At 36.3% G+C, this 125731-nt stretch overlaps 3 protein-coding genes across 3 annotated transcripts; all 3 read right to left on the bottom strand.

Moving 5' to 3' along the window:
• Positions 1-5912: 5912 nt before the first annotated feature.
• Positions 5913-24189, bottom strand: chst12a (carbohydrate (chondroitin 4) sulfotransferase 12a). Its single transcript, XM_056453946.1, has 2 exons — positions 24105-24189; positions 5913-12326 (listed from the first exon to the last, which is right to left on the bottom strand). The coding sequence occupies exon 2, from the start codon at positions 12271-12273 to the stop codon at positions 10963-10965; it is 1311 nt and encodes a 436-aa protein (XP_056309921.1). The 5' UTR covers positions 12274-12326; positions 24105-24189; the 3' UTR covers positions 5913-10962.
• A 6158-nt stretch (positions 24190-30347) lies between these two features.
• eif3ba (eukaryotic translation initiation factor 3, subunit Ba) lies at positions 30348-45231 on the bottom strand. Its single transcript, XM_056453947.1, has 19 exons — positions 44994-45231; positions 44429-44621; positions 43241-43360; positions 41698-41755; positions 41449-41577; positions 41179-41336; positions 39553-39684; positions 39388-39454; positions 39264-39310; positions 38775-38985; positions 38609-38681; positions 38385-38507; positions 38222-38300; positions 37999-38137; positions 35097-35222; positions 34924-35001; positions 34263-34371; positions 30908-31020; positions 30348-30821 (listed from the first exon to the last, which is right to left on the bottom strand). The coding sequence occupies exons 1-18, from the start codon at positions 45094-45096 to the stop codon at positions 30920-30922; spliced, it is 2046 nt and encodes a 681-aa protein (XP_056309922.1). The 5' UTR covers positions 45097-45231; the 3' UTR covers positions 30348-30821; positions 30908-30919.
• An 11812-nt stretch (positions 45232-57043) lies between these two features.
• gna12a (guanine nucleotide binding protein (G protein) alpha 12a) lies at positions 57044-112588 on the bottom strand. Its single transcript, XM_056453948.1, has 4 exons — positions 111837-112588; positions 94639-94854; positions 61996-62046; positions 57044-59646 (listed from the first exon to the last, which is right to left on the bottom strand). Exons 1-4 carry the CDS (start codon positions 112155-112157, stop codon positions 59077-59079), a joined length of 1158 nt encoding a protein of 385 aa, XP_056309923.1. The 5' UTR covers positions 112158-112588; the 3' UTR covers positions 57044-59076.
• Positions 112589-125731: the final 13143 nt, after the last annotated feature.

Here is a 125731-nt window from a genome sequence, read left to right on the forward strand (position 1 = left end):
ACTATTTAGGACAGATAGGTGCATTGGGATGCAGCATAAGTTTATTGGATCTATCTCGGGTAGGTGTATTTTTTTACATTTTTATTCATTTATGCATGTGAGCTTCAGGTAAGAATGATTCTGGTTGATTTGGGGTGAGTGAGTTCAGAAGACCTCTAGTCCTCACCTACTGTTTTTCGATTAGGAAATGTCTTTCACGTATAATATAGACAGGATGCATGGTATTTTGGACACAGTGAAGTCAGTTTTGTTGATGAATGAATTGTGGGAAAAGGAATTTATTTTAATTACTTTTGTCTCTTTATGTTTTATTCGAAAAATGTTTTTAGACTAACAACAGATTAATCAATCTTTCTCTTTTGTATGATACCATATATTAACCAAACATACCTTCGCAAAAGGAACTGCTAACAAGAGGAGAACAGCAGAGAATAAAAATAGTTGGGGGGGAGGGGGTGCTTGTTCCAGACTTCCTGCCACAAAAAGTCTAAACGTGTTTACTGGCACAAGAAGCTGAAGGAAGTTGTGAAATATATATAGTTAACCATTCAGTTCTGATATGCAGAGAAGGGTTGCAGAAAGAGGAAGTATGTTTGGGTGCAACAGCCAAAGGACTGCAGAATGACTGATGTTACACCAAAACTCCACCTGTTAATATCTGCTGTGTATAAATGCTGGAGTCAGACAAATGTAAATTTGTTGCGAACCTCCTGAATGTAATTCTTGTATTGCATTGGTGTGACGTAACCCAGAGCTCTGTCAAATTATTTATTCATTTGTATCTAATAAAATACAAATATTTTGGACATTGAAGAAAATCCTCTCCTGACCTTTTTTATTGAACATGCATGGAAATGGCTATATATTCCAACAGAATGTATGTCTCCAAATGAATCAGGTCAGTCAGTAATTTAGTGACCCATTCAAAGATTCGGTCATCTGCTCGAATGAATGAATCACCCATTTGAACAAATGTCACTTCAATATTTATAATAATCTAATAATTTAACATCTCCACATTCAAAATATAATATAAAATAACAAAAATATGACACATGGTGACAGATTGAATGAAGGTCAAAAACCTTCCTTTAAACCTCACTCCTCTGACCTCTAAAAGGTGCTCTAGTAACAGACACTAAAGGCCTCCCGACTTTAGCAACCGACTCCCATGCAAAGAATTGACAGTTTGATCCCAGCTTAGACCAGGTTGGGTGCAGTAGGACTGGTGGGTTACATGTGGGGGCTCGTCAGGGATAGGAGTGAGGTTTATGGGGGTGAGTATAGCAAAGGCCAGCTAGCAAAGTGCTATGCAGGTGAGCCTTACTCCTCTGACCCCAAAAGGTGCTCTAGTGACATACAGTAGATGCTATGGTCTTTAGCCTCCTTGTTAGAGCAACTAACTCCTATGCGGAGAGTCGCCGAGTGGGTTGGGTGCAGTTGGACTGGTGGGTTACATGTGCGGGCTCGTCCGGGATATGAGTGAGATTTAGGGTGGTGAGTGTAACAGAGGCCAGCCGGCAAAGTGCTATGCAGGTAAACCTCACTCCTATGACCTCAAAAGGTGCTCTAGTGACATACAGTAGATGCCAAGGTCTTTAGCCTCCTTGTTAGAGCAACTTACTCCTATGCGGAGAGTCGCTCAGCGGATTGGGTGCAGTAGGACCGGTGGGTTACATGTGGGGGCTCGTCCGGGATATGAGTGAGGTTTAGGGCGGTGAGTGTAACGGAGGCCAGGTAGCAAAGTGCTTTGCAGGTAAACCTCACTCCTATGACCTCAAAAGGTACTCAAGCAAAAGACAATAGGGGCCATGATCTTTAGCCTCCTTGTTAGAGCAACCGACTCCTATGAGGAGAGTCGCCAGTTCAATTCCAGCTCAGAGCGGGTTGGGTGAAGTAGGACCGGTGGGTTACATTAATAAAAAGAAAACTATCAATGTACATAAGAAGATGTAATGAAAAGTTCTTCAGAAAGAGTTCGGTATGTTGAATAGGGCTGGTATGTTGCTCTGAACAGTTGTTACGCAATTGCTAGTACATATATTTCAAGCGTGTTTCAAAAAGATACAATACTGGATGTATAGACAGTTGATGGTGTAATTCAAATGTACCTTACGGATCTGCAGCAAATAATCAGTCAGATTTCTAGAAACTAAAGCAGTTTTGTGAATCCAGGAACAGAAATGGCTCTGGAGGCCCAATTAATGGAATAAATATAGATTTTTAGGCTATAAAGCGCATCGTTCGTTTAAGCAGAGAACAGACTGTTTTAATTCATTTATTTTTTTGTTTAGCCTGTGGATGAAAACAACTTGAAAAATTCTGCTGCATTTATCTTCTATTGCACATATCTGTAGGGTCTGTAGCTTAAGATAAAACGCTGCGGCTCCGCATACAAATCATCGATAAATTGTGATTCCTGTCTTTGTTGACTACTGCAAATCGCACTATAATGCTAACATCTGTCCCATTACTAGCGTAATCGCAAAACACAGCAAATAAGGCACTCGCACCTCTTCGTGACAGTGACTGGATATTTCTAATTTACTAAAAGCCTACAGCTAGAACAAAAAATAGCGTTAACACTTTTATTCATGACATCCCTTCCAGTTTGTATTAACAGCTTTAAGTGACGTTGACGGATGGGCACAAGTATTGATCATATTTCTGTTGGAATAAAGAGTGAGAAAAACCTGTCTTGTCTGAATCTTTCATGGAGGGCTTTGTAAAGGAAAGAGAAAAACTCAGTCCATCTGTGACCACACTGTTCCACTCACTGATCTTTCCTGTCTGCGTCAGCACTTTGCTAATACCTACAAAACATAAAAGAAGCCTAAAAATAGCAAAGTGAGTCTGAACAGCTTTCCTAATAGGCATATTATACTAAAAACACTGCACATATAGGTTACCAATGGGCATTGGGGAATCTTTCAAAAAGATTATGTAGGTTTAGAGTCAGAATGGCTGAATGCTGTGATCACATGAGCAGATTGTGAGGCCTTTAAATGATTGTTTGGCTTGTTCGTTGAAAATGCAGTGTACTTCTGTGCCATCTAGTGGTTATGGAGCATTCGACATAGCATTCTGTAATATTTTATTGCCTTAGTATATAACTTAACGTTATATAAGAATTTATTTTTACCTGTATTAAGGTGATACTAGATATATAATTTTTAAATATTATGTATTTTACATTTAAATAACTCAAAACTCACTTAAACTTATTTAAGGCATCTCTAACTTCTGTACACTTCAAGAAAAATCTATTAAAAAAATTAGAGCTTCATTGTCAAAACCTCTTCTCTTTGGCCTATTGATACACATTTTTTTCTTTTGTTTATTTTAGAACTCATTGACTATACACATTTTTTAAATTTATTTAATTTTATTGTAGCTTATTTTGTCCTCCAATTTTTTATGTTTGTGAAGTACTTCGGTCAACATTCGTATTGTTTTAAACTGCAATATAAATAATGTTGACCTTGACCTTGATTAAAATCTATAAAAGTATTTTCAGTAATTAGTTTTGATGGATGTTTTACACTTATGCTGAATTATTTTGAATTGAGTTGTATTGAAAAGTTAAATGGCATATCCTGTTACCCTGCTGAAGGCAACCGTTGCCGAAATGCATAGGTGCTGTTTTAAAATAGCCATGTAATAAATATTAATAATAATTCCTTAAATTTATATAGCACTTTTCTGGACACCAAATGCGCTTAAACATTTTTTTACATAAGAATCTCCTCATCCACCACCAGGCGCACAAAGGCTTTTTAAAATGTTGTGATTTTATTGTTTATCGTTATAAATCCCTTACTCAAAGAGCAGCGACACATTAATTACCCCTGAAGCAAGTTTGAATATGTTTTTAAATGACATATCTTTTAATGTAGTGATAAGCAGACTGATACTTTTCTGCCAAGACATTTTCAGACTTTCTATTGATTAATTGATTTTTTATTTTTTTGTTGTTGAAAATGTAATTGCAAAGTACAATTACAATATAAACCAGATCATGAATTATAAATCAGTGTAAACAAAGTCAGGATACAGTCAAGACTGAAATCATTCATAGCCTTAAAATCTTTTACTTTTAATCAACCAGCAAGATTTAATTTTTTTAATTTTTTTTGTCAGGAAACGCCACAGAGCTATGTACATTGCCAAAAGGGGGAAAAACATTTTTAAACTAAAACTTGATTTAATGTGGCAAAGATTACCCTTTTGCTTTCAGTATGTTTTGAAAAATATTTGATGCAGCTGAGAAATTCCTATGACTGAAAAAATGGTCATAATTTGAAGACATGGCGGGGGAATCTGAATTTAATGGGTCTGAGACCCACTTAATACATCAGGCAGTGAAGATCACTGATTTTGAAAGGAATCAGATCTTAAACGTGGCAATTTTGTAATGGAAAAGACTGCTCACAGATAATAATCAGTCAGATTTCCAGAAACCAAAGCAGTGAATCCAGGAACAGAAATGGCTCAGGACACCTAATTAATAGAATAAATATTGATTTTGAACATAAGTCAGTGTAAACCAAATGTGTATTTAGAGTCAGGTTGCTATATACAATCAAGGCAGAAATAATTCATAGTCCTCATAAATTCTTTTTAACAATCAGCAAGATTTATTTATTTTTAGTCTGGAAATGCCACAGGCAAATCCCAAAATATAATAAGACAGTGCACAAGAGGCACCATTGTGGAATAAAATGTTTTACAGCTTTTATTTACATTGAAACAACAATTTATTGTCAGAATTTGCCCGAGAATAAAGACAGAAGATTTACAGTGTTTGCACCATGCAATAAACTTTATTGATCTTTTATTCTCAAAAGAACACATTTTTAGACTAAAACCTGATTTAACGTGACAAAGATTTCCCTTTTGCTTTTGTATGATGTCCTGAAAAATATTTCATGCAGCTGAGAAATTACAATGACTGAAAAAATTAAATTGTCATTTTAAAGGCAAGGAAGAGGGAAACTGAATTGGATAATAGTTATTGTATAACGATGGTTTGTTCTGGAGACTTAAATGGGCTAATATTTTTTACCTTAAAATTGTTTTTAAAAAATTAGAAACTGCTTTTATCCTAGCCTAAATAAAACAAATAAGACGTTCTCCAGAAGAAAAAATATTATCAGACATACTGTGAAAATTTCCTTGCTCTGTTAAACATCATTTGGGAAATATTTAAAAGAGAAAACAAATTCAAAGGAGGGCTAATAATTCTCACTTCAACTGTAAATCAGCGTAAACCAAATGTGTATTTAGAGTCAGGTTGTTATATACAGTCTTGTGAAGGTGGCAGGCAAAGATCATCGGTTTTAACCAAACTGGTCCAACGGTAATTTACCGTGATTATGTTCAAAAGAGAGCTCATGGTCTCTTATTCACTCCGGATTGCAGTATTCTGTGTTTCAGCCTCTGCCATCAGGACGTTGTTTTAGAGTTCCTCTTTGCAGGACAAACAGAATTAGACATTCTTTTATAATGGTGGCCATTAGGTCATTATAGAAGTCCAGCGGGGAGGGAGATGCATCTAAAAAAATCATGTATGTTGTTTGGTAATATTTTGGTAATGTGTACATGTAACTTTGCCTGTGTTTTGGCACCTTGCAGCAATTTTAGTTTCCCTAAACAGGATAATAAAGTTGACTGAGTCAATCAAGACCGAAACTATTCATAGCCCTCATAAATACTTTTAATCAACCGGCAAGAATTTTTTTTTTGTCTGGAAATTGTGGAATACATATTTTTCAGGTTTTATTTACACTTGAACAACAATTTAATGTCAGAATTTGCTAGGGTATTAATAATTTCTACCTTGACTGAATATTATAATAGGTTTTATACATCGATAGATAAAATAAAGACAGAGAATAAAGACAGAAGAAGAGTTTACAGTGTTTGCACCATGCAATAAACTTTATTGACCTTTTTTTTTCTCTTTTGAAATTCAAAGCATTAAATAATACTGTAATAAATAAAATAAGAGCTATGTACATTGCCCAAAGGGGGAAACAAGGCAAAAATCAAGAACACATTTTTAGACTAAAACCTGATTTAACGTGACAAAGATTTCCCTTTTGCTTTCAGTATGATGTCCTGAAAAATATTTCATGCAGCTAAGAAATTCCTATGACTGAAAACATAACTTAAAATTGGCATCAAAACAATCACAAAACAATAACACTTTTTTTTTGTACAATGTGGCACCAAAGACAGAAATCAACAGCATAGGCAACTGCACGTGTCTTTTTCAAATTTGTGGATATTTACTGTATACAAAAAAAGTAACCAATGTTTAACCAATTGAACCAATGTAACAACAATTAATCAACAGCACAGCCACAACTGCGGCACACATAAAAAAAAATTCTTTCCTATGATGCAACACATGTAAGTATTACTCTTTATTTATTTGTTTTCTTTTTAGCAGGAGCTTTAACAGCAAGTCAGAGACCTGCTTTACAAAAATACTTTGTGTAAACTTTTCTCCAAAGGCACTGCTACCAAACGGGCCCAACAGTGCACCGATTCAAAATGGTGGCGTCCGGGAAAGGCCTGGCTGAAATGTGGCGTCTCATTCTCTCCGACCTCTCACTTTCACAACAATCATGCTACACTTGTGCTCCACAGTATTATTCCATACAATAATATACAATCCACCTTCCTTAATCCTCCCATCTCTCATGCCTTAAGGAGTTTAATACATGTGATCCGATGTGCAAAATGCAGCACAAAAACACGATGATGGAAAGCTAAAAGAAACACTTTCTAGGTTATGAATTACCGTAAAAATAATCAGGATAAACCCTTAAATACTTTCTCTTTTTTTTTTGCACATGCCCACTTTCAACTCGCAGCTAGAGCAGAAACTACAATATAAACAAAATGACATTTGTGATTTAACTAAGCCTACCACGCCAAAAAACTCTTGCTAAGAAAGAATTGTAAATACCCTGTGCCTGCAATGATATTCCTATCAATATGCAAAAAGCCTAATAGATCAATAACAATGACTTTAGTTTGCTACAGCATTTTTGTGAGTGATGCATATTTAATAAAGGACCGCAAGGCATGCATGCTAACATCTATAGCATGCTGCAGATCAGAGGACGTGAGTCCCTGCTACACACTAATAGAAGAAACGGATCAAAATGATGAAAGGCAAGACTTCCTTCACAAGAACAGGCCATAATCGGAATACTTCAGTCTCTGTAACAAAGAAATATCTTTTTGATGTCAGATACTCCATTACTTGCTTCACTGCAGAACACTGCCAATTTTGTGCAATAAAGAGACCGTGAACTACTTTAAAAGGTTGCAACAATCCAGAAGGAATGGAAAAAAGGGAAACATAAAAACTGAGGTTTCTCTGTCACAAAAGACACAAATGCCTTAAAAAGAAAGAAACCGCTGCGAGCGCAGCAGCAAATCCCTTTATGATTGTAATAAAAATATGTAAAACTTTTGCTTGCATTTTAAAATGCTATCTAGCTTTTTTTCCCAAGGACAAAAAAGTGCCTTCACTTTTCACATTTAATTGTAAAAGGTTACAAAAATATTCTAAAATACTCTAATATGTGCACTTGCTAAATGTACAATACTTTTTTTTAAAACTCATATTTTTAATTTGGTGGTTGTTCAGCTAAAACAACTTAAAATGGAAGGACCAAGGTGTTTTGCTGGGATTATCACATACACTGAGCTACAACCATATATAATAACACTGGTGAGCATACCTGTCAACATTGGGATGTGAAAAAAGGGATAATCCCACCCAAAAAAAAAAAAAGAAACTCCCCAAATTACTAAATCTGTTTATCTGGAGCGGTTTCATAGTGAATAAACAGTTGAAATGGTCTGTAATAAATTCTGTTTAAAGAGCAGGGAATTAATCTCTCATTTAGATTTTTTTTGTTTGATCACATTAACTAACAGAGGTCTAAAATGAAAGCATTTGACTGCTTTCCTAACTTTTTATGCTTATTTAAGACACGATTTGTTTAAAAGATATCCCACCAAGATCGACATGTGTTTAGATAGTTTTAATATTATGATGATGTGTATATGTCTGTTACCCAAAACCCAGAGTATCCACTTAATGCCACCCTTTATAGAAAGATTAAAAATACAGAAGAAATATGGAAAAATACCTTTACGGGATGATAGCGGGATAGAATTGTAAAATTCGGGAGAATCCCGAGAAAAACAGGAGGGTTGACAGGTATGCTGGTGAGGCGAGTTTGTCTCTTTCGAACACTGTTCAGAATATCAATAAAAAGTAAATTGTGCAGGTTTCATTGAGTCGATAACCATCGAAATCTCTCTCTCCAAGATTGTCCTTGAGGTCTGTAGAAATAATAGTAACACACTTGGGGGAAATGGACCGAGCAAATGTAACCTGTGTGCAAGGAATGTATATTCACTACTGTATCGCTTTGAATGCCCACAAAGACCAAAAAGACTCTTTCACAGGACTCGATGCACTGAACATAGTGCAACAAAAGTGCAGCCAATGACACACTCAGCTATGCTTTTCATACTTTTTACTGTGCCGAGAGTTGTCTACTGCACTGAATTCTTCATCTAGAGCATGTTTTGAGCCAATTACTTGTGCTGTAAGATCATAGCAATGCTCATTAGCTAACTGCATCACAAGGTCTCCAACTCATCACTACTGACTATCATGAGCTTTGATGTCAAAGGCAGCGGACCCAGAAAAAACATCCAAAACCCATTTCACTGCTTTTAAAAGCCCTTCAAAAATAAAAGGCAAGCACTGGAAAAAACATATAATGAAATATTTGCAAAACATCAATACTTGTGTATGGACATGACGTGGTGGAGGGGGAAAAAAATTGTTCTCATTCACTTCCTCACAGTCAAATCTGTCGTTTCATCATTTTAGTTAAATAATTTCCACATTGTACTCACTGAATGCTTTGCTTTAGTTATATTGTGGCCACATTATACTCATTTTGGTTCAAATTGTAATCCTCATTTGCTAATTAGGTTTTTATTTAAATATGGCCACGTTGTTTTCATTTGTTCTCTCGTTTTTCTCACATTTTCCTGGTTTTAATTAAATAAAATTGTATACCATCTGCACTGTGATTGGCTCAATCAGTTCCAGTTTGTTGCACCACACGTTTTACACAGGGCTGTGTGAATATATGGATTCTTTGATTTCAATCCATCACTAATTTAACAAAACATGGAGGACAAATGGGTCTCTTTGTCACATCCAGTGTAGACGCATCCAAAGATCTTGCCCTGTGTAGATACTGTGCAAGATTCTGCAACAACACGATGACCCTGCAAAGCCACTTTAGCCACTTAGCTCTATTAAAAAAAATAAATAGTAATGTTTAGTTTTAGATGGTTAAACAAATGTTTTATAAAACGGTTTTGAATTACAAAGCAGTTTTATTTCTTAAACTGTAATATTGACATATGCTGATATTCAATAATTCAATATACTGTGATAATGAATATGCACAATATTAATATTGTGGGCACTTCAAAATACTGTGAATTATTATTTAAGCTTTTAGAGTGCTTTTTAAGAAATGACAATATTAACAGTTTGCTGTACCAAACACTTAAAAAATTAACTGGTTCTCTGAATAGTTCAAACATTTTCACATTTTATGACGTTTCACATCTATTCATGCGGAAATATTGTTTGAAAATTCTGTGAGTATTTATTGGACTACTATTAACTATCCAATAGTCAACATTAGATAACTTAACTAAACTCAACATGAAAAGTACAAGAGCTTTTATTGATCTTAGGCGTTGTGAATTTTAATGCCTTGAAATTGTAATCTGATTACAAGTCTTAACTGTTTTATTACGTGTAGTTAATAACATTTAAGAATGAACATTTAAAATGAAATATTAAATATCAAAACCAGTTATTATAATATTGATATTGGACCAAATCCATATAAATAAGAATCGAATCACGTTAGCCTTGCGCGTTGCCGTGCATTTATACTTCTGCGCGCTGTCTGTGTTGCTCTGCAATAACACTTCCAAAATGCTAGCTGGCAGTAGATTTTTATGTTGCTCTGTGTTGAGTTTCTTCGCAGGTGTTTTGTTTTTTCCTGAATGCTACAGTAAATATACAAGTAGCTAAAACTTGCTCATTTTAAGTGCAACAACTCATAAGGTAAATACAAAAGTCTCCATCTGGAGCTCCTTCACAGGACTCGAGATTTAGTAAACACTCGATCCATTTGGGCTCGCGGCTCTCAGCACCGCCCACACTTGTCACACTTACACAAGCCGACCAATCAAAGAGCTTGAGCTATGCATCGTTGCGGTGTGTAGTTAAATTTTTGAGAGGTGCGCACCAGCATTGGCGTCAGCCATGGCAAGGGCTATGCGAAGGCTGCATCGGACCATACGCATGCGCTTGACGCAAAAGTCTAAATCAGCCTTTAACAAGCTTTGTGTAAAGTGAGGTTCCCTGTGAGTTTTTTTTTTGTTCTTTGTTCATTTGTTAAAATGAGTCTATGATTTGAACATTAAAACAGACATCATATGAAGGTAAAATGGCGTCAACTAAATTTAAATGAGCAAACTGTGACCATGATTTAACTATGAGGGAGTGAATGAATCATTTATGAACATATTCTAAATTCATGGTTATAATAGCTTTTTCCACATCACGTACAGGAGGGCACTGCACTTTGGAATAGCAAACAATGGAGAAAGCAATGTCTGCAATTACAGAATCTATCTGGAGGAGCTTACTGGATCAATCTAACTAATCTAACATTGACCCCTCGGACTGGAGTCATGTGAAAGAGTCTTCATTAACAGCATCATGTGAAAGAGCAACATTAAGAACCAGGCAGCGGGAACTCCCATTGCCCCTGTTTATTGTGCTGTGAGAATCTTTTCAGCACCCCGATAAAGTTGATGATCAATGCATTACTCGTGTAAAAGCTTCTCTGGTTTGGAATATCCAAACAGTTTAAAGTCAGCTTCATAGAGCCTGTATAGCTCTTTTCTGGTTTCTAAAGGTATGTTGGCGAACCAGTCCTGCTCCCAACTGCTGACCGTTCGGTTGCGATGGCTTTCTGGGAACTCGACGATATTGTCTACGCGGAGAATACGCAACAAGTGCTCAGCGTCCTCATCCAAGGTCTCCAGCTTCCCCACGAAATCATAATTTATCTGGCAGGGATGGCACAAACGGTACATTTGTCTCCAGTGCTCATTGAAAGGCATCTCTTTTTCAGTGCTAGGATCCAATAAATACTGAACGAAATTTGAGAAAGACGGTCGAATTCCTGCGGCAAAGGCGTCCACCACTGATGCCGGTGGATCGGTGTAATTGCTGTACTTTTTCAGCATGACAAGAGCAAATCTCTTGTAGAAGTCTTCGTTCTCTTGTTCGAATTTGTTGCGATAGGCAGAAATCAGTCGTACAAAAGGGTCCCGAACAAACAAAAACTTGGTGTATTTCTTGAGCTTGATTTTCATGAGATGCCGTGAGAACTTTCCATAGCGCTTCCAAAACTTGTTGAAGGTGAAGTGCAGGCTACTGTTGTGGATGAGTTCCTGAGGAACATCTAGAGGGTCTTGGTAGGGCACACCATCCACTAGCAGGCTCTCACTCAGCACGATCATAATGCGCTTCCAGTTTGTGCAGGCCACCTTGGGAACGTAACAGTAGATAATCCCATGCCTGTCGTCCACAATGAGGTGATCCAACTCTTTATTGGGAATGTCGTCAAAAGTTCTGTTCTTTCCGGGGAAGTCAAAGACACTTTTGTTGCCGCACACATCTTGGATCAGCTGCTTTCTATTTTCCTGCCTTTGCTTTTTCTCAGGGTCAATGGGGGACAGATGGATCTTCCACTCTCGTCTCGGGACAAATTTCTCATCTGATTTCTCAGAGGACTGATTGTGAGGGTCTCCAGGAGGGGGTTCTCCTCGCACCTGTTCTGTAGGGTCTGCGGTTCCTTCTAGAAACTGGTTAACAAACGCATCTATGTCCGTCAAGAACGAGCTCTCCTTGTCTTCCTCTACTTTCTTTTCAGGCCCACGACGGCCCTGTGGAGAGAGGCGCGATGGATGGGGCCCGGAGATGGTAGTGTGCAGGTAAAAATTGGAGGCCCCCACATCATCCCAGTATATGATTATAAGAAGGATCATGAAGACGGCACCCACAATCATGAAAATGCGGAATAATCTTGACTTTCCCATTTTGGTTGCTTTTGATTGAGAAAGTGCCATTCTCACCTCAACTCCATTACACAAGCACCTGCCCAGACCGCATTCATCATTCTCTGAAGTAGAAAGAAACAAATCAGAATAGGGAAGTCAAGACTGTGGCTGACCTATGTGGCACAATCTTGTGGTTCTCATTACACAACAGAAAACTAACATTTTAGATTCTCTTTATATGATAAAGCATTCAAATTTCTTTCTGACTGCTCAATCATGACTGAGCGTTCTATTTTTGTTTAATAAAGAAAAAATATATTTCATCACTTACCATGAAAACAAAGTGGTGCTATGTCAATTTAAACTGTAGGCTTAAAAAGCTAGAATTCTCATTTTAGGCAGGTAGAGTTGACAAATTTCACCAGAAATTGAGGAACATATAACCGTCTCCGATCATCTCTCTTTAATCTTTTTTTTAGATCAAGACAAAAATGTCATCTCGCAGAAAACATCAGACATGTTTTAAATATTTGAGCCAAATTTAGATTACATAGTTTTTTTATTTTACTTATCAGGATCCCCATTAGCCACTACTATTCTTCGTGGGGTCCATCAAACACAAAACAAAATTGATACATAACAACAAAGACCAACAAAAAACATAAAAAACCCAAAATTTATGCATAACATCCAGATCAACAAACCACTTAATATTGTGCCATTAAATACTTCTTCAACAATTTTTTAACCTCATTTTACTTGTTACAAAGCATGTAATGTCTGATGGCAATTCATTCATTCAAAATTATGACTAGCATTAATATACAAAAGTTGACAGTACAATACACTTGGAACTCGACACAGAAGTATTTCTAATGATACACAACAGAAAAACAATTACCCTATCCTTCACCAATAACCAGCCTAAAGTTTTATGCATTTTCATAATATTAACTCTTCTATTGCAGTGTAAAGTTAGTCGTGCCACTCTATTCTGGACTAACTGTAATTTATCAAGTCTTTACTTGATGCACTCGGCCATACCACTGGACAGTAATCTATAAGAAAGGACAATTGCCTGAACAATTTGAGAGATACAGCACTGTGGTAAAAATTGTACAGATCTCTTAATAATTGATAAACCTCTTCCCATAACAATACCATTTTATCGATCTGTTTTGACCACTTTAACCTACTGTCAAGAAGAACTCAAAGAAGCCTAATTTCCTCTACCTGTTCAATAGGCACCCTCATTACAGACATATTTAACTGTGGTTTACATTTAAATTGAAAGCTTGATCCAAACACAATACTTTTGGTTTTTGTCAAATTTAAAACCCATCTTATTTTTCTGTACCCAATTAACCACTAATTGTAACTTCTCATCTAAATCAGCAGATCATTTTTCAATCAATTTTCAATATATTGTGTGTTTCATAAAAACAAGGCACATGATCATACTTAAGTTATTCTTAGTCATTTTGTAGCAAACATTTAAGCTATTGGTTCAAATCAAATTATGTGTGTATACAAATGGAATCTTATGTAAACAACTTACTGTCCACACTCTGTATCATATGGAGCCAGATCAGTCTCAAAAATAACGTCTTTACGGGGACTTCCGGTTAAGCATGTGAGTGGGTAGACACGCTTGAAGTGAGCTCCCGAGCATTTTCATCTTTTAATATATCTAGCTGGCTGTTTTAATCTTTAAACACACTTGGTGGTTTCTTCTTTGTATCGCGCATCAAACGGTTATAGTTTGGAAGGATTTATGGCGTCTGAAAGGCAGAAAAAACTTAAAACGTCGGCGGCCGCGACAGAAAGTCATGGCGACAGGCTGCCGCTGGATCTGGAAAATCTCCGTGCCACTCTGATCACCGAACTAACTTCTACCATCGCAGAACAGGTGAAAGCAGCAATTGACGCTGCTCTTGCTCCAGTTGTTGCATCTTTTGAGAGTTTTAAATCAAGCATCGAGGCACAAGGTCAACGCATTGACGAGCTTGATCAGCACATGAATGGTTACAGCGACCGCATTGTAGCACTGGAGCAGACGGTGCTAAAGTTGAATTCAGCCAATAAAGTACTCACCGAGAAAGTGGAGGACTTGGAATCGCGCTCTCGGCGTTGTAATCTCCGGGTTATCGGCCTTCCAGAAAGAGTAGAAGGGAGCGATCCGGTCGCATTTATGTCCCACTTTTTCCAGGACGTGCTCGGATCAGAGATGTTTCCAGCGCCTCCGTTGCTGGATAGAGCGCACCGTATTGGCCCCGCGTCTTCGGCCGACCGGGAAAATCAAAGGGCTAGAGTGATGATCGTGCGGTTTCACTACTTCACCGATAAAGAAAAGGTTGTTCGGCGAGGGAATTGGAACCAGCTCTTCTATCAGAACCACAAGATCTTCATTTTTCCTGATTATAACTCTAGTGTGGCTAAAAGGAGAGCAGCATTTTCAGTTGTGAGAAATGGCTTACGTGAGAAGAACGTGAGATTCTCTCTTAGATTCCCGGCTCGCCTAATTATCAGCCTTGGCGATGAAAAGTTTCAATTTGACTGCCCCAAAAGAAGCCCAGCGGTGCTCAACGAACGGTATTCTACTTCTTAGACATCACACTGAGATGAATATGCAATAAACATCATTGCATTAACAGCTGTACTCCGTTAACTGATGACTGTTAACCAAGTTGGTTCAGACAAACGTTTTTTTCTTGTTGCCAGAAACGACATTTGCTTTATATGTTCGGGAGTGACCTCACGTGATTTAGATGCAGATATATAAAGTTTTTGTGCATCGGAGGTTAACAAGTTTTGGCGTTCTGCCTCCATTGTTTGGGAATGGAGAGAAGAAATTGAGTAATGTTCAGGGTAAAGCTGGGTGGGGAGGGATGGTGGGCGGTGTTGTTTGTTTATTTATTTATTTATTTATTTTATTTATTTATTATTATTTTTGTTGTTGTGTGCTTCCCTATGCTTGTGGCCTTCTCTCAACTTGTATATTAATGCAATTGGATGAACAAAAACAGAAATTTAGTTAGATTCTTGACTTGGAATGTGAAAGGACTCAATGGTCCAATTAAAAAATCTAAAGTTTTGACTCATTTGAAGCTACAAAAACCTGACATTGTATTCCTTCAGGAAACACATCTGCGACTTAAGGATCAAGGCAGACTTCAAACTCGTTGGACATCACACATTTTTCATTCTAACTTTGATTCCAGATGTAGAGGAGTGGCCATATTGATAAATAAGACTGTTCACTTTTCTATAGACAATGTTATTTCTGATGTGAATGGCAGATACCTAATTGTGAAAGGGAAAATTTCACAAACACCAGTAGTACTGGTTAATGTATATGCCCCCAACTTTGATAATACTATTTTTGCTCAGAATTTGTTGTCAAAGATCCCAGCTTTGAACACACATCTTTTAATATTCGGGGGAGACCTAAATTGTGTTATTGACCCAGAATTGGACAAATCCAGTACTATTAAGAAAGTTCCCTCTGGTATGTCAAAGATTTTTTCTGAGTTTATGCTTCAAAATGGTTATACTGACCCATGGAGACACTTTAATCCTTCAGCAAGGAAATATTCATTTTTCTCAAATGTCCATCAATCTTTCTCTCGTATTGATTATTTTTTTATTAATAATTCTCTAATCACTCAGGTGGTAGATTCTGAATATTTACCTATTGTTATTTCTGATCATGCCCCTCTAAGTCTTGATATTAACTTAATTTTACCCCATACTTCTCGATCACCCTGGCGATTCAATTCTTTACTTCTATCTGATTCGGCTTTTTGTGAATATATTTCTAACTCAATAGATGACTTTCTCCTTACTAACCAGACCGATTCAATCTCTTATTCCTTACTTTGGGAAACTTTAAAGGCCTTTCTAAGAGGAAAGATAATTTCTTATTCTGCCTATGTTAATAAGGAGCGTAGGAATAAGATAAAAAAGTTATCTGATGATATTCAATCATTAGATGACCAGTATGCTCATAACCCAACTCCTGAGCTAAATAAACAAAGGCTTAATTTGCAGTCAGAATTTAATTTGTTATCCACAGGTGAGGCAGAGAGACTTTTGTTACAGACACGTGGCAATTATTACGAATATGGGGATAAGGCCAGTCGTCTTTTAGCCCATCAGCTTCGTAATCGAGCTGCTTCACGCTTTATTACGCAACTTGCACAGCCTGATGGTACACTAACATCTGATCCAGTGAAGATTAATTCCATATTTAAAAACTTTTACTCCTCTCTGTATACAAATGAAGCTTCTAACAATCTAGAAGAATTAAACCAATTTCTTGGCCGTATTAACTTCCCTAAGGTTGATTCTATTTTAGTGTCTGAAATTGATGGACCCATTACCTTAGAGGAGATTAGCAAATCAATTAACTCATTGCAGTGTAAGAAATCCCCTGGCCCTGATGGTCTACCATCGGAATTTTATAAGAAATTTAATTTCAAATTGGCTCCGCTGCTCTTGTCTGTTTTTAAGGAATCCTTAGATCTAGGTAAATTGCCCCCAACATTGAGACAAGCATCTATAACCCTATTGCCTAAAGACGGGAAGGATCCAACATTATGTTCTTCATACAGACCCATTAGCCTTCTTAATGTTGATGTTAAGATCTTAGCCAAAATTCTGGCCTCTCGATTAGAAGCAATACTTCCTAGTATTATCTCAGAGGAACAAACTGGATTCATTAAAGGACGATATTCGTTTTCTAACATTCGCACTCTGTTTAATATTATATACTCAAAACAAAGCAGCGACTCCTCAGAGGTAATTATTTCATTAGATGCCGAAAAAGCATTCGATAGGATAGAGTGGGTTTACCTTTTTAGAGTGCTGGAAGAGTTTGGTTTTGGGGATGGATTAATATCATGGATTCGCTTACTATACACTGACCCGCAAGCTTCAGTTTATACAAACAGTGTTAATTCTGAGTATTTCAACTTGTTTCGGGGCACACGTCAGGGGTGCCCTCTGTCTCCATTACTTTTTGCGATAGCTATTGAACCCCTCTCAATAATGTTTAGAACACTTCCTGTATTTCAAGGTATAATTCGTAAAGGAATTGAACATAAGTTAGCCTTATACGCTGATGACTTATTACTCTATATCACTGATCCAATTGCATCTATTCCCCACATAATTTGTTTATTAAATGATTTTGGTAAGTTTTCTGGGTATAAATTGAACTTACAGAAGAGTGAATGTTTACCCATAAACCAATCTGGCCAAACATTAAAACAGAATGACATTCCTTTCCATTTGGAGAGATCTAAATTCAAGTATCTTGGTGTTAATGTTACCCTTTCCTATTCTGCCTTAAAGTCAGAAAATTTTACACCTTTAATTTCATACATGAAATCAGCTTTTTCAAGATGGGCATCTCTCCCATTATCACCACTAGGCAGAATAAATGCTGTAAAAATGAATATTCTTCCAAAATTTCTCTACCTCTTTCAAGCTATTCCTTTGTTTCTGCCAAAATCTTTCTTCAAGAATATAGATCAGTTAATTTCTTCTTTTATATGGGCAGGTAAATCTCCTAGAGTTTCCAAAAGTTCTCTTCAAAAAAGTCGGATAAGTGGAGGGCTCTCCTTGCCTAATTTTATGTATTATTACTGGGCGGCAAATATTCAGAAATTGATATTTTGGGTACAGGCCTCTTCTTTATCATGGTGCAACTTAGAAGCAAAGTCCTGTTCTTCAACATCTCTCCCTGCTATGGTGTTCTCTTCTCTACCAGTGTCCCCTTCGCATTATACAGATAATCTAATAGTGTGTGCTTCTCTCAAAATATTCTTTCAATTTCGGCGTCACTTTAAATTTACTACTGCATCGACTATGGCCCCTATACTTAACAATCATCTTTTTCTTCCTCCTTTCTCCGATTCAGTATTTTCTTTTTGGGAAAAGAAGGGTCTGAAATGCTTTGAAGATCTCTATATTAACAATATGTTTGCAAATTTTTCTGAATTATCATCATTATTTAATCTGCTCCCCTCCCACTTATTTCGTTATTTTCAGACTAGACATTGTGCTTCCTCTCTGTTCTCTGAGTTTCCCTCCTTGCCTACAAGGTCTCCATGGGAAGAGGTATTTAAACTGAATGCTCATATGAGTGGGATCATTTCTAAGATATATGCAATTATTTTATCAAAGGATAACTCTCATAACATTAAAGCTATCAGGGCCTGGGAAGAGGAACTTGACTTAGAGTTTGAAGATGACTACTGGAGTGTAGTATTGGACAATGTGCGCACCTCCACTTCATGTGCTAGACTCAGCTTTATACAATTTAAAACTATATACAGAGCTCATCTCTCAAAGGCCAAACTTTCTAAAATATATCCCAATGTTTCAGATATGTGCGATAAATGTAAACTCTCACCATGTAACCTTAGTCATATGTTTGTATTTTGTCCCAAGTTGCAAAATTATTGGATTACTTTTTTTACAATTGTTTCTGATATTCTGGGGGTCAAGTTAGCTGTTTGCCCTTTAATCGCAATCTTTGGTGTTCCCTCTCAGTGTCAACCTTTAAACCGGAGACACGCTGACATTGTGGCTTTCACATCTCTTCTCGCTAGACGCAGAATACTGTTGTCCTGGACCTCCCCACAACCCCCCTCTATCTCATTGTGGCTCAAAGATTTGGTCTTCTTTTTAAAACTTGAGAAAATTAAATACAATATCAGAGGTAGGGGAGAACACTTTTTTGAAAAATGGCAACAATTTATTGCATTTTTTAATCACTTAAAAACCTTAGATGTGGATTGAGTGAAGGTATATGTGTATGTATGTATATGGTTTGATATTATAATTTTATTTATTTATTTTTTTTCCTCTGTATTTTATTTTATATGTTATTATTTTGCTTATTTTATTTATTTACCTATTTATTTGAAATGTTGATTGTTTTATTTGGGGATTGTTTTGTGGGTTGTAATAAAATGTAAAATGCTATTTGCAAGAATAAAAATTCCATGACAAAAAAAAAAAAATAACGTCTTTACAAATGCAATTCAGAATGGACCCTTTTCACAGTTCCAGGTTTCTCAGTAGAGGAAGGTGTCATAGTTGGGTAAACTTAGAGAGCAATGAATGGGAGAGTACAATTTTTACAACCCTTTTTGCTGAAATAATCAAAGGAAAACTCCACGATGGAGTTATCAAGACTTTCAGAAAAAAGAAAACAAATAGTGTGAGACTGATGATGGCAGCCATAGGAGAGAATAATGTAAAATTTTCTCTCAGCCCAATAGATGCTGCATTAAGGCTGGATTATACTTCTGCGCCGAGCTTTAATCAAAATTTAAACAAATGTTACCATATGGAGCTCGTTCACGGGACTCAACATTTGTAAAAACTCACTCCAACAGGTTCGCGCGCCTCTAACCCCCGTCCACACTCATCAGCACTACCAAGCCAAACGATCACAGAGCTTGCGCTATGCGTCATTGCGATGTGTAGTTACAATTTTTGACAGGTAGACGTCAGCGTCGGCAAGGGGTATGCGACCGTGTGAAGGCTGCGCTGGCTGGAGCATACGTGCGGTTGACGCAGAAGTACAAATCAGCCTATAGAACCACACATAAGTGGTAATTTGTTTTTTGTGATTTGACACAAAGATGATATAATACATACATAAATACATATAAATGTTTGTTATGTTTTTTTAAAATTAAAAAAAAAAAATTTACTTTCAAGGATTTAAGATTATGATGAATGTTAAACTCATCATAACAGTTTTGTGAAAGGGTCCATTTCAGAATCCAAGCAGTACATTCAAAACACAATTCCTAAATTCAAAACACAATTCTAATTTGTAAATTTAAAAAACAGTTCATACATACACAAATCTAATTTGTAAATTCAGAACACAATTCATAGATAAACAAATCTAACTCAGATTTTCAAAATCCAATTCGTAATTTAAAACAAAATTCATAAATACGCAGATCCAATTCATAAATTTAAAACAAAATTCATACACAGATCCAATTTGTAAAATTTAAAATACAATTGATAAATACACATCCAATTCGTAAATTTAAAGCAATTCATAAGTACACAAATCCAATTAATTTGGGTAAATATTTATTTGTTTCAATTGAGAATTCACAAACTGTGTTTTGTGCATTTATGAATTTACAAATTGGATTTTGTACATGTGAATTGTGCTGTAGATGTATGCATTTTATTTAGTAAATGTGTTATTTTTGAGACTGATCTGGCTTCATAGTATCATAATTATTAAAAACGAAGCTGCACTTTTTCTTTATAAAATATCTTCATTGGATTTCTGCCAATGGCACTGTGTTTGTATACATAATATAGGTTTCAAAAAAACAGCAACAACGTTTGCAATGCAGACACCGTCTTACAAATTAACATGTTGCCTTTGTGCTGAATTATGTCTCCTTAAGCAACAGCAGAAATATATAATGCTGGCATGTGCAGCTTCATTTCCTGCTGCCATCTTCAGTGGCCTAATTATGCAAAGAGGTTTATAGACCACAAACTAGCAAGTTATTGTAACTTTCCACTCAACTTACAGCAAAAACATACAACATGTTTTCCTAAAATAGTGTCTGATTACTTTACATTTTATGTGGTGAGTCAAAAATTAACAGTAGCCAAATGTTGTGTAACAGATCTCCAGAAATATGACTTATGAATAGTATGAATATGAATAGTATGAATAGCATTTCAAACCACATATGATTGCAGATTCTACTTAGATAAGCACAAAAATCAGAGCTGCCAGATAATCTGAAAGAGACTTTTCAGGTGGTAAGAAGTTTTATAAATCTGTTTAGTATTTTCTAGCCTTGAAGAGAATGAGCTAATTAAAAAATAAAAATGTGAAAATCCTTTAATTTACTCACCCCTCAGGCTAGGGCTGCACAATATATCTGTTCAGCATTGATATCGCAATGTGTGTATCTCCATTAGTCATATGCAATGTTGCTTAGGATTATAGTTGATTAGCACCCAGTTGCGAATGCATGACAATTGTTGAGTAACTCCAAAGTTTAACCAAAACAGAGTGAAATTTTATCATTTGCATGTGTTTGTAAAGGCATTTCAAGAGAGATTGAAGCATTTGGAGTGAAAAAGTACAACATTTGGAGGCGTGAGCGATCAATGCGCTCGCTTCACAGCATCCAAAATACATACAGATGCGTTGCGACCCATTTATACAATCTATTGGAGTGACTCAGGTGAGTGATGTTCTATTGCAAGCGCAGCCATTTTCAATAGTTGATCTGCTGACAATAGTTGGAGATGAGCAAAATATTTGAATGGTCTTGCATGCATTTAGGCCTTTTTACATTTAACAACTGAAAGTTCTTTTGAAAATATTGCATGTTCACTAAAAGATGGCTGGAATTATTACATCAAACAACTTTTTTTTTTTAAATCATAAATATTTAATAATATAACTTCTTGTGGGCAACGCAGTGGTGCAGTAGGTAGTGCTGTCGCCTCACAGCAAGAAGGTTGCTGGTTTGAGCCTCGGCTGGGTCAGTTGGCGTTTCTGTGTGGAGTTTGCATGTTCTCCCAGCGTTCGCGTGGGTTTCCTCCGGATGCTCCGGTTTCCCCCACAGTCCAAAGACATGTGGTACAGGTGAATTGGGTAGGCTAAATTGTAGTGTGTGTGGGTGTTTCCCAGTGATGGATTGTGGATGGAAGGGCATCCGCTGCATAATACAAATGCTAGATAAGTTGGCGGTTCATTCCGCTGTGGCGACCCCGGATTAATAAAGGGACTAAGCCGAAAGACATGTTGAATTCTTCTTTTATCAATGTTTCCAAATTGCTTTGTTTGTAATTTTTCTTACCAGTTTTTATATCTGTGTTATATTATTTTCTCTATGGTTAAAAGAGACGCATTTAAGGGATTATATGCAGCATCCTTAACTTGTTCTCTTAGGTAAGGCGAGATCTCTACTTAAGGTTCATACTTAGAGGGAAAATGTGCTTTTTGCATTATAAAGCATAAAGCATTAGAATCGGTGCTTGGTATCGACTGATCACCATGACAAAGAATCGGTACTCAGTATCGGCTGCATAAATCCTGACCGGAGCATCCCTACAATGAAGTATATACATTGTATTTTACATTACATTTGATTATTCTGTAGCTGAATATTGTCTGACACTACAGAAAACCATAGCACTTTCTTTTTTCTTTGCTCTGTTGTATTCAAGAGTTCTTTCCAAAATAGTGCTATTAATCTGATGAAACTGCATTCATCACTGCATTCATATCCCATATGAATTTTTTTATATTGCGCAGCCTTACTACAGGCCATCTAAAATGTAGGTGACTTTTTTTCCTCAGTGCAACATTTATTTTTTTTTTATTGCATTCTGTACTAAATGTAACAATGGTGTAATAACAATAACATTCAGTTTACAGCATAAAACGATCGTTTAACTTCATAAGACCTCTGTGTGTCCTCATTCATTTTGTTTTGCCTATACGTTTTATGACTCTCAGAGTGTAGGTGGTCATTGAGCTGGATTTTATGAATCACCAAGGACCACTTTCAGCTACAATTCCTCTTTCGTGTTCCACTTAAGTGGAAAAAAGACATATTGGATAGCCTGGGTGCAAATAAATGACAATTTTCAATTCACATGTGCTCCGTTATTATACATTTTTTGTGTGATTTACTTACCAAGTCTACAGAAAAAACTAACTCACTACAGATTTGCTACATTGCAGTGTATATATGTATGCAGTCTTTGCAGATCTTTTTCTTGAGGTAAACATTTAAATAGATTTCATGCGCATATTTATCTGGCAAATATCTGTCAGGCAGCCGTTATCACAAAATAAACTCTGGCAGGGTTTGTTTAACCATACTAACTGGCTCGACTGAACATTATCCCTTACATAATGTAGAGGGATTTTTAGTTTAAACAGATTTATTTAGTAAGTAATGTAACCCCTACCAAGAGTTACTCTGCCACAGGGCTTTTGGATGACCCAGAAAATGTTTACAGGGCACTCACAGAATAATAAATAGACATCAAATATTAATGTGATTATTATCTTGCTCAAAGAAAGTGCAGAGGCAAAACATGAACACATATTACACTGGAAACAACAGCAATTTTCACCAATCATTGTATAGTTGGAGAACAACCATTTGGTGAAAATTGGCGTGTGGCAGAAACCAAGACACTGATAACGCACAACTATTGGCTCGTTTGGTGAATGGCGTCACGGCACAACAGAATGATGATGCTACTACAAACAAAATATGCGTGCGTAGTAGCGTGGCGTAATAATCATTCAAAAATACTGACGTAAATGCAAACCGCTGCGGATTTTCTGATTTATGATGGTGTGTATGTACACATATACACAAATTTGGGTCAATTACTATTATTCCAAGGACTGAAATTACACAAAGCGGCTACACATTTGCCATGCTCTCGTGCTCATTTCAAAGGCAAAGGCGACCCCTCACATTCAGCTGGACACAATGCAGCTCTTTGACACCATCTCTGACTGTGGGAGGAAGCTGCAAACATTCGAGCTTATCCGCGAAAACTACGAGCAAGCCATTCATGTACGGATGCCCCTTTCCTTTCTGCTGATTTCGGGTAAACCGTAAGATGCTTGTTTTTCCACTGACAATACGAAGATATGAAAGCAGATCTAGAGCAAGTGCAAAGACGTGCCTTACGCCACTTTTTTGTTCCATAGGAAGTCATGAAGCTACTCGTGCCTGGGATTTTTAGCTCGGCTGTGATTCGAGCACACGCACTTAAACGAGTATTATGTTCAGTCTGCTGTGGTCGAAATGAATGTGTAACGTGTCAAATCATGGCTGTAATGATTGTGGTCTCACCTCATAGCATGAGTCTGATTTCTCGGCAGGCAGGCAGACGGCGTCAGCTGAGGAGGGATGTGCGCGGGGTGTTGACACAGCAGCGCTTCAGTGCTCCGCGCACATCTCGCGAGATTTCCCAGCGAACGCGAGATTCTGCGTAACGTTTACATTCTACGTTAGATGACTTCTGTCAGCATACTATTGAGAAGTGTAACGTTATTTTTCACTCGTTCTTTTTAAAATATACGTAATGTGCAAGAAAATAACCGCACATTGAAAGGTGTCACAGAACAAGGGATATTACTTTGAACTGTTGTAAGGGATAAACTATTTACTTGAACTATTGTAGGGAATAAACAGTGGGGGAAAGAGTACTGAAAATCCTACTCAAGTAAAAGTACCATTACTTGCCTAAAAAAATTTAGTGCAAGTAGAGTAAAAGTATGTGTTGTAAATATTACTTAAAGTATGAGGGAAAAGTAGACCTTACAAAGTAATCAAGAGTTAGTGAGTATTACGCTGTAAAAAGCTGATGCATTTACATGTAATTTGTGGATGTGTGTAAACGTAACATTCTGTAGTGCATTTAGTTATTGCCCAGCAGGCACACAACACCATAAGACGTTAATATTAGGTTAAATTTAGGTTGTGATGTCAGGTGGCCAAAATTCAACGTCTAGCCAGCGTCTGAGGACAATGTTATTTTGGTGTCAAACAACAACGTCAAATGATGTTATTTGGTAGAGTTTAGCTTGTGTTAGAAAGTGACCAAAATTCAAAGTCGAGGCAACATCTTAAACCAACGTCATATTGACGTTAAATACTGACATTTATTCATCAGGGATGGCAACCAAAATCCAATCTGATAGACATCATAGTGGTAACATCCACACAATATCAAGCTGTAACATCATTAAACATTGATATTTGGTTGATTTTAGGATGGAAGTTAGACATTGGCGTCGGCTTGATGTTGGGTTCTGATGTCAACCCAATTTTCATTTCCATACAATGCAACATCCCCACGACATTGGGGTACAAAATTAACCTAACGTTATATTGACGTCTTGTGCCTGCTGGGTGTTTAAGGCAATTTTGGTCATCATACAGTAAACATCAGTCATCTTATCAACAGTGACATTCAGTCTAAAAAGTCTCTGGGTCAATGCATGTAAAAATTTTGAACATCTTCTTGGACACTTTTAATGCTTCCAAACAGTTTGCTGCAATTCTAAATCACCCATGTCTTGAGGATGTTCGTTATAATGCGATTTATCTTCTATGTCTATTTGATTGAACAGGAATCACAGGACTGATTTTTCATTTAGTGAAAGTAGTAGTGACTGCAGGTTTAAGGAAAGTAGTGGAGTAAAAGTACAGATACTGCACTAAAAATTTACTCAAGGGTAAGTAAAAGTACACATTTTTAAAACCACTTAATAAATTACAATTCCTGAGAAAAACGACTCAATTACAGTAGTTTGAGTATTTTGTTACTTTACACCACTGGGTTTACTTTATTAACTTTATTACTTTATAAAAACTATTTACTTTAACTACTGTAAGGGATACTGTACTCAAAAAGGAAAATTCTTCCATCATTTACTCACCCTTCACCCTTGTTTGCCTTTCTTCTGTTCAACACGAAGATGTTTTGAAGAAGCTGAAAACCTGTGACTATTGACTTCCATATTACTTTATTTTCCTGCTATGGGTGTCAATGGTCGTGTTTTCAGCTTTCTTCAAAATATCTTTTGTGAATAACAGAATAAGGAAACTAATTTTAAAAATGTAACAAGTGGAGGGAAGTAAATAATATATTTTTTTAATGATTGAACCATGCCTTTAAGTAACATTTTTCGACAACATGCAACAGTTGAAAGTTAAAATAAAATGTAAATAAATTAAACTTGAGTGAGTAAAACGTAACATGTCAAGTAGGAAACAGTCATTATAACATGTTAATAGAGCTCAAGGGACCATTAAAAATGTGAAGAAACTAAATTTGTCAAGCAAGAGGATTTAAATGTTATATAGCAGCCAAGACGTATACAAAATAAGCAGTAGTGAACATTTGAAGTAGATTTTTAAAAAGTTCTTAAAAATTGTCTTAAGACAAGAATGAGAATTGTTTAATAGTTTTAGAACAACTTAGATAATAGGTTTTGATCCACTTCAAATGTTGACTGCTGTATATCCTTCCTTGTGTGTGTATGTGGGGGAGAAAGAAAGCGCTTCAGTCTATGTCAGTAATCAAGAAACTAGATATTAAAGTTTGAGGACAAACTTTATGGTGGCTTGAAAAGCCGAGTCTGAATTAGCATGTTACTAGCATGAATTAGCAAGTAACTAGCATGATTCTAACATAAATTAGCATGTAACTAGCATGATTCTAGCATGAATTAGCATGTTACTAGCATGTTTCTAGCATGAGTTAGCATGTTACTAGCATGTTTCTAGCATGAATTAGCATGTTTCTAGCATGAATTAGCATGTTACTAGCATGTTTCTAGCATGAATTAGCATGTTACTAGCATGATTCTAGCATGAATTAGCATGTTACTAGCATGATTCTAGCATGAATTTGCATGTTACTAGCATGATTCTAGCATGAATTAGCATGTTACTAGCATGATTCTAGCATGAATTAGCATGTTACTAGCATGATTCTAGCATGAATTAGCATGTTACTAGCATGTTTCTATCATGAATTAGCATGTTATTAGCACGATTCTAGCATGAATTAGCATGTAATTAGCATGATTCTAGCATGAATTAGCATGTTTCTAGCATGAATTAGCATGTTATTAGCATGATTCTAGCATGAATTAGCATGTTACTAGCATGATTCTAGCATGAATTAGCATGTTACTAGCATGAATTAACATGTTACTAGCATGATTCTAGCATGAATTAGCATTTTACTAGCATGATTCTAGCATGAATTAGCATTTTACTAGCATGATTCTAGCATGAATTAGCATGTTACTAGCATGATTCTAGCATGAATTAGCATGTTACTAGCATGAATTAGCATGTTACTAGCATGTTTCTAGCATGAATTAGCATGTTACTAGCATGATTCTAGCATGAATTAGCATGTTACTAGCATGTTTCTAGCATGAATTAGCATGTTACTAGCATGATTCTAGCATGAATTAGCATGTTACTAGCATGATTCTAGCATGAATTAGCATTTTACTAGCATGATTCTAGCATGAATTAGCATGTTACTAGCATGTTACTAGCATGATTCTAGCATGTTACTAGCATGTTTCTAGCATGAATTAGCATGTTACTAGCATGATTCTAGCATGAATTAGCATGTTACTAGCATGTTTCTAGCATGAATTAGCATGTTACTAGCATGATTCTAGCATGAATTAGCATGTTACTAGCATGATTCTAGCATGAATTAGCATGTTATTAGCATGATTCTAGCATGAATTAGCATGTTACTAGCATGATTCTAGCATGTTACTAGCATGTTTCTAGCATGAATTAGCATGTTATTAGCATGTTTCTAGCATGAATTAGCATGTTGTTAGCATGATTCTAGCATGAATTAGCATGTTTCTAGCATGAATTAGCATGTAACTAGCATGATTCTAGCATTAATTAGCATGTAACTAGCATGTTACTAGCATGATTCTAGCATGAGTCAGCTTGTTTCTAGCATGAATTAGCATGTTGTTAGCATGATTCTAGCATGAATTAGCATGTTACTAGCATGACTAGCATGTCACTATCGTGTTGCTAGCACCTTTCTAGCAAGATTAGCATGTCAGTAGGATGTTAAAACTGTTAGCGTGTGTTAGAATAGCTAGTTACAGTCTCTGGGACAGTTGCTAGGGTGCTGAAATTGGTTGCTAGGGAGTGGCTAGTAAGTTTAAAGGTAATTAGTGATTGGCTGCTGGCTAGACTGAGTTGAATGAGGCCAGACTCTAGTCTGTAGGACAGTCTGATGCAGAGTTATGAGCTCACAAAGGTTGATCCAATGTTAAGTAAATGGGAGTCTTTTACAATGGAAGTCTATGGGACAGTTGCTAGGGTGCTGTAAGTGGTTGCTAGGGAGTGGCTAGTAAGTTAAAAAGTCATCAGTTATTGGCTGCTGGCTAGACTGAGTTAAAGGAGTCCAGTTAGAAGTCTGTAGGACAGTCTGATGCAGAGTTATAAGCTCACAAAGTTTGACCCAATGTTAAGTCAATGGGACTTTTGGGTTTTTTCTGGGTCGTTTTTCGGAAAACCCAAGGTCGGATCAGTTAGAAAAGATATAGCAACCCGAGTCAGACCAGTTTGAAGGTTTGACGAAAGTTTGAAGTATGTAGCTTGAAAGGCCTAGGAGGAGATACACTTAGAAATTAGTCTCAGAAGAATAAGAAGAAGAAGAAGAAGAAGAAGAAGAAGAAGAAGAATAAGTTTAAGATAGATAACAGTATGCTGGCTTTTCAAGCCACCATAACTAATAAATATTTAAACAAGTGGAGAAGTAAATAGTACAGTAAATAGTGAGTAAATATTCTTTTTGGGGGTAAACTATCCTATTAAGTAACATTTTTCGACAACATGCAACATTTAAAAGTAAATATAAATGTAAATAAATACAACTTTAGTTAAAATGTTGTAAATGTAATGTCATCACATCGGAATTGAAATGGTCATTAGAACATGTTATTAGAGTTCAAAGCATCTTTAAAAAAGTGAAGAAACTAAATTTGAGCAAGAGGATTGAAATGATAAAGAGCAGCCGAAAGGTATACAAAATAAACAGTAGACAACATTTGAAATGAATCAAAAAAAGTTTTTCAAAATTGTCCTAAGACAAGAATGGAAATTGTAGGACAACTTCGATTAAAGGTTTTAATCCACCTCAAATGTTGACTACTGTATTTCCTACTGTATGTGGAGGGAGAAAGCTCTATGGATGAACTTCAGTCAACGTCAAAGTTATTAATCTGTAACAATTTGTTCCCAATCCAAGTCCTCGGGACCCCTGCCCTGCACATTTTGTATGTCTCCCTTAATGCACCAGATTCAAATTATCAGCTCGTTAATAGAGAGATCCATGAACTGAGCCTTGTGTGTCGAATACAAGACATAGAAAATGTGCAGGGCTGGAAGTCCCGAGGACCAGATTGGAAACCAACTACCAATCATAGGAATTTTTTCCAAGAAAAAAAATCTTTTTTTGATAAAATGAGTATTTTGATCAATATTTAAAATATTGTTCAAAACTAAACAGAACTTTTCTTTTTCAAGACAGACCTTCAATGTTAACTTACCATTGTATAGAAATGCAAAATAGTTACTGAAAGCTTGGACAAAGCGAAATGGGGGTGGAGCTTTGTGAAAGCTCAATTCTGTAGCAATAGTGTAAAGCTATGTCAATTAAGGACATAAAGATTTAAACTGCTGCTAGCAAGGTGTACCTAATAAACTGAAGCCATGTTGAAAAGAATCTGGATCGCAAAAAGCGCTATAAAATTAAAAGGAATTTGACTTATAGTGACTTATATATTTGTTTAAACAGTCTTGTAGCCACATCTCAACCTCAGTAAGTCTAAGAGAAGGACATTTAAGGTGAAACATGTTATTTTATTTTAGCCTCTCTCTTTTAGAGGTTATTTCTTGTAAAGGAGTGTTTATGGAACTTGAATCTTTTTAAGATGGATGTCCTAGTGTTTCAGAGAAGAAAAATGGCAGCTTGCAATCGATAAGAAGTCATTTAGCAGACTTGGGTTTTAAATGTCCTCGTAAGCTGATTTTCACTACGTTTTTTTGAGGACATTTGGTTCTCAAGCTCTCAAAGCATATGGTAAGGCTGAGTAAAACTAAACAACTTTTTTTTCCAAGACAGACCTTGAATGTTAACTTACCATTGGCTGGAAATGCAAAAGTTACTGAAAGCTTGTTGGACAAAGAGAAATTGGGCGGGGCTTTGCGATGTCTAGATATACACACACACACGCATGCATACATACGCACATATTTTAAATTAATTGGTTAATTTATACGGTCTAAAAGTGAGACCGTTATTGTGGATTTCATAGCAGTTTTGTTAAAAATGGCAGATGTGCAACAACTGATACAGTATTACAAACTATACAGCTGCAGCACAAAAATGTATGTTATTCCTGTCAGAAATAAGCTGATCTTAAAGTTAAACAAGACAAAACTGACAAATTATACATTACAAAAGATTTGCAACCATAATCATCATGTCCGTTTTCTTTAACAGAAGAAAAAACACAACAACAAAAGTTTGGATTTCAGTTCAACTTTATTCCCTTGTTGTGCATTTAATATCAGGTAATCTGAATGGAGGAGGATACAGACCACTGTAGTGCCATTTTCGCACACTAGAGTACAAGTTTGCCTTTTGGAAAATCTTAGGAAATGAAATGTTTTCCTTCAGTGAGATGATGTAAAAACAGTTTATGGCATATTGTGCCATGGTGACACCCTTTTGATGAGGTAGATCAACCGCAGGCAGGAACAAGAACGCGTTATGATCAGATCCACCGAGAGAAGGCCAGAATGATGTTGGCAGGGCGGTTCCTCTCAGAGCTGGATGATTTTTGTTATTAAAAAGCAGCAGTCAACAGTGGCACACAATTCTCCTTCCCCAGTGACCAGTATTAAAAGGCACTTGACTGATGATAACAAGGAATTCTCTTATAGGGTGATCCCTCAATGTTTTCTCCAATGCTTGTCCACACTCCACTAAAAACGGTTCTGAAGATAACAAAACATCAGGTCAGTATTACTTTGCCAAGGTATTTCCAAGATCATTGTGCCATATCACTGCACACACATAGTACCTGCTGTTGGAATTACAGATCTCCGATGGGAATAATTTCTTCATTGATGAAAAACTCAATGGTCTCTTCCTCCCAGTCATCGACATTGCTGTCCAGCTCATCAGTGTCCACACCTAGAAAGCATAACAAAATCCATTGAGGACTAAAATTTAACACATTTAACACATGCACACCTTTAACAAAGGGCCATTACAAACATATCATTTTTCACATGGTACTGATCACAAATGGCCAGCTGAAATGCACTACCATTTCCAGCTGTTATCAACATGTTCAAATGTGGCACAGGCTGTAGCCTTGCCCTTGTCCAACAGCTTATCAAAATTTTTGGCCCGAGTCCGACCCAAAGCCCCCTTTTTTTCCACCAAACAGCTTATACTGTTACAGCCATTAAAATAGACAGATATGCATTTAATAAAAAGTTGATGTTTTTCATTTGTTTAGTTTTTTTTACAATAATTTAGAGAAATGTTTGGAGTTTCTTTCTTTCTTTTTTTTTTTTTAAATGTAGGTTTCAGTTAAATTGACATTGATATCCAAGCGTTATGTGGTCCACAGTGAGTTTACTCAATTTAACCCAGTGGTGCATGCAGACGTACTGCTGTACATACCTACCATGAGAGTTAATGTGAATTAATGCCACTTATATTTTGATTATAATTTTATTTTTTATTTTTTTACGTAATTTACATTGATTATTAAACAGTTTACACTGTGATATATTGACAAAGGAAGAAAGAATGAGAATAAATAAAAGGTGTGTTTTAAAGCGTGTATGTACTTGTAATGGCTCGTTTCCACTGACCGGTACGGTACGGTTTGGTTCGGTTTGGTACGGGTCACCTTTATCAGGCTTGCGTTTCCACTAACAAGGGTACCCTTTTGGTGGGCGTGGTGTATGACAGACAGTTTCAGTCGACAACATTCTCGCTCGAGGAAATGTCTACAATAAAGCTGTACGGGTCACTTATATATCATATGAGAAGCTCTTCTCACACAACAGATGCTTTACACACATAAATGCTTGTGTAGAAATGTTTATTAGTAATTTTTCAATGAACATGAGTTGATTATAACTGCAGATCAATGACAGTGCGAAACAGCCTACTGTAACGTCTGTAAGTATATTAAATAACTAAATAAATGAACATATATAGACGCATACAGCCCCTTACAGTCTCTGAAATGTTACCAACTACAGAAGAAATACACACAGCAGACATTTTCGTCCGTATTTAGGTTCAAAGCAATACAAATTATAGCCTAGTCAGTGAAAACCTCTCATCTGTGTCTGTAATCTTCCGCAGCACATGTAGCCTCTGTTAGACAGTAATTCCGTCAATCTGAGTTCATAATAGTCCAAAATGTGAAGATAATAAGTTAGTTATACATTTTGTTCATGTTTGCTGAAAAAATAATGTGCTCCTTTTTTTCCGGCTTCTCCTTTGTTTCTTCACGCTTCACTCTCGCGTTTGTCGGTGTCTGACAGGATCGGGTTTTAAAAGCACATCAATAATCAAGCGCAGGTAATTATCATCAGCTCAAGAAGTTTGTTATTTCAGATATAATGTTAGAGACGCGCGCGAACGCTAGCAAGAAAGCGAAACCGCTCGCGCCTCAGACTGCCTCGTAAAAAACTACGGGGCACAGGGTAAATCTGCTCTTCTTCTTGGCTTTGTGGCTGTTTATCAAGACGACGACAAGGTTTGTTTGAGCCCAGGTCGACCATGGCTCGTTATTATATGTATATATCATTCCGCTGTAATGTCTCGGCTCGTCGGCTGTGTATTTCAAACATGGCGGGTTTTTTGTTTTCATTCTGGCTTGTTGCGTAAGCGAATGACGTATCTCTGTAAACCAATAGCGTTCAGCTGCGCGTCTAGCTCCGCCTTTTGGTACCCTTTCACGTCTTTGGTACCCTTTCGAAAGGGTGCCGAAAAAGTGGTACGGTACGGTTCGGTTCGGTACGCTTTTTGACAGTAGAAACGGCTATAAAAGCGTACCAAACCAAACCGAACCGTACCGTACCACTCAGTGGAAACGGGCCTAAATTGACCGGCGCAAGAGGGAAAACAGCTTAAAATAGGTTTCTCTGAAATGGTGACCATTTCACTTTATTTTTATTTAGGCTAGATTATTTCATTTGACAATCCAGTTTATGTTTTGGCATTATTGAAGCATATATCAGACCTGCTTTGAAGCACTTCACCTCAAATGTTATTTGTTCTTCTATTTTATCTAGTAAATAACTGACCAACAAAAATATCTTAAAAATAAGAGACAAACGAAAAAAAAAAAAAAAAAAAAAAAAGATATTTTCAAGAAAAAAATATATACGAATTATATTTTTGTTTGTGCCTGTCCACTACTCAACTGTGTGGGTGGATGATTTGTTTCAGTCAGTAGAAAGGATTTAAAAAACCCTTGACTAATTATTGTGTCACAATCTTCTGTCATATATTTACAAATTTTAATATGTCATAATTTTAAAGATCAGTGGTTCTTGAGAGTAAAATGAGAGTAAGGGGTGATGTGGCCGGGCAGTGCTGGATATGTGCGTACCTTGGAATAAAATCCTGCAGGCGCCCCTGAACTTATAAGTTGTGCATTGCATAACCAGTTTGCTCATCATTTTAAGTTGTCACAATTTGAAAAGTTGACCAGAAGTTTGCCTTTCCTCTAGCGCTTTTCACCATAATAAGTTCGCCATAGGCCTTTTTCTCTTTATGTTTATCATTGCACATGGCTGGAAATCTCTATGTGCAAGGCATCACAGGTGCTTCCGGACCGCACACATTAGATCTCATTTAACTTTTTTTGGAAGTTTTTCTAATGCAGGCCCGAAGCCCGATAAGCGTTCTAGCTATGACATAAAAATTGGCCTGAAACCCGGCCTTAGGGGCATAAAAAAATAAATAAAAAATAAATAAATAAAAAAACACTCTGGCACGAGGGACCCGGACTTAAATGCAGGGCTCTACCAGTTGGCCTAGTATAAAAGATTTGTACCTGCTTTATAAAATGTAGTTAATTCTTAGCCATATACAGAAAAAATGTGCAAAAGCAAGCAAACACTAGTTGTTTACCTACACTTTTTTGAACATAACTTGTCTTTTTTTATTGGCATGTTTTATAAACAAAATGTATTCACAGCAATCTGTAAAAGTCAGCGACAAGTAACAAGATTGCACAACTAAAAATTAAACTGACTGAAACCAAGTCTAATAATCAAGATTAGATCAATTAGGCAATGTGTAATATTTGCAATAAACCTGATCTAGAGAAAAGAGAAGTGCACTGAAACCTCTGAGCAAGCTGTTAATGTCTAATAAAACTCAAGCAAGGACATCATTACCTCCTCTGAGTTCGAGGCGGAGAGGTCTCTGCTCCTGGTACATGTCCATGGCTCTCTTGCGGTGCTTGCGATACTCCTCCATCATGGTACGTCTCTTGTCCACCAGTTCCTATAAAGCACAGGACACTCATCTAAACATGACCACTCAACTTAAACGCGTGTACACTAGTGAGGTATAAAGATATATGTTTTTTATTTAATGCAATGACAGCAACATCGGCTATTTTCATGACAAAAACTATAATTGAATAAATATACCATTAAAAAAAACACAAACAAATGAAAACAAACAATTTGATATGATTTTTTATGTTAATAAATGATAAAGAAAATCCTAAAACATCTTTCTTGGGACACTTTGCTGAAAATCTCATTGAGTGAGTTCATTTTCTAAATCACATAAAGCCTTCTGCAGTCATTAAAAGCAGGACAGTCCAATAGAAAGTGCTCTACAGTAACGAAGTTTGCAGTGGGGTCTTCAACTTTAAGCGAAACAATGGGTTAATCTTATATGTCCAATACGACATCTATTTAAAAATAAAAAAATAAAAATCACCAGGTCAAATCTAGTCTTAAAACATATTTAAAAAAAACACAATGTATTATTCTTCCATGCATCTCACTCTTCTCAGGGAAAAATAAAATCAATAAAAATACATACCTTCGAAGCCTTGGACTGGCTGAGACGATCTTTCTGCTCAAAGATCTTGGAGTATTTCTTCAAGTCCTTCTTAATGAGCTGTGGGATTAGAAAGGCGAGGAGGGATTAAAGCTGACAGTGAAGGAAGCTGAGGAAGTAATGAGAGTGACCCTGCGTCTAACCCCTCAGCTCACCTTTATCTGCTCTTGAGTCAGGAGAGAGGGTGGACGGGGCCTCCACAGCAGCTGGCAGAAACGTTCCTTGTTGTTTTTCTGCAGCAGGCGACCCTGGAACGTCCACAGCCAGAAGGCGTTGTCCACCTATAGCAAAACACAAAATACATTAATTCATACACTCATTACTGGAGATTTACAATACTACAGACCATGATAATAAAAATACAATTAAGCTTTAAAATGCTTTCTGAAAGTATGGGTTTAATATGATATTTTGTTTGTTTAATAAAGTCTTGATGCTTTTAAAGCCTACCATTATATCACGATAAATGAAAGTGAATGATTTGTAAAGTTGCATTTAAATTAAATGTTTTACATTTCTTTTTTTTAAAGCACAATTTGTTCCTGTGAACTTTCAGCATCATTATTCCATTTTTCATCACAAGATCCTTCAGAAATTCAATAAGCTTATTTGATGCTCAAAAATATATATTATGAAATGTGAAAAGGAAGTGCCTCTTAATTTTGTGCAAATGTAAACCAGTTCTTTGATGAATAAAAAGCCTTTATTTGTAACATGTTTTGCAACAATGTAAATTTCTTTACTTTTGATTAATTTAATGGATGCTTACAGGGTGTGGACTACGGGGAAGCTAGGGGGAGCTCGACTCCCCTAAATAAGGCATGGGATCCCCCGAAAACATGATTTGTGAAATTTTGGGGGTCTCAAAAAATATATATAATAATGTGCGGTTTTAGTATTGTGTAATGTGATCATGGATTGTTATGTGTAAAAGGGCAAAAATATCACTCATTTATGCATGACAGCAATTTACAACCTCACCAAAAAAAAAAAGATAACTACATATGCTAGTCTTGTCATGAGCATCAAGGTGTGGGGGGAATTTTCGAATTCGTGATTATGTTTTACTGGAGAAAAAAAAGTGAGATCCCATGACATTCTATAAGTCTATGTAAAGCACAATGTAAAGTGGCATCATCTTGAGCTTATAGAGCAAATAGAAAAAATGATAGGATACATGCTGAGGTTAATGATTTTGTTGTTAAGAGAAACATATTCATGTTTGTTGCTTTTATATAAATGAATGTATTCCTCTCACAGAAGCACTGCAGGTAAAATTAGACAACGATGGTTCTGTTGTTTAGGCTGCTGTTGTTTGTGCATGTAAAAATAAATCCCTCAAAAGATATTTACAAGTGTCAAAGAAAGTTATTGATAAGAAAAGAAGAGCTTTTTAGCAAGAAAGTAAACCAAAACTAAAATCGCGGTGTTTTGTTCATTTAGCCCACTTTTTATTATTAGTTACAATTATATAAATATTTTTCTAATTTATATATGTTTGCGCTTATACATTGCTAATTAAGGACAGGGATCCTGTGTTTTATAGCCGACATCATTGTGCCAAAAGACTCTCAAGATGCATTACCCCCGTTAAAAAAAAAGTGGGCTGCCCCAAAGGCCACAGTATAGACCTTTTTCTTGGAATGCAAAATTACCCATTATGCTTTGCGTGTATGCGCAAGGAGAATGCTAAGAACTTCCGGTCACATTTGAACAGCTTTGAAATGATAGTTTTAATCTATTTTACCTGCTTTTATCATCTTTAAACTGATACTGTTGTCGATCAACACCACCTCCTGGACTGATCATTTTAAAAAACGTGATATAATAGGATGGAAAACTGCTGAGAGGCATTTTCCCCTCATTGTCAGACGGCATCTTCTGCTGTTTAAATCAAGCTTCGTCATCGCTAAAGTCACCTGTACTATACCACTAGCACACTGATTTAATAACTGTGACTAAGTGAAAATAAATTGACAATTTGAAATAACAGAAAAACACAAACCGTGGTAAACACAACACACTAAATGAAACATAAACGGCTCGCGATTAGAATGAACATGCAAATCAGCCAGCAGAGTATCAGTCACGGACTTTTATTGGTCATTTTTGTAAATTGCATGACTTACATACCTGTTAAGTTACATGCGAGTAATCTGGTTTGCTCTATAATATAGTGAAGTATTGCGTGTGTGTGTGTGTGTGTGTATTGAAGAGCCGCTGATCTAACAGCTGACAGGCTGGGGAAACACACACACACACACACTGCATTTCTGACAGCAGACATGTGAACTAGGAGAACGTTTTTCTTGCACACTTGAACCACATCTGACAGATTATAACGACTTTAACACACACCTTTCAGAGTTTTGCGTCACAAAAACACTCAGTAATCCACTCGAAACGCTATTGAAACCCCTTTTTGGAGCGCAAATTACCAGTTGTAAACGGAAGTTCTTAGCATTCTACCGGAAGACGCTGGTTGCTATGGCGCCCTCCATGCAGCAGCCAAGAAAAAGGTCTATAGTTCGAACACTGGATGCTTAGCAAACAAAAGTATGTTTACTTAAAACACATGACTGAATTTTAAAATATTAATGTGTAACAATCATTTGACGACATATAAAAAACAAACTGTATTTAACCCTTCATAAGGCATTAATTGAAATACTAATTGGGAAAACCCAGAAGAGTTTTTAGTAGGCATTAAAAGACGTCAATGAAGATACCTTATATGGTTTTTCTCCCGATAACGGATTAAAGATCACAGTGAAAGCCCCAAAACACTAATAAAATGTCATTATAAGTCTTTATATTCTACATTTATTCTTATTTTAATAAGCATATCAGAATAAATGCACTTGAATGATGTTGAAACATTAATTCAATCATATTTTGACATTATTTTAATTTCAAACATACATTATTTTAATCTTCATTACTGACTGCTTTGTCTACTTTGTGTTGTCTACTTCTATGTCTATAAAAAAAATTGTAATAATAATTTGGTGAGTAAAATGTCTTGAACAAATTTTCATTTAGGTCATATTAAATCACCTTGTGACTCCACCAGGAGACAGATGTCACGACATATCGTCCAGTGGGGTCCCACTCCACATCTGAGGCCATGTAATGCTCAGCAATGTTCATCATGGTGCAGTCTGAAGTGTCCACAAAAGCAAGAGCTCCATTCATGCTATTGAGTGAAACATAAGAAAAGTCAAAAAACAAATCTAAAAATAGAAACACCAATACAGCAGAGTATAAATTGTAAACAGACCTCCTCAGCCCAGCCAAGACCAAAAACTGCCCCTGGGGACTCCAGAAGATGCTGTTAGCCTGTTGCTTGTCGAACATTTCTAAAAACAACAAATTTTTTGGGTTTTATATTCTGAAAATGTAAAATTTAGCAAGAGAAACCCATTTAAAACGTGAACACTTACTAATTAGGTCGATTTTTCCATTGCTCTTCACATGGTAGAAAGATGAATTGATTCTGGGAGATTCTCCATGCAGCACAGCAAATTTGCTTCCATTTGGCTCCCAAGCGAAGGCAATAATGCTGTCTGTAAGATGAAGCATCGGTAGGTAAAACAAACAAAAAAAAAAGTCATAAACAAGAAGACCTCTAAATTCTTAACAACAAAAAAAAATCCCCCTTTTTTACCTTTCATCTCCACCACATCAACAGGTACCTGCTTCTCCCTCATCCTGAAGATCTCAAAGTTGGTGACAACACCCTAAAGTGAAAAAAATTAAATGAAAAAAATTGATAAAATTACTTTTTCATTTTAGTGTAGCCTGAAAGTGCATTTTCAAGGCTGCTCTCATACCTGTGTTCCTTTGGGTGTTCGATCCACCTTCACACAGAGATAGTCTCCATTCTTCTGCCAGTGAAGTTTGCAGTCTACAACATTAAACAGGTTGCGGACTCTCATCTCATTCCTTGATGGAAACTGCATGAGCGTTACTCTTGCTGGGATGTCCTTATCCTCAGGAACCCAGAATGCAATGATGTTATCGCCAGGTGACCAGGAGAAATCCCTGTGGGAATGGGGAAAAAAGATCAGTGTTACTCTTCCGGAAGGCTTTTTTAGAAGTTTACTTTGTAAAAGTTTCAAGTTTTTTTTTTAATACTTTTATTCAACAAGCATGCATAAAAACAATCAAAAGTGAATGATATTTATTATAACAAGAAATCTGAAATTACATTTTTTTTGCAAATGTTGAACTTTATTCTTTAACGATTATAAATGCATTACTATAGAAGACACTATAAAAAATATGAACATTTATGCTTTTAATTGTTTATTATTACTCACTTAATTCCATTTATCTTCAAACTCTTCTTCTCCAACAGACCCATCGACTAGAAAAGGAGAAATGTTGAGTAAACTGCTGAACTCTAAAGATTCTCAACCTTCATCTACAACATAAGAAACTTACAGGAGTTTCGTAGATGCTCAGCATGTCTTGGGTCATTCGGGCGAAGAATTTCCCATCTGGACTCCACCTGAAGACAACAAGTTTCCGCATAAGTTATTATATTCCAGTTCAAATATACTAAAATCAGGAACATGTGCAATGAAATTCGACTAAGGTCACACTTACTTGAAAATTGGCCAGTGGGCAGAGCTTTCACAGTGAAAGCCTCTTTTCTTCTGTCCTGTGAGAACATCCCAGATAATGATGGCCTGCGGGTCGTCTTTAGTGTCCATAAGAGGGCTGAATGTAACAACATATCTGCAAAGAAAATCCGAAAGGTGGATAACATTAAAAAAAAAATTTATACTAACCTGAAATAAAAATGAATCATTTGACTGTAATAAAGAATGATGCACTAAAAAAAATCTCCTACTAGTTAAACAAGTGGTAATGACAATGATTTATTTGTTATTACTTGATTATTTTGAATTATCCTGATAAAAGGATGACCAGGATTATTACTGTTAACTAATGTTGTCACTAACGATGTTAACTTTTCGTCAACATCTGATTAAAGAAATATTTCATTGAAAATGTAACATTTATACAATGTTTACTCAAACTCAGTTTCAAAAATTGTTTGCCTTTCTTCTGTTGAAAAAAAATATATATTTTGAAGAAAGCTAAAAATGGGTAACCATTAACATCCAGAATAGGAAAAACAAATACTATGGAAGTCAATGGTTACAGGTTTCCAACATTCTTCAATGTATCTTTTGTCTTTACCAGAAAAAAGTCAAACAGGTTAAGAATAGGTGGAGAAAATTATGACAGAATTCTCACATTTGGATGAACTATCCCTTTACCTTGTAGTAAACTATCATCGATACTAATCATTACATCTATCAGCAATTTATTATAACAGTACTTAGCTTAATTTAACATTAAGAATTTTATCAATCCTACCAACTGTAAATTAGTCTGAGTGTGCAGTTTTGAGTTGAGCTTGGCCTAGCATAGCCTAAAACATGTGCAACAAAAATAAATTAGGAATACATCTTTAAACATGAAAAACCACACAAAAAATTTATTATTTTCTGTTCAATCTACTTTCCATTGTGGTTGCATGACCACCTTCCCTTTTTTAAACATTCTACCACTAGTTAAACTAGTGGGCAACTAATCAAATAGGTAGCACTGGAAAATGCAAAATGTCATTAGTTTAGGTACCAATCTTGGTATCAAGGTAACAACCATGTACTGTGTACTGAATGAGGCATATTTGGAAAAAATATATATTATTACTATTACATAATTATTATTATTATTAGCAAGTTTATTTAGAATAATTCTTTGCATTAAACAAAAATAAAAACAATAGGTTGTTTCTCCCACAGGGATTAATTTCAAAATCTTTATATAATAATAAAAATATAAAAAAAACAAATATTAATTTATTCTAATTACATATAAATGGGTCTTATAAGGATTCAGATATGTACAATAACAAGGGTATAACATGAGTATTACAAGGAGATTAAGGTGAACTCTGAGGACATTGTTCTAGGTCACCTTTTTTCAAAAATGGTTTATAATTCATAAATAATTAATTTTATTTATTTATTTATATTTTTTAGAAAGTAAAATTGTTTCCTGTGATAGTTAGGTTGAGGATAGGTTGATAGTAAGTACAGTATATACTGTACAATAGAAATGTATGGAATGCGTGTTTGAGTCTGTAAATCAGGTAGAAAAAAAATGTTCATCAAATACAAACATGAGCCCATTTCTAAACAGGAGAGCACGACATACCTCTCACAGGGAGAGAAGTCAATGAGCTGAACCCCCTGATGACTGAACCTCTGGATCTGCTTGAACTTCTCTCCGCCCCACAGAGCGATGCCTCTCTGATGGAATGTGGCCAGATACGTGCCTTTCGGAGACCAGCGCACATATGTCTCAGTCCAGCGCTACAAGTAAGATATAATGAAAAAATACTTATTTCACTATGCATGCCCACAATGTCATTATATTCCTAAAGGTGAATGAGTGGAGTCATCCATCACATTACACTTAACTCACCGCTCTCTCCTCCACTTCAATAGGCTCCTTGACATCATTAGCGAATATGCCAGTTCTTTCACCAGAGTCATAGATTACACTGTACTGATCACGACAGTCAGGATCCTCCATCCAGTGGCGCAGATTACCCTGAGAGAGAAACACCAAACGTTATACAAGAAACATTTATGGGTTTTTTTGCAAATGAAAGACTTTCAATAGGTTTAGTGATGACAATCAAAAATATTATTGAAAATGAAAAAAACTCACAAAATCTTTAAATGGCTGCTTTTCAGGAGTTTCCCACTCATCACAGATTGACATGTACCTACGTGAATGAAAGACCTTAGATTAGTGATCAGTTTTTATTAATGCATTACGTGATATTTCTCTCCCATGTTATAGTATGTACAGTATTTATGCATGTATAGTATGGTATATCATGCAGCAACCCTTTAGGAGTTTTTTTTTAAACAGAATAGATTTTGAAAAATGTTGGATAATGGTAGACAATGACTTCCATAGTGAAACAAAAAAAAAAATCAATACAAGTCAATGGCTGGTTTTCAGCTTTTTGCAATCTATCTTCATTTCTGTTCATCAGAAGAAAGAAGCTCAAATAACATTTACAGCAAGAGAAACGTGACAATTTTAATTTTGGGGTAAAAAAATCCCTTTAGGTTACTTAATGATTTTTTTAAATACTGATGTTAGGATCTGCACAGCCCTGATACATTACAAGCTAAATTGATAGAAAAACTGATCGGCCCGAAATTAAGTTGAGGAGTTATTTGAGCTTGCCAAAGTACTTTCTGGAAAGGATAGCTAATACTGAATATAAATTACATAATACTGTAAAGCAGGGGTCTCAAACTCATATTGGCGGGGGGCCATTTCAAAAAGTGCAAACCTGACATAACTGATGCATCTTAGGACAACAGACATTAGTCATACTTCCACAGAGTATATGCAGCCAAAACTCTAGCTTTTAGTTTCTTGTTGTACAATTTAGAGGAGGAGTTTAAATTGCTAAGAAAATACAAGAAATAATCGGCATAAAATTTATTATTCTGTCCCAACCAATTGTATTGTCTCAGTAGCGTAAGAACAGCAGAAAGCAGTTTGGGTAACTTAAGTGACTTTACTGGCAATTGTTCTTCTCAATATCTTTCTTTTTTGTAAAACTACAACAAAGAGTGGGAAATGTATGTACATATTCACACTTTAACAAGTTCAACTAGCAGTACAATTTCACTAATATGTACATAGTTTTTATGCAAATCTTAATATGCATATGAGGAAAATCTATAAAATGAGATCATTTGAATCGAATATTAGCAAAATTATCATATTTGTTACACCACCAGCATAACGTGTAAGCCATGAAGTGTTTGTACAACAAAACACAAGTGGTATAAAACTGATGATAATCAAATGACCCTTGAATATTTACAAAAATAGAGTTTTAGTAAAAATAGAGCACTTACAGACATTGAATTAAAACGCATGTGTGTTACTGGACCGTACACTGAGAGAAAATGAAAGTAAAACTCATCTGAATGCAGTACTATAAATATCGACTAGGTAGCGGGTCAGAACCACAAGTGGCTAGATGCAACTACACAACAATGATAGTGGTTCAAAAATATGTTTTGGTGGGCTGAATCTCGTTATATATTTGACGTCAATTGCGGGCTGGAGGGAGGGCCGTAAATGGCCCACAGGCCGGCAGTTTGAGACCCTTGCTGTAAAGATTCTTTCATTAAAGCAACCTATTGCAGTACACTTTTGCAGACCTTTAAAAATAACTTACTTGTCAAAGTCAGTGAACAGATTAACACGGAAGGTGTGCTGCTTGTCCAGCTTGTAGCCATCAGCGTTTTTGACTGCTTCAAGAGCGTGACTTGGTGCAGAATACTCTAGGAAAATGTACCTGTAATGAAGCATAGAAAATTATTATAGGCAAGGCAAGTTTATTTATATAGCACATTTCATACACAATGGTAATTCATAGTGCTTTACATGAACAGGAATAAAAGAAACAAGTATAAGAAAATAAAAACAACAAATAATAAATAGGTTTTAAAAAATAAATAAAAAGGAAAGACATATTGGTGTGATTTGTCAATATGTTCTATAATGCATAGAACATATTTACCACGTTGCAAATATACCATTAAAATAATTCTAGTACACATATACATTTTAAAACCTTAACAGAAATGTAAGGATTACTACAAATAATTTGTGCTCAACAAATTTTATTAGACCACTAAAAATGTAAGGCCTGTGCCGGAGCTGCCCTCTTTTTTTCTGTAATGGTTAAACCACCGGTACATTTAAGCCCTTTAGTCACACACAGTAGTACTTTTAATGTCAAATTAAAATAACTGTTATCCATGAATTTCCAAATTTACAAGACTTGAAAGCACAAGTTTTAAAGAAAAGCATGTTATAACTTTTTATTCAGATGCCCAATAGCAGTTACTTACTTGCAGACCTAGATAGAAACTTAAGTTGTAATTGTGCAATGTTACACAATTAATTTCTTCTGAATTTCATCTGCAAATGCAGTGTTTTGCTAATAAACATGTTTTTGTTGTTGTTGTTGGTTAGTTTTAACAGACATTTCACAGATTGCTTGAACATTTGTTTTCTTTTATGATAAAAAGGTGTCTAACGAATTTGTTAAAGAGATAAGTTAAGCAAAATGAAAAAGATGTAATTTACTCAAGCACCAATGATGAAAATATCTTAACGAACGTTGGAACCAGCTAGCCATAGAATCCCATAAATGTTTATACTGTGAATATCTCTGGTTAGTTTCCAACATTAGCCTAAATATTTTCAGAAAAAAAGAAAAACAAGCATTCAGAGTGAGTAAATGTTGAGTCTTGGGTGCAATACTCCTTTAAGCACTGTATGAATTAACCTTTTTGATTAAATGTCACCAATGGTGCATCCCTACATCCCAAAACGCACCAAGCAGACCAAACCTTACCCCTTGGTCTTTCCATCTGCGTCAGGGTAGAACTCATTGGTGATTTTGCCAAACTTTGAGAAGATCTTGTGAATGACGTTCTTGAGCTTCTCCAGGCGGTCAGGTCCGACCTGAGGCACATTATCAACCACAATGACCGAGTCGATGCCGTCAGCCTCCAGCGGTTTGTCCCTAAGAACATCCCCCAGCAGCTCTGAATGACCAGAAAACACGCAGATGGAGACACATGTGATCACACCTTGCATATGCTAAAGCAAAACAGTAGTACAATGACGTTTCTGAAGCCAAAAGCAAAACAGCTGCTGACTCTATGCTGTTACGACACAAAAGCTGCTGCTAAGATGCTTTTGTCCAGATCGCGCACATGCTGGACTTAAAGAGGGAAGCTTTGACTAACATAAAATGGCGTTTACTGTTAAACAGAATAGTTTATCAGCTTAAAAGACTGGCACCCAAATAATCCACAGGGTGTTTGTGTTAGCTCGTGGCTGTCATGCTGAGCTGTGGGGTTTAGTGTGAGACTGGGATCGGTTAGCAGGCGCGCTAAAGCAGGCCTCTCTCTCACCCTGATCACTGATGTCATCGTCGAAGTCCTCCGGATCACTGAACGAAGGCTCTTCTTCGTCGTCATACTCCATTTCGGCCTCCATGTTCTCCGTATCTCGCATTTAGAGATCGATTGCTGTGGGTCTGTGCTGGTTAGAAGGTGGTGGTGAATTTCACAGCAGTAATCCAGATATTTTACTCACTCGGCCATGTGCAAAGCAGCCGGCGCCAACCACTGCGAGCGAGAGAAGGACCGTACCATCTGCGTGGAGAGCGCCTCAGGGCGCTGTTGGAGCGTTTAGGATTCATGTACAGCATAAATGAAGAACAATGTTAACATTTCGATTCATTATCAAATTATATCAGCTTAACATTTTTTTGATTTTGGTTCAATTGTGCGAAATGTGTAGTTTTGTTGTGGAATATGACACGGTAGACCCCTTTTAAGAGAACTTGGTCTGGTCTTCTGCTTATCGCTCTCTGAACTTCCTGTTCATGTGACAAGAACCTCCCGTACAAGAGCGCGCAATGTTACCATCAGTTCTATAGGCCTATTGTCGATGGATGGATGGATGGATAGATAGATAGATAGATAGATAGTAACTTAATAACGATCAAAGCATTTCTATACCATTATAAAATATGTAAACTTAATTAAAGGCACAATGTGTATGATTTTTCTATTAAAATTCAATTGAATTCATGTTTATTTCTATAGCTCTTTTACAATGTAGATTGTGTCAAAGCATAGAAATTTTAGTAGATTGAAACTGTCAGCTGTGAGTTGAAATTCAGTTTAGTTCAGTTCAGTGTGGTTTAAATTTCACTGTTGAAAGTCTAAACACTGAAGAGCAAATCCATCGATGCGCAGCTCCACAAGTCCCAAACCAAGCAAGCCATTGGCGAGAAACAAACTTCACCAATTGACGAAAGTGAAGGAAAAAACCTAGAGAGAAACCAGGCTCAGTTGGGCATAACCATTTCTCCTCTGGCCAAACTTCCTGTGCAGAGCTGTAGTCTAGGTGCCGGAGGCTGGAGAAAACTGGATGTCAATTGTGGAGAACTGCAGGTGTAAGTAGGTCACCGGCGGGTCACTCATCTGTCACTTTGGTCTTTTAGTAATCAGTCTCATGCTCTCCGCTCCTCCATGACGACAGCAGCATTGGCTCAAGATATGGCAGAATCCCAGAATACACCATCCACAACGGCAGGATAGTTACACCCGGAAGTAAGGAGATCCACAAATTTGTATTTTTTTGTCAGTATTATGAATTTTTACACCAAAAAAACACATGTTTTAATATATTCACAACCGCGTACGTGTTTTACCGTCATGCTTTTAAAAAATGCTAAAATAAAAACTGATACATTTCACGATCTATAATCCCTAATAATAACTCCTGTACAGCAGTCCCACAACATTCTGACACTCGATGGCACTCGAATACCCTGTCAGAAAAGTCTAGTGGCTGGGAATGAACTTTATACAGTGTCTGCAATAATGTTATGGTGTTTTCTTGTGTGTTTACATAGATGAATATGTTCACTGTGTAAATGTGCAGTATAGTTACGATCTTATTGTCTCATGAGATCATATATATTATGACTTCAGTGATTTCCTGAAGATAAATACCGAAAAATAACACAACTGGAATAACTACAGCAGTCGCCATCGTCTGATCTCAAATGAAGCAAGCGATCGTGATAACATATGATGACGTGTTCAGGTGCTATAGTGCTGTCCCAATTCTTAGGGGTAAATTTTGAAGCCCTTCCCCTTCACACTCGGTTTTAAGGGCCAAAGAGTAGGGGTACAAAAATAGAATTGGGATTGGGCCCAAAACAAGGCCTTTGTTTGTTGTGCATTTGCGCCCTCTAATGGCGAAAATGATCATATTGTGCCTACAAAGAAATTGATGTGTAGAAACTGTAAAAACAAAGAAAAAAGTTCAATAGATTTGTTCATTCTGTCTATCTATCCAAGAACCACTGCAGTCCATCTAGGGGACCAGAGGGCATACTATCATTTAGAAATTTTTCCTTTCCTTCTAGCCATTCTTTGATGTCATTATTCCATCTTCTTGCTGGTTTTCCTACTTGCTGTTTCCAATTTCTGCTTCTTTCAATCCTTTTACTTTGATTAATCTTTTTTTTCCCCAATGCTGCATAAACCCGAACAGACCCAATTTACTTTCTTCAATAACATCCAAATAGTCATTCCTCGTCTCAGATTTGTTTTGGATTCTTTCATTTGTTCTGTTTTTGCCATCCAATTTTCAGGATCCATCTCATTTCAAAAACATTCAATTTTGCAATGTTTTTCTCAGTGTCCAATTTTTGTTCATTATATGTCCTCTTCATTTTTGTAATGAGTATTTGTAAATCATATTTGTCTAAAAATATATAAAACTAATTTGATAGGTTACCATTTCTGATCTTTCCTAGTATTTAGAAACTATAGTTTTAATAATCTCTTAGGTGCCTCAAACATCATTATAGTAATTATAATATTAGCATGAGCGTCACAGTGGTGCAGTGGGTAGCACGATCGCCTCACAGCAAGAAAGTCGCTGGTCGAGCCTTGGTTGGGTCAGTTGGCATTTCTGTGAGGAAACTTTCAAGTTTGCATGTTCTCCCTGTGTTCGCGTGGGTTTCCTCTGGGTGCTCCGGTTACCCCCACAAGTCCAAAGGCATGCGGTATAGGTGAATTGGGTAAGCTAAATTTGCTGCATAGTGTATGTGTGTGAATAAGAGTGTGTGGGTGTTTCCCTGTGATGTCTTGCAGCTGTAAGGGCATCCGCTGCGTAAAACATATACTGGATAAGTTGGCGGTTCATTCCGCTGTGGTGACCGCTGAATAATTAAGGGACTAATTCGAAAAGTAAATGAAGTAATAATATTAGCATATGGAACCCCTGATAACGGGCTCCATGAACAGCCAACAGTAAACTTCCAGTGAGCAGTTAATGTGACTATTTTCAATTTTATAAGGTTCCTTTTACAGCATCCATGTTGTAATGTAATTTAATTGTAACCAGTAAGTATTCATTTAGTTGGTCAAGTGTAAAACGAGATGACAGACAGTCAGAAGCGTGCTAGCACGGAAACTCTGCTGAAAATACTGAGGTAAAATAAATTTTCATATTTTAGAGATAAGGTGGGGAAAAATGGAATTGAATGCAGTGCTTCTTGTCAGATCTGAGACCCACTTTATATTGTATATCCATCATGCAGTTAAGATCACTGATTTTTAAAGAAATCAGATCTTAAAAGTGGCGATTTTGTAATGGAAAGACAGTTCACCGGAAGTGATTGGGCTGGCTGACTGTGCACCCATTGTAAATCAAAAGAATAAAGAAAAAATACATGTCCTCATTTTCTAATTGACATATAATCATAAGAAAATATTTGATATTTTGTGCTATACTTTGCTCAGAATGTCCTAGTTTTCACAAATTTCACAAATCAGATGACCTAGATGATAAGCTAGGCAGTTATACAGAGAAAAGTGACTGATTGACTTATATAATAAAATATAAACAACAATTATAACTACATAATAATAATATAGGCAAAACATAAACAAATCTAATTATTTATTTATTTGCAGATCATCACGCGCTCAAAATGTACCAAAATATACCTAAATTCAAAAATATATATTGTATAAACTTTAATATTTGATAATCAAAATATTTAAATAATTAAAAAAATATTTTAACTCTCAAAAACTGAACATTTTAGCAACAATATGCATATTTAGGCATGAAAACCATTGGATAAAAATGTCACGGTTTCACAGTATTATGATCACTGCAATAAAATATGTTCTTATCAAAGATATGGGTAAAAAACAACTTTTTTTCCTATTGAACACAATATTTTTCAACATTTAAAAAAAATTTGGAGCAATAAACAGATCAGGCTCAAGAATTAAAATAAATAATTGACTTCTGCTATCTTTATTAGTTTACAAAACACAGATGTCTTGAAAAGAACTTGAAGTCATCTTTAGATATCTTTCTTTGGATAGAAAGTAAGTAAGTACTCCACTGTCCAGGTGCATTGCACATAGGATGCACATAGAGACATTGGATGTTGGTTTATAAGCGTTTGTTTATAAGGCTGACCAGTAGTTTTTGATATGGAGGATCCTTTTCTGCTGGAGATACTGTTGCCCTAAAAAACTCAATAATTATTTGTAAATTTTATAAATATTATTTGTTAAAAGAAAAAGAAAAAAAAACATGTATAAACATTACATATACCTTAGGAACTGTATAACAGAAAATTTCTGTGGTTTTAAAACCTTGACTTTTCCAATCCACTGTCAACCTTGTAAGCGGTTGTCATCCCATGCCTATATAGGAAATGTTAACAGTTTCTATTTCAGTAATGCTTTTCTTCCAAAACATGTAAGAACATAGGAATGGATTTTTTTTCTTTAAAGTCTTGGTACTTTGTATTTTCCTTTATTATTACTTCACATTATCTGGGTTGCTGTACCTGTACTCATTGATCTTGAACTGTAAATGAAGGTAACACACAGATCCATGGTACATGCTGTAAATTTTTTTTTAATGACATCCCATGTTAATCGACTGGAAGGGTAAAGCCTGGTAATGATCTGAAAATGGGACTCTTTAATCTTGAGGGCAGCTGGAAACATTACGAGAGAGTAATGCTTCAAACACATCCTCAGGGCACCACTGCGATACACAGTTTACGTCTAGTTCATTACTAAAGCCTTAAGAAGCTCTTTGGTTTGGATGTTTTCCAGCTGATTACACTGATTGACAATGACCTGTGGCAGTCCTGCAGAAACACAAGGAAACTATTAGACACAATGGGAGACCATTATGCATTAGGCAGTGGTTTATAAAGGAAATTATTTTAATAAATGAACTGTGGACCTAAACCATAATTCAACATCTAATACATTGTATAACTTATTACATGTAATCAGGATGATGTAATCATATATATATATATATATATATATATATATATATATATATATATATATATATATATATATATATATATATATATATATATATATATATATATATATACACACACAGTTGAAGTCAGAATTATTAGGCTCCCTGAATTATTAGCCCCCCTGTTTCTTTTTTCCCCAATTGTTTAACGAAGAGAAGATTTTTTCAACACATTTCTAAACACAATTGTTTTAATAATTCATTTCTAATAACTGATTTATTTTATCTTTGCCATGATGACAGTACATAATATTTGACTAGATATATTTCAAGACACTTCTATACAGCTTAAAGTGACATTTAAAGGCTTAACTAGGTTAATTAGGTTAACTAGGCAGGTTAGGGTAATTAGGCAAGTTATTGTATAACGATGGTTTGTTCTGTAGACTATCGGAAAAAAAAATAGCTGAAAGGGCTAATAATATTGAACTTAAAATGGCCCTTAAAAAATTAAAAACTGGTTTTATTCTAGCCAAAATAAAACAAATAAGACTTTCTCCAGAAGAAAAAATATTATCAGACATACTGGGAAATATAAAAAAAAAAATAAAAAAAAATCAAACTGGGGCTAATAATTCTGACTTTAACTGTATATAGTTTTTGTCATACTGTTCTTAATATTCACAATAAAGAACAGCTATTTAAATAACACGTAAACTAATTGTGATTTTACAAAATAAGGAATAAAAAGAAAACTAAAAGTAGGTCAAAAGTAATCCAAATGTAATCCAAAAGTAGTAAGACTACATTATCTAAAAATTAGTAATTACATTACTGAAAACAGTTTGTTCTTAATTTATTTTATTGTGGAATTCATGATACATAGTTACTTTTAAGGAAATAATGTTCAAAAGAACAAGTCACATCAAATAAAAAATGTTTTGTTACAAATAAATTAGAGTGTGACATGGTGGCTCAGTGGTTAGCACTGTCGCCACACAGAAAGAACGTTGCTGGTTTGAGTTCCGGGTGGGTCAGTTGGTATTTCTATGTGGAGTTTGTATGTTCTGTGTTCATGTAGATTCCTCTGGGTGCTCCAGTTTCCCCCACACTCCAAAGACATGCGCTATAGTTGAATCGAATAAACTAAAATTGGACGTAGTGTATGAGTGTGAATGAGTGTTTATGGATATTTCCCAGTACTGGGTTGCAGCTAGAAGGGCATTGGCTGTGTAAAACATATGTTGGATAAGTTGGCGGATCATTCCACTGTGGCAACCCCTGATAAATAAAGGGACTAAGCCAATAGAAAATGAATGAATGAATGTTTAAAAATGGCAGTAAATTATTCACGATTCATTGGTTGTTCTAATTCCTAATATATATAATTTTTTTCATTCATTTATTTTCTTGTCGGCTTAGTCTCTTTATTAATCTGGGGTCGCTACAGTGGAATGAACCGCCAACTTATCCAGCATTTGTTTTACGCAGCCGCATCCCATCTCTGGGAAACACATAATTTTTTTATTCACAATAAAGAACTGCTATATGGATGGAACGCTACATGTAATTGTGATTTAAAAAATAATAAATGTTTAAAATAAGTAATAAAAAGAAAACTAAAAGTAGGTCAAAATTAATCCAAATGTAATCCGGAAGTAGTAACAATACATTTTCTAAATACATTACTGAAAACAGTTCAGTTGATATTTTATTTTATTGTGGAATTCATGATACATAGTTACTTTTAAGAACATCATGTTCAAAAGAACAACAGTCACATAAAAATGTGTTTATTCATTTATTTATTTATTTATTTATTTATTTATTTCAGAATCAGAATCAGTTTTATTGTCAAGTGTGCTTCACACACACAAGGAATTTGTTTTGGCTACAGAAGCTTCCAGTGTACATAAAGTGACAAGTGACAACACAAAATAAATATGAAAAAAAAAAAAAGATAAACATTAAACATTAAACAGATGTGTTTATTTATTTATTTATATCATGATTTTCACAACTCTGACTATACCAATTAAAATTTGATAGAAGTTCTGTTTACTTTACCTTTGATAAATGTAATGTCTCCTTGCTGAAAAAAGTATTAATTTCTTTATAGCCAAATATTAGTAATAACACCAAAGGCAAATTCTTCTTCTTCATGTAAATATAACAAAGCTTATACATTAAATTTTTGAGAAACACAATGCATTTATATATATATATTCTGTTTCTACTCCATTTCCTATAATGTAGATCAGGGGTTCCCAAACATTTGCACCTGTGACCTCCAGAATTATTCTAGTGACTCGCGACCACCACTATCCTCAGAGGTGGTTATAAACATACAAGCATTGCTCAAAATGGTGGACACACAGCAATATGCCTATATAAACTCAAGCATATTGACAACACAAAAAAGAGCAACAGTCTAACAATCATATTATATTTTGGTCATTTATTAATTTGTGTAATTTAATATTAACCTCATATAATGAGACTGGTGGGCACAATGACTATTATTGGTTTAATTTTGGAGACCGCCACTTGAAGATCATGTTCTATCATCAGTCGTGTTTAATTTTATAATGTTTTTTTGTTTAAGTTTATTTTAAATGTACACGAGTGCCGTAAAGGTGTCAAAATTTACCATGGTGTTGTAAAATCAATCTTCTGCAAGTGAAGCTATTAATATTAAATATTACAATTAATACTATTAATATAATATAAACACCCCAGGGGTTGCAATGCAAAGGAGAAAAAATGCATGTAAGTAGTAAATACTATTTTTTATCTTATAGGTTATGGTAAAAATATGGTAAATCTAATAGTTTAATCAAGTTTCATTCATTCATTCATTTTCTTTTTGGCTTAGTCCCTTTATGAATCTGGGGTTGCCACAGTGGAATGAACCGCCAACTTATCCAGCATATGTTTTTATGCAGCGGATGTCCTTCCAGCTGCAACCTATCACTGGGAAACATCCATGCACACTCATTCACTCACATACACTATAGACAACTTAGCCTACCCAATTCCTCACTTGGAAACCACTGATGTAGATAATGCGTAATATCTAAGCTGGTGTCCTTTACACATATCCAGTAGGTGGCGCTCTTGCTGCAAGCACCTCATAGTTCATTTATTTGTCATGAGCTGGTGAGAAATGTCCCAGTATTACAAGAGTCAGATGATTTGTTCTGTCTGGACAAACTCTAGCCATCTGCATGATGATTGGTGCCCTTCTAGCGATGTTTTTGCAGTTGTGATTAGATTACTAACAGTAAAGTTCCCGCAGGCGCGTCTTTTCCAGCTAATGCTTGAACTGACATTTTCCCCTCACTCCTTAATCTCTGAAAAATCCCTGCTGGATGTGTATTTGAAAGCTCGACACAAGCCTTGCAGGCAGATTGCAATAAAGGGCAGAATGAAACATTGTTAAATAGTCTGCCAACGACTGCTGCCCTCGTATATTACTAAATATCAGCATTCAATTTTGAAGCGCAATGAAAGGCAGCCTGGAGCAAAAGTAAGTATAACACAAGTCATGAGTTTTACCTCACGCAAATAAGCCATGCTCGGCACAGAAAAGGCACTCTGTGTGCTTCGACATTATCTTCTTCCTCGAGCTTTATTTGTCGAGGGTTACATGGGGAATATTTGTTTAGATGTGTCTTACCATAATAGGGCCTCTTTGTTCTTCGTCGAACATTAGATCCCTCACAGGAAAGGAAAAGTTCTCAGTGACTCTAATATGACAATAAAGCCCAAAATAGCTAGCTACAAAGACGGGTGGCGTTTGTGAAAAAAAAAAAAGATGCGTTCAAGTTAAAATGGTGCTGAGCACAAGCCCCAGTTGGTGGTACCGTTTCCTCAGCCACTTAACTCTTGCATAACCCCTGTTTATTTGACTCTGTTTGAACTTGCTCCCAAAGCCATGCGCAGGAAATGCAGTGTGGGGACACTTTGCTTTTTTCTGTTGGGAAAGCAGCACTTTTAAGCTTTGCTGAGATGTCAGAGAGCTGAAAACTAGTCGATATAAAAGTTTATACACTGTAAACACTAATAAGTTGAGACTACTCAAATGATTTGAGGAAAGTGATTCCCTCAGTTCATTTGAGTAATGGAAAATCGACAACTCAATTGAGTTGACCAAATGTGGTCTCTTCATTGAATTAACTTAAATGTTTAATTACAGATAACTTAAAATGGCTAATCGACTAAACTTCCACATTTTTCAGCTTTTATATTCTTTACTTACTCAACCCCAGGGATGCTTATATAGATGATATTAAGCCGCACTATGTTGGTGTTTTGTAACATCTCATTTTTACGAGGTGGTCGTTAGCCCAACAGTCAACCCACAACCTGAAAAACCAGGACATACACTACGGACAATTTAGCTCACCCAAATCAACAATAGCGCATGTCTCTGGACTTGTGGTGGAAACTGGAGCACCTGGAGGAAACCCACGCAAACACGGGAGAACATGCAAACTCCACACAATATTTCTGACCCAACTGGGACTTGAACCAGTTACCTTCTTGTTGTGAGGTGACAGCACTACCCATTGTGCCACCATGTCACCCATTCGTGTATATCAATTAAGAAAAATGTATATAAGCATTAAAATATCTACTTACTAACTTTTCTCTTTTGTCAGATGGGTTCAGGTAGTGCCTCTGTCCTGCTGCGCTTCAGCAGAATTCAGCATCACAAGCAAAATGACCACCTTATGTCATATAACATATATCGACCAATCAGAGCGGTTGTCAGGGCTGAATTTCAAGTGCAATCAATTATTTTAAACATGGTGAATCGTTTAAAGAACTTAAAATGTTAATCAAAAGCTTTTTTGCTGCCTAATGAGTAAATTAAACACACCTGTTTAAGTTGATGCCAAAACTTGGTATTTTAAGTAATGTCAAGTTATATTAACTTAATATCTTTAGTTATGACAATAGCGGTGTTACAGTGTAGAGACCAACTCTGATGCAGGCTTCAGAAAGTTTTAAAAGCTGTTTAGTTTGAATCCATCTTAAGTTGGACACTAAAGAACAACCAGTCAATGTTACAGTCAGCCAATTAGATTAGTTCAAAGTATGTTTTAGAATTATCACGCTAGCATGTTGCTAATGTTTTGGTCTGTTTGAGGACAGCTGGCTTGTATTATATTTTGAAACATTTTAGCGATATCACTTTGTTAGCATATTTTAGCCTTGCATGTTTTCCCTGCTAAAAATATTCAAAACATTAAACACTATCAGTTTTTAACCATTTAACAAAGTGCATTGTGAGGCTTTTAGCAGGTATTGGGACATATTCCTTAAGGAATTAGTGGTTTTAATATTGTACACATTTCTGTAATGACTGCTGCGTAGAAGCCTGCTGCAGAGCTTGCCTAGGTGATTGTAGGTTGTCCAGATAAAGGTCAAAGGGATGAGCCCCCTACTGAATAAGAACAGCTTAAACCAGCCTAAGCTGGTCAGGCTGGTTTTAGCTGGTCCCCGAAGCTGGATTTATCTATTTTTTCAGCAGGACCTTTTAGCCATAGCAAAATAATAATAATAATAATAATAATAATAATAATAATAATAATAATAATTAGTTATATTATTATATAGTTAAACTAAATATATATAGTTGTTCCAAATCTGTGGTTTCTTGAATATTAATCTTTTCAAAGTAATTTAAAGTGATTTTAAATTTCCCTTTAAAATTTAATTTAAAGGGATAGTTCACCCAAAAAATACATTTCTGTCATCATTTAGGCTACTCTTAACTTGTTGCAAACCAGGTGAGTTTGTTGTTGTTTTTTTTTAACACAAAATATGGTTGCTAAGTATTGACATCCACAACACTGAAAACAAATACTATATGAGCTAATACAAATACTATATAAGTTCCCCAAAATGGCTAGTCATCCATGAAAGACAAGTGAATAATAGGTAATGCAGAGAATCTCAATGAGAAATCGTTTTAACATCAATTCAGCTCTTAAAAGGGTCAAAATCTGTTACTTGACATACGTTTTTTGATGGTGTTTATTCAAATTTGAGCTTAAACAAACATTCCCTGCTAGTTTTTGACTGCTGTAACCTTCATAAAGTTTAGTTGTAACTTGTAATCATCCTTCATGCAACAGTCATCAGTACGCTCTAAATTTGATCACTATGTTTCCCTTGGTTACTTAAAACCCTTTTCAACAAGCAAGGTATAGCCACAACTAAAATATCCTTTAATTTTGAATGCTGAAAAATCACAATAATTAATTCTAAAGTGTCTATTTTATTAATCTCCAATGTATATTAAACATGGTATTTTCATACAATGCATATTCAGTCATATAACATGGAGAACGACCCCCAAGTATAACTCATTGTTTTTATTGTATTCATACAGTTCTTATTTACAAAACACTCATATTGCAGTTTATCTGGAATTTCACACTTTTTACAGTCAATCACTGGATACATAAAACACTGGGAAACAAATATGAAAGTGGAAAAGAAGTACAGTAAAACACTGAAAGGAGTGTTGAAGCAGACATCCTGTTGACAGTGACACTCATGAGATCCATACAGGGACAAAAACACCAGAGCAGCAAATGTAACATAAATACTGTAGTTATTAAATCACCTTCAGTAGACTGAAATCATGCATGGAAATAGTTACTCTGATTACTATCGTCCAAAAAAAAATTTTAAAAATCGAAGTAATTACATGCTTATCTTGATTGCAAATTTGAATAGCCTTTATACTCACGTCTGTTTCTTTTCTCCCATTAAACTCTCCAAATGAATTTATGGTCCTAAAAGCAGAACCAAGGATAAACACAGCCTTGAACTAAAGAATTTAGTCTGTTTCTTTATGCACCGGAGAGCTTCCAGTAAATGCACATGTTTTGCTCCCAATGGGAAGAGTTGTCAGGGACAAAGGTTTAGGGTGTGTCCAATATTTCAAATCAAATGCCTTCCTGCTAACATGGCACTGCGGTGATTAGGAGGAAGGATAAAATTTAAATACCTTTAGGGCAAAGAGAAACATTGTCAGTGTTGCTTTGTAATAGAAATGAGCCACAGTGTCCATTGCGGTACACATAAAAATGCAAGAAAAGAGCTTGTTAGAACTATTTGATAACATATCTCAAACTTTCCCAAAACTTAAAACTATGGCACAAAACAACTAACACCTGTAACACCTGCTTTGAAATGGAAACCACTCGCGCAGGCCAGATCCCAGAACCAGATCTCTGCAAAAGGAAACTGGCAGTGCTAGAAATCCTCAAGAAACTCTCCTCAGCACTGGCAGGCATCAAAGGGAAGCCACTTCTCACCCTGTTCATTGAGAAGTTTAAAAGGAAAGACTGTAACATGTGCGCAACAAATTGGGGGCTCGTCCGGGATCACAATCTGGGACCTCCCATAGCAACAGAATCGAATAGCAAAGCAAACAGCTGTTCACAGCTGCCATTCATCAAGATCTGAAGAATAAAAGGTTATTGCACACTGAATCTGTAATTTTCACGTTGAAATATAAATTCGATCTCACGTTGAGTCAATCGCATTGACACGCTGCCTCTGAAACTTTCGTACGTCATAAAAAAATTCAAACCGGGTTTGATTTTTTCCACTTTTCACATCCGAAAAAGCGTTTTGAGAGGCGTTTTAGAGCCACTGTTCAAGCGAAAAGCAGATACAGAATGCCGTCATTTGAGCTACAGATAACTTTGACAAACACAAAATAAAGACAGAATGTCGCGGACAGTTGAGAACCCCTAAATGCTGGATTCAGTGAGTGGCACACCTCTGCCCTGCTGCTGTTTGGTGTGTGTGCGTGTACATTTGACGTACTGCCCTTAGACATTATAATAGAAAGCATGGTCCGCTTTCGGTCCGTTGCTTCGACACGTCAACGCGGCCGGCATCTGTTATAATGTCTATAGGTACTGCCAGTCTCTCTTCAGGATTTGTTTACGTACATGAATGTGTGAAGTATCGCAAGCAATGTATCAAAATTCCACTGATTTCCTGAAATAAACTTTGGGGTAAATAAATAAATTTCGGGATAACCCAGCTTAGCTCTTTGATAATGAGCTGAACTCTCCTTCCTCTCGATACGGTATTGGATGAACATATTACGTAGCCTATTCGTCTTTCCTCATCTACTTTGGAGAAGAGAGGAGAACTAAGTATCACTGCTTAAACTGACTCCGAAATGTTTTGCATTCACTGTGCAAGGTTTGCGTATGTGACGAATATTTCGCAAATGAATACGAAAAAAAAAAACGGATACGAAATTTCAGACTTCAGTGCGCAACAAGAAGAACAAGAAGAAAATGAAACCTTTACATCTGTTGATAGACCAACTCAACAGCATCAGATTGACCCCCTCTGTAATCTTGTAAAGTACACAGGTTGTATACACATTGGCTTAACATTATATGATTACTCATATAGTATATATTCAGCGCAATAATGACATTTAAAGAATACCATTAATGCGTTGTTCATCTTAAGTTAGTGGTGTTAGGCATAACCAGTGATTTGACCCTACTGTATATTTCAAAGCTTGTAGCTTAACGTGAAGAGGCACATGAAAAGCAGAGGAGACACGTACAAAAGCCGCTGTTCATTCTATGTACAAAAACCCTGCTTAGTTGTTAATGAGAAATCTTCATGTCATCTATAAAGTATAGATAAAGCGAAATGTGATTTAAATGTTAGATTATATCAACAATAAACCGGTCAAGTGACATGGAAGTAACTATTGTTCAAGGAGGACGCTCAGTGCAGGTTTGCTAGTTGTTTTGTAGTATGTTAATCGGGAGATGAGCCAGTGTAAAGGTCGAGTTTATCTTTGAGAAAATATGCTAAATCGACAGATTAACCAAATTGTAAAACCCTAAAAGTTCCACCATCAATGGTGTCTTCAAACATCTTGTTACACAGGAAAATTGCAAATGAGTGATGGCGAAGAAAGATTTGTGTCATTTTTGTAGATATGAATGCCATGTCTCGGATATAATTGACTGGAGTATGATCATGCACCATGACCTTCTCCTGCACAGTGGTCAAAATGTTTTTTTTCCATAAGTCATTTCCTCTCGAAATATGACTGAAAATGAACTCAAACAATTGTAGAAACCAATCAAAAAGTCACTGCAACATTATGTCCGTAAGGTTCTCCTGAAGAATGGTGTCTTTGACGGCATGGAAGACGAAGCGAATGTTCTCAGTGTCAATGGCAGTGGTAAAGTGGTGGAAAAGTGGCTTGCCGCGGTTGCGACGTTTGCGGTTGAAGCACTGCACCAGATAGGCCTGCACGTCCTCCAGTCGGTGAGGGTCTCCCCGAAAGTCGGAAAAGTGCTTGCAAATGCTGACCTTGCGTACCTTCTCCACCAGAAGGTCCATCTTGTTGAGGAAGAGGATTATGGAAACGTTGGAAAAGAGCTTGTTGTTGACTATGGTCTCAAAGATGTTCATGGACTCCACCAGGCGGTTGGTGCGACGGTCCTCCATCAGCACCTGGTCATACTCACTGGAGGACACCATGAAGAGGATGGAGGTGATGCCGTCGAAGCACTGAAACCATTTCTGCCTTTGAGAGCGCTGGCCTCCCACATCTACCATCTTGAAAGGGATTTTCTTAATGATAAAATCATGCTCCACAATTCCCTTGGTGGCCTTCCTGGCTAGTAAGATGTCCTGTCGACTCGGCACATAACTCTGGAAAAGAAGGTTGAGAAAATGTAATCAATTGCAAATACTTTTTTTGCCATTAGATAAATTTTTTTAGCACAAATGTAAGCGAACAGCTTCAAAAGACCATTACTCTGACCTAATCCTTAAACATACAGGATGTATAAGGGAAGCATACTAGCCAGACAGGATTTAAGCTTGTCTTTTTAATTTTAAACTAGGACTCAAACACTTTAAACTGTCTGCAGTTGGTGAGAAAAAAACACTCTTTTTTAACGCCAAACACACAGTTTTGGCAAGGGTTTGTTCAAAAAGTTTGACAAAAATGAAAGCTGCTTCTCTTGGTGTTGTTAATTTGTAAACTAATTAACTAATTTCGCAATATTAATCTGAAAGATCAGATAAAGCCCATACATACACTCACCTACGGCCCGTTTCCACTGAGTGGTATGGTACAGTACGGTTCGGTACGCTTTTATGGCCATTTCCACTGTCAAAAGGTACCTAAAAGCAAACCGTACCGTACCACTTTTTGGGTACCCTTTGCAAAGGGTACCTAGCATGATAAAAGGGTAACAAAAGGCGGAGCTAGACGCGCAGTTGAATGCTATTAGTTCACAGAGATATGTCGCTTACACATACACAAGCAGGAGAATGAAAACAAAGAAACCGCCATTTTTAAATACACAGCCGAGACATTACACCATAATAATATATGCTTATTACAACGAGCCATGGTCGAGCCTGAGCTTAAACAAACCTTGTCATCGTCTTGATGAACAGCCACAAAGCCAAGAAGAACAAAATCTGCTGTGTCCTGTGTTTGTTTCACTTTCTCCAGAGAGCTCGCTTACACGTCTATATTTGAAATAATTAACTTTTTGAGCTCATGATTATAACGTGCACGTTATTATTGAAGTGCTTCTGACGTACAATCGTGAGAGTGAAGCACAAAAAAAACAAAGGAGAAGCCGGACAAAACAAAGCAAATGATTCCTTCAGCAGCCTAAACCATGAACAAACTGCCATGTTCCATTATTATCGTCGCCTTTTGGACTATTGTGAACTCGGAATGACGGAATTACTTTCTAACAAGAGGTTAAATGTTCTAGAAAAGATTAAAGAGAGGTTTGCACTGACTGTAGGCTATATGTTGCGTGTTGTTTTTGAACACAAATAAGGACTAAATGTATGCTGTGTGTAGTTTTTCGGTAATTAGTAACATATTGGAGACTGTAAGGGGCTGTATGTGTTCATATATGCTGCATTTATTTGTTTATGTAATCGCAGATGTTACAGTAGGCTATTTCACCCTATCATTGATCTGCAGTTATAATTAAATCATGTTCATAGAAAGGTTAGTAATTATTTTTGTGTATAAAACATCTGTTTTGTGAGAAGAGCTTCTCATATGATACGTGAACGACCCGTAAAGCTTTACTTGGTGCGAGATTGCCTCGAACGAGAATGATGTCGACTGAAACTTTGTGTCGTTAACCACGCCTAACACACCATTGGTACCCTTTTGGCAGTGGAAGCCTGATAAAGGTGACCCGTACCGTACTGTACCAGTCAGTGGAAATGGGCCACTATAGAATCAATGAAAACGGTTTACAGTTAAAGGCATATTCTCATCTAATTAAAGACAAATCATTTAAATGTGTAAAGTTTTTTGACATTCCAAAGGAAAATAAAAAGCACTTCTATCCAAATATTTTGTGTATTCAATACAAAGAGGTGTTTGCTATTCTGCACCTTAAAAATGAAAACGCAGCGACTCATCATATCTGGTTTGAATAGCTCTGTAGTGAAGTATTTGATTCAAGAGAGTCAACCCAGTGCCCATTTACGCCATTTAATGGTGATCGGCATTACAACATCATCGCTATACTTTTTGCAAATGTAATCATTCAGATATTTGTTACTTTTTTGCAGTCAAAGAAGAGTAGTTTCCCAAGCAATATTTTGTCATAAATACACAATCCCTAATGAAAATTGACGCAAGGCTAGAGAAAATGATCTTGGAAGCAGTTTTCACATCCCACCCAAAAGGATCTGTTTTGTCATTGGCCTTGGTTTCCATGCGCACACAAAACACTTCCAGGCCTATTTTTTAATCACTCATCTGAGACACACTATGTGCTCTTGGCAACCTTGACCAATATCAGTCTTAAAGTGAGCTTTTTACTTTCATTTTTTCAAACCTCTGGTTTTCAACGCCACCAACTCAACTGTTGGGAAACATTATTCTGATCAGCTCTCTTCCCGGATAATTATCTCCGCTTATCTAATAGATAAATCACTATGAAAACATGAAACAATAATATACCATGAAGAATTGGCACTAATAAATAATGCCGTGTTATCATGACTCACCAGTTGGCCAATCCGATCCAAGTTGTCCAGGAAATATTTCACCGATTCACTCTGTAAAAAAAGAAAAAGCAGTTTTACTTCATGCATAGAACAAGAACACATTTATAACTGAATTTAATAAAGCAGGATGGAAAAACTAAATGTAACAGAGTTTTTAAATCAACTATAAAGTCACTTTAATGAGTTTAAGGATTCTAAACCTGGGATATTTTTGAATACTTTTATCAAAATGAATACTTTTATCAAAACAAGGAGCTTAATTAAAATTGACAGATGTTTACCATTTTAAAAGATGCCTATTTCAATTAAATACTGTTCTTTTAACTTTAAGTTAATCAAATTTGTTTCTGAAGAATCGCATGACACTGCTCTGGTAGCAAAGAATTCTGGCCCAGATTTGACATAAATTTGACATTCATACATCACTGGCATATAGCACGTGGGCCAATCATGGACCTGGTTTGGCAGAGGTGGCACCATCTTTAAGACAGCACACAAGATTTGGGCCAAATGTAAAGTGTAGTATTTGGCCCATATGTTAACATTTTATTTGTGGGCCATGTAAGTTTGGCTTATCTTGACCCACATTTAAAATACAAAAAAAAATTGTTTTTGAGTAAAGAAAAAATTCTACCAATAAGGTCGTTTCGAGAAAAAGCATGCCCATAGTGTGCTTAAAGTGCAATGCTTTGTTTATCAGTTTTATTGCAGTCATGACACACCAACCTATCCGGCCCAGTTCAGGCTCAGTTCTAGGTTATTAAATTGGCTGAGGCTTGACCCAGTTATGGTCCATGTTTGGCCCATGTCTGGAAACCAGACTTTGTCCAGTCATGTACCGTAATTGCCAGCAGCATGTGGGTCAAGCTAAATCTGATTGTGTGGGCCAGAGAAATTTTGCTATGTGGGTGAGGATTGAAGTAATGCTGAAAATTCAGCTTTACACCCCAGTAAAGTACACTGCTTGTTAACTTGTGATGCATAGAATACTGTTTCTGTGTCAAAGCCTCTACCCATTTCAACTGAGAAATAGTCGTTTATGACTGATGACAGATTAGTCATATCACACATTCAAGCGAAACGGTTTCTGGAATTTCTGCATCTTGGACATAAATATTTTAATGATTTATAAAAGATGAATCACCGTCTGAGCATTGGAGATTAGGCAAGGAATGTAAACATTAAGGTCAATATTTTAGTATTACAACACACTGTTAGCATATATTACTATTTGTTGTTCGCTTTTACCATCTGAAAAAGCATTTGGATGTGTGATATTATGTTTTTGATTTGATATACATACTGTATACTTGAAAATTCATGATTTGTCTGTATTTACTCCATTTATTAGCTTTGGGTTTGACGAACATGGTTCTATATTTTTTTTAAATCGGGATAACATGTTCATAATAATAAATATAATATAGTAAATTCATAGTGTAACGTGACAGGGATGCTGGACAAAGTAATGCAGATCCAAACGCAAGGTTTATTAGCAGGATGGTCAGGCAAGCAACAGTCAACACAGCAGCAAGCAGATGTATATGGGTAATCCAGAGTCGTGGTCGATAAACAGGCAGATGATCAAAAAGCAAGGCAACGTAAACAAACAAAACAAGGTGAGGGTCTAAAACACGGCAGGACAAGGCAAGGAAAACCACGTTCACTATACAGTTCACTATACAGTTCAACAAGACTCAGCCATGAAGTGTGTGTGTGCGCGCTGTATTTAAAGTCCATGTAATCAGTTCGTAATGATCCTCCGGCTGTGTGTTTGCAATCAGTCCTGATCAGGAACCGGTTGTGAGTGTGCGTGGTGCATGGATGGATCTTGTAGTCCATAATGGTGGATTTGTAGTCCGTTAGCGATCTACAACCGCAAGATCCCTGATAATCGTAACACATAGTAAATTCAATAAATAGTCATTTACATATATTCCATAAAATATTTACTGGTTTCTAACTAAGTTTTGTTGTCTAAAATTGAACATAAACATGTATGAACACCTTTCTTATTATTTTATATATAAAACATAGTGGTCCCTCGCTATAATGTGATTCACTTTTCGCGGTCTCGCAGTTTTGCTGATTTATTTTTTGTGCAATTTGACATGCTTTTTTTTTTTTTTTTACAGTGCATTGTGTTTTGTGTCCTGATTGTCTGTTAACCACTGTCAATCAATCTCCTGTGCCGTGTATCTTACGTGTACAGTAGAATGCATTCAGCTTGCCAAATTGACAGAAATCTTCGATCACTAGCAGTGTGACTGAAGTGCTGTACTGTATGTTTGCAAGTTTTCTCCCCAAAAAACCCATGATGTCGACGAAAGATTCTGCACCATCAAAAGCACCCACGGTAGCACCCAAAAGGCAGAGGAAGATGCAAACTATCGCACAAAAAGTTGGACTTCTGGACATGCTAAAGGGAGGTAGAAGTTATGCGAGTGTATTAACAAGAGACTGTGAAAATGTTAATGCCTGTCTGAGAAAAGTGTATAAACAGTGTAGTGAGGGGTTTTACAGCCTTAAAACATCTGTAATAATTGTAAAAAATATAGTTGACTATTTCGCGGATTTCACCTATTGCGGATTATTTATAAAACGTAACGCACGTGATTAACGAGGGGCCAGAGAACTCTAAATAACCATATTTCTATCTTAAATTTGGAATACATATCAGCAACAATTTACAGAATAATACAAAAATTCTCAACTAAATAAAACAAAAGTAGGTTCAGGGATAAATAATGTCTGTGCTCTTTGGATACTGTATAAAGTATGCAAAATCATGAGTCCAAAGCACTCGAAAAAATATTGAAACTGTTTTGTTCTCACTTCTTTTTCAAATGCATTAGAGTGATAATTTTGGAAAACAAAAATAAGTTTTACTTAAATTGAACTATAAATTGTAGCTATACATGTATGTTTATCTAATAATGAGCTAAAAATCTTATAATCAAAATAATATAAGATAATATAGTTGGTCAAAATTATTTGCCCTCCTGTTATTTTTTTCTTTTTTAAATATCTCCCAAATGATGTTTAACAGAGCAAGGAAATTTTCACAATATTTTTGATAGTATTTTTTCTTCTTATTTGTTTTATTTCGGCTAGAATAAAAGCAGTTTTAATTTTTTTTTATCATTTTAAGGTGAATATTATTAGCCCCCTTAAGCAATATTTTTTTTTAATGTCAACAGAATAAACCACTGTTATACAGTGACTTGCTTAATTAACATAACTTGCCCTACTCAACCTTTAAATGTAATTTTAAGCTGAATACTAGGATATTGAAAATCTAGTAGAATATTTTGTACTGTCATCATAGCAAAGATAAAAGAAATCAACTATTAAAAATGTGTTTAGATGTTTAGAAATGTGTTGAAAAAAAGTCTTCTCTCCGGTAAACAGAAATTGGGGAACAAATATACAGGGGGCTAACAATTCAGGAGGGCTAATAATGTATGTATGCTCTTACATAGCCCAAACTAGTATAGTCCATCTACTTCAACCAAAGCAGGATGAAAAATTTTTGGTTGTTTTGCACTCGACTTTAAAACTGCATTTCATCATTTTTAATAAGACAAACGGACCAACGCGACCCCAAAAGCTATTCTAATTCAGGCATGGAAAGTCTAAAAGTAACAGGAAGTTCCTATCTTTGTCTCAGAACGACGTGGGTCACTCATACCACACATTTGCCCGTCAGCAGAAACTCCAGTCAACTCTCAAACACAACGCTTTTACACATAATGCCCATAATCTCCTGTTACTCCATAATGTGGGAGTCATATGAAAAATCATTCTCAAGTATCGCTCCCTTAGACCAAAGTTCGGTTAAGTGCACATTAACACATTTTACAGTCGTGAGCACACATTGCATTAGGAACTGTTTACATTACAGAACACTGTCCGTAGTAAATGGATCCTATAATCTCCATATATTACAAAAGAACAGGCGCATGGATGCTTTTCTCAGACTTTCACTCCTAAAACTGCAGAAGATTCAGGTCAGAGTTCAGAGACCGATCCATAAATAAAGCTGACGGATGAAACGTCTGAAGCTCGGGGTGATTGGTGTCAGGACGGCATGTTCACACCACTCTCTTCCAAAAATCAATTATGTCTGCTGCCTTCATAAGCCACAATCTGCTGATTATTGCATTTGTTGCCTAATATCTGGAGTTCTGTCCGAGGAGAGACACTGCAGACAAAAACACGATCAATTTTTGGGCTTTTGGCTGTTGATAAAGTATTTCTTCAATCAGATGAAAAAAAACAACAACCAAAATTCACTTATAAGTGTTTGATTTATAGTTTTTAACTTGAGTTTATTGGTTTAAATTCAGATCCTTTTTTAAAAGCTGGTTTCTGCAGTTTTAATCATATGTGAGGATATTTTTCCCCAGTGTAGGATTTGTTTATTATTTTCTGGCTGTATTTTCTGAATTAGAGTGATAAAAATCCCTCAGATCCCCTCTATAAAAATCGTAATATAAAAAACAATAATAACTGTACAAAAATTTTGGGTGACACTTTAGTTTCCATTTCAACTGACATCCAAAATTCCCTTATAAGTGTTTGATTTATAGTTATTAACTTGAGTTTGTTGGTTTAAATTGTCATACTTTTTTAAAGGCTGGCTTCTGTAGTTTTATTCATATATGTTTTTTAAGGAAATTTTTCCTCAGAGTTTATTTATTTATTATTTATATTTATGGCTGTTTGCAGTGTCCTCCGAATTACAGAGTGATAAAAACCCAACTGTAATATGTTAATAAATAAATAAATGAACAAGAATTTAGGGTAACACTTTAGTTTCAATTTCAATTGGCATCCACAATTCACTTATAAGTGTAAGTCATGATGTCTAACAGATTCTGTAACAGATTGTGGTATCAAATTTCATGGATGCCATGCCCTAAAAGAAAAACAAGCTTGACCAAAAGAAGTCGAACTACCAATTTTCACTATTAACTATAGTGGCATAATACATGCCACTATAATACTATTGCCAAGATATTGACTGTTCCTTTGTATTTAAAAAGCACATATTATGCATGATCTTTTTACATTTCTAATCCTACCCAATTCAACTATAAATAACTACCAAAATAACATTTTATTAAGCTAAAAGTCATAATTAATAATTAATTTTCAAGATTTAAGATAAGCCTTTTGTGTCTCCAGAATGTGTCTGTAAAGTTTCAGCTCAAATCACCCATCAGATTATTTATTACACCTTTCTGAACATTAGAATTTTCTGCTTTGAACACATTGTAGCTATTTTTGTGGCCTGCGCCTTTAATGCTAGTTCTCCCCGCCCACCATTCCCATGTGCCTGTCAGTGTGTCTCCGTCTCTTTCTCCGTCAGCACAATGACAGACATGAAGGAAGCAGATCTCACGTAACTATTTTTACAGAAATACTACAAGAACTTTCGCAATGATTATTTGATGTATTTGTTGTGGAGATAATTCAAGCCTTTCTGCCACGATGAGTCACACACAATGTTGTTACGAAGTTCACGCACATACACACAGACGGCGCGCGTTTAACTTTACACTGTTTTTGCACGGCAAATATGACAGGATACATGTTAATATCCACTGCATATGGATATCTGCTATGTTAACGTATAAAATAAACCTGATTTAACATCCACAACCTGGGATTGAATTATCTTCTTTTATAATTGAACTGACATGCGGCTGTGGTGATAAAGTAAAGACGGTAAAATCGCTGTAATTCATTACAAACATGCACTACTTTAAAAACGTTTTAAACATACTCATTCTTGATCACATTTGATGATGATTGATGATCACAGAGCGCTGAACAGATCTTTTAATCCCAGTTGCTTTGCGTATATGCGTTACTACAGAGACATGGTAATACGTGGCTGTCAATCAATTCGGTGGGTGGGGAAACTGCACTCATACGTCATGTTGTGGTGGGCCTCAAAATGGGAGGGGGTTGGATCCTATTTTAACGTCAGGAAATAAAAAAAAAAGAGACTTATTGTGTTTCTATCACCCCATTATGACTGTGGACGCACTATACCTACACACAGTTCTGTCCAAACAGCTTACAAAAGCTGATTTTCATCATAGCTGCCCTTAAAAATTAAGAGTTACCAAATTGTTTACTTGACTTCATCGAATGTTCAGAGTTGGAAATTACTGCACATTTAAACATAACATTTTAGAAAACTTGTAATACAAAAAAAAACTGTTTGACATTCCTGTTGTAATCAATCAACTGGGGAAGTAAGATGATAACTGCTAGTTAATTTTTAAGCAGATTCACCTGCAGTGTCTTGTCTGAACCAAACAGACTCCCTATAGAATGAGTCAATAGAGAGATGAACTAAATTGCTGTGTTGAGCATTATTTCCTGACTGGGTTGTTTTCATGCTGGCTTTTGGATGGCAGACACTGCGGCCTTGGCGTTTCAGTGAACATTGTCTGGAAAAGCAAATTGTGTCCTCTAGTTTTGTGTGTGTTTCACAAAGGGCCCCGGCCTGGACCATGTTCCCTACAGGAAACAGCTGTGTGTGAAAACAGGGGATTAGCAGAACAGCACAGGCCCTCTATGACAGACTAAAGCCCAACACCCCAACACACACACACACACATACACATACGCACTGCATCAGTATAAGGGTTTAATGTAACACCGACAGGAAATCACGTAGATTTCTGATAGCAGCGCTGGGATATCTGCCAATCTTTACAATATGAATACATACAATAAGTATATTGCTCTTTTGTATTTCTTTAACAGTAGTTTTTAAAAAAACATTTAATACTATTTTACATGTTGTTCAAATATATATGGACAATATCTAAACAGTACACATTTATTTACAGTAAAAAATAAAAAGGAATTGTATTTTTTTGTTAATTGAAAAAAGTAATATATAATTTATATAAACTGAAACATGAACTAGAACTGGGCCGTAATGTATGAGTGTGTGTGTGTGAATGAGCGTGTATGGGTGTAACACATATTCCGGAACAGTTGGTGGTTCATTCCACTGTTGCGACCCCTGATAAATAATGGACTAAGCCGAAGTAAAATGATTGTATGAAACATATTGTCATGAATCTAACTAGTAAACACATCTAGAGTCTATATACATATATATATATATATATATATACACATACATACATACATACATACATACACACATATATATACACAGTATATATATATATATATATATATATATATATATATATATATATATATATATATATATATATATATATACACATATATATACACATACTTTTTTTTTTTGAGGGGGAGCTGCGCCCCAGTAGAGCTTTATGTCTAACAACGCCCCTGGTACTTTGTGCCCAAAAAATGTAATATATGCAAGTGCTTAGTGAGTAAAATTAGCATTCAACTTAAAAGTTCCAAGCTACACTGAGTTCACTTGCATTGTTTTAAGTAAAGTCAACTTGTGGCTTTTAAGGCAATTGATTTACTCGCTTGAAGTAACTAATCACTTTTAACAGTGTAGCTAATACACCAAACATAAAGTATGATGTCAGAAGAGCTGCAGTAGAGCAGAGAACTGTCTACTGACCCCAATCTGACCTCTGATTGGTCCATGCCACACACAGCCAAACACACTGCAGCTTATTGGCCAATCAAGTACCAATCTCCCTCCTCCCTCAATCTGATCTCAATGTGCGCATGATGGCCTGTTGAGAGTGTGGGAAAAAGCTCCGCTACAGCCACAACTTCAGCACAGCGGAGGAAACTGTGCCCATGGGTATTTGTGCAGTGATTGAGCACGGCCATGTACAGAGGCCTTAACCCTTCACTTCCCAGGCGCTACAGTCCTCTTCAAATAAACACAAACCAGATCCAATTAAATGCGTATGACCCTTGACTCTATAAGAAACTGAGGCAAATGCCTTGAAGGAAAACATCTTTAGGACAAAACCGAAAACTGAATTAGTCTTTCCGTTTTCTCCGTTTCGTAAGGAGCTCATCTGAACAAATGTTTCCCTGGAGCTTCGGCAAACCCATCATGGGTTTGTTATCACCTAACACTTTGTTATATCTGACAGTAAAGTCTTCTTCTGCGGCGAGCAGAGATGTTTAAGTGATGTTGAACTGCCAGATCCAGCAGCTGCGCTTTGCTTTGCTTTGTTGGTGAATTACTGATCCACGGTGACTGAGAACAGAAACATCACCCCGTGTTTTCATTTTTCTCTCTGTAGGAAACCGCTCGTGTTGAAACCTGAAATGCAGCTGTATGTTCCTGTTTTTTTCCAAGAAATATTGTTTGGCTGGTTCAAAGGGATGGTTTCGTTTTTACTCATTTTTATTTCATTCCAAACCTTCATTAAAAAACTAGATACAAACAGCACAAATACAGACATTTAAGTTTAAACAATAAATTAATGCAAACGACTTGCAGAAATGGACATAAATGCAAATGATTGAAAAACATTTTCAGCGAACAGCGACTTAATTCTTTTTTAAAATTTATATAACCGCCAAAGCCTAGACTGCAGCTCCACACAGGAAGTTTGGCCAGAGAAGAAATGGTCCTGCCCAACTGAGCCTGGTTTTTCTCTAGGTTTTTTTTCCTTCACTTTCATCAATTGGTGAAGTTTTATTCCTCGCCACTGGCTTGCTTGGTTTGGGACTTCTGGGACTTGGACTTTCAGTAGTGAAATTTAAACCACACCGAACTAAACTGAACTCTGAAAACTGGACTGACGCAGTTTCATTTTACTAGAACTTCTACGTTAAGCTGCTTTGACACAATCTACACTGTAAAAGCACTATAGAAATATAGATTCATTGAAATTGAATTAAATTTAAAGCCAAATAATAGATTTGTGTAATGAAAAGAGGGTCTACATTATATAATAGTAGCATTTTTGGTGCTTCATTTAGTATCACAGAAAAACTACTGTAGTTTCTATTTATAGTTTGACTCATCATTTTCATTTTAGTAAGTGTTTATTTATTTATTTATTTATTTGTATGGCAATATATTTTTGTATTTATTTTGATCTAGTTCTTATTTTAGTTCTATTTTTAAGTTGAAGTATATGCGAATGAGAATTATTGGGGAGCAACAGGGTGAAATCCAACTAAGTTTAGTTTATTATTTTGTAGTACACATTTTGTCGTTTATTTTCATGTTCATGTTTTTTTAAGTAATACAATAATTTTATTCGTGTGATTTTAGTGTTAATTCAATTTAACCCTTTATTGGAAACAATCACACTGGTGTGATTAGACAGTTAAGTGCGTCACATAGCTGCTAAATTCAAATTTGATCTACTGCAATGACCAGCGTAAAAAAAGAGTGCAGCTTGATTTATTAGTAATTTTAAACAAATAATGTTTATATTAGGTTTCACACATTTAAATAAACATACGCACTTGCAATTTATAATATCTATGGTTTGTAAATTACAACATTTTTAAACAGTTGATGAATTATCATGTTGTAAATGCAGCTGCTCTAATCTCTCCTGTGCAGTGCAGACTAACATGGTCGGGCCTATCACCCATCACAGAGATAATATGATCATTATTAAGCTGTTCAGGGCAGCGCGCTGGCACAGTGGGTAGCGCTGTCACCTCACAGTAAGAAGGTCGCTGGTCCGAGCCTCGGCTGGGTCAGTTGGCATTTCTGTGTGGAGTTTGCATGTTCTCCCCATGTTCGCGTGGGTTTCCTCTGGCTGCTCCGGTTTCCCCCACAAGTCCAGACACATGCACTATAGGTGAATTGGGTAAGCTAAATTGTCCATAGTGTATGTGTGTGAATGAGTGTGTATGGGTGTGTATGGGTGTTTCCCAGTGATGGGTTGCAACTGGAAGGGCATCCGCTGCGTAAAACATATGGTGGATAAGTTGGTGGCGACCCCTGATTAATAAAGGAACTAAGCCTAAAAGAAAATGAATGAATTAAGCTGTTCAAATGATAAAATACATGTTCCAATATATATTTCTAATAGGAAATATCAGATATTTGACAAAATAATTAGGACATTTATCGATTTTTCCAGAAAACGGTAAAAGAAACAAAAGACAATATCATTAGGGTTGGTGGTGTCTCATGTTATAAAATTTGTGCATTGCCATTGAAACTTTAAAGTGATGCATTCAAAATAATGGGTCACATAAAAAAACTAAACTTTCAGATATTTCACAAAATAATTACGACGTTTCTCTATATTTGCCGAAAAGGGAAAAAAACGAAACAAAAGACACTACCATCAGGGCTGCGGTGTGTCATAAAATTAGTGCATGGCCAGAGAAACGTTAAAGTAATGTGCTCAAAATAATGGGTCACATTAAAAGAAACTCACATAGGGGGGTCAGCAGGAGTGTTTATAATCCTGCCACATATACACAGGGCCTACAACATTCGTAAATTTAAAATGTTTTATATAACTACCAAATCCAATTACATGCTATTTGCCAGTGTTAAATTACCAAAGCCCATTCAGTAAAAACATTTTACAAAGCTTCTCCTATATGGAAGAAAGAACGTAAATGATGCTATAAATATCCACCCCCCCCCCTCCCCTACCAAAAAAAAATAAATCTAAATTTTGAAATGAATTTCTGGTCATTAAAGAGAGAAAATGATGATGTCTGCCCTCGCCTCAGTAAATATCAGACTGTGTAAATAATCCTCACGCAGAACAAACAGAGCTAGATTTCCTGGCTCTTGGAGTGGGATTGCCTGTTTGGTTTGGATGCAAGAAGAGCACTCATATTAATCCCCCACATGGAGCTCCTTCACCTCCAGAACTTGACTGAACCTTGGCCTGCTCCCACACTGTTGATCTGGCTGTAACCAAACACCTTGCCTTTCATCTTTGCGGACAGACGCATATTATGATTTTTGACTTTGGAGGAGACCAGTAGAAGGAAAATGGATGACTGTCAGGGAACTCGGAAAACAATTCAGAGACTCACATTATGCCAGAGGTATGTTAACAATAACATGATCTGAACTTCTAGATATAAAAAAAACGAAAGTGTGCACCTCAATGCTGAAATACAGACCACTTCAAAGGTTGTCTGTATTTGCAATTGTTACAGCCCTTGCTCACTGGACCCAGCAGACACAAAATGTCATAAGACGTTAATATTAGGTTAGATTTAGGTCGCCAGCGTCTAAGGACAACGTTATTTTGATGTCCAATAACAACTAAAATGACGTTGATAATTGGTTGATTTTAAGTTGTGTTGGAAAGTGACCAAAATCAAACGTCGAGCCAACCTCTTAAACCAGCATCATATTGACGACAAATACTGACATTTGTCAGGTATGGCAACCAAAAGCCAACGTCTGATAGACATCTGATAGGGGTAACTTCCACACAACGTCAAGCTGTAACATTATTAGACGTTGATATTTGGTTGATTTTACGTTGCGTTGGAAAGTAACCAAAATGCAATGCCTGTCCAACGTTAGACATTGACGTCGACCTGACGTTGGGTTCTGACGTCAACTCGATATTCATTTCAAACAAAATGCAACATCCCACGACGTTGGGATGTTACAACGTCAATCTGATATCATGTTGACGTCCTGTTCCTGCTGGGGAAATACCTGTCACGGATTACGTACTTTGTTTTACGTTTTGCTGTACGTTTCAGATACACGTCCATGAGAAGGCGGGACTTGTCAGACAGATCACCTAGCAACTACTGACCTAAATCCTCCCCTAAACCCAACCAATACTGTTTTCAAAAGCAATCATAAGTGAAAAATGCAATGTGACTATGTTTATCTCATCTCTTTGTGGAACTGTGCTTTACCAGAGGCAAACCCAAACGTACAATGTGAACTGAGCAAACTGACCACACAAGAAAAGTTGTCCACATGTACATATACAGGTGAACCAAATGTATTTGATTACAAATCACAGACAAGTTGTTTTTGGTATTATTTGATGTTAAAGAACTACATAAAAAATAATACTTTTTTTTGTTGATAATATGTTTCTGTAAACATAATTATTGTTAAAAAGAAACAAATTGTTGCTGTCATGCGGCCTTGTAGCGTTCTTTTATACCAAGAAACTAATGGTTTCACAAAAATGTATTAAATATTTTCAATAAGCCTGTGTTGTATTATCAGGTACATGTTTTGAGTATGTTCATTTGTGTTTTATTTTATATACTACTAATAACATGTCTTTAAAATTTCAAATAAGAACATTATCATTTAGAACTGGGGTCCTGGTGGGCCAGTGTTCTCAGAGTTTAGTTCTAACATCAATTAGACACACCTGAACCCGCAAATCCAGCTCTTTTTTAGGCATACTAGAAATTTCCAGGCAGGTGTGTTGAAGGAAGTTGGAGCTCAACTTTGCAGGACACTGGTGAGTTTGGGCACAGTGTTGCCAGATGTAGCTGACTTTTTCCAGCCCAAAAGCTGTACAAAACCCGCCCAAATGCACAAAAAAACACCCAAAATAATAATTAATATTTTATATTATTTAAATTTATTTAAATCGAAATTAACCTAGTTACTTTAACTGTTTTAACCATTTTTTTAACCATAGAGCAACCAACACCAGCAGTCACAGAACCACAACATAACCAGATCACATCGAAACACTGCCCCCTCTCAGGGTAAAAAATTCGTCTTATTTGGTGTTTCAAATTCTTTTGAACATAATTAGGTGCTGCATGTCAATCAGACAATGCTTTTATGTTTGTTCTTGCTGTCAATTGCTTAAAAAATGATCGATAAAAGTGTCATGATAAACCGCTGTGAGTTTTAATGCAGGCGCTGCATGATGCGGGTGCATGCGAAGGGGAACTATTTCCTTGGACAACTTTCTAGAAACTTTGTTTTTCCATAAATGTGCTTTACATCATTGTAAAATGTCAATGAAGACACATCCAACTAATTAACATAGAAAGTGTCATTAAAAATTTGTTATAGTATATTTAAATGACTACTTTATACATTCTTACATTTTTTTTATTGTCTATTGTTATTGTCTATTGTTCATTTATATATGAGGATAGAAAAACTGGGAGATATATACAACAATTCTTCATTCAAGTGTTTATTTGAAAGAATAGCCAGCAATACATTAAGCCAAAATGATTTTTTTTTCTTATGCCAAAAATTATTAGAATATGAAATATTATTTTTCATTAGTAATATGTATTGCTAAGAACTTAATTTGCACAAAATAAAGGTGATGTTCTCAATATTTACATTTTTTTTTAAACCCTCAGAATCCAGATTTTCAAATAGTTGGTTTGACTGTGTTTGTACTGATTTCCTCATAGTTTCTGCAGTCCACGTGTCATGATGTCCTCAGCTCAGTTCAAGTGAACTGTGACCGTGACCTCAGAAGCAAACACAGTCTGTCAAGTCCTCTATAATGTGAGAAAGTGTAAAAAGCGTAAGACTAAGAGCCGAGCAGCGTGTTTGTTCCCCCTCCGGCACCCAGCGGGCATTTCCCTCTTTTCTCTCCTGTCTCTAAATCAGTTCAGCTCCTATCTTATCCATTCGCCTAATGGCGGCCCCTCTGGGAGACTGACCCTTGACAGGCTTGGAAACAAACCACTGACGGGTGGAATAAAAACAGAGTGGGAGATAAAAAAAAATAGTCCAGAAAAACAGTGTGGGTGTATGACGTTTTCAACAACAGCCAAACATTCAAGGACAAGGCTGCCTGTAAAGTCAGTTTTTCCTTTTCCAGTATTCGGTGCTCCCCTTGGGTCTGCTTTCAATAAGAACAGCCCACTCTCCATCTGTTTTACAAGGGCTCAAAAATTCATTTCTACGCTAATCCTCATACGTTTCTCATGGACATGAAAGTGACACTGACTTGTGTCTTGAGTTTTATTGAACATTCAGATAAAGCGCAATGAATTAGTTCAAAGACTGTAAAAACCCTTAATTTCCCGAGAACACTAGTAATGTTGAAATTGAAATTTATTGCACTTTGTATATACTTGTTATACTCTTGTATATCATTTTTAATGCCAAAAAATGTTTTTGTTTTAATCATAACTGCGATATCATGTCAAACTTCAAATGCAATAAGTCACTTATATGTAATTCAATTTCCTTTAGAGGTGTTGTGCTGCTGCTTTTAAATTTCAGATATTGCTGCAACAAAAAAAGCAACTTGATATTATATAATTAAGCAATATCAAAACAGTAGAAAACATGTTTTCCTTAACACATGCATGGTTGCAAACTTGACATTCACTGTAAACCCTGATACGTTCAGAATACTTGTCTAGACTGACTTTAACTGAAGTTAACCCTGCAGGCACAGGACGTCAACATGACGCCATATTGACGTTGTACCCCAATGTCGTGGGGACATTTGATTTTTTTTGGAAATGAAAATCAGGTTATGTCAGAACCCAACGTCAGGCTGACTCCAATGTCCAACCTAAAATCAACCAAATTTAAACGTCTAATCATGTTACACCTTGATGTTGTGTGGACGTTACCACTATGACATCTATCAGATGTTGGAATTTGGTCACTTTCCAACAACCAAAAATCTATGTAATTTGACGTCGTTATTGGACGTTAAAATAACGTTGTCCTTAGACACTGGCTAGACATTGAATTTTGTTCACCTAATGTCATGACCTAAATCTAACCTAATATTAACGTCTTATGATGTTGTAAGCCTGCTGCATTAAGATGTAAAAAAAAAAAGTTCAAATTAAGTAAGCAGAACATTCTTTTATATTTTACACTAAATAAAGAAATAAATTAAGTTGCTTGCATAAACATAAAATCTAAGCTTTGTGGATTAATGCTTATTATATGTAGACTATAGCAGTGTTTCCCAACCCTGTTCCTGGAGGCACACCAACAGTACATATTTTGGATGTCTCCGTTATCTGACCCATTAACTTCAGGTTTTTCAATATTTCTATATATTTATTCATTCATTCATTCATTCATTCATTTTCTTTTTGGCTTAGTCCCTTTATTAATCTGGGGTCGCCACAGCGGAATGAACCGCCAACTTATCCAGGATTTGTTTTATGCAGCAGTTGCCCTTCCAGCTGCAATCCATCTCTGGGAAACATCTATACACACTCATTCCCACTGCAAACTCCACACAGAAAAGCCAACTGACCTAGCTGAGGCTCGAACCAGTGACCTCCTTGCTGTGAGGCGACAGCACTACCTACTGCGCCACGCTCTATATATTATTAGCATTATTACTTTTTTTTCACCACATCGTCAACCTAGAGTTACCTCAGGCTTTCCTCTGCACCACAATGGCCATCATACAAACCATAAAACTCAAAAAAACATAAAAAAATAGAAAACAAAACACTAACATGTCTCATTTTATGAAATCATTGTGCAAAAACTGTTTTATTTCATTGTACTTTTACTTAAGTAGATTTTTCGTGCTGTTTTGATACATTTACTGCGCTATTTTCCTTTAATTTGCAGTCGTTACTTAGATTTTTTCTTGTCTACGGTGATTGGCTAGTAGTAATCAGTCCCTATGATTCTTAATCAAATCGCGAATATAAACTTTACCTCAGAGAAACCGACCTCAAGACACGGAAGCTTAAAAAACGCTGCAAAAATGTAGTGTGGAAGCATTGAAAGTGTCCAAGAAGATGCTAAATCATTACATGCAATGGTCGAGAGACTGTTTAGACTGCATGTCACTGATGACTGAAATCACACTGTATGATCACTGAAATCACCAAATGGCCTTAAACAACAACTAAATGCACTACAGAATGTTACGTTTTCAAATACATGTATTAGAAACACTCCTAAAAGAAAACGGGACTGATGTAAGCTACATTTTTCATTTGCAGGGTATGTAATGTAATGAGTATTTATATAGCGCATTTATTGTGGATGATGCGGCAGCAGCCACGGGACAACAGCGCCAGTGCGCTCATCACACACTAGCTATAGGTAGAGTAGATAGACAGTGATAGAGCCAATTCGCTGGGGAGGATTGGGAGGTCATGATGTGTGATGGGGGCCGATAGAGGGAATTTGGCCAGGACACCGGGGTTACATCCATACTCCTTATGAGAAGTGCCATGGGATTTTTAATGACCACAGAGAGTCAGGACCTCAGTTTAAACTCTCATCTAACAGATGGCGCTCACTGACAGTATAGTGTCCCCTTCACTATACTGGGGCATTAGGACTCACACAAGTTGACGCCCCCTGCTGGCCTCACTAATACCACTAGTAACCTACTTTTTCCCATGTGGCCTCCCATCCAGGTACTGACCAGGCTCAGCCTTGCTTAGCTTCAGAGAGTAACCGGTCTTGGGCTACAGGGTGATTTGGCTGTGGCAATATAAAGATATCAGGTGGAATCAAATTCACCCACTTCTCTGATCACATCTATAAGGGCTACTTTTCACTCAAACTTTGAGTAGTATTTAGCAGTTACTTTACTTTTTTGGCAAGCAGTGATACTTTTACTTGAGTATGATTTTTCAGGACTCTTTCCACCACTGGTGTTTAGACTGAAAACCACCTGCGGCCACACAACCAAACCTTTCATTTTCATTATAAGGAGTGAAACAACCTTGATAGGCCACATAGGCTTATAATCTCCAGCCTTGGAATGTCAAGGCAATAGAAGTGTTTGTCACGGCCATATCAAACCTCAGCAATGCCTGTTGGAGTACTTTGACTAAGTTGTACTATAATGGCCTAGATAGGGTAGACAGACAGATAGGACACTGGAGAAGCAGGCCAAAATGAGCATGCATTTATCGCTCCTGACAGTCTGTCTGCAGATAGCGCATGACAGACGACAGGGAAGGCGCAGAAATATGGCTGAATGCACTGGTGACACCTTTCAGAGTCAGAAACCATTCTGGCCTGTCACTTCCATTACGCCTCCTGAGAAATGAGGGGTTATGGTGATGTTTGAGAGGACATGACGTTCAGAATAAGCCGGAGGAATGGGGATGTAGCAAAGATAGGAAGCTGGAAACATTGAGTTTAGTGCTGTTTGAGATGGTTGATTACAGGTTAAAGGTCTGTAAATGATCTTTTTCGATTTTTACATAGCGGGCATTTCTGTGTGGAGTTTGCATGTTCTCCCAGTGTTCGCATGCGTTTCCTCCAGGTGCTCTGGTTTCCCCCACAGTCCAAAGACATGCGGTACAGGTGAATTGAATAAACTAAATCGGCCGAAGTGTATGTGTGTGAATAAGTGTGTATGGATGTTTCCCAGTACTGGGTTGCAGCATGGAAGAGCATCCGCTGTGTAAAACATATGCTGGATAAGTTGGCGGTTAATTAAGCTGTGGCGACCCCTGATTAATAAAGGGACTAATCCGAAGGAAAATGAATGAATGAATGAATGAATGAATGAATGAATGAATTTAAGACAGCAGCATTGCTTTATTAATAAATGCAAATGATTAGAAGCACAGTTTTCTTGTCTTTCTCACTTTTAAGTTCAAAAATGTAAATAAGGATAAGACATCGCTGCATAGTGTTCAAGAACTTCAAGATTTCACATAAACAATTAAAGAAATAGCATTTTCATTACTATAATATTGATTTTTATATTTTATATGTGAAATGGGAAACTGTGGCCTGATGATTAGAAAGCTGGACTTGTGATTCAAAGGTGGCACGACAAGTCAGCCACCTGTTCCAAGAGTGTGTTTACAGGTGTGCATCAGTTTGGATAAAAGTGTGTGCTAAATGTAAATCTTATATTATAATATATTGATAGTTTCATAAACATATAGTAGTACCATTGATGTACCATTGATGCATGGACAAAATTAGAAGTGACATACAGTAAATAGTGTGTTCCCAGTGATGGGTTGCAGCCGGAAGGGCATCCACTGCACAAAACATGTGCTGGATAAGTTGGGGGTTCATTCCACTGTGGCGACCCCTGATTATTAAAGGGACTAAGCCGAAGGAAAATTAATAAATAAATGGTATGTGCATCCATTTAACAAAAACTTTAAGAATTATGGCAAATTTGCTCCATTTATTCATCAAATGTGAAGCAGAGATGAGGAAGTGCATTTTGCATACTTCAGAATCTGAGCCACACAGTTTGGCGATCTCTTAAATAGGGTATCGCCATATGCAAGTACTAGCTTGTCAAAGAAAACAGATCAATGGTAGTTCAAAGGTGCTTAGGAACCATTTCGCTTAGGTCAGCTGTTTTGAACTGCCGTAACGAACTCAAAATGACTTAGTTTTGCCCAGATTTTATTCTAAATTATATCACTTGAATTTTTTTCTTGAATTTGGTTTTAAGTATATAAGGACGTTACGTATTTGTTACATGAAAAATCTACTTAATTTTATTTATTATGTTACTTGCCAATTTATAATTATTTGTGACATTTACAAGCAATTTTCTAGAGAATTCTAGAATTTAGAATATTGTAAAGAATTTAATAGAGCATTTTTTCACTGCAATAATAATAATAATAATAATAATAATAAACAATGAGAACATTCTTATATCATTTATTTTAATAAATAATAAAAACTTTGCTACACTAAAGATTAATGATTAATTTCTTCTTTGCAAACTACAATAATTAACCTTTTCCAATGATTTGTATGTAAAAATATTATCCAAACATTTTAATAATGAGAACTTCCTTCTGGAAGAAAACCCCAATCTATTCATCTCGGAATAACAGAACCAACATCAAAGTTCATCACCAAAAATACAGTTGTGTTCAGTTGGAAAAAAAACCTAGTGTGTCTTACATAACAGTTATCTAAATATAGTGAAATCTACGTGTCTATTTTCATCTCATTTCCAGATGCCCTAAACAAAGGAAGCAATCTAATTGCATTAAAGCTATTTTTACAGTTGGCTATGTGAAACTATACTATGAACATTAAACAAAATTGTGGTTTAATAGAAACATTAAGGTCATGAAGCAATTTGGTAGCAAAGCTATTTATCTAATGTCTACATCAGCCTCAAAAAAGGGGGGAAATGCTCACAAAAAAACCTGAGGAATGAATAAAATATTTTTCTGGAAGTGATCTTGGCAAGCATCTTGGCCAAAACTCACAAAACATCTGGCCACAGCGCATTCATCAATCTTGCTACTACCGATTAACCGCAGTAATTAACCGTAACTCTCTCTGAACCATGAATGACATTGTGTCTGGGTTTCCTCCATTTATTCACTTCTCATACACTTCAAACCGAATGTCCCAGTTCAGTGTCCATTTCTCAGCTGTGTGAATAAGTCTGGCTCTGTTCCGGGGTGGAGCGTGTTACCCGTTGGTCTGGACTCAAATGAGCAACAATGGGGCATTATTTAGCCTGGCCACAGCCAGAGGAGTGGCAGCACTCAGATCAGTTCTGCTCTACGCTGCACACACTCTTACACGGATTTACTGTAATTACAGAGCGTGTAAAAACCAGGCAACTATTGACTAAGCACACTCGGCTCCAGAGGCCACAAATGCTCAGCAGTAATCACAGCCACATCCGCTGGAGGAAAAAGCCAGACTGATTCAATAAGACGAGTGGATTGACAAAAGTGCAAAGTCTAGGGATACAAAATAAGATATTGCACAGCAAAAATGGAAGATGTCCACAACGAGAGCTATGTGAAACAGTTTCTGTTCCAAAAGCATTTAAAGGGATAGTACACCAGGACATAAAGTCTTTGTCATGATTTATTCTGCCAAAGTATTCAAGGGATGGCTTTGTAGGGCTAATTCTTTATTTACACAATGAAAATATTTTCTTTGTATTAAGCTCAAAGTTTCTTTAAAGCAACTTTCTAAAGTCCTTTTCACATACATACACTGTAAGCTGACTTTATTTTTACTTTCATTTTAAGGTAACGGGGTTTACCCACTCTTTAAAGTTAAAATAATCACTTTAAAAGCAACGAATTTACCATTTTTTTAATGTAATGAAAATCTGGGTATACCAAGGTATAGTGGAATAATAAAAGATCAGTTTATGGAAATGGACATACTGTAAGCCTCAGAGACTGTTTCCTCCTTTTCATGTAAATTTCATGAGTGTAAAACCCCGGTGGACAACGGGCCAATCAGAAGACAAAACAAACTGTGAGAGACTCACGAGCCATGCCTTCCGCATTTGCATGTATGCCTAATTTGGGTCGTTCATCCGGACCTGACGAGCAGCCATGTCAGCAAGCTCTGAGATCATAAAAAAAGCTCTGAGATCATTAATTTGATAATGATATGCAACAAGGTTTCCTAGAAGACAACAATACTAAATTTCCTCTCTTCATTATTTTTAAGTGTACACTTCACTTACTATGTATGTGGGACTTTTATTTTGAAAACGCAAGTGCCAATTTGTTTACCGTGCATCACTGGACAAAGACAGCACAAGGCACTTTCAAACTGGCCTCAGGACGCAAAATGCAAGATTTACAGATTATACATTTATTCACCTCCACTACGAAGGAGTATAAGGTATGTTTTATTGTATTTTTTGTAAATTTATGTTTATTGTGAACTTTGATGCGTATGTTTCAACAAGCGTGTAGACTGTTGAATCATGTCAAATCACTCAGCTCAACTGTCATCTGTTCATGCAGAGGCTGATATTAATTTCTGGCTGTTTTCTTTGACTATAGCTTCAAAATACAACGCGATACATCTCTATCACTCTCTTTTGTTAGGTTAATTATAATTTAGCCTTTATTGACATCTTGTGAGCAAAATAGGCTAACGTTTATATTTGTCCGTGTTCTGCGTATATTATGCAGTGTGTGTATGTGTGAAAGCTGCACGTCAGAGCGGAGTTCATTAATATTCACGACATAATACATACAGTATATGGTCAATCATGGACCTTCTGATTCTATTGGTATTTTATGGAGTAATAAATGAGCTTATAAAACCATTTGTGGATATTTTTTTTACTTACCGAAGCCATTAACCAACTATGTAGGTATCAGAGAACAATGTAACGTATTAAACCAATGCAGTACATGGCACCTTTAAGTCAACTAATCACTTTTTACAGTGTGGAAAAATGTCTAATGCAATTTAATGTTAAGTGCAATAAATGAATCATTTTAAATACTGTCCTGTTCATACTGACCTAAACATTTTTTATGGAGTGTTCAGTATTGGTCAACCAATAAGATAAATACTTTAGGTCAAACTAAAGCTGCGGTCACACTGCACTTTTCGCCCCATAGACTTCCATTCATATGCATGTGAATGCGTCAGACCAGAAATGCAAGCTCGTGTGACAAGTTTCGCAGTTTCGTTAGAACGTTCAAGCTTGGTGAACTCTGAACTGCGAAATCGAATCACATGATTGCATGTGACCAATCGAAGATCAAAACATGACCTCTCTGGACAGAAATTCAAAACATGGACCAATCGCTCACTTTTTTAATGTCTAATTATCTTGTCTAATCCCACCTCTTTTCGCAGTGCTGTACTACAAAATTTCGCATGCAACTCTAGTGACCGCAGCATTACCTATACATCTCCAGGGGGTTAACGCATGTCTTAAGAAGTGGATAAAGTGTTTTTGTAGCAGAAATATTTAAATTTTTTAAAATAAACTTACATATAGACAAAGTAAAATACTTAGGGGGCAGTAGGGGGCAGGGCTTTCTTTTCGAGCATTATTCTCTCATAGCAAACTAACGGTAAGAAGGCCGTGGTTAAGAATATTGTGGCAAGAGAAGGACTGCCACTCCAAATGTGGAAGCAAATGGTCAAATTTGATTGAAGATTCAGTAGATTAGCTTATAGATTAACTATCAATGACTATTTGTTCATGTAACAGTGTGTGCAAGCAAAATAAATATTTTTTTGTAGTTCACACAGACTTGAACTATTCCTTTAGCAAGCCTGTAGAAAACACGTGGAATTGGCCGTAACGTTTGACAGTTGTGTTTGTGTTGTGCTGATGTCTCGGCTGGCTGTGTTATTGGGGAGGTGGACTGCTCTCTGGAGATCTCCGCCGCAGCTGCTCAGGAATGTGAGCTGTTCTGCTTATCTCCAGCTCTTCTGAGGACGGCTTATGTTCCGCTATAAGCCATCGCTCCCAGTCCGCTCAGTAAACAAATACACCCTTCCTCTGTATGGATTCACTTTATATATTTTGGATTGGCCCTCTAAGACCATCAAACAGGCCCCACATTTACAGAGTGGAAACAGAACAATAGAGCGAGGCAGGTCCAGGCCTGGCGAGACCTCCAGGAGGCATCGTAAACTATTAAAGATCATCTTTAAAATTGTTGTTTCTGGGTAACTACACGCAGCATGGTGGCTCTGTGGCTGCCAGGAATCTTGCGCTGAAAAAGTGGGCTAACAGAACGCTTACCAGGACCTATCTTATTTTCAGCCATGAGGAATTTAAGACACATCCCAGCAACATCAATCTCCCTGAGGAATGTTGAATGCCGCCCAGCTCTTGGGCAGCGGCAGGAGTATCTTTCTTGGGTCACGAACTGAGATGTACTTACGGGTTTGTGAAACCTGAAAAATGTCTTCATTTCGGCTCTTTGTGTACACGAGATAACAAGCTCACTAATGGAATGTTTGAGAACATGTAATGATGTTCTTGGTGGTTTTATGTGCCGGAGCTCACAGGACAAGCCACGCTGTCTTTTGGGAAGGTTTTGTGTGTATATGACACCCCCCTTCTCCCCTCCTGCTCTTGCACAATTTCACAAAGAGACATCATTACTCCTGATGTAGATCCTCTCATTGGCAAAAATCCCAGCAAGATTCATGTCAAGGCTGTGGCAGCTTTTCACTGATGAAATATGACTGGGTTTTTGCTTGAGAAACATTGACATTGAGCAAACATATCTTGTCCTTTGACAAAGCTCTCACATAGGTGCTACAAAAGAGGTGAAAGAGCTGAAATGTCTCCATTCATCAATTCCTGACTATCGCTGGGGCTAAAACCTATCAATGTAATGTTTACATTTATGTACTTAGGGTAAAAACGTCAAAAAAATGAGTAAAAGATACATACACTTACCGGCCACTTTATTAGGTACACCTTACTAGTACCGGGTTGCACCCCCTTTTGCCTTCAGAACTGCCTAAATCCTTCGTGGCATAGATTCAACAAGTTACTAGAAATATATTTCTTTGACATGATAGCATCACGCAGTTGCTGCAGACTTGTACATCCATGATACGAATCTCCCGTTCCGCCACATCTCAAAGGTGCTCAATTGGATTGAGATCTGGTGATTGTGGAGGCCATTTGAGTGCAGTGACTCATTGTCATGTTCAAGAAACCAGTCTGAGATGATTCACGCTTTATGACATGGAGCGTTATCCTGCTGAAAGTAGCCATCAGAAGATGGGTACACTGTGGTCATAAAGGGATGAACATGGTCAGCAACAATACTCAGGAAGGCTGTGGCATTGACACAATGCTCAATTGGTACTAATGGGCCCAAAGTGCGGCAAGAAAATATCCCCCACACCATTACACCACCACCATCAGCCTGAACCGTTGATACAAGGCAGGATGGGTCCATGCTTTCATGTTGTTGACGCCAAATTCTGACCTTAATGTCGCAGCAGAAATCGAGACTCAACAGACCAGGTAACATTTTTCCAATCTTCTATTGTCCAATTTTGGTGGGCCTGTGTGAATTGTAGCCTCAGTTTCCCGTTCTTAGCGGACAGGAGTGGCACCCAGTGTGGTCTTCTGTTGCTGTAGCCCATTTGCCTCAAGGTTCGACATGTTGTGCATTCACATTCACGCACTCGCTGAATATTTTCCATATTTCGGACCATTCTCTGTAAACCCTAGAGATGGTTGTGCGTGAAAATCCCAGTAGATTAGCAGTTACTAAAATACTCAGACCAGCCCGTCTGGCACCAACAACCATGCCACGTTCAAAGTCACTTAAATCACCTTTCTTCCCTATTCTGATGCTCGGTTTAAGCTGCAGCAGATCACCTTGACTATGTCTACATGCCTAAATGCATTGTGTTGCTGCCATGTGCGTTAACAAGCAGTTTTACCTAATAAAGTGGCCGGTGAGTGTATTTTTCCATATGCTAAATATATTGGATAGTCTTGAATATATAGTCTAGAACAAGTACATAATTACAAATGACATAATAAATATAAAAAAGTCTGCTATTTATACAAACATACCCACATATAAATAAATAATTTTAATTAATTTGGGATGTACTGTAAAATGCTCGAATAGTACAAAATTATTTTCAAAATAAAATGGTACAAAATTTAAAGCCTTGCGAACAAAATAAAGCCCATTATGGAATCAAAAAGTCCCCATGGAATCAAGACTAACCATATGATTTTGTTAGCGCACATTGCTAGTTTTGTGGTGAACAATTCATCTGTGATGTCATGAAGAAAAAAAATTGTTTGCCCTTCTAATCTTTAATTGAAATCTGAAAATGCACTTCCTGTTTTTTTTTTTAAGTTAAATTATCAGATTACATATGTCTTAGGAATTGGGCATAGCTAACAAATTTAACCGCACCCCCAACTGTCAGTTTTGACAACAAACAGAAATGGTGAGGAGGAGGAGTCTGTTAGGGTGTAATAACTCTCCTCAAACCGGTTTCCCAATCTTTCTGAATGAAACGCCTACTTTACTACAGCCAATCAGCTCGCAGTAGAAAAACAAGCCACGCCCACTGTTTTGCCATTTAAGATTCTGTTTCACTAGGAACTGCTTCACTATACAAAAAAAAGAAAAAGAAAAGAAAAATCGGTCACAGCTTTCGGTTCATGTAGAATTTTAAGTCCTTTTTTCCTTAAGTTCTTCACTCTAATAATTTTTTTAAATGAACATTGTTAAAAAAAGTTACAATTCACAATTAGTTTTTTTTTTTATTTATTTATTTATTTTTTTACCAAAAATGAGTTCCATAAATTTGATTTCCAAATAAAAAGGGAAAAAATGCATAAACAAAATAAAAACCTGACAAAACCTATATACTGATATCGTAGAGATCCACACTTTTTATTTATTTAATGTCTACATGAAGATTATGGTTGAGTTCATCAAGAAGGAATTTAAGATGACTGTGACTCAACTGTGGTAAAGCTGCATTGCACAGACAGATCTCTGGCCTGAGATTTACTGTGGTTTCATGGAGGGGCAGCAGCATCAGCCTTCAACAATACAGCAATGCAGACTTCCTGTCCATGAACTCTCCGCAGCCTTCAAGCAAAAGCAGCATTTGTGTCCAATCACAATATGAGCAGGGCCACATATACCCGTAACAGCGAGTCTTGGGATTTTGGCAGACTTACTGACAATGGAGCCATTCCATTTTCTTTGTTTTTTGTACATTAATGTGCTAGTCTAACTCAAATTAAAGCCAGTTTTACTTTAAAAGTTCTCATAAATGCTAGTGGAATGAAACTGCATCCCATCATAAATCACGTGACTCAACCACTAATTTCAAATCATGCCAATTTATCAAGATCCATTGCAGCCAACTCAATAAAACCCCTTTGACATTCAAGCCATCAGATTTTAGACACTAATTTAGGCTTGCATATTGCCAAAACGTATCTGAGGCGCCGTGTAGGATTTAAATCAAACTTTGCTTATCAACACATAAATAAAACCCATGCATATACACCTATTTACTTCCTTTTAAATTTAAACAACTTCCTTTTACGCTGAGAATTCATGCACATAGGCATATGAAATTACTTGCATATATGTATATACACAATAACTTGTGTATGTTTGTGAATTTTATTTTGAATGTTTGCACAAGTGTTATGTGGGTGTTTATGCACTCATCAAGTTTATATTCATATAAGAGTTTATGGGTGCATATGCATAGTTTAAGTTTATGTATATCCAAGTGTGTATAGGTGTGTTTGCATGTAGTGAGTTTATATGTAAGTGAGTGTGTATGTGGGTGTATGCATGCATCAGGTTTATATGTATATACACAAGTTTCATATATATTGTTTTGAGCATTCTATAGTATAGATCAGGGGTGTCCAAAGTTGGTCCTGGAGGGCCGATGTCCAGCATAGTGTAGCTCCATCTTAATTTAACACACCTGCCTGGAAGTTTCTAGTATTCCCAAAAAGAGCTTGATTAGCTGGTTCAGTTGTTTAATTGGGGTTTGAATTAAAATATGCAAGACACCAGCCCTCCAGGACCAACTTTGGACACCTCTGGTATATATGTATATGCAAGTAATTTATAGGTGTATATGCACGTGTTTTATGTACGTGTTTATAAGCAAAGTTTGATTTAAATCCTACACGGCACCCCATACATATCCTTGTTTCTCATGGTCAATGTCAATGCTTCTCCCTGAAGAGATCTTCTAAAAGCGAGGAACAGAAGGACCTCCCTCGCACAAATCCTCCCAAGAGCTGAAGAAATGGAGTAGACACTATTGTAATCTAAGCCAAGTTTCTCACGAAGAGGCGCATAAACTCTACAAGCTTACATAAAACATGTGGATCAATTTCTTCAGCAAGATTAGAGATGACAAAACAAGCGTCTTAAGCTTTATTGGAAGACGAACATCTGTAAATCCATAAAGAGTCGGAAAGCAAGTCAGAGAAAGAGTTTCCGGTCACATTACTTAAGCACTCTATGTAAGTTTCATAGCAGGACTGGCCGAAAAGAGACTTTCTGTAAGGGAAAAAAGAGAGCAGCATTTCCACAGGGACACTTTTGTTTTAAGTAGAAATGAAGACTTGTAGGACAGGGTTAATTCTGGGTTTCTGGCCAACAGGGAACAGGAGTTACTCAGTCGGGACAGGCTGAGCCCTGTAATGTCCTCCCACTCACAGGCTTCTGAATGGACTCACAAACAAACAGGCCTTCACAGAGTAGAGAGAACAAAAGAGACTGAAGGAGGCAGAGGCACCAACCCTTTGGCCCAGACGGCCATCTAAATGCAAAGACCTTCACAGGGTCAAAAACTCAGGTCACAAATCAAGAGGAAAAACAGCTGGTTCAAAGTCCATAGACGTCACACATGTTTCATTAAGGCAAAAATATGCAAATAATGGCTTTAAAAATGCCAGAAGTACATTTACAATGCTTATGTTCCTAGATTGTAAAAGAAAGACTCTAAGGGTGTGTTAATTTTGCTGACACCCAGTCATTTCTAAGATTAAACTTAAAGACAAATAAAGAAACAAACAAAAAAAGATATATGTTTTGCAAAGGAGCCTACCAAACATCCAAAACAACGACGCATGCTGGGCTGAACATGTATGTACATGCGCATTTTTATCAGCTGAAATCTCAAGAAGAACTTGCTCAAAATACAATGCTCAAAAGAATCAAAACAGTGCCGGGAATGACCTTGTAATGCACATAAACAAGATCTGCTCCAGGGAGACACTGTATTGAATTGTAATTTGCAAAATTGTGACTATGATGACAAAAGATTTCTAATTTTATTCCTCGATGACCTTAACATCATGTCTTTTTTTATTTGTTTAAATTTTATTTAAATGTCTTTGACTGGGTTATTTCAGTAAACGAAAACAAGAACTAAGACTAAAACTATTGGTCAATAGACAAATTTGTTATCTGAAAATACATTTCTTTAAAAAATCCCTATAAATGAAAAACTAAAACTAAACAAAACCAACAACAGTCACTGAAAAACTAACTAAAACAAAATAACAATTAGCAAAAACAAATTATCGCTTTCAGATTTCATCAGCACTTATTCTGTGGTGTAAAATCTGACCTGCGGATGTTTCGAGAAATAACAGTAGATGGCAATTTACAACCAAACACATCATACGAGCACGTTATTACATGCAAAAACATCAACACAAAACATGTTTTCTATCTTTACGCAGCGGATGCTCTTCCAGCTACATGCCGACATGTTTAACTACATATACAAGAGTATGACCCTTTTATGAAGAAGTTTGTTTAAATTCTTCAGAATTTTTACTTTTATTTGTGGCTTTGGATTCATTGTTTATTCAGACAATCATTTTATTTTATTACCAAGAGGTTTGATCAAGAGTCAATGTTGGCTGTACAAACATAAATCTTTACTCTGGTCAACACTGCATGTGTTATGATAACTCTGCTAAACTGGAATCACTTACCCACTCAGTTTCCTTTGAATTAGTCTTTGCTTTACCAGAGATTGCCACAGCAGAATGAACCACCAATCACTCTGTCAATTGTTTTACATAGCAGATGTATGCTATGTATGTTTACATAGCCTTCTTGCTGCAACCCAGCACTGATGGAACAGCCCTGTGTGCTAGGAAACACATACAGTACATTCTCCCATTCACACACGAGCAATTCCATGCAAATGTCAACCGTGCCATGAAAAAAATGTAAGTTTTCACCAAAATAGAGAAACCGTTTGTACAGTTTTTGTGTAAGCAAGTATTTTACAGTGCTTTAACATACTCAAAAATGTCTCTGTTAATGTTTTCAAGCTATATTTCATTTACCAAAATCACACAAGTGCCAATTTCACATCTGTCACATCCATAATGTAAAAGTGTCACACACCCATAACGGAGCTTTTTCCTCATACATGCAAAAAAGAAAATAAAATCAATCCTTTTTGTTCTCTAGTGAGCCAACTCTCATTCTTTTGATTAGCATTGTTTCTCTTGGGTTGTGCAGTTTCATTCACAGAATTTCTACAAAGTATGTTGTTTACTGTAAACTCACAGACTTTATTTGTCACATCCATAACACATGTTTATTTCCTTCTTTTAAAATATAAAAAAAATGTTCACAGATTGATATTTTTTGATCCCTTAACTCTGTGATCAGTTGTTTTTGGAAAACATAAACAGATGTTTTAATATAATGTTAACATAGACTTTCCCTGTGAATTTTGAGTTTTTACTGCAAATGTCACATCCATAACGCTGGAATTGCTCACATATTTTAATACACTACGGCCAGTTTAGTTTATCCAATTCACCTATACTGCATGTGTTTGGACTGTGGGGGAAACTGGAGCTCCTTGAGGAAACTTACGCTAATAAGGTACAAGGGAACAACCTTCTTGCTGTGAGGCGAGTTTGCTGAGACTTTGCCACCCCTAAACTAGTATTACTAAAACTGAATGTGTTCGCAAAATAATAATTACAGCCTTCCTGCTTTATAGATTTCACCACTGAACGTCAAGTTATTAAAACAAGTCATTATTTAACCCATAATCCAATCAAATTATTATTCTTTAATATTACTGTAATAACATACAAGTTTTAATATGTTCGAGTGTCTGATAGGGCTCTTTACGATACCGTGTTTGCCAGTATGAAATGTAGTTTTACCAGTGGAACATTACAAGTAAATTGTCTTTTTGGATGACCTTAAACAAGACCGGCTGTGTTTAATTACAGTAACGAGGACTGATGATGTAAACCCACTTGTGAAGAGGAAACAAAAAGGCAGGGGGCGGAGCTCTGTCACCAGATGAGCTCATCACATGAGAGACAAAGACAGAAACTGATTTAGCAGATTACAGACGTCTGTTCTTAACCTTTAAATTTAGCATGACTTGAGTAAAGGGTCAGGCCTAAGCAGGAAGCAAAGTATGTTTTTAAATCTATTTTTATCTGTTTATAGACTAAAGAAGTAAAACCCTCATGCATAAAGAGAAACTTGTGTCATTTCCTCACAGGTTTCCTCATTGCCTATCCTATCCTCCATCCTGCTCCACTGACCTAGATCTTCGGGTCTCTGAGTAAAGCTTAAAAATTCATAAAGATCCAGAGGTACAGTGACAGGGATATGCATGTGAATCGCATCGCTTCAGTGCACAGTCAGAGCGATTAAAGTTTGAGAGACTCCTGTGCGCAGCTTCTGAACTCATTAAAGTCCTGTGGTAACATCCATGCTGAGATGAGATGCACATAAATAAGTCAAGCTTCCTCTGCTTTTCTGCACTCAGCAGGTTTAATTAAGGTCTCTCAGTGTCTAGCTTTAATAACTAAGCCAACCATTTCCATCGAACTGACATTGGAATATTACTGTATTTCCCATACCCACTTGGCCATCAGTTGGTAGAAGTTGTATGCTTCATTCTAGGGAACCTGCATCCCTGCAGGCACAGGACGTCAACAAGATGTCATATTGACATTGTACCCAAACATACCCCAATGTCGTAGGGACGTTGGATTTGGTTTGGAAATAAAAATCAGGTTGACGTCAGAATCCAATGCCAGGCCAATGCCAATGCCAATGTCCAACCTAAAATCAACTAAATATCAACGTCTTATCATGTTACACATTGAAGTTGCATGGACGTTACCATTATGAGATCTATCAGACATTGGAATTTGGTCACTTTCCAACACAACCTAAAATGAACCAAATATCAATGTAATTTCACGTCGTTATTGGACGTCAAAGTAACGTTGTCCTCAGACGCTGACTAGAAATTGATTTTTTACCTAAATCTAACCTATTATTAACGTCTTCTGAATCCTGCTGAGATACTAGTAAAATGCAGACCTTGATTGGTTAGAAAGTATATTATTTAAAGACATCATATGTAAATTTTGCAGTTTGCCATAGTTTGATGATGCTGTAACTGAGTGTGAAATCATGCGAGTTGTCATCTTCATTACATCTCATGAGACTTCTGCAGAAATCACGTTCATGGATGAGATAGAGTATTAAAAATGTATTATCACGGTAGCAGAGTAAAGCTAAAAGCCATCAAATGAAAACAAGTCCACTATTGCTGATGAGGGATGAGCGTGACACAGCAGAGCTTTTATTATGCCACAGTCGACCACTTCTGGTTTCCTGTCATGATTAGGTGGGAAAGAATCGCCGCAGATTTATCAAACTAAACACATTTCAAGGAGTCTAAAATAGTGCTCAGGATCTCTGGAATGGCTTTGAAGATTCTTCAAAACATTTGGGATAATGTAAGCACATAAGTTATGTAACTTATTATTAGTTTTATTTATATTTTAATAAAAACAAATCTTATATACTGTGACACGGTGGCTCAGTGGTTAGCACTGTCACCTCACAGTAAGAATGTCGCTGGTTTGAGTCCCAACTGGGTCAGTTGGCATTTCTGTGTGGAGTTTGTGTGTTCTCTCTGTGCTGGCATGGGTTTCGTCCGGGTGCTCCGGCTTCCCCCATAGTCTAAAGATTTGCACTATAGGTGACTACAGGTACCTTAATTGGCATTGTGTGTGCATGAGATTGTATAGGTGTTCTCCAGTGCTGGGTTGAGGCTGGAAGGGAAGCCGCTGCACAATGTGCTGGAATAGTTGGCGGTTCATTCCGCTGTGATGAGCCTTGATAAATAATGAGACTAAGACGAAGGAAGATTATGAATGAATGAAATCTTACATATTTTGCCTTTCATTTATTTATCATTGTCTGAATACACAGTTCTGTTCATAAACTGTTTGTACATCATAGTACATATGATTTTATGCTTTTATGATTTAATCAAAATTACAGAGAAACAAAATTGTAAAATATTATTACATATTTTCGAAATCTTTTAAATTTTCCAAATTACATATTTTCTTGTTTTAGGAACATCTTTTAAATGTTTTAAATGTAATCTTCTGATGACAAATATGTTTGTTCAACAGCTGTTTTTCCAGTTTTCAATGTTACATAATGCTTCAAAAGCTATTTTAATATGGTAAAGCTGTGCTTATTTTTTTTATTAACATCATAATGTAATAGATGTGAAAACTTTAAGTTTTTAGCATTCTTTGAAAAAATTTTAATTTAAAAAGTACAGCATTTCTCTGAAACAGTTTTAGGAACAGGCGGTTCATTTTGCTATGGTGACCCCTGATAAATAAAGCACTAAGCCGAAATAAAATAAATGAATGAATGAGTTTTAGGAACATTTTTGACCCTTTTGATTAGTTTAATACAGCCTTATCAAATTAAAGCAATAATTTAATTGAATGACTTAATTCAAAAATTGTGTAAAGGCAGAATGGTGCCACAGTGTTTAGCACTGTCGCCACACAAAAAGGTCGCTGGATCGAGTCCCAGCAGGGTCAGTTGGCATTTCTTTGTCGAGTTTGCATGTTCTCCTCATGTTTACGTGGGTTTCCTCTGGGTTCTCCAGTTTCCCCTACAATTCAAAAACATGCGGTATGGGTGAATTGAATAAACAAAATTGTTGGTAGTGTATGAGTGAGTGTGTGAATGAGCATGTATGGGTGTTTCCCAGTAATGGGTTGTGGCTGGAAGGGCATCAGCTACATAAAACATATGCTGGAAAAGTTGGCAGTTCATTCCGCCGTGGCGACCTCTGAAACAGAGACTAAGCCAAAGGAAATTGAATGAATGAATAAAAATGGTGTATAGACAAATGACTATATAAATATATGCACTATTTATTTATTTATTTACAAACTATATATTTTTATTTGAATAATATATTCTCCCCCAATAATACGATGGAAGAATATCATTATCCACTTCAAACATCCGTCAGTTTTATGCTGCCAACTATGGAGTTCATCCATTAACTATCACTACTGTGCCTTCAAGCAGTGCACTTACTCCAGGTAAACAATAGATTATGTGTTTTATGAGAACACCCATTGCCAACTACCCATAGAGCCATGTGGCGCTTCCCATGAACAGTAAGAGTATCCAGATGGCACAGGTTGTCAGGAAATGTATTGTGATTACACTCACCAGCTGAAACTCACTCCGTCGACCGTAGGCTTCCTGGATGCCACTATCATTCCAGAGTGCCTGCAGGGCTGGGACGTACAGCTGAAAGGTGCAGGGTTCCACAGCCATGCCTGCTTTGTTTTCGAAGGACATAACAAACATGCCATGCTTTTCGTTTTCGGAGTTCTGCCAGGAAACGCCAAGTTTGTCTCGGGCATCCACCAGTACCCGCATTCCCTTTAAGAAAAGATAGAAGAGAGGCAGAGTGGTCAATATCCTAATGTTTGTTTGTGTATAAGAGTATAACTACAGAAGGGTGTGTCCACTACAACTGAGCTTCTATAAAAGGAAGTGAGACGAAGCAATTATTTTGGAGACAAAACAAAAATAAGAGCAATGTCTTCACCTACAGCAAGTTTTAAACAAGCTCGAACTTCTGTTTCAGCAAATTCTTCGTGATCAGCTTCAAACTTGTTACAAAGTTAGGTTTAAAGGCGCAGAATATGACTGTGAACATGCTTGCTCAAAATAAACAAAGGTACGTGTATGTGTGTATATATGTGTATGTGCACATGTAAATGTGTTCGGATGTATGTACATGCCATGTTTAAGCATTTTTTTGTATGTCTGTGCATGGTTTAAAGTCACCCTCTATCTATAATGATGATAGTTGACTATGTCGGTTTAATTATTTGAGTGTTGTTGAGATGTTTGAATGAGTCATGTGACCATAGTACTCAAAAGAGACTCTAAACGCACCTGATCACTGTTACCCGTAGGTTTCTTTTAAGATTAAGCCATGTGAATAAAGGCTTTTAAAATTTTCCACATTTTCCGAGTAACTTGGACTAATTTCTGTAGATGTTTTGATGAATCCCTTACCCAAAGAGCACCGACCAAATATTTGAGTTACCCTTGAGCGCTTTTTGTTTGTTTTTCTGGATTTATAAACAAAGGTGTATTTTGATGATGCTGTGACTGAGTGTAGAATCATGGGAGTTGTCGTCTTCATTACATCCTACTGGACAGAAATCATGTTCATAGATAAGCTAAAGTATTAAAAATGTATTACCATGGTAATATAAAGCGGAGTAAGACCAAGAAACCAATCAAATCGAATTTCTGAGATGAAAGCATGACGCAGTATGAAAGCAGTGGAGTTTTTATTATGTGACCACTTTTGGTTTTTTTGGTCATGATCGTGTAATTATTTTTTAAAAGCCAATTGTTTTTTAAGAAATGTTTTGTTAAATAAAAATTATAGTACACAGCTATATTTTGCTTGTTTTGACACATTTAAAATTTGTGGCTAAGAAATAATCACTGTTTGGTGTGGTCAGAGATTAATTTGGTAAATCCCTAATTTTGAGCTCTGAAAAGTGATGTGAAATAAAAACTAATTGCAATTTAACACTATGAAACCATGACCTATTTGCTCATGCTCACTGAGCAAGCTCATACACGACACACAAAAAGTGAAATGAATGAGGAGACATGTGGACATAACACAACATTTAAATCAAGTATTTTAGCATGTCAAAGTCAAATTTATGCATATAAAATATATTTTCCCAACAACAAAATTGTGGCTAGTGAAAATGGCAAATGGCTGGTAATGTTGGAAAACTACTAGTCACAGTGGATGGAGATCAAAAAAGTTAATGTCAAGCCCTGGTGACAGATTATTCATGAAGATTTTCTAATCCCTTGTTCCATCCCATTGTGGAGACTTCTGGCCCAACCAACGAGATTTGTGCTTTTAGTCACATACCCAGAGCTGCTGCTGTTACATAAAACAAAACTGTCAGTTGGAACAACTTAGAGACAAATCTGAAGTGTGCTTGTATTGCATTTTGGAGAAGCTCAGACTGCTGCCGCTCAGCCATGACATGTATATCCAAAACAGAAGATTTGTGCCTATGCCTGAAACACTCCACTTTGAAGCCAAAAACGAAAACATCTCCAGAAAATGCACTGAAACTAAACTTCCGCGATGAGCCTCCTCACTTCCAAGCATAACACGAAAACACAAAACCCTGAACTGAGCCTTTGGCAGAAACCAGGAGAGCTGGGTTTTGTGAAAGAGTAGAAATACCCTGAGACGCTTTGTAAATGTAACATAAGGTCATTGGCTATTATTGATTATGACTGCAAAATCCTGCTTCTACAGCACATTTCACCCTTTTTTGTTGCACTTGAAATAACATCCTGAAGTTCAGAGTCCCAGAAGGCGTTCCTGGTCCTCTTGTACTCTGCAGGGACATGAATGAATCATAAAAACTAGCACTTAAACATGCCCTGGGCAAGAGTATGCTATAGTAATTAGAGCTCACAGCCAGATTTGGTCTCAGACGAAGATAAAGGGTCCCTTAGGCACAGGTGCTTTGTGAGATTTGACCTAGTAACCCGGACAAGTCAGTTTAAAGCCATTCCATCACGGCAGGTCAATGGGTTAAGCGTAAAAGCAATGCAGACTGCTATTCTGTCTGCATGTGCAAGGGATTTGTATATCAACTTGAGAAACATGCACGGCAAACCAATAAAACAGCGGGACAGTGAGAGGAAATGAATGTGGTACAGTCCTGTTAGTCTGCTTGTCTCCATTCAGTCCAGAGATCCCACCTCCTCCCAAATCCCAAGATTCCCAAAGCTATCAAACAGTTCACAAGTGTAAACAGTTGTTCGTGCTTAAGGCCTCCCTGCTGGTTCTGGTTCACGCTCTTTATAGTGTGCTTTGCTCCAGGGTAGTCAGGGTACTTTCCTAGGGGCCAAACTCAGTCACACTTCAACCCCCCCAATACCGACCCATCCATCTCTGACCTTTCACCCACTTCTGGCCAACACTATCTGGGAAGCGTAGTAATATCATCCTGTCCTTCTTGGCTGGATCCGTTGACACAGTTAGGGCAAGAGAGAGAGAGAGAGAGAGAGAGAGATAGAGAGAGAGAGAGAGAGAGAGAGAGAGAGAGAGAGAGAGAGAGAGAGAGAGAGACAGAGACGAGGCAGCTTTATCACAGCAGAGAGGTCAGTTGCAGGGCTTCCAATCTCTTCCTGAGTTGTGGCAAAGTCCCAAAAATAGCTCTGAAAACCACCAAAACCTCACCTCACTATGAGCAATACTCCTAGCGTTTCTGAAAAGTCTCCCGAAAAACAAGCTCTTTGGGTTTGTTTTGAATGGCGTCTTCCAAAGAGGTTTGTGTTTTAAGTCTTTAGCAAAAAGCCACAGACTTTTCAGTGAGATTTTGAAGTCTACATCAGACAATTTGTGACATTTCCTTTGTTGTTTGTTGAAAAGGAGGAGTGGGGGATTTCCTGAACGTTCAATCAACAGAGAGCAAATCTGAAATTCAGAGATCTTAGCTGGTCTTGAGAGAGACACTGCTGAATCTCAACTGTGGGCTCTCATCTGACATGCATTAGACAGGCCCTGCATGTCAGGCACAGTAATTGCTCCAGTGGTGGTAATGGCAGTGCTGTGATTTCGCAGCGTAAGCAAATGTGGGTAGCGGTCCAGGCACCCGCTCACAGGTTCCCCACCGCTGAGCAACCACAGCTAAATCAGCAACAACTCCTTCGCCATAAACAAGCCGCCTGTGAAGGAGCCTCCCAAGACTCCGGGCACAGAGGAACTCTCAGATTTATCATGCAGGAAGATGGGCTTGATATATGCCTGCTCCCTGTGTCACCCTTCAGCCACTTCCTGTACCTCCCCCGCTAACATCTTGCAAGCAGGACGCATGAGTTTCGGGATTTCTATGTGCTACAGTTCTTTGGTAACTTTATCCACACTCTCATTAGGATGACAGAGCAAAACACATTCTGGCTGAATACCACAACTATTTTCTCAAGGATGTAGTAAACAGAGGAAATGCTCCACTGCCTATGGTGTCCTATTGCACAAGTGAGCATTTCAACAAGGAAACTTAGTCTTGGAGGTTTGAAGTGGTGAGTGAGGTGTACGGGAAGCCAAACAGAGGTCAGATCTTATCGTGGCCTTACGTGCCGTGTCAGACTCAGGTCAGTCTTTAGATCACTCTCCGATCAAAGATAGCTTTCTAAATGTAAAGAGTTAACTAAAAAAGAGTAGATAGATAGCTACTGATCGAAGTAGTAATAAATTCCCAGACATAAATTACTCAACTTTCTCAACGTGGGTTAACAACGAGGCAGGAATCTTATCTGGACATAAACACGTTTAGCTTTTGTAGTGCATCAGATTTCTATATCTGCTTACATATAGTGTGAAAAACTATGGGGTGGGACTTCATTCATTTAGTTATAGATTGGATCATTGAACCAACTAATCAAATCTTGAACAAAGTACCCAGAGACAGCACTATATGATTTAATTAAATTTAGATTAAAGGTTGACTTTAAAATTCAACAATGTTTGTAAAAACATTTACACCCTCCGCAGATCATCTCCACGAGCTGTCTTTATACCCAAAAGGCATTACTGGAAGGATCTGGAAGACGTTGAGAGCAATATCTCCTGGACCTTTGCCACTGTAAAGTGGCTGAAACAAAGATAATGTTATCTTTAAAATAACCAATAATTTAATCAGCACGTAGGCTGAGATTTGCTCACGTGACTGTTAACCTCTGGGATTGTTTGTTCTATTTTTTTTTTCCACCCCTGAGGAAAAATATGGGTTGGGATTACTCCAAATTGGTATCGTTGAAAAAACATAAGCAACACTGTCATCATCCTAAACCTTCAGAGGGATGGGCTGAACAGCAGGGTGATGACAAACGGTCAGAGGGGAGATGATGGCACGAATGAATCGCCATTGTTTGCAGTATTCGCTGTCTGTGCACTGAGGAGAGGCATTTCCTCTGGCTCTGTGGACTGTGCGATACCAAGTGCCCGTAGAGACCACCATTGTGGAGCTATTCCAGACTGACCTTGACTTCACTGCTGACAAACAAGTCTCCAGTAGATTGAGTTCTCAATCCATTTCACACATCTTTAGACTGTGAAATAAAATGTGATCACATGATTTCCTTTTACAGGTCATTGTCCTACAAAGACGTTTGCCCCAGTAATAAGAAACTGCTTTATTTACTGTTGTACTCATTTATATGAAAGAAACTTGGCTAACAACTTTACATAAATATTCATACCAATTCTGTTGTGTATTTATGCTTCCTAAAAGAGATGTCTGGGTGTATTTTTCATAAAACCTACAAGTAAAAAAGTGCCACAATGACATTTAAAGATTTCAAAGAGCACTGTAAAAAGTGAAACTACAGTATGAAGTTGTTACATTGTTGATACCTTTTTGTAAATGAAATGCTCAATGGAAAAAACCCTGAATTGTTACCGCGGGTTATAACAAGACTTTTGAACTTTTATGAATTTGACATTTTAATTTTATTGAAATAATGAAGTTTTATTGTAATTAATGTCAATGAAGTTACCGTACATGGTTCTTTGCCCAATTAAGGGATAAAATAACCTTAACTAAGTTTACAGAAAGGATGATAATTACCAGGGGTGGTGCAAATAAGGCTTGAAGGGACCGCAGTGAAGTCTAAGTGGGACCTAAAAGAATATGTTTCTTACAAAGAGCAGCAACACTGTTGGAATCGTTTACAACTATTTACTTTCCATCTTTTGAATGATAAAAATCTTTTAACCTAATCAGAATTTACTTAACCTAAAAGACTTTAAGCACATAAAGTGTCATAACTGTGGTGCATTTCTGCAATGATGTTATTACAGATTGACGTGAATGATAATATAGTCATTTTTATTTATAGTATGATAGTGGTGTAAACAGACCTTTATTTATTTTTCCTTCTTAGACCCTGATAGTCTAACAATATATTTACATAACAATGTATTAAAACTTTGTTGTTTATTCAATATTACACATACCAGGTCATTAGCTGCTAATGCTACTTAGTAAAAGTTTTTCAAGTATGTTAAGTACTTGCGCATGGCTGTAGACTGTAGACACGTACACTACCTGACAAAAGTCTTGTCATAAATCCCATTTGTGAGAGCAACAAATAGTAACTTGTCTTCTAGTTTATTATTTAGAAAAGTGGCAGAAGGTAGAATTTTCAGATGAATCATCTGTTGAACTGCATCCCAATCATTACAAATACTGCAGAAGACCTATTAGAACCTGCATGGACCCAGAATTCTCACAGTTATCAGTCAAGTTTGGTGAAGGAAAAATTATGGTTTGGGGATACATTCAGTATGTGGAAACATGAGAGATCTGCAGAGTGGATGGCAACATCAACAGCCTGAGTTATCAAGACATTTATGCTGCCCATTACATTATAAACCACAGGAGAGGGCAAATTCTTCAGCAGGATTCCACTCCTTCTCAAACTTCAGCCTCCACATTAAAGTTCCTGAAAGCAAAGAAAGTCAAGGCGCTCCAGGATTGGCCAGCCCAGTCATCAGAAATAAACATTATTGAGCATGTCTAGAGTAAGACGAAGGAGGAGGCATTGAAGATGAATACAAAGAATCTTGATGAACTCTCGGAGTCCTGTAAGAACGGTTTCTTTGCCATCCCAGAAGACTTTATTAATAAGTTATTTGAGTCATTGCAGAGATGTGTAGATGCAGTCCTCCAAGCTCATAGGAGTCATACACAATATTATTATTTTTCCACTGCACCATGACTTTATATTCTATACTGGACATTATTTCTGTTAAGTGACAAGACTTTTCTCTAAACAAAGCCAGACCTTACAGTCCTAATTAAATAAATTAAAATCAAGGCATGATCATGTTTTATTTTGGTAAAATAAGTGTAATCTAGAGGCCTTCGCCTTTCATATAAGCCACTTCTGATACCAAATGATCAACTAGAAGTCAAGTTATTATTTGTTGTTCCTAAAACTTGGACAGGCGACAAGACTTTTGTCAGGTAGTGTACAGTAATATGCAAGCATGAAGTCAACTTTCTCACAAAATCCTATTTTTGCCATTTACATAGAAACAATATTATCCTTAAACATTTTTGATGCACTTTAAGAGCTATTTTTCAGGCCCACAAAATGCTTATCTTGAAGTCTTGCAAATTAAATGCGTTTTAGTTGAAAACACTATTGTGTAAACAATAACTATATTAAATTGTGTTTCATGACCCTCCGAAATGCATTTGACAACTACAGTTAATGAAACCAAGTGTGGTGACTGGAGACGAGAAGCCATGATAAACCTTTCAGACGCACAAAACAAACTTCAGGCACATTCTTCACGGCCATTTGCTCTTTTCACTTGACTGGCAGGGCAGTGAGTGGACCGTGTAATCAGTGCCAACACATACATTTAGGCAGTTTAGTGCGGTTACTCATAAAACTCACTTCAAGTTCTTGTATATGCAAGGATGCCTCAGATCACAGACCTCAACATTTGCCTCTGAACCAAATAAAAGAGATCAAAACTACATTATAATGTTTTCCTCAGCTCACTGGTTACATTGTGGTGAAGAGGTCTTATTGGAAAATAAACTGAGGTGACATCATTTTCACAAAGAAAGCTCAGTTCTGCTTTTTTTCTCTGGGTCCTCCATGGGGTTAGAAGAAGATCTGATCGCAATCAGTCCCAGTCAAACAAAACAAATCTTTTAACTCTGCCTCAGTCATTTCCCTATGCAACATGGGCTTCGGGAGTCACTCTTGTTCTGAAAACTATAAACAAAAGCCTCAGTACTTGTTTGTGGCAAAGATCCATAATGTGGTGTTATATCATTTAAAGGGGACCTATTATGCAAAAATCACTTTTATGAGGCATTTAAACATATTTGTATGGCAAATAGACATACATGCATGGCATATTTGTATGGTAGTGAACATAACCAGCTTCTAATGTTAAAATTTTAGTTTTTTTTTTATACTCACTCTTACTGCAGAAACACGTTGATTGACACTCTCCCATTTGTATATGTCACCAGAAGGGAAGCCCCGCCCATTAGTGCATGTTCTCTCCTTCATTAGCATAGAATGTTGGTATTGTTTTTGAATCTGCCACTATGCTGACACATAGGCATTTGTAGCTCCGCCCACTTTTGAAAAGAGTCTCATCTCATAAATGCAATCTCATTTGCATTTAAAGCGAAAGTCTCCGAAATGGCACAATTAGGATCAAAGCCTAAAAAGGGCACTTAAATAGAGTTAGAAAACATTAATTGTGTGGTATTTTGAGTTGAAACCTCATATACACTCTCTAAGAACATCAGAGACTTTACATCTTGTAAAAAGGGGCATAATAGGCAGGAATCATGGGGATGGAAGATCGCTCTGAGAAACATAACCTTCTCCATATAAAGCTAAGCTGAGCCAAACCTCTGATCTGGCAGCACTGCTTTTGACCAAACTGTGGGTAAGATAACAAGACCTAGCAATGGAATATTTATCATTGCAGTTTCCCACTGAATAAATGAGCATCACATTTTGCCAGAATACAGACATATTTATGGTAATCATTTGAGCAGGAAAAATGGCATATCAGGGTGTCCACGATATAGAATAAAATCTAGGTTTTCAGAAATGTAATCTTATTCACATTGCTTTAATAAGGAAACATTAAATTTCCTTACACCTTGAGAACATTAATATATCCGAGTATACAAAAGGTGCTTTTTGTACACCACATTTTTAGTGGATAGTTTGTAACGAAAGGAGACATTCCTTATCTTTGCAGTGTGAAAAACTCTGTAGAGTACTGTATAGCTATCATACCTAAAAAGTATTTAGTCTCAAGTATACTGCATAATCAAACTCATAATGGTGTATTTATTTTAACTATCTCATCTGTTGACAAAATACTAGTGAACTGCAGAGCTTGTGCGAACATATCCATATCTCTGTGATCAAATGCCTTTTCTTTCCGCTGTCATTTTAGTGTGTGTATGTGTGTTTATTTAGTTATCAAGAGAATAAAGTGCAGCATGCACACACACACACCACACACATACATACATATACAAATACATACATATACATAAATTATATAATAATATACATATATATACACATACATACTTACATACATACATTCAATACATACATACATACATACATACATACATACATACATACATATATACATACATACATACATACATACATACACACATATATACATATATACATACACACATATATATATATATATATATATATATATATATATATATATATATATATATATATATATATATATACATATATATATATATATATATATATATATATATATATATATATATATATACATACATACATACATACATACATACATACATATACACACACATATATGCAAGGTATTATCAACTTATTTGACTTATTTTTATTATGAACATGGCATTATGGTTTCGCAGTGGGTAGCACGATTGCCTCATAGCAAGAAGGTTGCTGGTTTGAGCCCTGGCTGGGTCAGTTTGCATTTCTGTGTGTTTGTATGTTCTCCCCTTTATTTCCTCCGGGTGCACCGATTTCCCCTACAGTCCAAAGACATGTGCTATAGGGGAATTGGGTAAGCTAAATTGTCTGTAGTGTATGCGTGTTTGTGTGTTTCTGTGCTCATGGCAACAGCAAGTATGAAAGTCTGCAAAGAAATATATAATATAATAATAATTATATATTACAAAACTATAAGATTTGTCTAATATCAATGCATTGCATTTAATGTAATAATTTAAAATATATTCATTAGTAATTAATTTTGAATTAGTTTTTTCTTTGGTTATAACATGACACATGACATGACATGCTGCCTGAACCAGCCCTGCCTTGTCAAAACATATAAAACTATGATAAAGGCTGTGTCCGAAATCACATACTTCCATACTATATAGTATGCTAAAAAAAGTATGCGAGCCGAGTAGTATGTCCGAGATCATAGAATTTAAAAAACAGTCTGCGAGAACTAACTGGATGATCTACTACTTCCGGCGAGATTCTGAAATACACATCCGATGCATGCTATGCTATCTGATGATGAAGCGCAAAAGAATTCATGAATGGGAGTGAATGCGATGCAACTGACGGGGGTAGGTCACGTTATCATGACAAAATGGGAGATGTAGTCTGTCCGAGTTCCATTCATTCTGCTCACATTCTTACTGTATGAAAAAGATCCCCAACCTTTTTATCACCACGAACTAGGCATGGGCTGGTATAAGATTCTGACGGTATGATAACCTTGGATAAAAATATCACGGTTTCAAGGTATCACAGTATTATGATTACTGCTCTAAAATATATTCTCTTAAATGTCTGGGTAAACAACAAAAACTTTTTTCCCTTCTGAACACAATATATTTTATTTTGAGTAAACAACTGGGTGCCTCTGGAAGGCAGGAGCGCATCGGAAATAACGAACTTGCTCAAACTCTAGAAAAGACGCATTATGTGAACATCATTTGCAATCCCCAGCGGTTGATCTTGCACAGACATGCTGGATTCACATGATTTGTTGACAAATGGGTTGCGGCTGCATTCCTTGGCAGTTTGTGGGTCCTTCACTGGGCCTTTTCCCCTTAGCAAAGAAACTTTCCAAAGACGTCTGTTTCTTACCAGGTTTGCTAGCTTGTGGGTAAAATTTGGGTGCTCAAGTGAATGAGATTTAAGCAAGAGAATATGGTCATTTTTCAAAATAAAAGTTTTTTCAATATAAAAGATCGTTCAGACTTGTATAATAAATAAAACAAATAAATACAATGTAACTGATCTGTATAATTCAGCTAATCTAACTTAAATCAAAGTATGAAAACATACAACAGCAAGACAATACAAAATACAGTTTTTTTTATTTAACAACAAAAGTCGACTACTGCTCGTTCAGCACACAGACACATTGAATGGCATTAAAAGAGTGTTAGATCTTCTCAATCTCTTACGTAGAGGTAATCTGTAATTATCCCATATCCTGTGCTATCAGCAGCTAATCTCAAAGGCTTCGCTGTGATCTCATCAGAAGCCACTAGTAAACTTCCCCACACAAATGTGAAACCAAGTAAGAGATTAAGAGAGGAAGGCACAGAGATAGATACAGAAAATAACAGAAGTCCTCTCTGTCATTGAGACATCCAAACACGTGAGCTCAGAAAGCACATGAGCTGATCATAATGATAAGTCAGACAGTCTCTCCGTTCATAACAGAGCGAGGGATGAACCTAGACAAAACAAAGTGACTCAATGTACTACTAATTGTAAGGCCTGCTATGCTTAATCTTGAGGTAATTACGAGAAAATACATGCTAGTCCAAAAAATTCAAGATGCATTGCTGATTTGAGACTACAGGCCTGCAAAAAAAACAGAAAGACCAAACATTGTTTGTCTGTAACTGCAATGACCCCCAGGCCTACTATCTCGCACACAGTCACACATTCTGGCATGAGTTTTCACTCCTTTCCCGTTAACTCTGAAACTGTGAGTCAAGCCACTGTTAATAAACACAGGCATCTTAAATAGACAGAAATGACCCAAGAATAATACCCCAGGGTTTTAGCTTTGCGGTAAAACAACTACTACATGACTAACACCAAAATGAATTAGCCAGAGGCATAAAAAGAAAACAACATTTTCACATGGTCTTAGTCTAGGTAAACTGATCTTGACGTTTAGATGTATTATAGATTAAGTAAAGAAAGGGTTTGATGATAGCAACATACAGTGCACAGCATATATAAGTACACCCCTCACAAATCTATCTTTTAAATTCATATTTTTAATAGGAAGGCAGCTATACAATATTATACAATCCAACTCGCTCTTTAAGGTCTCAAAACTTAAGGCTTCTGGTAGTACCTAGAATAGCAAAGTCGAGTAAAGGAGGTCGAGCCTTCTCATTCATAGCTCTTAAACTCTGGAATAGCCTTCCTGATAACGTCCGAGGCTCAGACACACTCTCCCAATTCAAAACTAGATTAAAGACCTATCTGTTCAGTAAAGCATACACTCAGTGCACCACTTAGGGGGCTTCCACACAGGCTATGCATCTTGCTGATATACACTGTGAACATCAGCTACGCTAATTATTTTCTTTATTCTCCATTTCCACCTGGGGATACTCTTCCCGAGGCCCTCAGACTATGCAGAGTCAATGATTCGATCCAAGACCAACGACGAGATGATCCCAAGGTTTCCATATCCTGGACCAGGCCGTATCCTGAGCAGCTACTGTGGTGGTCATGGAAGAGTGGAGAACATGAGACTGATTCCTGTGACGCTCCAGAGACAGACGAGTCTTCGCTGAGGCCAGCTTCCAGCCTCCGCCACTGAGACTGCAGCTCTGCACAAGACGTTTGGCCAGAGGAGAAATTAAAATGATCGTGCCTAACTGAGCCTGGTTTCTCTCAAGGTTTTTTTTCTTCACTTCCGCCATTAGTAAAGTTTTTTTTTCCCTCTCCGCTGTCGCCACTGGCTTGCATGGTTCGGGATCTATAGAGCTGCGCATCGTTGGATTTGCTCTTCAATATTTGGACTCTCAGTAGTGATTATTAAACCACACTGAACTGAGCTAAACTGAACTGAACTTAAACACTACAAACTGAACCACACTGTTCCAATTTACTATGACCTTTTATGTGAAGCTGCTTTGACACAATCTACATTGTATAAGCGCTATACAAATAAAGGTGAATTGAATTGAATATTTAGTTTAGTATTTATATCAGTACTGAAGCCAAATCTGGAGCTTATTTAACAAATAACTTACGATAACAGTCCAAAAACGAATACACCCAAATTTATGTTATAGAAAAACATTAAATACAAATTTTGAAAAAGAAAAGGCAAGAAAAGCAAAAAAAAAAATGTAAAAATGAAGTTGAAATTTTATAGGTTGTATTTTTTTTTTTTTTTGCAATATTTTGCTTGAATAAAAATGCTATTTTATTAAATATATCTGTTTAGTAAATCTGTTTTGTTTAAATGCCCCAAAATACATTGCCTATATTCACTGAGAAATTAATAAAAATATTCATTTTCAAAATGGAGTGTACTCACTTATGCTGAGTACTGTATGCTTGACCGTAAAAATGACCAGGTGTTGCATTTTTTCTGGGACATATTTCAGCTCTATTTTTTTGTATTCTCCTGACTAAGAGAGAGAGAAAAAAGCTTTGTCCCAAATGACATTATTCTAAAAATGTCTTAAGCTGCATAGATATATTTGTAGGAATAGCCAATAACACATTGGAGGAGTCAAAAATGTTGATTTTACTTTTATGCCAATGCAACGTTTATTAGAATATTAAATGAAGATCATGTTTAATGAAGACATGGGTTTCCTCCTGTAAATATATCAAAACTTTTGATCAATGAAATGGATTGCTAGAAACATAATTTGCAAAACTTTAAAGGTAAATTTTTATATATTTTCAGATATTGTCTTATCTTAACAAATCAAGCATTGGTGAAAAGCTTTTTCATCTTTCAGATGATGTATAATTCTTCTCAATTTCCACAAATTGACTATTAAGTAATGAATTGATCACTAGCTATGTTTCCATCCAAAAATTTGAATTAACTTTATGCGCAAAACTGGATTATCGCATAAATATGAGCGAATAAAGCAGCGTTTCCATCCAACGAGTCAAACAAACAAAATCGAACAAACAAACAAAATCATCACTTCTTGATTGGCGCCAAATATCACAGTAAAAACAGAATTTGCTGCAGTAGGGGAAGCTGTGTGAATCTTTTCTTCATTTAATAAATGTCTTGCCTCTCAGAAGTCAATGCTGACACGTAGTGAACGCACGGTTGCCTTTGAAAGCGTGAGACGCGGAGCACAGACGCTCTTGATTCTGGAGGTCATTATTACTATAATAACACTAATACTGAAATTATTGCGGCATTTTAGAATGACCAAAACAACATTTCAGATGTTTTACAATGTGCTCAGCCTGCTGGTTTATCTATTCACTCACATCTTTAACATCACATGACACTCTTATAACAAAATCACATGACCTTTATTAATGCGCATACTGGAATTTGTTCGGTAAAAGTGTTTCTATTGTAGTTTACGCCTATCTTCTCTTATCAAATAAAAAGTTTATCCTACTCAATTATGCGTATATGTTTTTTATGCATATTTTAAATATATCCAAAATGCGCATAAAAATAGGTGGATGGAAACGTAGCTAATGAATTCTGTGGTCCAGAGTCACAATTTTTTTTTACTGCTGTGCGATAAAGCGAGTAGTAGTCTCCTGTCATGCAAGAGCATCTACGGTAGCCACTAAGGTAGTAGTATAGTATTGCACAACATTTCAAAAAGCAACCATTAATCTTATAACACAATGAAATTAAGATCACAACACAGTGACATTAAAATCACAACACAACAGCATTTCAGAAAGCAAACATTCAGAAAGCAAACACAACAGAAAGAAAACACAACAGAAATGCTGTCTCAAGTTTCATTTCTAAACGTTCGAATCAATCAAAATCTGCATTTTTTCAGGATGCCCAAGATAATGCGCATGTGTACTCGAAAGAAATAAGATCACGGCACTAACCTCATTTTTGGCCGTTTTACACATAATCATCCTCTGAATAATTTGTCATATTGCGCTGGTGTTCTAAAGTAAAAAGTCTTGATGGTGAATCTCCTCAAGAAATGACAGTGACTCTTTGCTCTTTGTTTACAACTTGTGGGCATTTGAATAGTTGCTGTTATGTGCTGTGCTTTTGACCGAAAGGACTGTACCTCGCATTAATTTCATTCAGGTTACAAAACCAAAAAAACTTTTGTGTTCAAGTATAATTGGTTCATTTAAAAGTTCAGATTTCAAGCTAAATTCAAGCTAGATTCCAGTGCGTTTGTTGACCGCCAAACTGTCGTAAAAGCACACGTCAAAAGAAACTCTATGGCAATCAATGATTGGCTGCTGTACTAGTAGGTGGGGCTTCATTCACCATATTGACTGTTTCACTATTCCATATTCAAAAATATACAAGTGACATATCTTGTATTCTATAGTTAGATCTTTGATCTGACAAGTTGTTCATTTCGTGGACTTTGCAGATGAGTATGCCCAGTGGTAAAACCCGCTTCTTGCTCCTTGGTAGCAATGTATTGTGACAAATTTTTTGTGGCTTCTAGAGATAATCACTGTTTCAGTGTAACTTGCCATTCGACAAGAGGAAAAAGAAGAAGTATTCTGTGTATCCCTGCCACCTAGTGGTTGGGAGCATTTCCGTTGTGTTGTGAGCTTAATGTTTGCTTTTTGAAATGTTGTTGTTTTGTGATCTTAACGACGATTGTATTTCAAACATGGCGGATTTTTTGTTTTCATTCTGGCTTGTTGCGTAAGCGAATGACGCCTCTCTGTAAACCAATAGAGTTCAGCTGTGCGTGTGGCTCCGCCTTTTGGTACCCTTTCTCGTGTTTAGTACCCTTTCGAAAGGGTGCCGAAAAAGTGGTACGGTACGGTTCGGTTCGGTACGCTTTTTGACAGTGGAAACGGCTATAAAAGCGTACCAAACCAAACCGAACCGTACCGTACCACTCAGTGGAAATGGGCCTATACAGTACAGCACTTCAGTCACACTGCTAGTGATTGAAGATTTGTGTAAATTTGGCAAGCTGTAAGTCTGTACTGTACAGGAGGACATGGAGGACATTGATTGACAATTGTCTACAGCCAGTCAGGACACAGAACACAATGTGCTAATCAGGACGCAGAATGCAATACCCTGTAGAAAAAAGCATGTCAAATTGCATGAAAAAAAATCTGCGAAACGGTGAAGCAGAGAAAAGTGAACAGCGTTATAGCGAGGGATCACTGTACTAATGTAGACCATTTTGCTACGAATGCGTACTGTACCTTTTCCAAAAGGTACCACCAGAGTGACAGCTCTCGTGCCATTATTTCTGAGACGGAAAGTGTAAAAAGCAAAATGACTATTGACAGTTCAACTGAGATCCAGCCACAGTGTCTGTGATTGAGAGCATGGAGGAGATAAAGTTAGACATAAAGATGCTTTACTACTAGTTATAGCACCAAAAATGTGAATGAATTTCAGAGGATGTTTACAAAAACAATAATACAACTACTGAAATGTAAATGTAATTGCTTAACTTGTATTTTAACATTGAAAACAGTTTGTAAACAATGTCACCTAACATTCTACTTTTACTTCAAGAAGGCTATTCGGTATATAACTCATTTGTTAGCAAGACATTTCTACATGCTCATTGTATTCTGTTATTTGCTAGTTATGTCTTGTTTACTATACAGTATGTTTAAGTTTTTTAACAGTTTTTTTTACATTTTTTAATCACAGACTACTTCAGTTTCTTATATAGCTTATTTAGCAGTTTGCGTAGGCTTCATGTGATTTCAGTTCATGTGAGCTTTTTCTGGCGGCTGAGGCACAGAGTTTGGGGAAGTATTAATTACTGTTGTTGCAAAAAAGAGTGTGAGAGAGAGAGAGAGTGGAGGGGAGATTTTTTTCTCATTTGTATGAAGCATTGTTTGTTTTACTTATTCGGACTAAAGTGTGTCACAACAGGAAACAGGCCAGTTTAGGCAAGGAAACTTGGCCTTGAAGATTTTAGAATAACTAAATCATGACAGCATAATTTGTATTGTATCTACATATTCTGCATATGTGAAACACGAAAATGCTAGTTTTTAGTTAAATAAATATTTGGACAATGAACATAGTTCACCAGTTCATTAATCCCGAAAAGAGTTGTTTGTAAATATATACTATTAATGGAGAATATTATTATTTTAGCAAATCTGACGTGCTCGTGCCTGGAGCAGTGCTAATCAACAGTGCATTCATCTTTATAGCAAATTTCTTAAATATGATGAATGAAATACAAACTTCCGTAGATAGCATTTCAAAATGTGTCAACACATCCATCATTTATCTTGGCTTTATAGATTATGATAAAAAAAACTATATAAAGCATGTCAGATCTTTTATTATTGTTGTTTATCAAGTATGCTGAACTGTTAATTGTCTAATATTTATTTATGTACTTTATTTACAAATTGTTGAATCCTTTTTTTAGTCAAACTAATCAATTCAATTGGACTTTTGAAGTTATTAGTCTTATTAATACGCAAATTTGGTAGGCTATTTATGGACCAAATTGAAAAGGAAGCCGCAGCAAAGTAACAAAATTACCAAGAAACAAACCAGACAAGTATGATGTCAGAAACAAACACAGCAACCGCAAAAGTCAAGCAAACTGTCACGAATGACAGGTCTTTACCTTGATGACATTCTCAAAGATCGTATCCCTGAAGTCGAGCAGCGCTTTCTGGTCAAACACTTTTCCGTGGATGATCCTCATCTGTTTGAGGAATGTGGACTTGCCGCTCTCTCCGGCGCCCAGCAGCAGGATCTTCACCAGCCGCCGTATGGAGCGCCGCTCGCGCGTCAGCATCGCGTCGATCTCGCGACTGCGCCGCTTCGCCTCGCGCTCCCGGTTCACGTCCCGCTCGCGGGTGCGATCTTTCCCTGTACTCCTGTCATCGTGAGCGGCCTCAGCGGGCAGCAAACACCGGCTCAGGGTGCGCACCACGCCAGCCATCCTGTCCAGCTTTAACACGGTCAGTTACCACCTGATCTACTCATTAAAGTGCCAAAGAACTTTATCTTTCGGATAAAATCTTCTCAGCTCATCTGTCTATGAGTTTTAACAAATTAAACAGACACTAAATGAAAAAAACTGAATTACAGCGAACATTTTCCTCCATTATTATAAAGGCATTTGTTAAGGAAAGCTGAATAGAGGTCCTTTCCACAGCAAAGCGACCACCACTGTTGCCTGTTAAAAAAACTCTAAAGAAATAATAGAAATAAATCCGCTGTTCAAGATAGTAGGATAAAAATCAAGCGATAAATATGGTCAGGAAATGTTAATTCGCTTAAAAACGCATTCCTTTACATACTGGTAGTCCCAAAAGTTCATTCTGGAGGAGCGCGAGCGACTTTCTGATGCTTCCACTCAGTTCTGGGAAGTTTCTTTGAGCGACTGACGCCCCTGTTAAGCGCGTGGCCGGCAGGGGGCGCGAGCGCGCGAGAAGGGCGTTTGTGCGGACATGAGGGGGATTCCAGTCCGTGTCACAAATGTAGTTGTTACACAGTGGCCCCTCGCTGTCTGTCTGTTATCTACTTCTGTCTGCGAGGCGGTGACAGCTTTACATGAGGAAAAGTGAGATGACTTTAATAATTAGCATAAAACATTTTACAAAACATATTCATTCGTGAAATAAGGATGAAGGTAAAAAGAGAATTCCCTCCTTTTACTCCTGTAAATCTATAAACATGTTAGCCTAGGTGTTAAAAAGGTCATTTATACTTATGTCTTGAATGCTTGATTCTCATGGCAAACAAATTGACATTTTTATAATATATGACATTTTAGGAAAATACAAATACACCTCCTGAAGAGGATGTCATATGACATAATTAGCTGTTTTTTTTTTTGTTTGTTTCTGTCATGGAGCTAAAGCAGGCCACAAATACACATTTGCCCATCTTTAATAGATCAGTCCAGTCATTGATACACAAAACTCCTTATAAACTGGCCATTTTTATTTCATTCATTTATTCACTTTCTGTTGGCTTAGTCTCTATTTCAGGGGTCGCCCATTCTTCTTCCTCTTATTCTTCTTCTTATTATTGTTAATATTATTGTTGTTGTTGTTGTTGTTGTTGTTTTTATTTATTTATTTATTTATAGAACACTGCAGTATTTATTATATTTTTTAATCCATGCACATCATTATTGTATTCATTAATATTTTGTGTAAACAGTTCCAAAAAAACCTCATTTTATCCTTAAGGACATTTCTAATAATAACTAATAACCTTTTAAAGACAGACTTAAGCTTTTAATCGATGACATGTATTGTTTTTTTAACTCATCTGTTGCCATTAGATGTTCGTTTTTTAAACTTGTGCATAAAACTACATTACCCATAATGCTAAGGGACAAAATCCACCAATCAGTGAGTTCGAAAGAACACATGCACTATATATTTTTGTGAATAGTTTATAATTACGTTTATTGAATTTTCACAATAATACAGACATAAGGCATATTTAAAAAAATTAAGAAAGTAAAACTCAAAAAAAAAAAAAAAAAAAAGCTCAGATAATGTATAACACAGATCTTCCTCAAATAAAACAGTTTAGAAAAAGGGCTACAAGTATTTATTTTCCAGACAGTAATACAATTACAACATTCATTTCAGTAAAATATGGCTAAAGACTATAGTTCCAATTAATTTAAATATAGAGTCCTGGCCTGTTCTTTGTGTGAAATACAGGGGTAAGACTTTCCAGGGGAATTATCTTAAAATTATATTGGGTCAACCTTTAAGTTATGAAGATTTATCACTAATCCAACTGATCTTTTATTTTCAAGTATGGTAACAATGAAAAAACGCATCCATTGAAAATTGATTTCACTTTTTTGATAATTACTTTAATCTATAGTTCAAATTTATTTTGTCTAGTCAAGTCTGATCATTTAAAGTGAAATAAAGATTAGTGTTATTTACACGTGTCGATGAAAATTTCAATGGCAGCTAATTAAAAATATTGACAAATAAAACAGACAATTCCATGTCAATAGGAATGAATAGACTATCACAACTTTTTTCATGCTAAATTTAACATCCCTGCATCTATCTTTTACTCTATTTTCAGCTGAAGCCACAATGCATTATAGGTTACAGCACTGCAGATGTCACTGTGTGTTATTTATTTTAATGAATATTTTCTGCGGTGCAGTGATGCAAAAGGTAGTGCTGTCGCCTCACAGCAAGAAGGTTGCTGGTTCGAGCCTCGGCTGGGTCAGTTGGGGTTTCTGTTTGGAGTTTGTATGTTCTATATGCATCACCTATAATTCCTCCAGGTGCTTCGGTTTCCTCCACAGTCCAAAGACATGCGGTACAGGTGAATTGGGTAAGCTAAATTGTCCGTAGTGTATGTGTGAGTGTGTATGGATGTTTCTCAGAGATGGGTTGCAGCTTGAAGAGCATCCGCTGCGTAAAACGTGCTGGATAAGTTGGCTGTTCATTCCACTGTGATGACCCCGGATTAATAAAGGGACTAAGCCAAAAAGAAAATGAATGAATGAAGAATGAATATTTTGTGGTACTGAGCAAAGATTAATCGCGAATAATCACATCCAAAATAAAAGCTTGTTTTGACATAATATATTGTATAATTCATTGTATATTTATTATGTTTATATAAATACACACCAGGGCAGCACTGTGGCTCAGTGGTTAGTGCTGTATCGCCTCACAGCAAGAAGGTCGCTGTTTGAGTCCTGGCTTGTCCAGTTGGCATTTCTGTGTGGAGGTAGCATGTTCTCCCCATGTTGGCGTGGGTTTCCCCCACAAGTCCAAAGACATGCGCCATAGGTGAATTGAATAAACTTAATTGGCCGTATTGGATGAGTGTGTGTGTGAATGAGCATGTATGGGTGTTTCACAGCACTGGTTTGCGACTGGAAGGGCATCAATTTCATACTGCAAACATATCCCAGAGTAGTTGGCAGTTCATTCCGCTTTGGAGACTCATGATTAATCAGGGACTCGAAGGAAAAGAATGAATGAATAAAGACACATATGCATGAATATATCTGAAAAAAATGTTCATTTTCATTTAGATACCAAATATATGTGACACAAATTATATAAAAGTTGAAATAGCCATGCAAACATTGAACAGCATTGTTTTTATGTGTAAGTGTGTATAGTTAAAGTCAAAATTATTAGCCCTTCTGTGATTTTTTTTTTTCTTTTTCAAGTATTCCCAAATTATGTTTGACAGAGAAATGAATTTTTCACAGTGTTTCCTATAATATTTCTCTTCTGGAGAAAGTCTTATTGGTTTTATTTATGCTAGAATAAAAGTAGTTTAAGTTTTTTTTCTAAACAATTTTAAGGTCATTAATAATAACCTCCTAGTGTTAACCTCTTTTTTTGTTGTTATAACTACCTTAGTTAACCTAATTAACCTTGTTACATCTTTAAATTGCTCTTTAAGCTGAATATAGTGTCTTGAAAAATATCTAGTAAAATATTAAGTACTGTCGTTATGGCAAAGATAAAACAAATCAATTATTGGAAATAAAATAAAATATAAAAATAAATACAAATATTGTGTTTAGAAATGTGTTGAAAATATCTACTCTCTGTTTAATAAAAAATTGGGGTAAAAATATACATGGGGCTAATAATTCAGGAGGGCTAATAATTCTGATTTTAACTATACATAATAAAAATACAAAACACACATATCTCCACTTTTTTGGATGTGATTAATCTCGATTAATCTGTCCACCACTGATATCTTTTGACCAGACCATATTAGGTCATGTAATAAATAAGCATTTAGTATGAATTTTTTTTTTCATAATATCTAGGATTTTTTGTTTGTTTGTTTGTTTGTTTGTTTACGAGTTTTTACCAACAAAGTGGAAAAACCGACTCTAAAATGTAAGTATGGTTTTACTGTTATTTTGCGTTTGCTAATAAAAACAAATTCAGACCGATAGAAAAGGCTGTTCATACGACCTACATGTGGGTTGGATAAAAAAAAAAAAGTTTAAATAATAACAACGATTCATTCAGCAGAGGGCAGTGTTAACCTGCACTTACATTCATGCATTTCCTTTGAATCATGTTTTCTCAAGCGCTCACTGAGATATGCGCTCAGTTCAGTAGATACATAAATGTCAATGTCAAAATAAAATGAAAAGAAATCTCTAAATTAGCACATTCATCAAAACAATTTGTCAAAAAAAATAAACAGAATACCATTACTATAAGACAAAAATTTTGTCTAAACTAAAATGACATCTTCTCAAACATAATATATCAACAACATAAAATAATACTAAACAAAAGGCAGCACCATGAACTCATTCCATCATTAAAGCCTTAAACTCGAAGGTGCAGAAAAGAATAGCAGGCAAATTTTTTTTTCTCCAACTGACCACCGAATGAAAAACAGCCCTTGCAACATTAGCATATAAATAGTGACAGTTTATTATTATTTTTTCCCCGTTCCTCCTCCAAGTAGATTATTGAATGGCATTCAGAGCACTGGAAAACCACTCTGTCATTACTGTGGCCCCAGTGCAGAGTTCTTAAACCTATTTGTTGAGCTGATGTGTGCAAGGAAAACATTTAATGGAAAAGCTTTCAAGTTGATTTTTTTCAAGCAGGAGGTTAATTGGACTGGGTTTTTGGTGAAAGATGAAATCAACATGCACGCGAAATGCAGCTGAAGAGGCTTTCGGAGAGCAACGCGCCCATGATTACACATTTTGATCAGCAAATCAGAAAAGCAACACGCGAATATACAAGTATTCATTCTTCTCATTGTGTAAATTGCTTTTTGGAGAGCGTTGGGGGAAAACTAAGGCTGAAATAAGCATCAAGGCACTTTCAGGCAGAGCAACAAGTGCTTTAACTGTGTGTAATGTACTGTTCATCCACTTAAACGGGCAGAGTTGTATTTAACAGGGCGAAGTCAGCTAATGTGGGCCACGTTTTGGTAAATGATCAATAATAACATTAAAAGAGCTAAGCATGAGATCTAATGATATTTATATAAAGGTCTCTTAAATATATATATATATATATATACATGTTTTAAATGTGAAAAATGCAATTGTTTTAAAATGACCTTTTTTCTTTTCTGTTCTTTTTTTTTGGTTAACAGACAGTTCATGTAAAGTTTCTTTTCATGTACATCCTCATGTAAATTTAAATTTAATAATGTAATTTATTTTATTTTAATGAAGAGATCAATCTCCCATTCACAGTATAAGAGCTTCATCTATAAGAGCTTTGTTTATTTTTAATTTTTTTTTTTGATATAACAAAATATCCTATTTTATTTGTTTGCAATAAAGACAGTGAAATCGCTATGTAATTCTTAACCGCTATAATCACCATGGCTGCATGGTGTCAGTAAACGCATGCATATGTGTGTGTGTGTGTGTGCTGCAAACAGCATATGTGTGAGACTCATCATTTCAGAAAGGCTTGAATAAACTCCACAAATACATGAAATAAACTTACTTGATATTTTTGACTAATGAGCTGTATTTCCAACACAATCTCACGGCAATTCGTAACTTTTTGATTTAGTGGCCAAGTTGTACGAATTCGAACGATCTAATTCGTACAATTTAGTACGATTTTCTCATCCCCCAATGACGGTTGGGTTTAGGGGTGGGGTTAGGTGCCACGCCTCCTTTTTAAAATTGTACAATTTCATACGACTGAACTGACAAAACGTAAAATACTTACATTTTCTCGTGAGATCAGGCTGGTATCTCAGCCTCATATGAGTCTGTCTCTGTCACTGACTGCTGTTTATCTGTAACGCATGATGAGAAGCAAACACAAGTGGGAACGGTGGGTGGGGAGAAGCAGCTTATTTGCATTTAAAGCCACATGCTACAAAAACAGCTACACTATACTCAGACACCAAAATGGGCAAATTCTGGAGGCTATAAGAAATGATCTGATGAGTGTTTTTAAGCTGAAACTTTACAGACACATTCTGGAGACACCTAAGGCTAGTCTTACATCTTGTAAAAGGGGTAAAATAGGTGCCCTTTATGAGATAAATCTCCTATTCACATTATGAGAGCTTCATCTTCACATTATAGGAGCTTTATCGATCTTTTGTATGTTATTTTTTAATTATTTTTTGTGTAAACATTTTTAACAATTTATTTTATTTTAAGAGATCAATCTCCTATTCACAGTATAATAGCTTCATCTTCATATTATAAGAGTTTCATTTATTTATTAATTATTTTATAATTTTTTTTGGTATAACAAAATCTTCTATTTTTATTTTACTTTATTTTATTGAAGAGATAAAACTCCCATTCACATCATATGAGCTTCATATTCACATTATAAGAGCTTTATTTTAGAGATAAATCTTTTATTTACATTATAAAGGCTTCATAATTATTATTTCAAAACAAAAATATGGAATGATGACCTAATGTTGATGAAATTTAATAATTTATCCTTACTTTCAAAAGGTCATTTCAGCTATTTCCTTAAGAACCCGTACAATGCTATAGCTTGAGTGTATAAATAAACATTTCAGGCGCAAATGCTTGGCAAACATTTTTAACCAGGGAATCTGGAAATAAAGTAAAACAGATTCAAAGCTTTGTCCGGCTTAATTAATTGAGATAAGAATAAACTAAACCCAGCGGGCATGTGGCCTCAGAGGACTGCAGAGGGAAAATGTCTAATTAAAACAGCAAATAATTAAATTTATGCCACTCTTTGATTCCAGCATAATGACTCTCATACACGGACAAGTGTATGTGTCATTAATGGAGGTCTGTACTCCATGGCCACTGCGGACAAAAAAGCCTGTTAACAGAACGAGGAAGGTTTGCTGAAAAAAAAGACCAAAATATTTTTCAGGGGGAGAAGGGAATAAAAGTTTGAAAGAATAACAACTCTATTTCACAAGTAGACATCTAAGAAATAATATTAATATGATATTAAAGATTCACTTGCAGAAGAACATTGTTTTTTTTGTGCTTTGGCTCTACGTTTCCGTTTGTACACACTGAAATTTTAAGAATCGTCTTTTGAGCCATGTAAATCTGTTGAATAATCTTGACTTGAATACATTTAAAATGCAAGATGTTAATTTGGAGAACCATTCTGTTTGTTATTTGCATTGTCCAATTTTCAAAAAATAAATCAATCAATCAATCCAACACAGCGCAACAACAATAATGAAATGACTGAACAATAGCTAATAATAAAGCCACACTGCTCTTAATAATCTACAGTGTGTTATTCATTCAATCATTTTCTTTTCGGCTTAGTCCCTTTATTAATCAGGGGTTGTCACAGCGGAATGAACCACCAACTTATCCAGCATAAGTTTTAAGCAGCGGATGGCCTTCCAGCTACAACCCATCACTGGGAAACACCCATGCACTCTCATTCTCACACACACACACACACACTACAGACAATTTGTAAGTAGATTATGAGTAGACTGTTAGGTTTGGGTTAGGGTTGAGGTCAGGATTAGGGTTAGTGTAAATTGACATGTACTTGTAAAGTTTCTTTTAGTCAGTTAAAAGGAGCAGTGTCAGCAGATATTAAGCAGACAGTCTACTAATACTCAAATGGACCATCAAAATAAAGTGTTACCCATAATTTAGCTAATGTTCAATACAAATTGTCTTATTTAATAGATTTTTCTCATGAGATTTGTATAAAAACTATGTACAGTAAGAAAATTCTGCTGATGGTGTAACAAATATGAACATTTTGCTAATATTGGATACAAATGGTCTCATTTATCAGTTTTTCCTCACATGTGTATGAAGATTTGTACCGTATATAAACTACATTAGTAAAATTTTAATGTCAAGCTGGTTGAATGAAACATATTAAAATAAATGTGAATATATGCATACTTATTTCCCCCTCTTTGTTGTAGTTTTACAAAAAAGAAAGATATTGAGATGAACAATTGGAAGTAAAGATCCCAAAACTGCTTTCTGCTGTACTTATCTGGAGAACTCTTTCTGCTAAACTTCAGCAATTGGCTAGAACAGAGTAATTATTATGATTATGCCTATTATTTGTAGTACTTTCATAGCAATTTAAACTGCTCCTTCAATATGTACAACAAGAAACAAAAAGATTTCACTGCATATACTCTGTGGATGAATGACTGAGTAATGCACACATACATTTCAGAAGCTGTGTGATTTGCATCACCACTGGTGACAGCTAATGCTTGAAATAAAAACGTCATGTCTATTGTTCTGAGATGCATCAACTACATCACACAGTAAAACCCTAATAAATTGAGACTACTCAAATGATTTGAGGAAAGTGATACCCTCGATTGAGTAATAGGAAATCGATAACTCTATTATTTGAGTTGACCAAATGTGGTCTCTTCATTGAATTAACTTAAATGTTTAATTTCAGATAACTTAAAATGGCTAACAGACTAAACTTTCACATTTTCAGCTTTTTATATTCTTTACTTACTCATTCCCAAGGCTGTTTATATCAAATTTGATATTAAGCCGCACCATGTTGGTGTTTCGTAACATCTAATTTTTTACAAGGTGGGTCGTTAGCCAAACACTCAACCCCCAACCTGGAAGACCAGGACATACACACATACACTACAGACAATTTAGCTCACCCAATTCACCTATAGCGCATGTCTTTGGACATGAGGAGAACATGTCAACTTCACACAGAAATGCCAACTGACCCAGCTGGGACTCGAACCAGCAACCTTCTTGCTGTGAGGTGACATCTCTACCCACTGCGCCACAGTGTAGCCCCTGCGTGTATATCAATTAAGAAAAATGTATATAAGCATTAAAATATTTACTTACTAACTTTACTTTTCTCTTTCGTCAGATGGGTTCAGGTGGTGCCTCTGTCCTGCTGTGCTTCAGCAGAATTCATATAACATATATCGACCAATCAGAGCAGTTGTCAAGGCAGAACTTCAAGCGTAACCAATCATTTTAAACTGAGACATGGTGAATCGTTTAAAGAAATTAAAATGTTAATCAAAAGCTTTTTTGCTGCCTAATGAGTAAGTTAAACACACCTGTTTAAGTTTTGATGCCAAAACTTGGTATTTTAAGTAATGTAACTTATAACTTATATTAACTTTATATATTTATTACTTTAAAACTTTATATAATGACAACAGCAGGGTTTACAGTGCAGGTGTGCACTTTCTTCTTGTGCATCGTCTTCTGAGTTCTCAGTCACCGCAATGCCAGACCACCAATTCAAATTTGAGACCCCTGCTTTAAACTTAATAGCAGCTATAATAGCGAATAAAGTCATAATCAGCGAATAAAGTTAAAAGACAATAAAAAAAACACAATCCTATAGGGAATACAGGAGCATATGGAAGCAAACTCAAAGTGTTTCTTTACAAAGTGACTTAATAATAGTCTATTCAATTCCATTTATCTTTATTTATATAGTGTTTTTACTGTGTAGATTGTGTCAAAGCAGCTTAACATAGAGTTTCTAGTAAATTGAAACTGTGTCAGTCCAGTTTTCAGAGTTGAAGTTTTAAAACTCATATTAAGAAACCACACTGAGATTCAATTTAAGAAATTTTAAACATATCAGAGATTCTCTGACTTATGAGGCCTCTGGTATGTACTTAAATAGTACGACTGTTCCACATTTGTTGTACTGTATAACGAGCTGGTCTTAGGCATGTAAATCATGTTTAACACCGTCGGAATCATTATATAAGAGAGCACTTGAAATTCATGTTAAAAAGCCTCGGTTGTACCATGACTGCAATATCTTAAAAAAACATAGTCTTATATTATTAATATATATATTATTAAATATTCCAATATTTATTTTGTTTTTAAAAATTATTCAAAATCTTTCTGCTCCATCGTTAAAAATGTTTTAAAATTCCAAATTAGAGACAACATCGCGAACGACACGTTCTATGGTAAGAGGGGAATGTATTGACCTTATACGCAAGAACACTTTAGGTCAATCTTTGTTTATTTATAAAGCTACAAATCTATGGATTTATCTCCCAACAGAAATAATCACATGTACAATTATAAGATGTTTTCACGCCTGACTAGGAGGTGGTTTTGGTCTAATCAAATCTGTACACACTGAGTGGGATGTTTTTGATTTTTCAGTTACTTATTGAGGTTAATGTAATTTTGTGCATTGTCCCTGTTAAATAAATAAATAATTTAATTAATTAATTAAATGTTTTTTTTAAATGTTTTTTTTTGTTAATTCATTCATTCATTCAGTTCAGTTCAGTTCAGTTCAGCTCAATGTGATTTAAATTTCACTGCTGAAAGTCCAAACACTGAAGAGCAAATCCATCGATGGGTTGCTCTACAAGTCCCAAACCAAGCAAGCCATTGGCGACAGTGGCGAGGAACAAAACTTCACCAATAGACGAAAGTGAAGGAAAAAACCTTGAGAGAAACCAGGCTCAGTTGGGCACAACCATTTCTCCTCTGGTCAAACTTGAGTAATTCTTTTCAGATTAACAGATTAATAGCAGTGGTTACAAACTCAGACAACATAAAAAATTAGACATACACAGTCAATGTTTACATTTTGAATAAATAAACAAAGTGTACACTGTACTTTAACCATAAAAGAGCTAGCTGCCTATTAATATTAAACACCTTTCAAGCAAAGCCTCCTCTCCTAATCAAAGCAGTGATCTTGAAAAAAAAGCTTTCTGTTAACTACTGTAACAAAGGCCATCCGTTCCAAAGCATATTTAAGCATGCGGAAAACACATTTATCTGTGCTTTGGTGAGCAGCGAGAAGAGGAGCTAAAAGCCTTTTCAGAACAAAGGACGAGTGAGATCTGATGGCTTCTGAAGATGCAGATGGCAAAAAAGTTGTGATGTCGGTGACAGACTCTCCTTAATGGAGAGCGTATTATGACATTTCAGCTCCGGCGCTCGTCGCAGGTTTGACTGATGGATGCAGGGATTAACAGATCGGCACACCATCTGCCGCAGCAAAGTCACACGCTCGCGACGAACGCAACACTTCCTGTAGAGATCAGCTGAGTGCAAAAAAAAGACACTAACACAAACCGCTGGAAGGTATGGCAATGAAAAGCTCAATCAGAGTTGTATAGAATTGAATGCATCACGATAAAGGATACAAATTAGTTTGTGTGTGGGCCAAAGTGGGCAGAAAGCAAGACTTTCAATGCGTTTGCATTGATGTGCAAATTATATTTTCGTATCTCAACTCTTCATGCATTAATCGTAATAACCTTGTGCATTTAACTTAAGAAAGCAATGATTGTTTACAACATTTCCAGGCCCTAAACAATCCTACTAAATGAAACGGAGTTGTCCCTGTTTAAGTGAGCAGCAAACGGATCCGAGAGTCTCTTGGCTGTGTTTACAATCACAGTGGAAAGTTGGTTTACCGTCAAGAGTTGTTGTCTGCAAGTGACGCTGTACTGTGAGAGGAACCACCACCACATAAAGCAACACCACGTCTGCTTGTCAGGGACCAACTGAAATTTCCACTGCTCTGCTTGTGACACACTCTCTCCAGGATTCTCCTCTTCTCGAGGCCTTTCAGTTCTCATTTCTGCAGGCGACAACGTGTTCCGGTATCTTGTCTGAAGATCTACAACAAGAGCAAAGAAAACAGACACGCGGCTTCTCGAAAAGCATTTATTACAAAAACAAGTTGGCTACAGTTGCATAGCTGTTGTGTCAGCTGCAAATTACATTCCCATGTCCATTTATACAAAAGAATAGATATAAAAATAGATAGAATAGTAGAAGTATTGACTGTGATTATGACAAATTTGTAACACCTCAATATTAGGATTTTAGCCCTTAGATAAGATGGCATTACATACTGTACAAGCACTTACAAATATGACTAAAATAAATCATGTCTTTCAGACAGTAGATGTCTCAAACATGTACAGTGTACATATACAATGCTGCTTCAAAGTTTTTTGAAGTGAAAACCTTTAAAACTTGAAGATTAATTTCTATTTTTATTATTAATTGAGGAAAAAAGTTCCAAATTCCGACAAAATAAGAAAAATTTGGACACCTTCATGATGTTTAAAAGTTTTCACCCCCAGGCTCTTAATGCATCATGTTTTCTTCTGGAGCATTAGTGAACATTTGAACCATTGTGAGTCCTTTAGTCATCGTCAGTATGAAAAGATGAATCTTAATGATCATATACTTACTGCTTGAGAAGAACAGCAAGCTGTTTAACTGTTCAGAACAAACCAGAGACTCATGAACAACAACATTAAGAAAAAAAGTAGTAGATCATCCTGGTTAACCACAGACAGTATTTAAAAAACCATTGCAGGGGCTTGTTTGAATCATTTTACCTATTTTTTTGGTTGTATGAACTATATGTAAGCATTGTGTATGTAATAAATCTTAAACAGGACTGTACTAAATAAAAAATATGTAGATGTATGATCTCTATTAATTTGGCAAAAATTATGACAACTTCACTGAATCTGAAAGGGGTTCCGAAACTGTCAAGCAGCACTGTGGGAGCTGATACTTAGCATATATATATATATATATATGTAAATATTAACAAAACACATTACAAATGTGGCAATGATACAACAATTCAAATATATACACATATTTGACATATGGATATATATATATATATATATATATATATATATATATATATATATATATATATATATATATATATTATATATATATATATATATATATATATATATATATATTGCTGCACAATATTGGAGTATGACATTTTGTTTTATTTAAATTTTTCTGCAATATATATATTGCAATATGAATATAGTTTCACCAGACAGCGTGAATGGCTCAATTTGAAAAAGAATTCTTGAATTTAGACTGATCTAAAAGCATATATAAATACAACAAAGAAAAAAGAAAAGTACATTTATGGTTATCTGGGGAGCCAAACAGTATTCAGATACTTAAAATGAAATATCATATGTAAAACACTGTATAATGTTCATTGTAAATAGTTAAATAAAATAAATCTTTATTAAACTTACAAAAGGTACAATTTCTTGTGCCTGAATGTAAAGTCACAGGTTTTAAAAACACATGCAGATGCTCAACTTTTACTTTGGTTAAACTCCACAAATCTCATGTTTCCGAAATTATGGCTCTAGCTCAAATATGATGTCAACATGTAAACTCAATATAGCATATCCTGCGATGTGACTATTGCAGACATGCACTTTGCGATATCGATGCTGAAATGATACATTGTGCAGCCCTAATATATACAGTTGAAGTCAGAATTATTAGCCCCCCTTATTTATTTTATTTATTTTATTTATCAAATGATGCTTAACAGAGCAAGGAAACTTTCACAGTATGTCTGATAATATTTTTTCTTCTGGAGAAAGTCTTATTAATTTTATTTTGGCTAGAATAAAAGCACTTTTTAATTTTTTAAAAACCATTTTAAGGTCAAAATTATTAGCCCCTTCAAGCTAGATTTTTTTTCAATAGTCTACAGAACAAACCATCGTTATACAATAACTTGCCTAATTACCCTAACC

This window comes from Danio aesculapii, chromosome 3 (assembly GCF_903798145.1).
Source record: "Danio aesculapii chromosome 3, fDanAes4.1, whole genome shotgun sequence".
Taxonomy (NCBI): Eukaryota; Metazoa; Chordata; class Actinopteri; order Cypriniformes; family Danionidae; genus Danio; species Danio aesculapii.

Excerpts from the sequence above, each read along its gene's own strand:
- eif3ba (XM_056453947.1), bottom strand. The coding sequence starts at position 45,096 with ATGCGAGATACGGAGAACATGGAGGCCGAAATGGAGTATGACGACGAA. Across the intron at positions 41,756-43,240 it reads CTGTTCACTGACTTTGACAA|GTACATGTCAATCTGTGATG; the intron begins GTAAGTTATTTT and ends TCATTCACGTAG. Across the intron at positions 38,301-38,384 it reads TGGAAAAATCGACCTAATTA|AAATGTTCGACAAGCAACAG; the intron begins GTAAGTGTTCAC and ends TGTTGTTTTTAG.
- gna12a (XM_056453948.1), bottom strand. The coding sequence starts at position 112,157 with ATGGCTGGCGTGGTGCGCACCCTGAGCCGGTGTTTGCTGCCCGCTGAG. Across the intron at positions 94,855-111,836 it reads TCTTTGAGAATGTCATCAAG|GGAATGCGGGTACTGGTGGA; the intron begins GTAAAGACCTGT and ends CTTTTCTTAAAG. Across the intron at positions 59,647-61,995 it reads TGGATCGGATTGGCCAACTG|AGTTATGTGCCGAGTCGACA; the intron begins GTGAGTCATGAT and ends CTTCTTTTCCAG.
- chst12a (XM_056453946.1), bottom strand. The coding sequence starts at position 12,273 with ATGGCACTTTCTCAATCAAAAGCAACCAAAATGGGAAAGTCAAGATTA.